Source organism: Vulpes lagopus, chromosome X (assembly GCF_018345385.1).
Source record: "Vulpes lagopus strain Blue_001 chromosome X, ASM1834538v1, whole genome shotgun sequence".
NCBI classification, from domain to species: domain Eukaryota; kingdom Metazoa; phylum Chordata; class Mammalia; order Carnivora; family Canidae; genus Vulpes; species Vulpes lagopus.
Genome location: NC_054848.1, coordinates 93,235,360 through 93,379,538, shown reverse-complemented (window position 1 = coordinate 93,379,538; position 144,179 = coordinate 93,235,360). Strand labels below are relative to the sequence as shown.

Below are 144,179 nucleotides of genomic sequence, written 5' to 3'. Positions count from 1 at the left end.
AAATGGTTTACAAGTCCCAAAGGCCCTGGTTAATTCTGACATCTTATCTCCTATACTACTACTGTCCTTATCTCCTATACTACTTGTTGATCACTTTACTACATTCATAGTATCTCCTAAACATGCTAGGTGTGCTCTGCCTATGAAGCCTTTGAACTACCTATTTATTCTGTCTTGAATTCTGTTTCCTCACCTATTGGTATGGCTCTGCCCTTCACTTCCTTCACCATTTTTGGGACGTTCATTTTGTAAATATATTTTAGTTAAGACAAAAGTTATATGACATAATATTCACCTTGTTAAAGTGTAAAATTCAGTGTTTATTATTTTTACAGAGTTGCACAATAATCACCATTTTACAATTCCAGAAATTTTTCAACAGCTCCAAAGGATACTTCCTATTTGCCATACTTGAACTTCCCCATTGTCTCATCTTTTCAGCCCATAGCAACCACTTACTGACTTTCTGTCTCTCTGGATTTTTCTATTCTGGTCATTTCATACAAATGGAATCATATAATATGTGCCCATTTATGTCGTCTGACTTCTTTCACATAGCATGATATTTTTTGGATCATCCATATCATACCATGTAACAGTATTTCCCATTCATTGTTATACACGAAAATATTACACTGTATTGAGTAAAATTTCGTTTGTTCATCTGTTAATAGTTCAGTATTTTATAGTGTATAACTTAATACTTTTTAGCATCATCAAAAGGTGCAATCAGTACCACTGTCTACATTCAGAATATTTTCATCATTCCAGGGGTGCCTGGGTGGCTCATTCAATTAAGGCATTTGCCTTCACCTCAGGTCATGACCCCAGGGTCCTGGGATCAAGCACCACAGAGGGCTCCCTGCTCAGTAGGGAGTCTGTTTCTCCTTCTGCCTCAGCCCCTCACCTTCTCTCGTGCTCTCTCTCAAATAAATAAATACATTTTTTTTTAAAAAGACTATTTTCATCATTCCAAAAACTAAAACCCATTCTCAAAAAACCATTCCCCACTCTCCCTCGCCAGACCCTGACAACCACTAATCTACTTTCCAACTCTTTGGATTTTCATATTCTCTACATTTCATGTAAATGGAACATACAATCTGTGGCCTTTCGTGACTCCGTTCTTTAACTTAGCATGTCTTTGAAGTTCATTCATATTGTACCATATATCATAATGCATTCCTATTTATAATATACTATCATATAGATATAAACTTTTTATTTACCCATTTATCCATTGATGGGGATTTGTTTATAAACTATTTGAATTTTATGGATAATACTGCTAGATACATTGCAGTACACTGATGTACATGTAATCATATGCACATATTCCTCACCTTTTTAAAAATTAAATATCTCCTTCACATCATAGCCTGCCATAACTATTCTATTAAAAATTATACCATCACCTCTCCCTGTGTGACATTCCCTATACCTGTTCCCTGGATACTTATCTCTATGATACTTGAAACAATTTGTTTATTGCTCATCTTTCTCCAATAGAATACAAATTGCATGATGGTAGAGGATCTTTTCTATTTTGTTCCATGCTCTATCTTCAATGTCAGAAAATTGCCTTATAGGGAGCAGATGCAAAATATGTATCTGTTGACACTTTCTGTCCCTTCTGTTCATAGCTATTACTGTCCACACTGCCCCCTGATACCCACAGTTTAAATAGTCCCAGGGGTGCCTGTGTGGCTCAGTTGTTTGAACATCTGCCTTCAGCTAAGGTGGTGATATCAGGGTCCTGGGATCAAAACCCAGGTTTGATCAGTGGGGAGTTGGCTTCACCTTCTCCCATCTCTGTTCATTCTCTCTCTCTCAAATAAATAATAAATATAATCTTTTAAGAAATAAAATAAAATAATAAAAAACAATCCTAGTAAGATCTCTACCATCCAGCTTCCTTATGAAAGGAAATGAAAGAATGTGTGCACAGCCTCCAGATACACTATTTTCTAGGCATCACCATGCTATTTACTAAGTAACACAGAGGACCTAGATAATATTGCAGGGGGAGATGGGAGGATAGTAAATATCTCCCAACTTCCTAAAGAAAATGATATGATGGAACTGTCTATGTTCTATGATAGAACTGTCAAGATTACATGAAGTAGATCATATGGGGGGATTAAGCACAAACACTGTGGAGGCAAAAGCCTGCAATGTGAATCCCTATGCTGCTGTGCTTTAGTGGTATCATATAGAGCAAGTTACTATCTTTACTCTCCTTTTCTCATATGTAAAATGTGTGTTAATTGTACCTACCTCATGGGTTTGTCATGAGGATATATGTATTAAAGATATGTAAAGCATTTAAGATAGTGTCTTGCACCTAATAATTAACTATCATCATTATTATCATCACCACCATCATATAAAATGTAAAACAACTCATAATGGCATGGAAATTATAAAATTATAAGATTTCTATCAGTGTAGAAAGCAAAGAAAAATCAGACATTTTGATATCACCCTATTGACAATGATATTTTAAGTAAAGAATATGCATAATAACAACATTTATATCAACTAGCATTTAATTAGAGGCAGTACAGTATAATAATTATGAACATAGCCTCTGGAACCATGTTACCTGAGCTTAGAACCTTACTATACAGCTTACTAGCTGGGTGACCTTGAACAATATACAGAATCTCTCTGTGCCTCATTGTCTATAAAATGAATATAATAGTATCTAGTTCTTTGGATTGTCATTGAGAATTAAGGGCATTTATACATATTAAGGGCTTAGTTGAGAGCCTAGAACCTCGTTAAGTGTTCACTGTATTTTAGCTAGTATTACTGGTACTGCACTATGCATGAAGACCTCTACCATGACTACCTCCATATAACCCAAAAGACTCCCAAACGCTTTAAGCTGTACCAAGAATAGAAAGATTAATGTCACAGTGAATTTCTTTTTTTTAATTAATTAACTTATGATAGAGAGAGAGAGAGGCAGAGACACAGGCAGAGGGAGAAGCAGGCTCCATGCCGGGAGCCCGACGCGGGACTCGATCCCGCGACTCCAGGATCGCGCCCTGGGCCAAAGGCAGGCGCTAAACCGCTGAGCCACCCAGGGATCCCTCATTTCATACTTCTAACAGTGTATTAAAGGATGGCTGGATGGGCATATCTTCAGTGTGCAGTAAACTCATAAATAACTACATTAATCCTAACGTCCTACTGCACTAAGAAACAGGAAGATCTGTCTATGAAATTTTAAGATAAGTTTTTAAATTACCAGGAGATGGGATGCCTGGATGGCTCAGCAGCTGAGCGTCTGCCTTCGGCTCAGGTCCTGATCCCGGGATCTGGGATTGAGTCCCGCATCGGGCTCCTTGCAGGGAGCCTGCTTCTGTCTCTGCCTCTCTCTCTATCTCTCATGAATAAATAAATTAAATCTTTTAAAAAATAAGTAAATAAATTACCAGGAGATGGTGTATGTCTCTGATAAAGAAGTAATGAAGTAAAACAGGTCATGTTTTAATAAACAAGGTCAACATCTGTCAAATTCATTGTAAGACAGCATGATAGGGCAGGCTTAATTTTCACATGATGGACTAAAAAATATCAAATGGTGGAGATCCTAAATCCTTTATTTGTATTTATGATTTTACATTTGAAATGAGCTGTCAGTATCAATATTGGGGGGTTCTCAGTTCCACAGAAAATTGAACATCACAAGCCAGCCAAAGAAATTATTCATTATCTTCTGAAGTTTCTCTCTCAAATTTGATCCAGATTCTAATCAGCTGAAATGCCATTTCAGCTTATAGTTAACACTAAAATATATCATCCAATGAATTAAGTATCTTATTTTTCGTGAAAAAAATCATGGCTGTGACAAAATATTACTGATCAGAGAACTGTTTAAATTACAAGCTTCCAAAGAAAATTTTATTATTTTGAGGGGATGAAAAGAGCAAAATAAAGGTGATTCTCTAATGTTATCCCCATAAATGACATCCACTGGACCCCAAGCAATGCCAGGGCATCTACCTTATATATAACAAAACAAGCAAAATATAAAAACAAAAATAGGTATATTCCCATGTTTGATTATACGCCCATTAACCTTCAATGAAGTGTGAATGAAGAGTGGTCCAGTAGCTTCAGGGAAGCAAAGAATATAACTTCTGAGCTAGAGGTTACAAACTACAAATAGGAAATAATCTATATACTCACTGGATACCCTCATATATGCTGAGAATTTACTTTCTGGGCTCTCTTAAACTTCTGAATCTACCATTACTAGTATTGATTTGGGTATTCATCTACCACTCTCCTTGCCTGATTAACTCTTTTTACTGAACAAGGTCTAAATTGCTACCGATACTTGTAATTAAAAGTGGAAAGTTGTAATACAAGGTAGAAAGTGATAAAGCTGTGAAATGGTACAAGAAAGGTATTGTGGAATTGTAAATTCTAAAAAGGACAGTTATGACAGTGTCTGCTGGGTCCCTCCACTGTAAATTTATATGCCAAAGACCCTCGGATCATCTTTCCACCCAAAGGAATATCTCTTGATAGCTCAGAGATAAGGGTTGGGCAGTGGCTAGTGGATAAAAAAAAACAAAAACTGCATCTCAACTAAAGCATGGACGCTACTCTTCTGGAGAGAGAGGTTTGGCTATTTTATGCAAACTCAAGCAAATGAAATTTCCTGATTTATACACAGCCATGGATATTCAGTTCAATTCCTTTCAACCCACCTATTAATCAAGTACTTAATAAGTGTTCAGCCAAGTGTCAGATGCTAATGTGGAGAAAAGTATACAATACTGCTGTGGCCTTGAGGAGCTCAAAATCTCATACTGGAATTAAGTAATAACACCAGATAATAAGAGTGTAGATACCCAAGTGAGTGATACAGGTTATGTAGACCAGAACAGTTCAAAGAAGGGATGAATTGGGGTAAACCCTGATAAGCTGGACCAGTCATGAAAGACTCCAGAGAAGAGATATAATGTAAGCTGGGTCTCTAAAATAAAGTTGAAATTGAATCAAGTACTACTTGAAAATATCACATTTGCGTATTAATCGGAAGTAGCAGAATGGTTAAAAATAGCCATGAACTAATATTTCTGATATCAGTTGTTTTAGAAGTTAACTATAAAAGACTTAGGCAAGTTGCTTGGATTCTTTGGACCTCAGATTTTTTATTCATTAAATAAGAGGATTTGGCAAGGTAATTTCTAAAGACCTGGAAACAATACCACATTCAAGCTGTGATTCAGTGATTGATTCCAGGCTCTGAAAAATTATGCGCTTGAAGAGAACAATTGCTTTTTTTAAAAAATATTACTGTAATTTCAATCATTCACTCAATTCAGGCTAGGTTTTATCCACAGGGTGATGTTTTTAGGACTCTTGAAAATAGTTGCTTAGAATGGCAAGAATGGTTAGATAAATACATGATGTGGACTGGGTGTTAAAAATGGAAACTGGTAGAAGTTGTAGCAATCTTTAGAGTTCCTGCCCTTCCTGATGAAGAAAAGGTACTTATTCTTAGTTCTAGTTTACTATTACCAACATGAGCAAGAAAGTACCGTGACAATATCCTCTATTAAAGGAAGTCATAAATCTGGATTTTTAAGTGAAATCTATTTCTATTCCTTTGAAGCAATATGGAAGTTGACATCCTTTTGCTCAAGCAATGTATGTGTATTTATATGCCAAAATAAACAAAAGATTCCCAGATTGAAACCTCCCTTATACTGCACCCTCTCTATTATCTATGATAAAAATACATAGTTGTATTGCCTGCAATGGTATTATCAATTCACATAGTTTAAGATAAAAACTTTCTTTCATACACAGATGACATATTCTACTGAGCAACAGAAAGGCCTTAGAAACATGGGCTTGAATTTAACCCAAGTCACAATGAGTACTTCCCTCATACTAACTCCCTTTTGAACCAATAACACATATTTGTAAAATAGTGGGCTAACATCAATATAGAAGAATACACCTCCCTTTCTCTGTGTAAATTATCCCATATTATGAGGCAGAAGTAAAAACAGCATAATGTCATTCTAAATTCTCAAGGAGATAAAATTCCATATTTCACCTCTGTTCATTTTAGACATCAGTTTCACCTTCCTGCTGTTTATAGTAGCTGTTGCTAACAAGCAGCTAATGAAGAAGGATCCATCCTGCCCAGTTTCTATTCTTTAATATTTCTCATCTCATTAATAGCTGCCTAAGTAAAACAAACTGATCATAATTTTAGGGAAGTTTGTTTATTTGTTTTTTAACCTTCAAAAGGTAATCTATGCTTAGAGGCACGTAAGTCAACACAGGTGCTTAAAACCATCATCACAGTTTCATTAACTGGATATAATCAACAGATCTCAAGGTTCCCTGAAGAAAATAGGTATACTAAAGCTAAATAAAGAACATCATATTTGAAATACTACTTCAAGTTCTAAGTTGTATTTATCTGATATGACTGAGAGACAAGAGGATCCACTTCTGTTCTTTCCTAGAAAAGAATCTGTCTCTCCATCTCACAATTTGTCTTGCATCATCCTGGTCTCCAATTGCTGGGAGGTCAAAAAGACAGATTTCAGCTCTGGGGTTCTGGTTGCACTGGCATTTGTAAGGACTGTCACATGGAACATTCTTTAAGGGACATCCAAGGAACTTAGCTTCATGCTATCAGAGACTAGGTTATTTGGAATATAAATCTTCGTGACATTATTGTGCTTTCGCTAAAGCTAGCCCTAGCTATCTAAAATGTTGGTTTAGCTTTATTGTTCATTGCTTTTTTTTTTTTTTTAGATTTTATTTATTTATTTATTTATGAGAGACACACAGAGAGAGAGGCAGAGACACGGGCAGAAGGAGAAGCAGGCCCTATGCAGCGAGCCTGACGTGGGACTTGATCCCGGGTCTCCAGGATCACACCCTGGGCTGAAGGCAGCACTAAACCACTGAGCCACCTGGGCTGCCCACTCATTGTTTATTAAAATTCATTTCACAAAGCACAAGGTACAACTAATAACGGAAAAGGGCAATACTTGAGAGCGAATTGGAAAATAATTACAAAAAAAAAAAAAAAAAGGAAGAACAAAAACAATGATCCAGAGGAAATGGAGATTTTCAGCTGATTCCTAGAGAGAGAGATTTACATCCGAGGTCTAATCCAGGCACCACTCTCTAAGAATTTGATAAATAAACAGCTCTTCTGTGTTAAAAACCAAACGTCAGGGAAAGGTTGTACACTTTCTCCACATCAGTGAATGTGTTATCAAATTCATCTAGTATTATAGTACTTCAAGTTCTTTCGACTCTTCTCCATGCCATCTTAGCACATATACAATACATGTATATTAACCTTTATACAATAAATGTTGTTCTACCCATGTGGGATGCTTTATTTGTTCGATTAAGTCATTGAGCATGGACTCCATACATTGCAATATGCTTGTCACTGAGAATTCTAGAATAAATAGGCTTTCCTGATAGAGACTCCAATCTCATACCCCTTAGTATATCTACCAAAACAGATGTGTTAATATATTTATTACTTGGTTTTTAGACTCTTGTCTGAATAAAAAGCTTTGCTCTTAACCCCAATGGCATTTTCAACACTAAGCAGTATGAATGTCATTAACTCTCTTTGTTTACCAGGTATTCTGCTGTCTGCCTCAAATACATGTAGCTCATGTAAAGCTACACTGGATGAGCTGGATGCTAAGCTCTTCAAACTTATTGATTAGTTAAAGTATATACATATAAAGGACTGAGTAAATAGCATCAAGTGGTTAAATCCATGACTACTATAGAATTACCAAGTCTCGTGCAATTATTTCTAAATTCAAATGCATACTTTGTACTGAGTAAAAAGATAATTTATATCCAAAAGAAGACAGACGGTTCAGAGGAAACAGAACTACTATGATGAAGAAAAATTCTTTTGGATACACTCTCTGGTTTACAGTGTGACTTGGGGCAAATAACTTCAAATTTGGGCACTCTAATTCCCATCTGTGTAAAATTCAATATTAATATTGGTATTCTCTTTTTATTAGGAACTGTGAGACTAAAGTTAGCAATCATGAAGTGAATATAAATTATTATTTTTCATTAAATACTATTACTACCTTTCAAAAAAATATCGCATTTGATCAACAATTTTCCCTCAACATTTCTTCTCTGGTTTCTACTAAATAACTCATATTTTTAAAATATTTCTTCAGATGCCTTTACACTAGACACATGTCCAAAAAAATGCTAAATGAAAAATTGACAAGGGGCGCCTAGAAGGGTTCAGTGATTAAGCATCTGCCTTTGGCTCAGGTCATGATCCTTGGGTCCTAGGATCAAGTCCCATATCTGACTCTCCTGAAGGAGCCTGCTTCTCCCTCTGCCTATGTCTCTGCCTCTCTGTGTGTGTGTCTCTCATGAATAAATAAATAAAATCTTTTTTAAAAATTGATGAGATAGGCCTATAAATGTTTTTGTAATTAATCCATGATCTCACAGATTCTTTTCCAACATTTTTTTCAAAGATTTAATTTATTTATTCATGAGAGACAGAGAGAGGCAGAGACATAGGAGAGGGAGAGACATAGGAGAGGGAGAGCTCTCCTGCAGGGAGCCTAATATGGGACTTGATCCCAGGACCAGGGGATCATGACCTGAGCCAAAGGCAGACACCCAACCAGGGAGACATCCAGGCACCCCTTTTCCATTATTCTTTAATAAAATCTCCTCTCTTTAGGAAGAAAATCAAGCTAGGTATTCACATGTTCTGTCAACAAAACTATCATATGTGACACATTGAGGTGATAGTTTTTTCAAAAATATATAACATACTATATTATCTAAAAAATAATTTAATTGTTTATGATGCTGAAGGGCCTTTAGAATTCATAAAGTTATCTAAAATTCATATGGAAATGCAAGGGACTCAGAACAACCAAATCAATCTTGATGAAGACAAGAGAAGTTGGAAGACATGCCAAGATTTCAATATCTGTTACACAGCTACAACAATCAAGAAAGTGTAGTACCACAAAAGGATAGGCCAGTGTAGTAGAATTGGACCAAAGGAGTAAAATTGAGGTTCCTAAATTAAATCCTTGTTGATTTTCAGTAGGCGTATCATGACAATTCAATGATGTTGGAATAGTTCCTTAAACAAACACTTCTGGGACAAATGGTTATCCCCATGCAGAACACTCTGGCTACAGACCAAAATGCCATATATGATTTCTCAGCCCATTCCATAAGCAATTATTAAAGGATTTAACTGGCAGGTATCATGAAGGAAAGCTGCATTCCACATACCAGACTTGTTGCACAGCCAATGCATTTCAAGCACTGAAGAGATTCAGTCAAATAGCACCAATGCCAATTTATATTCCTATCCAAAGTGCCTCAGTGGGGACTTCCTTATCAAGAGCTATAACTCAGGATGCCTGGGTGGCTCAGCAGTTGAGTGTCTGCCTTTGGTTCAGGGCGTGATCTCGGGTCTGGGGATGGAGTCCCACATCAGGCTCCCTGTGAGGTGCCTGCTTCTCCTTCTGCCTGTGTCTCTGCCTCTCTGTGTCTCTCATGAATAAATAAATAAAATCTTAAAAAAAGAGAGCTATACTTCCAGTATTTAGCACTTTTCTACTACAAGCACTTCATCCTATCATTCTCCCCAGCCCTCAGGTCCCTAAAACAGCAGAAGCCTTTTGACTGAAAGATGAGCCTCCCCACTAGCCAACAACTCACTGACAATGTTTGCTGAACGATTTGACCATGTCCTATGCCTCAGTGAGAGAAAATGGAACACTGTGAGGATGTGGCATCTCGTTTCTGGCCTCTTGCTTATTCTAACACAGTAAGTTGATAAAGTCTTCATTGTTATTTTCACTTTGCTTTGTTGTACTAATTTAACCAACTTGACACCTGCCAATTCCTGATACATGCAAAATAAATTTGAACTCCTACCACAAACCCTACACAACAATTGACTCAAAATGGATCATAGACTTAAATGTAGGAGCTAAAAACTTAAAATTCTTAGTATAAAAAAGTAGAGATCAATCACAAAGCCTTTTTAAACATGACATCAAAAGCAAAGCAACAAAGAAAAAAACAGATAAATTTGACTTTGTCAAATTAAACACCTTTGTGTTTCAAAATAAACCATATAGAAAGAGAAGACACCACATGGAATAACAGAAGACATTTTGTGATCATATATTTTATAAGGCATGTGCTTCTAGAATATATAAAAACCACAATTCAAAAATAAAAAGATAGACCAATTTGAAATGTGTAAAGGATGTGAATAGACATTTCTCCAAAGAAGATATAAAAATGGCCAAATTGCACATGAAACAATGTTCAACATCATAAGCTATGAGATAAATGAAAGTGAAAAAAAGTAATAAAGGCCATAAGTTGTACAATTGTGTTTACATGAAATAACCAAAATAATTAAGTCCATAGAGATAGAAAGTAAATTAATCATTGCCAGGGGTTGGGTGGGAATGGGAAATGGGGAGTGACTATCAACTAGAAAAAAGTTACTTTTGTGGGATGATGAAAATGCTCTAAAATTAGGTAGAGTGATAATTGTATTACTCTTTGTACTGAAAACCACTGAGTTTTACAATTTAAAAGAGTGAATTTTATGGAATATGAATTATCTTGTAAAAAACTTTGATAACAATAGTAAGAAAGTCTATCATTATGACATTTAACCAAACAATAGAATGCGGGTTAAGAAAGCCTGACAAATGACAGAATTCTAGAAAATGCCTCTTATTGTTCCTATTTATTTAATAAATACACAAGCCTATTCTCCATAACCACAAATCACAAATACTTATTGCTCTGTTTCCAAAAGAGTATTGTCAAAGTAGCAAAAAAGTATAATAAATAATGAGCTTCAACTGAAAAGAACAGGATACAAGTTGCACTTCTGTTACACTGTAACTAATATATAACTAAAAAACCTTTCTCATTCCAATATAGATCAGAGAAACTGGAACTCATGCACATTGGAGGTGGGAATAAACAGCTACTGTTGAAAACAGGAATATCTGAGTAGCTCAGTGGGTTAAGCATCTCAGATCATGATCCCAGAGTCCTGGGATCAAGCTCTGCTTTGGGCTCCCTGCTCAGCGGAGAGTCTCCTTCTCCCTCTGCCTCTACCCCTCCCCCTCGCTCATGCTCGCTCTCTCTCAAAATAAATAAATAAAATCTTAATTAATTAATTAATTTAAAAAGGGGGGTGCCTGGGTGCCTCAATCAGTTGAGCATCTGCCTTTGGCTTGGGTCATGATCCCAGTGTCCTGAGATCTAGCCCACTTTGGGCTTCCTACTTGGCAGAGTCTGCTCCTCCCTCTTCCTCTGCCACTGCTCCTGATTATGCTCTCTTGCTCTCTATGTCAAATACATACATACATACATACATACATTAACAAACAAATAAACAAGTGGTTTTAAAGAGCTGAGCATACAATTACCATATAATACAAGAATTCCACTTCTAGGTGTATAATCATAAAAATCGAAAGCAAAATAAATAAATAAATAAATAAATAAATAAATAAATAAATATCGAAAGCAGATACTAAAAAGATATAGAGTAACGTTTATAACAACATTATTCGTAATAGCTAAATGGTAAAAACAACACGAATATCCATCAACAGATGAATGGATAAACAAATTGTGGTAAACACATACAATGAAATATTATTCATCAATTATATGGATTTAAGTACTGATACATGCCAGAATGTGGATGACCTTAAAAACGTCTTGCTAAGTGAAAGAAGTCAGATACAATATGTAACATGTTATAGAATCTATTTATATGAAATATCTAGCATAGGTAAATTTCACATTCATAAAAACACCCCCACAAAAACACAGTGGGGAAATTAGTATCTAAAAGGATTATTTTGCCTTAAAGATTATCTTCAAGAACATCTTCTGTGAAGATTATCTTAAAACACATGAATCCTTAGACTAACATACCCTAGGAATGAAGCTGCATGTGCACTACTTGAAAAATTGGTATCCTAGAATAACTTCTAAAACTGCTTCTGTGAAAATTTCATCCAAAAAGAGATTGGATTTATTGATGAAGGATGTGCGAAATTGCAAATAGCCACCTCCTTTCATGTACCATCTAAATTAGTCTAAAACACCTGGAAGGTTGACTCATTCTTTCCTTTTACATCCAGACATATTTCCTTCTATAAATTCACCTTCCCTTCTTAACTCCAGTTCTATTATACCAAAGACATCTTTAGATAGTAGCTCTTATGGAAAAATTGAATTATTTTTTATTCAGTTCTTTCATGTGTACATTAATTCATTAATGCAATCTTTCCATCTCTGATCTTTCACATTTTAATATTCAACACAAAATCAGGGAAATAGAAACTCCCAGAATTTCTAGGAAATAGATGAACTCATCAGTTTGTCATAGTGAATATAAACTCATTAGAAAAATTCTTCAGTCTCATGAGAAGTATTCTCTAAGCAAACTTCCAGTTTTTCAAACAATGTAAACCCCAATTTTATCATTAAACTGGACTGGTAAACATACTGCACTACTCACATACCTATTTTTACACTGGTTGATGTAAATAATTTGCTGGTTCATATATGAAATTCAAGAATAAATATAAAAATAATCATTTTTATTATAATTATAAATAGCAATAATTGTCAGCATATTAGCCTTTGCCTTGCATACCCACCTTTCTTCTAACAGTCTCCCAAGAAGTGATAATGAGAATTCTTCAAAATCAATATGAAGCCCCAACTGTGCCATAATTATTAATATTACAGCATGTTGGACCCTATTCCCTAAATTGATTCCCTCTCCATTCACAGCAGGATGCTAACAACTTAGATCCAATGAGTCTACATAATTGAGAACAATTAATACTAATACTAGCCAGAATGCATAAATGTATATGCACATTTTCATTTATACCTATATCCACACAATCCCCACATCCAATACCATTCAAGCTACCTACTCCTATCAAAAGATTCAGGTACTGTGAATGAAAATACACGAGACTAGTTTCAGCTCTGAGATTTGCTGGGCAAAAAGAACTGAATAAAATCTGCAGAATAACAAGCAATATGCCAAATAGTGGGTGTGAGCTCAGCTACATAGCACCTCTCTCTACAAAATCCAGTGGGAGAAAAGGCTTAAGGAAGCATTTTCCTGTCTCTACAAAGTATTTTAATGATTTAGATACAAAGGTGAAATGTTCCTTAAAAACACAGCAAGAGAGATGACATCAATCCTGAATACAAACATCCTAAGATTGCAACTATTCTAGTAGCCCATAGAAGAATTCCCATTCTAAATGGTCTCTTTTGTGAAAACATAAGGAAAGTCTTCCTATTTGGCATCACATTTTTATTTCACTTATCTTGGTACTACACTTAATGAAGAGAGATTTGGTTAAGTGTGAAATTATAGTTATCCAATTGAAGAAAAGCCTGCTGCTTGCACATATTTCTAATTCCTAAAAAATCTGACAAATGCCTAAAGAAATTCCCACTATCATTTAGATGGAAGAAATTATAAACTTCCAATAATAATTATATATGTGTGTGTATACACACATACACATACACAATACAACTTGATATATACAGTGGAAAATAAGAACTACAAAGGTTACAAATTGAAGTTTTGAGACAACTTTCTCTTTTTTAAGATTGTATTTTTTTTTTATTTTATTAAGTAATCTCTACACCCAACATGGGGCTCAAATTCACAACCCAGAAATCAAAGATCACATGCTCTACCCACTGAGCCAGCCAAGTGCCCCCTTGAGATAACATTCTTTAGTTCTCACACTACCATCTTCTACTGGTCACAAGCCTACTCCTTTAGATTGTCCATTCTGGTTAATATTATGACTTCATAAAAAGAAATAGAAGGAAAGAGAAATTGTGATAATAATACACATCTGACACATATTTTTTATTGATACAATTCTATCATTTGTCAATGAATCTGAAAAGAATAATGAGGAATGAAAGAAGCCAATGCCCAAAAGGTTATATACTGTATTACTTCATTCATATAGTTATTCAAATGACAATATTATGCAAAGAGTAACAGATTCGTGGTTGCCAGGATATTACAAGGGGTGGGGTGGGAAGAACAGATGGGAATCAATGAGGCTATATAAGAGGACATCACATGTTGGATCCGTTTAGAGATGGAAATGTTGTAAACCTTGACCACAACAATGTCAAAATTGTGGTTTTGAAGTTCTAATATAATTTCTCAACATGTTACCACAAAGGAAAACTGGGTTAAGTATATATGGTATTTGTTTGTATAATTACTTATTTTTTATAATAAATTTATTTTTTATTGGTGTTCAATTTGCCAACATACAGAATAACACCCAGTGCTCATCCCGTCAAATGCCCCCCTTAGTGCCCATCACCCATTCACCCCCACCTCCCGCCCTCCTCCCCTTCCACCACCCCTAGTTCGTTTCCCAGAGTTAGGAGTCTTTATGTTCTGTCTCCCTTTCTGATATTTCCCACACACTTCTCCCTTCCCTTATATTCCCTTTCACTATTATTTATATTCCCCAAATGAATGAGAACATATAATGTTTGTCCTTCTCCGATTGACTTATTTCACTCAGCATAATACCCTCCAGTGTATAATTACTTAAAGCTCCACTTTAATATATAATGATCTCAAAATAAAAAGTTTAATAAAAATCAATTTTGTTTGTCCTGCAAATAAATGATAGAAAATTCAACTCAAATTAATACCCATTAAAAAAATCATTTTAAAAAGCATGAAAAATATGAGGTACTTAGGGATAAATCTGATTTGGAAGACCTGTGCACTGAAGACAACAAAACATTGCTGAGATGAAATAAAGAAAAACTCACTAAATGAAGAGAGATCCTGTTCATGATTAAATTAAATCTTAAGATGTCAAATCTCCCCACATTCATATATACATTCAAAAAATTTCAAATAAAGATCTCTGTAGGCTTTTAGATAGAAATTAACAAGTTGAATCAAAAATACAAATGCAAAGTAACTACAATAGTCAAAACATCGATATTATAAAGCTACTACAATAATAAAAGCAGTGTATTTATTGACATAAAAATGGGCCAATTAATGGAATGCAACAGAATGTACTAAAACAGACTCATACGAAAATGGGGAACTGATTTTCAACAAAGTAAAGCAATTTCATGAAGAATAGCCTTTTCAAGAAATACTCCTGGAAAAACTGAATATGCATAAGCATAAAAATAAAAAAAATTTTGAAAACTCACACCATGAATAAAAAATGAATCAAAATGGATAATAGACTCAAGCATAAAATTAAAAAGATGAAACTTCTAGGGAAAAACACGTAAGAAAAACTTCATGGCTTTGATTTAAGCAAATACTTCCTTTAGGGTAGGAAGAATTCTGAAAGAAACCTACCACCTCCACCACCACCATTGGCCCCTGGTATACATACACCAGATATCCAATCAAACACATCCTAAAATCCCATTTACTTTCTAATCTACTCCAGTGTGGCTTCCATATTCTTCACTCTACTGAAACCACTCTTGCCCAAATCACATGCAACTTTGTTTTTGAATCTAATGGATTATTTTGTAATACTTAACCTAGAACTTTTTGGGACTCTTGAAAACCACTTCCTTTTCTAAATATTCTTCTCCCTTGCTTCCCATAAATCCACATTCTCCATACTTTTTTTCCATTCAGTCTCTTTTGATGGCTACTTTTACAAGGCCATGCCTTAAATAAGAGTGCTCACTCCTTGGGGTTCTGTGCTAAGCTCTTATACTTCATACATACATTCCATGTATGTTCTCAATTCCTATGGCTTCAATCACCACTCAAATGTTGATGACTCACAGATTTATATCTGTATCCCAAATTTTCTTTTAGATTCCACATACACAGACCCAATAGCCTCACAAATATTTCCAAATGGATGTCTCACTGGAAAAACTAAATTATAATCACTCCAACTCCATAATCATTCTTCTACAGTGTTGCCTCTCAGAAAATGGTACCCACCATGTTGTCTAAGACAGAAAACAAGATTCAATATTAAATCACTGACTGAACATTTAACCCTCTGCCCTAACTGATGCATCAACAGATCTTGTGAACTGTAAAACTAACATGTCCTGAATCCATCTTCACTGCTACATCTTGAGTCATGGCTTCATTTACATGTTACAATGACTGTTTAAACACCTTTCTAAATGGATCATGTATGTTTTCTCTTGTCCTTCCACTCCATATAGCATGGCTATGTTACACACAGTAGTAATAGTGAACTTTTAAAACATGAACCTGAAAGAAATACATACATACATACATACATACATATATACATGTTTATACAATTAAAAAACAAGCATTTTTTTATTCTTCTCTTAAATCATTTCCCAGTGTATATTACTAAACATTTCATTATAATTGATTCCATAGACTTTCTTCAGATATTCAATCCAGATTATTTGTGACTTTGACTGTATTCATAGTAATGCATTCAATTCCAGAATATTCCATTTTCTTGGGAATGTGTTAAGATTACTTTTCAGAGTTCAAGCTACTGAACTGTGTTTGTATCAGACACATGAGCAACTCCAAAGGAGGCGAGGTAGTACTGAATCAACATAGTTCCCCAACAGACATCAGGAGACAGATATATTATTACTCCTTACTATATTATCACAAAATCCTACACAACCTGTATTAATTAACTGAGAGAAAAGTGACAGAAGCAATACTTCCTACTTCAGGCTCTTAATATTGAAGCTGTGTATATAGGAAGTGAACTCCACATTCCTAAAATGGAGAAAAAGCCTATTAAATCACTACTTTGATGTATTAATTTATCCACAGGATGCAAATGATCAGTTTCACTGAACTCTGTAAGTGAATTGACCAACTTCTAACAGAAAGTGTAGGCAATACCACCACAGGATTTTAACCACTCTAATAAACATTTTCTGAGTAATGAAGCAATCTCCAGATAGTTGAGCTGTTTGAGCAGTCTAGACAATTCAACTCGATCCATTGTGAACACATTCTATTAGGCAGAAATGAGTAGATAGGATTTATATATCCTCTTATATCCCACCAGCTCATACAAATACACATTGGTGGTGTCTAGAGGACTTTCCACTCTTTAAGAAACAGAGTCATGGATGATTTTCCTTCTTCCCACACCCAAGCAATTATAATCACTGCTATTTTCTTGTTGTTGTTGTTGTTGTTTTAAGATTTTATTTACTTATTCATGAGACACACAGAGAGAAAGAGAAGCAGAGACACAGGCAGAGGGAGAAGCAAGCTCCATGCAGGGAGCCCGACGTGGGACTCGATCCTGGGTCTCCAGGATCACACCCTGGGCTGAAGGCAGCGCTAAACCACTGAGATACCTGGGCTGCCCCTATTTTCTTGTTTTCAATTATATTTTTAAAATTTTCCTAAAGAGGATAATATATAAATTTAGCCATGTCAACATACTTCATTAAGAGTGCCCAAGTACGATTGGAAAATAGTAATTCTACCTATCTTATAAAATTGTAATAATTTATAAATAGGTAGCATGATGGCATAGAATTATCACAAGTGCTGGGAGTTGTACCTAACCTCAAATCTAAGATTGGTCAATTTGCAATTATAAAGTTTTGAGCAAGTTACTTAGTTTTATCAAAATTCATATTCTCCTGTTTGTCCTCATTTCTGTTTTTCTAAGTAGGCTCTACACCCAACGTGGGCTTGAACCCACATTCTCAAGATCAAGAGAAGCATGCACTACTGCCTGAATCAGTGAGGCAACCCCACATATTCCTCCTCTTTAAAATGAGAATAATAGGAGCACCAGAGTGGCTCAGTTGGTTAAGCCACTGCTGCCGGCTTGGGTCGTGATCCCAGGGTCTTGAGATCAACCCCTGCATCAGGTTCCCTGCTCAAAGGGGGTGCCTGCTTCTCCCTCTGCCCTTCCCCCTGCTTGTGCTCTCTGTCTCTCTCTCTTAAATAAAGCATTCCCCTTGCTCCTTATGGCTTCTACCGCTTCCTTTCACACTGAATGGTACTGGCAGCATTGATGTTCTCTTGCAGTCTGAATCCCCATGAATGAGCAATTTAGAAAGGCTCTGATAAATAAACATTCAGCCATGCTCCTTTAGTTTTCATTCCTCTAAATCCAGCCAGTATGGCAATGATCGAAATTTCCCAAATGCTAGAGGCAAGGGAAAAATATGAAAATATTTCTGTGGTGGCTTATACAATTCTACACTTGTCTATTTGTGAGTATAAATCTCTAATTCTCAGAGCAAACTCATCTATATATAAGGGTTTTGACTTAATTCAATGTTACAAATGCATTCAAGAAATTATAAATCCTACAGAAATCAAAAGGTATAGAACAGCCATGGGACTTGGCATCCAAGAGTAAAGATTATTGTTGGGAGATAATTCTAATTGCGTTTCCTACATGTCTATACATCTTCTAATGAGAAGCACTGAGAGCCTATTTCCAGCCTATCTTCTCAAGGGCTTTTGACAACTTTGGGAGGTGGAGATAGTGTCTTCCTCCAAGGCAGAGGGCAAATGTGTTTACTGTCCAGGATATTAAGATAACATCATCTTTTAGTGCAAATGGTTCTGGGTGGGTTAAAATTTGGGGGCTTACTAGACTTAGGTCTTCCATGAAACACACTCACTAAATGTGCAGCAGACACTTAAGCTAACTTCACATTACTCCTATAGGAATCGAATAGCAACAAGAACAGATATGAATATAGTCATGGGGCAGCCCGGTGACGCAGCAGTTTAGCGGCGCCTGCAGCCCGAGGTGTGATCCTGGAGACCCGGAATCGAGTCCCACATCGGGTTCCCTGCATGGAACCTGCTTCTCCCTCTGCCTGTGTCTCTGACTCTCTCTCTCTCTCTCTCTCTCTCTCTCTCTCTCTCTGTGAATAAATAAAATCTTAAAAAATAAAATCTTAAAAAAAAGAATATAGTCATGTTGTCTACTAAGCCATGAGTAATAATGTCCATTGTCTTTAACCCAAGAATTTCTTGGGTTTTTATCCAGCCTCCATGAAACTGTGTAAAACTGATTTGTTACGATACAAGTAGGTGAAATCTAAGACCTTTCACAATTCTTCACAGTATAAAATTGAATACTCATAGAACTTCTGCAAATTTCTATTTAACTATTTGTATAAGATAATCATAATATAAACATCTAACTTATGAAGCTATTAAAAAAGTTTACATGTGACAATAGTTTTGCAAGTAATTTGTAAACTGTATGATACTGTACATATTAGATAATCATCATTGCCACCTCATTTTCACAATTATTAAGAACATTTCAGTTTCCTTGGTGATAGACTCATTCCCCAAGCTCTAATAGGCTTTGAGTAACTTAATTTGCTACTGGATGTCTCTTTTTCTTTACTCATTATTAAACTTTTTATAAGAATTCTATTTATTGATTTGACAGAAAAAGCACAGGCAGGGGGAGTGTCAGGCCAAAGTGGGCTCCCCAAGGAGCAGGGAGCCAAATGTGGGACTCGATCCCAGGACCCTGGGATCATGTACTGAGCTGAAGGCAGATGTTTAACCGACTGAGCCACCCAGGTACCCTCATTATTAAATTCTTAACTTAATTATTCCAATAACCACACTCCAAATAATCTTGCCACCTGGAGACCTGGGTGGCTCAGCGGTTGGGCACCTGCCTTTGGCTTAGAGCATGATCCCGATTCCCAGGATCCAGTCCCGCATTGGGCTCCCCACAGGGAGCCTACTTCTCCCTCTGTGTCTCTGCCTCTCTGTGTCTTTCATGAATAAATAAATAATATCTTAAAAAATAAAAGAATCTTGCCACCTCCATTTTTAAGCCCTCAGATTGATTCTCTACAATACGGTCAGTCACATGAGCTCTAAAAATCATGGATCTAATCATGTCCCTTTATTGCTTAAACATTTAATGGTTACATATTACCCGTAGAATAAGCCTGAAAATCACACAGTGGGTCACAAGATCATTTATGATTTGGTCCCTACTTCTCTCTCCAATCCCACATCTTTTGTTCATGCCCGTGCATTATATGCTCCTGCTGTACTGAATTTCTTTCAGGTGTTAAAAGTGTCAAGTTCTGTTTCATCTTTGGGACACATGCACTGAACTGATTCCCATCTTCCCAGCCCTTATTCATTTATCTAACTTCTGCTATTTCTTTAGGCCTCAACATAGGAGAAAACATGGCTAGAAAATCTACTCTTAAATAAATATCACACACACACACACACACACACACACACACAATGAATTGCTCTAGATGTATGCTTGTTTTTTGCATCTTCTCTTTTGTGATGAAATTAAATACCATCACAAAAGTTTGGTTTTAAGATCACAGATATAAAGAATAGATTGGTGATTGCCATAGGCTGGGCATGGGATATGGGGATGAATGAAATGGGTGAGGTTTGTCAACTGCTATAAATGTCCAGTAAGAAAGTTAGTAATGAGGATGTATGCACAGTATGGTCACAATAGTTAATAATACTGTATTGTATATTAGAAAGTTCTAAGAGAGTAGATCTTAAAATTACTCATCACCAAAAGAATAAATTGGTAGCAATGCATAATAATGAATGGTAACAAAATTTGTTACCATTCATTTTATGATCATTTTATGACCATTTTATAATACAAACAAATATCAAATAATCATGTTAAACACCTGAAACTAATATAATGTTATGTGGCAATGATACTTTAAAAAAAGTTTGGTTTGCATCACAGCACTAGTAATCCTGCATCATTGTTACCTAATAATTTTACTATGATTCTACCGAACCAAAAGTGGTATCAGGGGTGTCTTTTACGAAATCATGAATTATACCCCAACTTAGGAGCATTTGTTGCTCCTGGATAATTGAAGTAAGAAAAAGCTATTGCCCTTTTTTATTTTTATTTTATTTTTTTTTTAATTTATGATAGTCACACACAGAGAGAGAGAGAGAGGCAGAGACATAGGCAGAGGGAGAAGCAGGCTCCATGCACCGGAAGCCCGATGTGGGATTCGATCCCGGGTCTCCAGGATCGCGCCCTGGGCCAAAGGCAGGCGCCAAACTGCTGCGCCACCCAGGGATCCCTATTGCCCTTTTTTAAAAAAAATTTATTCATGAGAGACACAGAAAGAGAGGCAGAGACATAGGTAGAGGGAGAAGCAGGCTCCATGCAGGGAGCCTGATGTGGAACTCAATCCTGGAGCTCCGGGATCATGCCCTGAGTTGAAGGCAGACACTCAGCCAGCCATTGAGCCACCCAGGCATCCCGCTATTGCCCTTTTTTAAAGCTATTTTTTAGAAGAACAAATTCAAAAAATCTATTTAAGACAGTTTTCTACAACAATATTTGTTCTTTGCTGACACTTAGCACGTATATCAATACTGTCCTAAAGTACAACAACCATGACCTCAGCATTATCAGGATACCCAAATAAATACGATTATCTAGGAATCATGCCTAAGTCAATTCTTATGAAACTCCTGTCCCAACAGATAGGATTTAATTGCTTTCCCTCTGAGATTTACACTCAAAACCCAGTCGTTGAGAAAAGATAGAGAAACACTTCTCAAAATTTCTTCAGCTCCAGCAAACTCTCCTCCAGATGAATTCTCATTATGAGAGGTCCCATCAGTGAGTTTCATCACAAAGAATGACCAACATTTATTCAGACTGGACTTAGAGCTGAGATTACAAATTATTTAATGAAATTGAAAATTCAGAACACAACAAGGAGAAAACATTGGCTGGCAGTCACTAACATTTCCTACTGAGCAAAAGAAAAACACATCCTTCTTTCTTTTTCCAAAGAAGCACATTCTCAAATACTAAAACCACAATTGACTGCTGATGTAGTTAGAAGGAATATATATAACATGCATGACCACATGTTCTTCCGAAGTTGTTAAGGATCAAAATAATAAGGTAATGGAAAAGGAAGAATAGTATTGCACACCAAAGTATTGATTATTTCCCCAAAGAGTGGGAGGCACTGGTGCAAGAAATAAAAATATTCAGATACTCCAATAAATACATTGGCTACATCACATCTATGCTTTGCAAAAAAGTACATTAATATAAAACAACCACTCACACACTCATTTATCATCATGCACGGTTTTGTTTTCCTTACCAAATGTTAACTAAGTACATGAATTAAATAAATTATAAGGTAAAAAACTGTGCCTGATTAATAATGGGAGAAACTAAAAATTCTGGAAAATCACAATGTAATGACCTTCATCTGTTCACTAGTCAATGTAAAAAATGCATCTCTGACTACATAGAGGTGACCTTGTTCACAGTTTGAAATTTTTGAGCATCATAGAATGCCTGTGTGGCTCACCGGTTGAGCATCTGCCTTTGGCTCAAGGCATGATCCCGATCCCAGGATCAAGTCCCACATTGGGCTCCCTGCATGGAGCCTGCTTCTCCCTCTGCCCGTGTCTTTGACTCTCTCTTTCTCTGTGTGTGTGTGTGTGTGTGTGTGTGTGTTTCTCATGAATACATAAAAAAAAAAAAAGAAAGATATGCCTTCCTTAAACTTACAATGTTAAAGCTGAACTGTTTAGAATCCTTCCTGTGTCTCTAAATAAAAGGAAGTTCAGGCCCACATGTTAATGATTCACTTACACCAACTCATCAAAACCTATTTCTTCCTCTTGAAATACTTTATATACAAAGAATCCTTGGATAACTTTGGTGAGCCAAATTAGCATTTTCCCTTTGTATAAACAGGAAATCCCATTTCTAACAAATGAAAAATCACAGATGATATCATTGAAGGATTATCTCAGGTTTAAGGGATATAAGTAATTTCAAGAGAATGATTTGAGTGAGGTGATGCTCCCCACTGTATTCTATTACATACTTAACATCATCCAGTCTAACTCCAAGATTGCTTCACGAGTTAGACCACAATTGCAATTACTTCTGTTCCAAAAGACACTGTTTAAATGAATGACACATCTCACTAAATAGAATTTGATCCTTTTTCTCTCTTAAAAGGTAAACAAATTCTAATGCATCCCTGAACTCTACAACTGAAACTAATAATACATTAAATGTTAACTAATTGAATTTAAATTAAAAATAAATAAATAAAAATTGTTCCTAAAAAGAAAAAAAAGGTAAAGTGCTACTCTTTGGCAAAAGCAAGAGAAGGGAAATTTTTTTTTCCCCTAAAATGAAATGTGAAGGTGAACATGAGTTTACAACTAAAAGGAAGTAGGAGGACTATGAAAAGTACGGCAATCTACTTGAACGAACAAAGCTTCACATAATAAGGTGGATAGATACGGTTCTAATTTTCAAATTTACTGATTATATATAGTTCGAACTATGGATTTCAAAAAAAATTGTATGTGTGCAATCATCAGGGGCTCAACTATTACTCTGACTATTCATACAGATAAATCTGAAGTTGCACCTATTATAATCTACAATTTCATAAATTTGAATATCTGTACATGGTGTTGATTTATCATAAAATAGTCAAATAGAAACTAATTTCCTTGTCTCTGAAAGAAATATCAGCAAAGCTGTCATAATTTGCATGATATTACGGTATTTAATGGGTTTGCCACTTTCGTAGTTCTACTTAGGTCACAGTTCACCTGACAAATATCTATTTAAAACTGTTTTCCTTTTTCTCAAATGACAAAGTAAAATACATACTTAAATAATAAAATTTTTTAAATGAGAATGAATAGAAATAGAAATTTCTTTGCAATTCCATCCTAGCCCAACATCAAAAGATAAATATTTCCTCCAATTTGATAAGGATAAACTTGAATGTTCATGGCCATTTACAAAATGGCAGGTTTCTACAAGTGCACTATGTCATATACATAATTTCCATAAAATCTTTCAAGCATATAATCTGCACTAGTGATAAATATTATGAGAAGTGAATATACAGCATTTTTCCATTGATTCAGTACACAATAAATATAGGTCTACATATAGCGATCATGTGAGCATATAAACAAACAGAAAATGTTTATATGTGTATACAAAGATAAACATATGCATCACTTTGATATTAATATTCTTTTAAATGAATTCAGACCCTCAGTTAATCAGACATTCTTGCAAACTGCTCCCTCGGGTGTATCATGTCTCTATATTACATAAATATTCCAACCAAAGGAAATGAGCAACTAGTCTAAATGTCATTTATATACAATATGTAAACACAATGGCTCAAAAAAATTCAACAACAATTCAAAATTAAATAAGTTTATCCCTACTTCCTGGGATCTAGAGCTCTCTTAAACAGAGCTGTGTATGTATGTGTGTGTATATAAGGTCCATGGTTACAATACAGACTGAAACATGGTACACTCTTCCAAAATATCTGTTATCAGATACATCACAATGCATATTTACTATAAATACTTAACACTGCTGGTATTTAATGGATGACAAAAAAAAATGTTTCCCCAATTCCTACAGCCACATCTATTTGGATACCCTGATTTATAAATATCCTTTGCATATACTTATTCCAAGCATTAAGGCCTCAAAATTCTGGACTTCCCTGGTCATTCTAGAATTGGTTAGATAAATGCTTCTAATCAAATTGTCATCTGCTCACTCTATATTAGTTAAATACCACAAATACAGAAATAAATAAGGCAAACTCCTTGCATTTAAAGAGTATATGGATTATTGGGAACATAAGTAGGTTCATTGACAATATAGCTTAAAATAGAAGGATAGAAAAAGTTCCTAGAAGATAACAAAGATAGTGAATAAATTCAGACTAGGAATATAAGGGCTCAACGAAGAATCATCAACAGAGGTGTAATGATGAACTAATTCTTGAATTCCAGAAGAGAATTATAGACCAAAGAATAGGCAAAAAGGTGTAGACCTAAAGAAAATACATCACATTATAACTGCACTTTGCTAGGACTGTGGTAATATCATGGCTTAGGCTACATCATGCAGGATCTTGTATATCATGCTCAAGTGGTTACACTTCATCTTGAAGACAGCTAACTTAGATGTTCACACATGATAGTACTAGGTTTTAAGAGAATGAGAGTAAAGCTGCAAGGTCTGAGGCCAAGGTTCAAAAATCACTCAATATGATTTCTACCAAAAAAATCATAAGGTCAGACCAGATTCAAAGGGTGTGGAAACAGTCTACCTCTTGATGGGAAGAAATGTAAATAAACCTTTGCCTTTTATAATCCACCACTGTGAGACTTAAGGAAAGGAGGAATCCAAATTAATTACTTAATGAATTCATGGATCGATACTGATGCTATTCATTGATATAGAGCTTACTATGAGAAATGTGGAACTGGGGAAAAGGTAATATGTGGTATTATTATTATTATTATTATTATTTTCATTTTCATTTTTAGCTTAAGAAGTCGAGAAAACATCCAAGTGGAAATATCCAGTAAGGAGTTAGGCATGTACATCTAGAGCTGGGAGGAGACTTCTAGAATGGAGATAAAGATTCAGCAATCATCAACATACAAGTGGTAGAGATGTAGTTGAAACAATGGGAATAAATGAACTGCACAGGCAGGGGAGATAGATTTAGAAGGGATTAAGTAGAACATGGGATTTTAGATAACACTACTGTGTTTGAAGGGTAGGTGGAAAAAGACAGATAAGAGAGAAAAGGAATACATAAAAAAGTAACAAAATCTGGAGTGTGAAAGATAGAAGCCAATTGAAAAGAACTTTTTAAGAAAGCAGGAAGAGTGAAAAGTTTCAAATCCTAGAGAGAAATCAAGGACTAAAATGTACTCATTACCATAATAACTAGGAAGAAGGAAACATGAAATTCCAGAACTCATTACTCACGATAACTCTAGGGATTTCCCAATGAGGCTATGGTCTGATTTACAAATACCAATTTCTATTATACAGAGAAGCCATGGAAATTTTAACATCATTCTGAATATGAACCAACCAGATGTTACTATAGTTGAGCACAATTCCTTACACTGTACACCATCATTTTAGCCCCATCCTTTGCATATTAAAAGCAGATATTAGAACAAAGTATTTTAATGAAGAATATTATGCACCAAGAAGATATTCCCAACACATTCTAATGGTAATATTGGTGACAAGGAAAATAGAATTCATATATACACAACTCTAACTCAGGAAAGTCTGCCTTTGTAACATTCTACAGGCTTCTATGATAAAACTATAGAGTTTAGGGGAGAGTGAAAAAACAAGGATTAAATATTTCATTTTGAGGGGATCCCTGGGTGGCTCAGCGGTTTAGCCTTTGGCCCAGGGCGTGATCCTGGAGCCCCGGGATCAAGTCCCAAGTCGGGCTCCCGGCATGGAGCCTGCTTCTCTTTCCGCCTGTGTCTCTGCCCCTCTCTCTCTCTTTCTTTTTTTTTTTTTTTTTTTTTAGTGATATTTTTTTTTTAATTTTTATTCATTTATGATAGTCACAGAGAGAGAGAGAGAGAGGCAGAGACACAGGCAGAGGGAGAAGCAGGCTCCATGCACCGGGAGCCCGACGTGGGATTCGATCCCGGGTCTCCAGGATCGCGCCCTGGGCCAAAGGCAGGCGCCAAACCGCTGCGCCACCCAGGGATCCCCTCTCTCTCTCTTTCTATGTCTATCCTGAATAAATAAATAAAATCTTTAAAATAAATAAATAAATAAATAAATAAATAAATAAATAAATAATTCATTTTGGATTTTATGAAAACCTAGAAAGGCCCAAAAAGTAAAAATCGTAGATAGTAAGGAGGAAGAATCATGGGGAATGGATGTCTTACTATTAAAATAAGGCAGGATAAAAGGTAAAAGAGGGAAGAAATAAAGTGTTGTGAGCACAAAATATAACATCAAGGAAAAGCTCTGATTCAAAACCTTAGCATCTGACATGGCACATCAGACAGTCCTTAGACTGTACTTGAAACAACCGTGAGGTAGGAATCGAAAGACAGAGGGGATGGGGGATAATCCGTGGATTAAAAAGTTCTGAATGGTGATTAAGAAGTTGGAAACCTGAGCAACATAAGAACATTTTAAAAGAATATTTATAATCTTAAACAAAATTATGCTACCTGACCTAAATGAGTTATATTCCAAAGAAATGAAAATAATATCAACAATAAATTATATTACATATTCCAAGAAATAACGCTAACAACAACAGAAATTCTCAGTATGAACTAGGTATGTTACATACAGCATTACTAACTTTCACAACTCTTCTTGCCAAATAGTGTTATTTACATTTCACAAAGGAAAATACTAAGGCTGACATTTTATAACTCATCTGCTAAACAACAAGTAATACTGGAGACAAAAGCTGAACACAAATCTGATTCCATGGTTACTCTCTGCTGTATGCCAGGCTGCCCTGTTTCAATATAACAATGGTGATATTTGAATAAACTTGGGAAGGATATGGGAAGACAAGAGATATATCAGTGCTTCCTAGTTTTTCATAAAGGAAAAAGATGATTGAGACATTAGTTAATCTTGATCATGTGAAAGAGGAGTTTATAAATACTTTTCTAGATTCCACATGTTTTCATAAATAATAACCTATACAAAAGTAGTATCATTTCCCTTTTCAAAAGGTAAGGTTTCTGTGGTTGGTAGATCAAGGGAAAAAAATTGTTATGCATACAACGACTTGCCACCAGCAGGGCACCTGACAAAGCCAGCCTCAATATTCTTAATGCAAAAAAGTAGCTAAACACAGATTAGGTGCTGGTAGAGTTCAATTGGTTTGTATCTGAGACATTTGTAAGAATTTGTTTATAGGCGAAGCTGTCTCAGCTTAGAACATCAGGGCATCCCGTAGTCTGACTCATTCAAAATAATTATTTGGAAGAAAGTTTTGGAGTTTGGCTTATCACCTTTGTCAATGATAAGGAACTCAACAGTGAATGAGCACTTGGATGAACAAGAGAGGGACCAACTCTATCAATGAGATGAATTATTCATATATTTATTATATAAAATGCTACTCATCAGTCTAAATAATAAAGTATTCAAATAAAAACTGGTGAAGTCATGAATCTAAAGCTACATATGTAAATAAAATCATGTTTGAGTGGACTTATTACACATTTACTATGAAGCAGGTGTATAACATATGTATTTGAACATGGGTGTGATGCTGGGATATAATCCAATAAACATAATAAAACAAAATAGATAGGCCTGTTCTACTCTATGAAAGAACAACAAACAAATGAGCTACTCGGGGCTAGATCCTTTATGGATTCCACAGTGGCAAAGCACATATACAAAGGAGGATGAGCAGATACCACGGGAGGTAAAAATCAGAACATGTGAAGAACAGTTGAAAGAAGCAAGGAGATTCAGTCTAGACAACAAAAGGATTTTGAGTACCTTCAAATATATTGAACTGCTAATAGATAAGGAGACCAGATTTGTTCCAATTTGCCTATGATTAATAATGGAATTATGACATAGAGATTTTGAACCTACATATGGAAAATATTTTCCATTGAATAGGGAGGTCCACAATCGAAACCAGGTAATTGCCCAGATAATGAGTTTCTTCCCACCACAGGTCGACAAGTCGAGACTGATTAACAACTTAGAGTATCAAAGAGTCTAGTTTTAAGACTTAAAAGAAATCTTAGACATGATCTTCCAATACAACACTTTCACTTGACATGTACAGGGAATAGCAAAAGGGGAAGTGAACAATCTATGGTTTCACAGGTAGTACTTAAATCCAAGTTTTCTTTTTTTTTAAGATTTTATTTATTTATTCATGAGAGACACAGAGAGAGAGAGAATGAGAGAGAGAGGCAGAGACACAGGCAGAGGGAGAAGAAGCAGGCTCCACGTAGGGAGCCCGATGTGGGACTCGATCCTGGGACTCCAGGATCACGCCCTGGGCTGAAGGCAGGCACTAAACCGCTGAGCCACCCAGGGATCCAAATTCAAGTTTTCTGACTTTAAGTCAAGTGCCCGGGATCCCTGGGTGGCACAGCGGTTTGGTGCCTGCCTTTGGCCCAGGGCGCGATCCTGGAGACCCGGGATTGAATGCCACGTCAGGCTCCCAGTGCATGGAGCCTGCTTCTCCCTCTGCCTATGTCTCTGCCTCTCTCTCTCTCTCTCTCTCTCTCTCTGTGTGTGTGTGACTATCATAAATAAATTTTAAAAAATTTTAAAAAAAAGTCAAGTGCTCTTTTTACTACATACATGGTAAAACATGGAGACGGCATTACCTGATGGGGGTTTATATGATAAGCCTACTCAAAATTCTTCTAGTGCAGGGATCCCTGGGTGGCGCAGCGGTTTGGCGCCTGCCTTTGGCCCAGGGCGCAATCCTGGAGACCTGGGATCGAATCCCATGTTGGGCTCCCGGTGCATGGAGCCTGCTTCTCCCTCTGCCTGTGTCTCTGCCTCTCTCTCTCACTGTGTGCCTATCATAAATAAATAAATAAGTAATTAATTAAAAAAAAATTCTTCTAGCGCAAAGACTCTTTTAGGCATAGGCAAAATATTTATTAGAGAGAGCTGGTAGGAAGAATGGTCTCCAAACAGGAGGAAACCCAGGAGAAGTCTGATTTTATTGCCTGTGACATACTAAAAATATACTCTCTCTCCACCACTCAAATGTGCCCTATGTTGCACAAATTCCTTCAGAAATGCTCACAGAGATCATGTGTTACCTGTATCACTATCTATCACATTTATTATAACATGGTATACAGTGCAAATCACTTTTATTAAAGGGATGAAGATCTTCTTGTCCAAGTATTGCCATGAAATTTACTGAGACACTGGTAAAATCTTTTCTCTTTCTGGACTACAGTTACCTCATGTTTTAAGTGAGAAAACTGGACTAAATAATCTATAATGATTCTCCCCTCTGACACTTGATAATTCTAAATCAAATGGACTTCTTTTCTATTGAGAAAAATCAAGTCGCATAAAAACATACTGCAATTCAAAAATTACCTAATCATGTATGTGCGTGTGTATTTATCTATTTAAAAGTTCCTTAAGATTTCACTGATCTATTTATCATCAGTTGTCATTCTCTTCTCTGTAGTGTCATCCATCCCGAGGACAGATATATAATCAGTATGATAAATACCTTTTACAAAGATTGTATATAGAGGATAAAACTAATATTTATACTAATAAAGTTATAACTAGTTTAATGGATGGAGTTGTTATGATTCCTGAGACCTGATTTGACCAAAAACATATCCGGGTCTGTATGATCCTAAGCAAGATAACCCTAAGGCTCTACTGTATTTTAGATTTGATTGTGCAATAATAAATCTTTTAGAAGTAAGCATCTATGCCAAAATTAGTCATGAAATTATTCCTTTAGTGTTGTATTTGCTGAGTCTATATTCAATTTTCAATTTTATTTCTTCCACTTTAATGTGGAAATTGTTAAAGTTATGGGTTTCAAGCAAAGCTCTCTCTCTCTACCTGTGTTAATGAAATACATGTTTGCATCATGAAATAAATCCAGTACTCTAGAACTCACCTTTTCCACACTCTAGTTTCACAGCATCAGGGTCTATGTCCCCAAAATAAGTTTTCTGACTCATTCATCTGTGTTTCCTACCAGAGCATGAAAGGCAGAGGTTTAGCATCTTCTAGTAACCAATTAATATCCACGATATCCTAAGTTAATATCCTTATTAATATGCACAATGGCTTTAGCTAGCCATCATCTCTAAACTTGCCATTGTAGCATGAAATCTGCCACAGGCAGTTAGGGAATATACAATGAAATGAGTATAGCTATGTTTCAACAAAACAGGTGATGGATCAGTTTTGGCTCATAGGCTATAGCTTTCCAAACCCTGGTATACTGGAATGATTCTGAGAGATGGGAGCACAAATAGCAGTTACATCACCCATTAGACCAGTGGCACTAGATCGTTTCCTTAGCATCTTTCAGATTTCATTTCCTCATGTATAAAATACAGTTAATATTTTGTAGGGCTAACATGAGCATTAACTATGATGGCAAAGAACTGAATTGTGTCACCTCAAAATATGTCAGTTAAAGTCATAATTCTCAATATGATGTGTTTTTTTTGTTTGTTTTGAGATACATTTTAGGAGGTAAATAATGTTAAGGGAAGTCATAAAAGAGGGACCTTTATCTGATAGGGTTGTGGCCTTTTAGAAAATAAAGATCTCCCTCTCTCTCTAGTTGGTGTAAAAGCCATGTGAGAACAAAGCAAAAAGGCAGGTGTCTATAAGTCATGAAAACAGCAGCTGGGACTTCTAGCCCTCAGAAGTGCAAGAAAATAAGTTTCTGTTGTTTATACCATCCAGTTTATGTTATTTTGTTATGGCAGCTTAAGCAGACTAATACCCTGTGAATAAACAAAATGTTTAATCAGGTCTAGTCACATGGTATAGCATTTCATACATGCAAGCTCAATTTCCTTTACCGACTTTCATTTCCCCATAATCATAAAGCAAGCCTTAGATAGACAGAATGAAACTATAGAGATGATAAGTGATATCTAAATATACCTGTGCCATGAACATTTGAAGTTAATCGCCACTGAAATGCTGGCATAAACTCTATACTGAATCCATGGCCTGAGGGACATAAAGCAACCCAATGCTAAGAGAGTTCATTAAAGACAGTTCTATACTATAAAATTAAGCACTATCTTAAATCCTAATCAACCCTCAACTCTTTTTTTTTTTTTTGCTAACTTCTCCAACACTTCTCAAACATATCCCAACACTTCTACCCCAAATACTTTATTCCAGGTCCTCATCCTGGTTGCCTAGAGGACCCCACCTTTACCTTCTTTTTTTTTTAAGATTTTATTTATTTATTCATGAGAGACACAGAGAGAGAGGCAGAGACACAGACAGAGGGAGAAGTAGGCTCCATGCAGGGAGCCGGACCTGGGACTTGATCCCGGGACTCCAGGATCACACCGAGGGCTGAAGGGGGCGCTAAACCGCTGAGCCATGGGGGCTGCCCTACCTTCTTTTGTTTTAAAGATTTTATTTTAATTATTCATGAGAGACACACAGAGAGGCAGAAACATAGGCAGAGTGAGATGCAGGCTCCCTGAGGGGAGCCAAGGCAGGATTCAACCCCAGGACCCCGGGATCTCGCACAGAGCCAAAGGCAAACTCTCAACCACTGAACCACTGAGAGGTCCCACCACCTTTATGTTCTTTATTAGCTTTCCTGCCTCTCACCTTCCTCCCTTCTATATTAGGCCAAACTGATGTATGTAGTTTGCAAGTGTTAACTATGTTTAAATACTCCCCATTAGCCATGAGTTAGGTCTAATCTAAATACACATGCAACCATTTTAAAAGAATGAGACTGATTTGGATGTGTGCACATGATAAAATACTTGATCTATATTGTTGAAAAAGCAAGTTAAAAAAAATACAACATATGCTCCTGTTTGTGAATGTGCCTTAGTGAGGTTATCTCTCAGATATAGCTAGACAAACAGAAAGATAGGTGGGTGCAATAAAAACATACGTATATTATATACATATATACCATCTATCTATTTATCTATCTTTGAATGAAGAACTATGATGAATGACAGATAAACTCATGGGTTAGCACATAAATTGATGCAGTCACATAATGGTGCTCTGAATGAAGCTACAGGAAATATTGAGTGGGGTATGAGAACTTCGGAAATAAATTGACTACAATATTGATTTTTCAAAAAAAAGAAAAATAAATCATCCAAACATATACATGCTCTCTTTCCAAAGAAAAGTCGTGTTGGGATTACCAATCCTGACCAAGATAGTGACTTTATTTCTCCCATTCATTACACCTACAATCTTTGGACATAATACAAAAGTCTCCACCTAAGGGCTCTAGAAAGTAAACAATAGGAGGTAGATTGGAGATTATAGTCACAATTTAAGTAACAGTAAGCTTCACAGATTTTTTCCCTCCACTTTGTCTTGCATTTTGCTTGAAGGAATATATAAATACACTATAGTTAGCATTGTACACAAGAAATCCAGGAGTAACTCCTCATTTATAGTCAGAGGACATGTTCGGGAGGCCAGTGGAAAGGTGAAGAATCTGGAATAACCACATCCTTTTCTAAAAAAAGTTTTAAATAAACTATCATAGGATGTTTAGATAACAGGATTCCTCTAAAGGTAGTACAAAGAATACCCCTATACTGACACCAACTCAATTATCAACAACTTATACTACTATGTAACATTTGCCATAATAATTAACCAATATTGGTACATTATTATTAAATAAAGTCCATACTATTTAGATTTCCTCACTTTCCCCCAATGACTTTTTCTGTTCAAGGATCTCATACATGATAGTACATTTCATTGAGATATCATGTCTCCTCAGGTACTTCTCTGTGAGTTTCTTAGACATTTCTCATTTCTGAATGCCTTGACAGACATAAGGAAGTAGTGGAAAGGTATTTTATAAAATTTCCTTCAATTGGGACTTATCTGATGTTGTAATTATGATTATTGTGATGTAACATGTTTTGAGGAAGAAGATCACAAGAGTAAGAAGCTATTCACACACCATCATATCAAGGAATCAGGCAATCAACACGTCTTACCACTGTTGATGTTAACCTTCATTACTTGGCTTGAGGTGTTCTTTTCAGGTTTCTCAATGGTGAACTAATTATTGTTTTCCTTCCCATAATGTACTCTTCAGAAAATAGTCACTAAATGCAGCCCAAACTTAATAAAAGAAGAATTATTCTCTACCTCCTTAAGGACAGACTATCACCTCTTTTGGGATAGAGTAAATAAACTATTTGGAATTTTTTTTCTCCATGAGAGATTATTCTGTTCTTGCTCATTTATTTATTTCTTCAACCATTTGTATCATTTTTACTCATGGATATTTATTTTATACTTTAAGGTATAACGTAATGCTATTTTAGTTATTGTATTAATTTTTTTTCAACTTTCACATTTAGAAGCTCTTCCACTTGGTTCCTGATATCCTTTGACATAACCCAACATTGCATATCAGATCTTTTAATTTTTGGAGAAGAGCACTTGTTTTTATTTTCAGGCATTACAAGATGGTCGAAGCTCATTTTTTTTCAAGTTCATTTTATAAATTTTATGCCCCACTACTACAGTCAATCAGTCTTTTCTCAAAGGACCACCGGTTTCTTTTATTTGAGAATGGCATTAGAAACCAAGATCTGGATGCTAGACAATGTCATTGATACTTAATTGTTCTTACTTCTTTGCTTTCTCCACTGAAAGAGGGGGAAAAAATACATGTGTGTATACTAATTCAGGTATGTAAGTCTCTCCAGAGATAGATAGATAGATAGATAGATAGATAGATAGATAGATAGATAGATAATAGATAGATAGATCCATTTATATCTATATTAAGTGAAATAGGAATTCGAACTAATGTCTCCAACTCTAAACCACTAAAAGATGAACCAATCCCGGCTCCCTCCCTTACTTCTCTATAACCTTCCACTGCAACATTGAGAAAAATGGCTCCTACCATCTGCAACCAATTTACTTAGTTAACTGTTCCACTCCAGTATACATGTATAGTGGTTTCAAAATGGTCAACCTATCCACCATAGGAAACAATTTTACCAACTAAAGTACAATGCTTAGTCTTACAGTCGCCAACCATTTTCAAAATTACTAGGTAAACACCTTGTTCCTCCACTCTGTTCCCTTGTTTCACACATTTGTGATACATTCGAATTCTTTCGTTATACTCCAGTGCTTCCTGAGATCTCCCAGGCCTCTAAATCATTTTTAAATTTCCAACATAATGATTTTCTCTTTGCTGCGAAGTTTTCTGGGTTTTGGTGAATACATACTGTCATTCAGCAATCATTACAGCATCATGTTGAATAGTTTTGTACTCTAAACAAATCTAGTATTTTGACCCTCAACCTTTCCCACGATCTTCTGCCAAACATTATCTCTCTTACCAATTCGATACTTTTGACTTTTCCAGAAAATATTATATAATTGGAATCAGTATGTATTTTTTTCAGATTGGATTCATTCACTTAACAACATGTATTTAACGTTCCTCCATACCTTTCAGACTTGATTGCTCATTTTTTCATCACTCAATTATATTATATTGTATAGTTTAGGATGACAGTTTATTTATTGACCCACCTACTGAAGGGCATTTTGGTTGCTTCCACATTTTGGTAATTATGAATAAGGCTGCTAACATACATTTATGTGCAGGTTTCTATAGACATAAGTTTTCAACTCATTTGGGAAAATGCCAAGGACCATGATTGTTGGATTACATAGTAGGCTAAGTATAGTTTGAAAGAAACTGAAAAAAAAAAAAAAGAAATTGTCGACCTGTCTTCCACATTGTTATCATTTCGCACTCCCACTAGAAATAATGAGAGTTCTTGTTGCTCTGCATTCTCACCAGCAGTTGGTATTGTCAGTTTTTTGGATTATAGACATTCTAATAGGTGTATAGTGGTATTTCATTATTATTTCCATCCCCATCATTTTGCTACATTTGGTCTTCCTTTTCTGTCTTACCATTGATGAGGGAACAGAAGGCAAGCTGAGCACAAAGCACAAGCAGACATCCTGAAACCTCCCTCCCCCCACTCCCAGGTGGGACCTATGTGACATTCCTGAGGCACTCCTGGTTGCCCTGAAGCTAAGGGAAAGGAAAAGCAATTGGTAAACTGATAGAGATCACAGTCCAGCAAGGCCTGAGTCTCCTTCAGTTACAAATGTCTTAGTGATGTTCATTTTTACAAGAAAAAAGCATTCTTATCAATAGCCTAACTTCCAGAGACCCATAAACTCACTCAATTTCTTGGAGCCCTAACATCACCAACCCATCCATGGCAATGTGAGAAACAAAAGTAGAAGTGAATGCAAATAAAATACAATTTCCTTATAACCTACAGCCTTTTGACAAGAAATTGCCATAGTAGATTGTAACATTCTTCCAGGATATTATTGTCTTAATGTTAATACTTTACTATAGGGTAAAACAACCTTACCTTGACAATGGCAAGGACTCTGATATCTTGTAGGTCCGTTACAGCATGCAAAGGTTCTTTTGAAAACCTCCCTTTTCCTTATGCCCCCAATCTCCCAAGTATATAGCAGCTACCTCTCACAACCCCAGGGCAGCAGCTCTTTTTTCTCCACAGGTCCTGTCCACGTGTTTTAATAGAACCACCATTTTGCACCAAAGACATCTCAAGAATTCTTTCTTGGCCACCAACTCCCAACCTCACCCAGCCAAACCTGACCTATATTCTAAAACTACATCACCAGGACTTTGAGGACGTCCCTAAACCTTATATTGTACTGCTGTGGTAGAAGCAGTCCCACCATTTAAAATCTTATGAGACCCAGCAATTGCACTGCTGGGGATTTACCCCAAAGATACAGATGCAGTGAAAAACCGAGACACCTGCACCCCAATGTTTATAGCAGCAATGTCCACAATAGCCAAACTGTGGAAGGAGCCTCGGTGTCCATTGAAAGATGAATGGAGAAAGAAGATGTGGTCTATGTGTACAATGGAGTATTACTCAGCCATCAGAAAGGACGAATACCCACCATTTGCTTCCACGTGGATGGATCTGAAGGGTATTATGCTGAGTGAAGTAAGTCAATTGGAAAAGGACAAACATTATATGGTCTCATTCATTTGGGGAATATAAAAAATAGTGAAAGGGAATAAAAGGGAAAGGAGAGAAAATGAGTGGGAACTATCAGTGAGGGTGACAGAACATGAGAGACACCTAACTCTGGGAAACGAACTAGGGGTGGTAGAAGGGGAGGTGGACGGGGGGTTGGAGTGACTGGGTGACGGGCACTGAGGGGGGCACTTGATGGGATGAGCACTGGGTATTATGCTATATGTTGGCAAATTGAACTCCAATTTTAAAAAATAAATAAATAAATAAAATAAAATAAAATCTAATGAGAAGCTTTCCCCTGGCTGGCAGGGCGGAGGCCACAGGATGCCTGGAGTTACTGTAAAAGATGTGAGCCAGCAAGAGTTCATCAGAGCTCTGGCAGCCTTCCTCAAAAAGGCTAGGAAAGGACAGCCCGGGTGGTTCAGTGGGTTGGTGCCACCTTCGGCTCAAGGCGTAATCCTGGAGACCCGGGATCAAGTCCCACACCAAGCTCCCTGCATGAAGCCTGCTTCTCCCTCTGCCTGTGTCTCTGCCTCTCTCTCTCCCTGTGTCTCTCGTGAATAAATAAATAAAATCTTTAAAAAATAAATAAATAAAATTAAAAAGTCTGGGAAGCTGAAAGTCCTTGAATGGGTGGATACGGTCAAGCTGGCCAAGCATAAAGAGCTTGCTCCCTGTGATGAGAAGTGGTTCTACACATGGTTCCTGTACCTCCGGGGCGGCCCTGGGGTCGGCTCCGAGACCAAGATCCACCGGGAGGTCAGAGGAACGGGGTCAGGCCCAGCCACGTCAGCAGAGGCTCCGAGCGTGGCCTGCAGGGCCCTCCAAGCCCTAGAGGGGCTGAAAATGGTGCGAAAGGACCAAGACGTGGGCCGCAAACTGACACCTGAGGGACCGCGGAATCTGGTGGCAGCTGCCAACAGGTGGCAGCTGCCAACAAGAAGCATCAGAACAAATGCTAGGTTAATAAATTGTCTCATTCATAAATAAAATAAAAAGATAAAATGAAAATGAAATAAAATCTTATGAGAAGGTCTAAAATATGAAAAGAAACCTGTCTCTCCGGCCAGGGGAATCAGGGGTAAGGGTCCCCCGGGTGCTGGAGAACATGGTAAGAATCCTAAGGGAAGACAGAATAAAAAAAATCGCAACGTGGGGGCAAAGGACAAGCTGCCTGGGAAGAGCTACTTTATAATAAAGATTATTTTCAGTTCAAACTAATCAAAATCCAGCAGATGCAGAAAAAGCTCTCTGTCTTCCCCTCACCTGCCTAAATGTGCAAGGCAAAGGAGATCCTATACCAGGAAGACAGCTATTAGCAAAGACTCCCCTTTACCAAAGAGAATTATCTGGATACTAGGACAACCTTGTTTTTCAAAACATATTTCACCTTCCTGCTAATGGCCTTCTCCCCATTGCATCCTCAGACCTTACCCCTCTCCTTAGTTCATATGAGCTTCATGCTGCCTCACTATCTTTAGAATTCTAGGTCCCTGTTGATTTCCTGTAGGTAACCCTATTAGATTGCATTTTATTCTCTTAATTTGTCTCATAACAATTTGATTCTTAGTCAAGCTAGAAGAATGATAGGGCAGAAAAATTGTTCCACCCCAACAGTTGGCATAATTAGTAGCACACTTTAATTCACGAGACACCACGAGTTCTGAACAATGCTACAGCTAAGAGGTCTCTGGAATATCAAACAAGCAGTCAGCAAAAGATAAGATTTCTTACCATGTCAACTGTACAGAGTCTCTATCTAGAGAGTCCAGTGGAGTAAGATGTCGGGAGTCCTTGTACTCTCTTTCTACACTTTGATTAGCATGAAAAATTATCTGTAGAACTACTCGCAGGAACCTAACAACACTTAGGTTAAATATGGTGAAGTACTCAGGTTACGGATCCATTTCATCTTAGATATGATCTTTGTATTATTTTCTCTGTATCTTTTCTTGTGCACATGAGGTAAAAAGCTGTTGCTAAGGGACATCTTAGAAGCCAAAGCTGCAAAATGTTAGGCAGAAGTGGAGAACTTAAATTATGTTGGAGCACTTGCCACATCAAAAAGACTACCACAATATGATCACTTGGACAAGGTAATGTTTAGATTGACACGAGGTCATCTGCCATCCTCATGAAAACTTCCATACATCAAGGGACACATAAAAAACATAATCTAGAACCCCACTGCACATTGCTCTTAGGTATCAGTGTGTTTCCAAGAGTCCCAAAACTTGGTCAGGACTATTAATGTGTACATATTTTTCCTATCCTCTTATTTTGTGTCTTAAGAGCATGGCTTTATGATCAGTGAGAATATTCTCTTTGGTCTCTCCCATCAGAGGGTGCACTTCCTGGAATGTACTTTCATAGTCAAATAGACTGGGGCTCTGACTCTGATTCTCTATCTCTGTCTTTTTTTTTAATAAATAAGTTTTATTGTTTTATTTTTTTAAGATTTTATTTATTTATTCATGACAGACTCACAGAGAGAGAGAGAGAGAGAGGCAGAAACACAGACAGAGGAAGAAGCAGGCTGCATGCAGGGAGCATGATGTGGGACTCAATCCCGCGTCCCCAGGATCACGCCCTGGGCTGAAGGCGGCGCTAAACCGCTGCGCCACCCGGGCTGCCCTCTATCTCTGTCTAATAATGTCAGCTCCCAAGGGTGTTTGTCATGAAAGTTTCCAGCCCAGAGAAACCCATGTCATGTCAACTTTTGTTGCTTGTTAGTGCTGTAAAATCCCATTCCAGGGATCCCTGGGTGGCGCAGCGGTTTGGCGCCTGCCTTTGGCCCAGGGCGCCATCCTGGAGACCGGGGATCAAATCCCACGTCAGGCTCCCGGTGCATGGAGCCTGCTTCTCCCTCTGCCTGTGTCTCTGCCTCTCTCTCTCTCTCTCTCTCTCTCTCTGTGACTATCATAAATAAATAAATAAATAAATAAATAATAAAATTTAAAAAAAAATCCCATTCCAGGGTCCCCCACCCACTGTAAAAAGATGAGCCGTCTGTGCCTGGAGGCATCTGTATCTTACGGATGGAGGTTTCTGTGATTTGTCCTGCATAACTGACCACTCCAATGTGCAGGGACACAGGCAAGCCAAAGAATGTTGTTTGTGAGACTTATGCTGCATAAGTGACCACAAGAGCCTAGTCAGTTGACATTAACTGGTGTGCAGGTCAGAAATGGCCCTTCCTGTCTAAAGGCCAAGAGCTGCAATTCTTGCTTACATATCCCCTCCTGCCCTAGGCTGGACTGACCACCTAAGATGGAATCCCAGAGGGGAGGCAAGCACATATAGCCCAGGCTCCTTAAAGATGTAAAGGCATGATAATATAGAAATGTAGCTCGCTCCAAACATCACATAGGCAAACAAATGTTTAAGTTCAGATCCTTTCTTTTGTCCTATAAATATGGCCCTTAGGGGGATGGTCAGTTGAAAGTCTCACCTGAGGGAAGGATGCTCCTTGCCCAGCATGGCTGTCTCCACAGGGTTTCCCCAGCTACTGAGGCTGGATATTCTAAGTACCCGATTTCATATAACCCTTTCTTATTCTCCTTTACCACTTACTATTACTCTCCTCTAGGTATACATTTCCCTTTTCATCTTTCTGTTTAATCAGATTTTTATGATGTCAATAAAGTGTTTTTCCCCTTTAAAACCAAAAACACAGCTGTGGTTTATCTTTTCTTCAGAACAGCATCTCACAATTTTGTGGGACATTGAAAAACTGATTTCGTGACACCATCCTTACTACTTGTGAAACGAAGGTCCATGCTTTCTTAGACTAATTTTGGGAGTAAATTTTTGGATCATAGAGAAGTATGTCACCTATGCACTCTTTGATTACACTTACATTTTGGAGTAACCCATTAGGGCTTAGTGGTTTGAGTTGATTAGATCCAACTAATTGGATTGGCCAAGATGATGATCCTTCAATTTGGCTATAATGAAAAGAAAAATATTCTTTAGAATATTTAGAATATAAAATATTCTTTATAGAGAGCTCTCCACTATCTTTTTAGTATAATGGCTACCCTTAGAAACTACGTTGACAAGATAAAATCACAAAAATCAGACTTAAGACATATAAACAATTATTGACATGCAATGCAAATTTCCCTTAAATCTGGCCTCATTTGCCTATTTTAATTTACCTTTTCCAATAAGATTTACAAAGAGCACTCAGGCCTAATCTCTAGGTTCAAAGTGTACATGTTGCTCATGTAGATGTTGAAAGACAGGAATACATTTAACAAAGCACCTGAAGATGAAAATAAAGCTGGCTTTGCTCCTAACTTCTAGGGATTAGTAATCCAGCTATGCCGGTGTCCCCTACCAGTGTCCCGGTGTACCCCTTAGTAGGGTCTAGTAGTGACCCCCTACTAGAAAAGAATTCATGTCTCCCAGATAGCAGCAAAATCTTTAATAAAGCCCTTTTACCTTCACATTAAAAAGATCTTAGGAAGTTTAGAGAGAAATTCAAGAAATTCTTGATTGATTTGAATTCAAGAAATTCAAAAGGTTAATAACTCATTCACTACTTTCCCTATATAGAGGAAAGGGAGACCAAAATTTCTCCCAGTCCATCCTACTAATGGAACCCAAGATTGAATATGAAGATTTTAATTAAAATATTTTATACAGGTAAAAACCTTTTCAATCACAATTTCTGTTGAAGTTCACCATAATATAAAGAAGCTAATTTACTTTAAAAGGCAGGCTACGCACTTAATATTTACACTGTAATCTAGTTCTTTGGGGAATTAAAAACATCTCTGTGTCTTAAAATCTTTACAAAAGCAGAAATGCGACTCTAGAAACCAGTCAAAACCTACGACTGAAACTTTCTGAATATTGTAAGAGATCAAGATATTGGGATGTAATGTCCTGTACTTAGGAGAAAGGGAGGTGAATTTTAAATTACAACAACCTTGGGATCCCTGGGTGGTGCAGCGGTTTGGCTCCTGCTTTTGGCCCAGGGCACAATCCGGGAGACCCTGGAGGAGACCCTGGATCGAGTCCCACTTCGGGCTCCCGGTGCATGGAGCCTGCTTCCCCCTCTGCCTGTGTCTCTGCCTCTCTCTCTCTCTCTGTGACTATCATAAATAAATAAAAATTAAAAAAAATTAAATTACAATAACCTTGAAACATTGAAATAAATCGTTTTGTATTCTTTCTGTCCCTTGAAATTATCAATCTTATGCCTTTAAAATGAAAACATCCCACAACTGCCTGAAACCAAAAAAATAAAAAGGAAAAGGAGGTTTCTTTCTTTTAAAATTTAAACTGCTAAAATGGCTTTTGAGCCCAGACTCTAGCACCTTTCAGAACAAATAGGCGTCAAATATCCATGTTGGAGAGAAGTGCATATTTGTTCTGCCTTTGTAATGTAAATTTTCTGCCACTTCCATCTTCCCTAAGACCTAAGAACCACTCTTAACCGTATAAAGAATTAGGGAGAGGTGCCTAGTTGGCTCAGAGGGTTAACTGCCTTCTGCTCAGGTCCAGATCTCAGGTCCTGGGATCTCCCAGCATAGGGCTCTCTACTGAGCAGGGAGCCTGCTTCTCCTTCTCCCTTGGCCCTACCCACACCCCCTTGCTTGTGCTCTTTTGCTCTATCAAATAAATACATAAAATCTTAAAAAAAAAAAAAAAAAAAAGGAAGCGGGCAGCCCGGGTAGCTCAGCGGTTTGGCGCCACCTTCAGCCCGGGGTGTGATCCTGGGGACCCGGGTTCAAGTCCCACATCGGGCTCCCTGCATGGAGCCTGCTTCTCCCTCTGCCTGGGTCTCTGCCCTTCTCTCTGTGTTTCAAATGAATAAATAAATAAAATTTTAAAAATCTAAAAATAAAAAAATAATAATAAATAAAAAATAGGAAGCAAATAAGTGATACTAAACCTTGATAGATTATATTTGTGTAGATTGTAATTAAGTGTTCTAAAATTGTTTAATAAGGCAGCCCAGGTGGCTCAGCGGTTTAGCGCCGCCTGCAGCCCAGGGTGTGATCCTGCAGACCTGGGACTGAGTCCCACGTCGGGCTCCTTGCGTGGAGCCTGCTTCTCCCTCTGCCTGTGTCTCTGCCTGTGTCTCTCTCTGTGTGTCTCTCATGAATAAATAAATGAAATCTTTAAAAAAATAAAATAGTTTAATAGGGGGGCACCTGTGTAGCTCAGTGGTTGCGCATCTGCCTTTGGCTCTGGTCCTGATCCGGAGATCCCAGGATGGAGTCCCTATCAGGCTCCCTGCGGGGAGCCTACTTCTCCACTTCTCCATTTATTCTCATGAATAAATAAATAAAATCCTAAAAAATAGAAGGAAGGAAGAAAGAAAGAAAGAAAGAAAGAAAGAAAGAAAGAAAGAAAGAAAGAAAAAGAAAGAAAGAAGAAAGATAGATTTAATAGCCCTAGAAATCTGACGTCGTGGTATATTTTATTATCTTGAGGTGTTATACGTCATAGAAATAACCAAATTTCCTTGCCAATTTCATCATAATGAACTCTAACCAAAATTTCAACAATGGTCATTTTTAATTCTTGTCATTTACAATTATGCTTTTACACTAATGCTATTGCAAATGTGTTTCCTCTTCAGTGAGACTCACAGAAAGAACTCTTGAGTACGGTTTCTGGTGACCACAGGATCATCAAACTGAATTAGGTAAAAATTTCAAAAACTAGCAGAAAAAAATGGATTAAGGCAAAATAAAAATTAATAACATGAAATTGAATGAACTGAGGAAGATAATAATTTTTATGACTTTCCTTAAAGATGCCTAGGTTTTTAAATGTTTTGTTTTTTCAGGTCTAAGGTAATCTTTTTTGTTAAGCTACCTAAGCAATTCCAATTTCGATAAATCATACAACCGTAAGCAGAATTAAAACATTCATCTGAACCCTCCAGAATTAAAAGGCTAAGCATTGTTATATTTTTATGGCTATATATTTACACAAGATCAATAAGAATTTGTTTTCCTTCTAACAGGATACAATTGGAATCACTGGTTATATTAATCGGGCTTTAACTGGAATGTCATATTTGAAATATGCATAGACTCAGATATGATCAGATTTAAGGAACTCAGACTTTATGGAGCCAGTAGAGCCCCTTATACATGTTGGCCTCAAACTTTCCTTACAAAGCTTCCAGTAGCCTTAGCTGGTGAGTAAAGGAGGATACATCCTAGCAGGTTCAAGAATATCAGGATATTTGGGAGACCTAGAAAAGAGAGGAAATCACCCAAATCTAGAACTATTCCAGGCAAAATCCAGTTAAGAATTTGGTACAAGTTTTGGTTTGGCTTATAGCCTAGAGAGGCTATTAAAAGTTCAATCTGGAAATTCCATATAAAAAGGTCAAGCAAAACAGATTTAAAAGAACCTTTGTGGCCAAAGACTATTCATGCTCTGTTTGTGTAAATAATTAGGAGAGACTGTTAAGACTAAATTTGTTTAATAGTGAAAGGTAATATAAGGGAAGGGAGAAGAAATGTGTGGGAAATATCAGGAAGGGAGACAGAACATAAAGACTCCTAACTCTGGGAAATGAACTAGGGGTGGTGGAAAGGGAGGAGGGCGGGGGGTGGGGGTGAATGGGTGACAGGCACTGAGGGGGACACTTGACGGGATGAGCACTGGGTGTTATTCTGTATGTTGGTAAATTGAACACCAATAAAAATTAATTTATTAAAAAAATAAAAATAAAAAAAGACTAAATTTGTTTTGTAAACAAATGTTAGTTTGGCTACCTTTGATAAAAAATGAGGGTGATTATACAGAACAAAAATGGTTTAAGCAACATGAGTAAATGTTAGATTCTAATACTGTTTATGATAAACTAGACTAGATCCTCTAGTCCCTGACTACCACTCTGAAACATGTATTGATTTTTATCCTACCTTTCTGAGTTGGATTCATTTGAGAACAAAAACTGCCCTTTTTCCTCAAGCCCTGCAAAATAAATATGAACAACTTGAGGTAAACTTCAAAGAAATAACCACAATAGCTCATGTAGAGACAGTATTCATGCCTATTGCTGTGTGGGCCATTGAAAGTTCACCAGAGACATTTGAGCTACCAACTAGGAAAATCTATCATACTGCCACTGCCTGGTCTCCCTCTATCTGAAAATACTTCAATGTTGAAATCCAGACATCTTCTCCACAGGCATTCTTCAGAAATCAGAAACTGATTTATATTTTGAACCTAATCATTAACCATTGTTTGTTTCATTTGTTTCTAGAGAAATGTACCCGATATCTTGAACCACAGGCCTATCTCTGAAAATATATCTGCATAACCACTTCCTGAAATGATTTTAACTGAATTTACCCAACATGAGAACTAAGCCTGGTTCCATAAGATGGAACAGTTTGGGGCCCCTGGGGGGTTCAATTGGTTAAGCAACTTTCCTAGAGTCCTGGGATCAGCCCCATCCAGGACAGGCTCCCTGCTCTGCAGTAAAGTCAGCTTCTCCTTCTCCCTCTGCCCCTCCTCTCTGCTCATGCTCTCTCTCTCAGTCTCTCTCTCTCTCTCTCTCTCTCTCATAAATAAAATCTTTAAAAGAAAAAAAAAAAAGAAGAGGGACTCTCCTGGGTGGCTCAGTGGTTGAGTGCCTGCCTTTGGCTCAGGGCATGATCCCAGAATCCCGGGATCCAGTCCCGCATCCGACTCCCCACAGGGAAACTGCTTCTCTCTCTGCCTCTCTCTCTCTGTGTCTCTCATGAATAAATACATAAATAAATCTAAAAGAAGAAAGAAAGAAAAAGAAAGAAGAAGAAAGAAAGAAAGAAAGAAAGAAAGAAAGAAAGAAAGAAAGAAAGAAAAAAAGAAAGAAAGAAGAAAGAAAGAAAGAAAGAAAGAAAGAAAGAAAGAAAGAAAGAAAGAAAGAAAGAAAGAAAGAACCATTTATTAGCTCCACTTTTAATGTGTGAAACTTGAAGGAAGTTTCAGAGGAAGAAAATGCAGGGGGTTCCCAGGACAGGTTTCCAGAATATTGGCCACTTTGGCATAAAGATAATTTTGAGCTAAAAGTAATAGAAACCCAACAGATGCAGGAAAAGCTCTCTGCCTTCCCCTCAACTGCCTAAGTTTAGACTGGAAAGGAGAGCCTGTACCAGGTAGGAAGAGAATTATTAACTGAGACTCCCCTCTACCTAAGAAACTTACCTATATAATAGAGCAACCTTGTTTTTCCAAACATCTCCTTTCACCTTCCTCCTAATGGCTCCCCTTTGTATCCTCAGACTCCTACCCCTCTCCTTAGTTCATATAAACTTCATGTTGTCTCATGGTCTTTGGAATTATATGTCTGTGTAAATTCCCATATGTAGACATATGATTGATTTTCTCCTGTCAATCTGTCTCTTGACAATTTGATTCTAAGTCCACTAAGTCTACACCAATATCTTAAATATGAATAGAATAAAAACATAAAAGGCACACGCCAGTCTGTACATCCAGAACAGACAAAAAAAACATAGAGGGATGCCTGGGTGGCTCAGCAGTTGAGCGTCTGCCTTTGGCTGGGGGTGTGATCCTGGAGGCCCCTGGATCGAGTCCCACATCAGGCTTCCCTGCATGGAGCCTGCTTCTCCCTCTGCCTGTGTCTCTGCCTCTCTCTGTGTGTGTTTCTCATGAATAAATAAATAAAATATTAAAAAAAGAAACATAGACAAGGGTGTGAGAACTGAAATATATAAACCACCACTCAAAAAAATTAAAAAATTGAAAATAAATAAATAAACCACCACTCAATTCCCAGAGTAACTGCTAAGTACTACATATGACATTCAAATTCAAACAGCATAGTTAAGGTTTGCACAAATAAACTGACATTGAAACTACTATGCATATGATGTGGGAAACAAAGGCAAAAAAAAAATTAAATGTCCTTACTGCCTACAGCCCATTGACAAGTCCTTGAAACAGTTAGAGTGACCTTCCACTGGGAGCTCAGCTGCCTGGATGTTGACACTTTGCTAAGGGCAAAAAGCAATCTTAGCTTGACAATACCCCTGCCAGACCGCTCCAGGATCCCTTCTTTAACATATAAAAATTCCTCTGAAAACTTCCTTTATCTCTACCCCCTAAGACACATGTTAGTAATCATCCTCCAAGCTAATAGCACACCAATATAGATCTGAAGTATCTCATGACTGAGTTTTTACTCAACAGTAATACATGACCTTTTTCTAACAGGAGCTAGCCCCCTCAGGATCCTGGAAATCTTGTTTCCTAAATACCTTGTAGGCTTGTGCTGTCCCTAAACCCTCCCAACTTGAAGTATACAATCAATCAAAGGACACAACCCAGTGCAGCTACTTTCTGCCCACAGGTCCTGTGCCCAGGCATTAACAAAATCAATTTTTTGCATGGGAGACATCTCAAGATTTCTTCCTTGGCCAACAGCTCCAAACCCCATCACTTCAAACCACATCACAAAAAAAGCAAGTTAGAACTTAGAGTCTGAACATAATTATGTTGATTAGATACTAAAATAACAATATCAATTATCTCAAATGGATTGTGATAAACCCACTCTCTAACATAAAAATCATAACTCCCAGAATGCAATCCAAAATGACTTGACATCAAGAAATCACGGAAAATCTAACCAATTCTCAAGGGAAAGGACATTCAAAAAATGCTACATCAGAGATAAACCAGATACCTGAATTATCACAAAAATGCATTAAAACCCCTTTTCTATCTAATAACTCAACAAGAGGGAAAGGTGAAAACTCTTGAAGGAAAAAAAAAAGAACACTTCTGATTTTTTTTTTTACACTTCTGATTTTTTAAAAAAGATTTTATTTATTTATTCATGAGAGACACACAGAGAGAGGCAGAGACATAGGCAGAAGAAGAAGCAGATTCCCTGAGGGGAGGCCTATGTGGGACTCCAAACCAGGACCCCAGGATCACGACCTGAACCAAAGGCAGACGCTAAACCACTGAGCCACCAAGGTTTTGCAAAAACCAAAAGTTTTAAGCAAACAAAGGTATATATTACAATAAAGGTCCAAATAAAATTTTACAACTGAAAAACAGAGTCCAAAATAAAAATTTGGGGATGTCTCGTTGACTCAGTGGTTCAGCTTATGCCTCAGGCTCAGGACAAGGTCCCAGAGTCCCAAGATTGAGTCCCACATCCGGCTCCCCTCAAGGAGCCTGCTTCTCCCTCTGCCTGTTTCTCTGCCTCTCTCTGTGTGTCTCTCATGAATAAATAAGTAAAATCTTTAAAAAAATAAAAATTTCACTGGGTTGGGTTCAACAGCATAATGGAGATGACAGAGGAAATAATAGGTGAACATAAGCATAGATTCAGGTAAATTAAACAGAATAACAAAGAATAACAACAGAATAACAAAGAGAAACAAAATTTTAACAAAATGGACAGAGCCCAAAGAACATGTGGGACAATATCAAAAGGCCACAGTGTCAACGGACTCCAAGAATGACAAGAGATAAAGATTGGAACATAAAACACATTTGAATAAAATGGTAGTTATAATCTCAAATTTGATGAAAGAAATAAATTCACACAAAAAGAAATATAACATACTAAAAAAAAGATAAACCAAAAGAAAGCCATATCCAGATACATGATAATGAAGTAGGTAAAAATCAAAAATAAATAAAAATACTGAAAGTATCTAGAGATGAGATATAAGAGAATCTGCATGATTAGAGGATGGGTCATGAGAAACCATACAGGGCAAAGAAACATGAACATAAAGGAGGAAAGATAAAGAATTCTTTTTTGTTTTTTTTTAAGATTTTATTTATTCATGAGAGACACAGAGAGAGAGGCAGAGACATAGGCAGAGGGAGAAGCAGACTCCCTTTAGGGAACCCAAGGAGGGACTCAATCCTGGGACCCCAGGATCATGCCCTGGGCTGGAGGTGGCACTAAACCACTGAGCCACCGAGGCTGCCCCAAGATAAAGAATTCTATATGTGTGTAAGGCTTCTACATTCTACTTGAAGTGGTAAAATATCAAATTTAAACAGGATGCAAAAATACAAATATATATATGTGTGTGTATATATATGTGTAGTAATATGAGCAGTCACTATAAATTATGATTGCATATAGGAAAAAGAAAAGTAATTAAAATAGAATACTAAAAGCTATTCAAAGGTACTGGGATGGCTCAGGTGGTTGAGTGACTCTTAGTTTAGGTTCAAATCATGATTTCATGGGTAATGGGATGGAGCCCTGTTTGGGGCTCTGAGCTCAGTGTGGAGTCTGCTTGAAAGACACTCTCCCTCTGCCCTTCATCCCTCTCTCAAGTGAATGAATAAATCGTCTTTAAAAAATGAAAACATAAAAAAATGAAATGATTGCTATTCAAACAATCAAAATGAAAGCACGATACAAAGCACAGAGAAAAAAAAGAGACAAATGGAAAACAAAGAATAAAATTATAGACCCAATCAAAAAAAATATTAAAATGTAAGTGGTATAAAGCACAAATGAAAACACTGTCAGACTGCATTAAAAAAAAAAACAACCTTGAATGTCCTGTTTAAGACCCAACTGTATGTTCTCTCTAAGATGCCTATGTTAAATAAGTAGATATACATGGATTAAAAATAAAAGCCTAGGGCAGCCTGGATGGCTCAGGGGTTTAGCGCCTGCCTTCAGCCCAGGGCATGATCCTGGAGACCCAGGATCGAGTCCCACGTATGGCTCCCTGCATGGAGCCTGCTTCTCCCTCTGCCTGTGCCTCTGCCTCTTTCTCTCTCTCTCTGTGTCTCTCATGAATAAATAAATAAAATCATTTAAAAAAGAATTCTATGTAGGCTGCTCAGAGGGATACCGTGAATCTAAGATTGACCACCACATGTATCATAGCCTGTACCTGAAAGTGAAGGGTAACGTGTTCAAGAACAAGCATATTCTCATGGAACACATCCACAAGCTGAAAGCAGACAAGGCTCACAAGAAGCTTCTGGCTAACCAGGCTGAGGCCCGCATATCTAAGACCAAGGAGGCCGGCAAGCGCCGTGAAGAGCGGCTCCAGGCCAAGAAAGAGGAAATCATCAAGACTCTGTCCAAGCAGGAAGAGACCAAGAAATAAAACTCCCTCTCTCTTGTCTGTACATAGTGGACTCAGCATTAATCAGATCAGTTATTCAATAAAACAAACCTGTATCTGCCAAAAAAAAAAAAAAAAGAAATAAGGAGCGACATTGATTACATAATGATTATAGGGTCACATCATCATGAAGAAACAATCGTACTCAACGTGCATGCACCTAACAACATATCTTGGTTCTGGAACAATTAAAACATTCATATGGAAAAAATAAAACCTCAATCTATTGCTTACATCTTATTCAAAAAATTAAATCAAAATGGATCATACACCCAAATGTAAGAGGAAGCATAAAACCAATAGAAGAAAACATACGAGCAAAATTATCCTGGGCTTAGACCTGGCAGAGTTCTGGATATGAAACCAAAATCACAACCAATTTAAAGTAATGATAATTTTGACTTCATCAGAATTTAAATTGTTTGCTCAAAAACAACTCCATTGGGGTGCCTGGGGGGCACAGTGGTTGAGAGTTGGCCTTCAGCTCAGGGCGTGATCTTGGAGTCGTAGGATCGAGTCCCACATCAGGCTCCTTGCATGGAGCCTGCTTCTCCCTCTGCCTAAGTCTCTGCTTCTCTCTGTGTGTCTCTCATGAATAAATAGATAAAATCTAAAAACAAACAAACAAAAACAAAAACAAAAAAAACTCCACTACTAGGATAAAAGGACAAGCTGAGCTACATTCCTAAAGCATAAAATTTCAAGTCATGTATCTAACAAAGGATTATGTCTACAACATATAAATAACTGTCAAAAAGCAAGAATAAAGAAACAAAATTTAATTCTAAAAATGGGCTAACCACAAAGAGACATTTCATCAAAGGAAATACGTGGAATGGCAAACATGCACGCAAAAAGTTGCTCAGAGGCACCTGGGTGGCTTGGTCTTTTAAGGGTCTGCCTTTGGCTGAGGTCCTGATCCCAGGGTCCAGACATCAAGCCCTGTGTCCAACTCCCTGCTCAGGGAGGAATCTGCTTCTCCATCTCCCTGGGGCCCTCTCCCCTGCCGATATGTGCTCTCTCTCTTAAATAAATAAATAAAACCTTTTTTCAAAAACGGTTGCTCAGTCTCATTACACGTCAGGGAAATAAAGACAAAATAAAGTCACAAAGTGATTCCACTACACACCTATTACAATGAGTGCCAAATCCTGGAGAGGATGCAGAGCAACTGGAAAACTCATGCATTGCAAATGAAAAGAGAAAATGGTACAGGTACTTTAGTTTCTGATAATATTAAATATATACTTCTCACCCAGGTGCCCCTCTCAGAATGTTTTAATGCAAATCAGAACAAACAAGCCTACTCCCAGGTATTCATGGCAAGAAATATGAAATCTTATGTTCACCCAAAACGAGTATGAGAATGTTCAGAGCAGCTTTATTCATAACAACCAAAAATGGGAAACACCCCAAATGCTCATCCACAGGTGAATGTCTAAGCAAACTGTGGTAAATGCATACTATGGGATACTACCCAGCAATAAAAAGGCATAATTTGCTGACAAATGGAAAAAGCATACTAGAAAAGGCAGAACTAGAGAGAGAGGGTTTGAAAACAAAGGGGCAACATTAAGTTTTCTTAGGATGTAAGAAGTCTTCTGCATCTTGATCAATCGTGGCAACGTTTACAGAATTTCATGCACTTGTGAAAACTGACCTAACTGTGCATCATAAAGCACATATAAAAATTTACTGCAGAAAAATTTTCTTGAAAGCTGGGTGGGACGAAAGGAGACCAGAATCATGTTCAGATTTATGATGCAGAACACTTCTCAACAACTTTTAATCAAAGATAATAGGATGTTTTGCTTTTTCTTTTTTGCTTTTATTTTCATTCTGGATATACGGCTAAACTTTCCATGCTGCAAAACCTTAGTTCTGTTGATCATTAACGGGGACATCAAAAACTAAGGCTCTGGCCTTTATATATCTGTCCTCTTGCGCTGAGTAGAGCATGCACTCCCGTGTCTGATACAGCACAATGGGCTTCAGTTCAACCTATGAGACAAAACGTCTTCTTTAAGGTGGGTCCAAGCAGTCTAGAACAGCTTTGTAAACAGGTATTATAGTCAATACACAGCTGATTTATTAAAGAAATAAAAGAGTGAGTGTTAAACTCACCTGTCGATTGGCAATTCCATCTCCTACATAATAAAATGAATTTCACTCATTTCTGCTTTTATTATATGACTCTTAAAATACTTCTACCACTGCAATAACTTTCAGATGAGACTCTTAATAAGCTTTCAGGTTAAGTATGAAGGCAGACTTTTTCAGAGCCTAAGATGCTCTCAAATAAAAATTCCTTGTGTTTGTATACTGCTGAGCAAATTCTAAAATACTCATACCTTTAAGATCACTGGAGTTACTAACACAACCCAAAATGTTAAGAAGAGCCAGATTTATCATACGTTTTCTATAGACAGAAACTGCAGGGCCAAGAAGTTACATGATCTGCACAAGATCAAACAATTCAGAAGTAATCCAGCTTGGATTGACATTCAGTTCATGGGACCCTAGTGGAGTTCTCAGAATGTTTTTTTTTTTTTAAGATTTTATTTATTCATGAGAGACACGGAGACATAGGCAGAGGGAGAAGAAGGCTCCCTGTGGGGAACCCAATATGGGACTCAATCCCAGGACCCCAGGATCAAGAACTGAACCAAAGGCAGAGGGTCAACCACAAAGACACCCAGGAGCCCCTCTCAGAATGTTTTAATGCAAATCAGAAATTACTTCTGGATTTATCTCATCTTGAGGGTGCTGCTTATCTGGATAGGGGAAGAATAACTTACTATAAACAATTTTAATCATTTTTGGATAGTTAAAGACCTTAATGATTCAGGGTCTTCAATTCTCTAATAACTGTCATAATGATATCACTAGTTAGTTACTGTCTAGGGCAAGATCAGAGTTGGGAGTTAAAGCACAGGTCCTAGACACTGATTCGGTGGCTGGGAGACCTACTTGTCTCTTGACCAAGGCTCCATAACTTTTGCCTCAAGCTACTGGGATAGAGGCCTTTTCCTTGATTCCAGGCACATCCAACTCCCTGAAGTCTACTTTACACACCATTTTCCCATTCCTTGCATAATATTCATAACTAAGGTGGAACAGCATCCACCACTCAATTATTTATTAAGGGGCTGGAACCCTTAATTGGTATCCTCTCAATCTAATACACAGCCCAATTCATAATAAGCTCAGTGTCACACAGATTAAATGTTATTGAGGTAAAATTGACATATAGAAGTATTTTAAAACCCATTATGTCTCAAGGGGTCTACTAGAATGCTGAGAATATCACACAAGTTATATATGGATTTGTTGAGTAAATAAGTGAATGAATCAATGAATAAATCAATGAAATATAAAAAGGTCTTTATCTCATAGGGCAGCAAGTTGGTACTTAAAGATGTTTTGATAATTACTGCTATTACGTAGACAGAAGAGGTGGCTATGGTATCAAGGACAGTGAGGAACATCCGTGGGTGGATCAGGTCATTGAAATCAAACAAAACTATAGCTATAATTGTGCTCTGATCCAGACTAGAAGAAAGGTCATCAATCTAGCATCACACGGTAGTAGACATTTTTTAATGAACGTAAGCCTTGAATTACTTTGTATTTTCCCTACTTTGTTTTTAAAAACTGACACAATCCGGAACACTTGGGTGGCTTAGTAGTTGAGTGTCTGCCTTCAGCTCAGGGCCTGATCCCAGAATCCGGGATCGAGTCCCACATCGGGCTCCCTGCAAGGAGCCTGTTTCTCCCTCTGCCTATGCCTCTGTCCCTCTCTCTGTGTCTCTCATGAATAAATAAATAAATCTTTAAAAAATAAAAATAAAAATAAATAAAAACTGACACAATCCAATTTTCTTTTTTAAATCCTCTTGGAAATGTAAGAAACTCACAAATGTCAACTAAACAAACATCCCTGATTGAAATTTTCCTTCCTGAACACTCATTGAGGATTATGTGTTTAAGGGTTTTTTATAACTTATTCTGCATAACCTTGAAGAGTCTCTTCATCCTTTAGCTGATTAAAAATATTTTTCACAGCCCGTAAAGCAAGATATGACTCTATGCTATGTGTATTTAATAGAGGAAATATGCTTTATGTGCTCCATTAAGTCGTTTGTGAAATTGCATTAGTGCCATGCCATTAGTATACCTCTTCCAGATACATCTGTGGCCCTCTCTTGACAGGTAAATTAACAGTTTCATCAATCTACTCAGAGATTCATAATGACCTTATAATCCAAAGAAAAATACCCACCTTATCAGGAATTACAAAAGAAATCAAACATATTTTCCAATAGAACACGAGAGAAATGAATGTGACAATGTATCTGACTTCATGATAGATGATAATGATCTATTTCAGAAACATTATTAAGTTATATCCACTTATGAGGCTGCAAAATCAAACTATAATAAGGAACAGACATAGATAATAAGAAGATTGATGTTTAAAATGTAGTGGTGTTTTTAAGATGCAAAAAAACTTATTATATGAAAATCATAACCTGTTCCATATTACTAAATATTGACGGTATGCACAAAGCAGTTGCTGTTTCTTAAAAAAATACAGCATTCTTAATTCTAATCTTTTGCTATGCTATGAAAAGATAGCATTGTAGCAAAATTGCATCATCTTTAACTCCCTTGTTCAATGTTTTTAATATGATTCATTATTTAATATTTTAGAGATAAATTTAAGATGTCACTTCCCACTTTCCTTTAGTTTTTGGTTCTTTGCTTTTTCAACATTTACTGTTAGTGTATACTTCTTTCATAACAACAACTTAAGGCAGAAGTAATATTTTCCAATTTGCCATTGCCTTAAATTCTCTGCCCTGACTCCACTATTTTTACCAATCTCATCCTACTCCCATGTCACAATTTGTGTTTTGGTAATTCTGGATTGACTGCTGTAAAAATAAACATCATCGTCATTCCCTCTGTCCACCCTAGCCCTAAGTGCCCTCTCCTTTCTGTAAAATTGTAGCAACACTTAATGTTGATTCATTTCATAAATACCACTGGGCATTGTAAGAAATAATTTCATATATGCATCTCTTACTATCCCAACCAGAAGGTAAATTATTTGGGGACAGTAAATAAAATGGTTAATGGTTGGGCTCTAGTATCACACAGGCTTGAGGTCAAATCCTGGGTCTGTCATTTATTAGTTGTGTAACCATGAACTAGATACTTTACCTCTCCAGATCTCAGTGTCCTCATTTGTGAAATGAGGATGACATCAGCGCCTATACATGAAGGCTATGATATCTCCCGACCCATGGTATTTATCACTCCGTTGTGCATGTAGATCAAAAATTATAGAAATTTGTGGTTGGCAAAAGAAATTCTCTTCAGTGTATCCTTCAAAATATATTGATTGAAAATTTATATTCTAGGAAATAAGTTAATTCTTATTTTTAAATTGTATACAAAATTGAGTTTCCATCTCATGGGCCTTAAGACCACTAATGAATCAGGCCCCCCAGAAGACATGCTCAGAGTATTGTCTCAAGAGCCAGACTACCTGTGTTTAAATCTCACTTCTGCTGTTCACTATGTGTGAGACACAGAATAATTTGCCTAAATTCTTTCTGCCTTGGTTTTCTCATCTGTAAAACGAAGATGGTAATAATTATATGTACATCACAGGGTTATTGCAGGAAATAAATGAGTTAATGAATGGGAGTCACTGAAACAGCACCTAGCACAAATCAATTACTGCTAGATTTTTGGCACTCTTTCAAATATACTGAATTCTTAATTTTACATCATCATGAAATTTTTTAAAAGGCTAGTTTATACAGAAAAATTATTGTGGGAAATTTCATAGAAGTGGTGATACTCAAGGAATGCCATCCCCATCTGTAGCTCCAGGAAAATCACTGAGTGGCCAAACATTTAAAAGTCTATTCCTAAATTCTATTTTCAGTTAATTCCAATCTCTATACATTTTTCAGAGTGATACTAAGCAATATTTTTATCAGTTGCTGTACGAACATGAGAATTATCATACCAAATTATATTTATGGTCCATTCATTCTCTATGAGCCAAATAAAAAACCACCACTTACAAGAATCTCAATATGCCAGCTAGTGTCCTTTTAGAGATTAAAGAGAACTTTAATACCTATAACAGAGATAGGAAACCATAGTCTCTAGCTAAATCCAGCTATAGGCCTATTTTTGTACAGACTATGTGTTAAGAGTAGTTTTTATATTTTTTAAAAAGGATTTTAGGGATGCCTGGGTGGCTCAGTGGTTGGGCAACTGCCTTTGGCTCACGGTGTGATCCTAGACTCCAGAGATCGAGTCCCACATTGGGCTTCTTGCATGGAGCCTGCTTCTCCTCCCTCTGCCTGTGTCTCTGCCTCTCTCTGTGTGTCTCTCATGAATAATAAATAACAAATAAATATTTATATATTTATTATTGAGTCACCCAGGTGCCCCAAGTAGTTTTTATATTTTTAAAGAGCTGTAAATAAGAATAATGAATTTCTGGGATACCTGAATGGCTCAGCAGTTGAGCATCTGCCCTTGGCTCAGGGCATGATACCAGAGTTCCTGGATTGAGTCCCACGTCCAGCTCCCTGAGAGGAGCATTCTTCTCCCTCTGCCTGTGTCTCTGCCTCTCTCTCTGTGTCTCTCATAAATAAATAAATAAATAAATAAAATCTTAAAAAAAAAAAGAATAAAGAATTTGTGAAAGACATCATACATGGTCTACAAATCTAAAATATTTACTATGTATTCCTTTATAGAAAAAACTTTGCTAACCACTGATGGATCTATCATCTTAATTTGGTACTTAATCACACACTGTCTACAAACAGTCGACCAATCTGTGTTCACTATTACTGAAAACTAATAATTATATCATCATTATTACATGTTTTCAGTGTTTCAACCAATATGCTAAGTATTTAACCACATTACATTGTGTTTCATTATAGCCCTATGGGGTAGATAATATTAATTTCCTAATTTTATAGATGAGAAAACTAAGATTGATAGTAATATGTACCATGCCAAAATCAGATGGTTAGTCGGTATTTGAACTTAAATCTATCTTACTCAAAAGCTCATGCTTTTTCTTCTTTGGCCAACTGCTACTTTTTGTTCTCTTCGGTCAATTACGTTATGTGTATGTGCCTATAAGCCTAGATCATACACAATTTAAAGGCAATGACTAGGGGATCCCTGGGTGGCTCAGTGGTTTAGTGCCTGCCTTCGGCCCAGGGTGTGATCCTGGAGTCCCGGGATCAAGTCCCACATCGGGCTCCCTGCATGGAGCCTGCTTCTCCCTCAGCCTGTGTCTCTGCCTCTCTCTCTCTCTGCCTCTCATGAATAAATAAATAAATAAAATCTTTAAAAAAAATAAAAATAAAAATAAAGGCAATGACTATGTGTATCCCACAACAGAGAACTATACATACACAATGACCATTGAATAAATATTCACCAAATGCAAAAATAAACGGATATAGCTTCATGTTTAACCTTTTACAGGACAACTGAGGGATGTTAAAAAATAAAATCATATATTCATAAATTAGGGATGTATCTTAAAACTTCATAGTTTCCCCCAAATATCCAAATAGATCTTTGTATTTAGACCTTTATTTTCTGTTGTTAAATGGAAGTACTTATTAGAAAGATTTTTTTTGTAAGATTTTATTTATTTATTCATGAGAGACACACAGAGAGAGGCAGAGACATAGGCAGAGGGAGAAGCAGGCTCCCCACTGAGCAGGGAGCCTGATACGGGACTTGATCCCGGGACCCCGGGTTGAGGACATGAGCCAAAGACAGACACTCAACCACTGAGCCACCCAGGCATCCCTTTTTAGAAGTTTGCTTCCTTCCTTCCTTCCTTCCTTCTTTCCTTTTTTCCTTCTCCTTCCTGTGATTTTTTTTTTCTCTTTAAAAAGACACTTTATTATATCCACAGGCGGTAAAATCCCAGAGCTACTGTTAGGCACGTGAATACAGACCCTGCTAAATATTTAATGTTATCAAGCTTGTGTGACTCCAGCATGGTTTTGAGGCCAGCAACCTCAGTGTCTATCTTCCTGTCTGTCTGGGTGACAGCCCGATCTTGCTGAGCATGCAATGCCACCATTTCTGTCCTCATTTCCAGCAGCTTCCTTTCATTCAACGAGTACAATTCCTTCACTCTGCTCTTTTCTAGATTGAAGTCTAACTTGGTATCTGTTCGGATTTTGATCGCTTCATCCATTATTTGTTGTTTTAATCGATGTAGTTCCACGTTTATCTTCTCATTTTCTGCTCTGAGGGCTGAAAATTCGCTCTTCTCCAAAATAATCATATCTTTTTTCACATTAGCAATCTGAGACATTATTTGTTGAACAGTGACCTCCTGCTGCATTTTGGTGACCATATCCTTGTAGACGATATCCATGTTGGCATCCGTGATCTTGACCAGTGCAGAGACAGTGATTTCATCTTTACTTTTTCTTTTCTACCATATGAAAACATTTACCATGTCACTTAATATATTTAAGTTATACTGGTGAACAATATATGACTCATTTTGTCATGTAAACTGTAGTCTAAGTTCTTTGGTTCCTTTTTATATTTATCTTAGATCACTTTCAAGTTTTAAAGCATATCACTTAGTTCTCATTAACATCTACATGTCAAGAACAAGTACCTCGCACTTATGGTCCAGGTAAACTTGGCTTAAAATTCCAGTTGCAACTTAAGTCTAATATAATTCCCGAACAATGTCTGCATATCCTAGGAACTTTAGTTTTCACTACTCGTCTCTGGCTCAGTCTTTTTAGAGAACAGATATATATATTGAAATATCATCTGTAAAATTACAAAATGGTTAAAATAAATTTCCATCATTTAAGGAACAGTTTACAAAATTGTGCTTCACCCATACAATGAAATACCCAAGCAGTTATTCAAAAAACTATGTGTATCTTGCACAGGTAGGTGAGTAGATGTGTATATATTATGAAAATAGTTTACGATACATTATTTCTGTATACCTAAAACAAAATTCTAAAAGTTATAAACTAAACTGTACTCAACAGGGGTTTCAGGAGAGTGGGATTGGGCAGAAGATAAGCAAAAAATAAGAGCCTTTCACTCTTCATAGCCACACCTATTTGTATTTAATTATTTATAATGAACAATATTTCATAATGAACACATAAATAAGAATGGACCAAAAGGCCATCTAGTTGATTTAACCTGATTGTAAAAGTATATTTCATTTATTAGATTTTCACATAGTGGTTCTTTTCCTGCACAAGGTAGTTTTGTAGTTTGGGGATAGTTTTCACATATTAGAGAAATTTTAAACACTTCTACCAAATTTCATGTCAACCATTCAAAATTACAGATGTGCAACAACAAATGTTGGAGAGGATGTGGAGAAAGGGGAACCCTCTTGCACTGTTGGTAGGAATGTGAACTGGTGCAGCCACTCTGGAAAACTGTGTGGAGGTTCCTCAAAGCGTTAAAAATAGATCTGCCCTACGACCCAGCAATTGCACCACTGGGGATTTACCCCAAAGATACTAATATAGTTAAACACCAGGACACTTGAACCCCAATGTTCATAGCAGCAATGTCCACAATAGCCAAACTGTGGAAGAAGCCACGATGTCCTTCAACAGATGAATAGATAAAGAAGATGTGATATAGTAACCACCATTTGCTTCGACGTGGATGGAACTAGAGGGTATTATGCTAAGTGAAGTAAGTCAATCAGAGGACAATAATCATATGGTTTCACTCATACAAGGAATATAAGAAATAGTGAAAGGGACTATCAAGGAAAGGAAGGAAACTGAGTGGGGAAAAATCAGAGAGGGAGACAAACCATGAGAGACTCCTAACTCTGGGAAATAAAGGGTTACAGAAGGGGAGGAGAATGGGGGGAAACGGTGGCTGGGTGATAGGCACTAAGGAGGGCACCTCACAGATGAGCCCTGGGTATTATATTGTATAATAATAATTGAATTATTATAATTGAATTAATTATATAATAATTAAATTTAAATAAAGGAATTTTTAAAAAATTAAAAAATAAATAAAAATAAAAACAAACTTTTCCGAGTCCTGAACTTGTAATGGTCAGGAACAAAACGAACTTCAAAAAAATTATTTTCAAAAAAAGAACTTCAAAAAGAACTAATAAAATGTTCAGAGCTTCTGAAGAAAACAAAACAGAAGAAAATTACAAATGTGGGAAGTTTTAGTAGCTATTTCTAGACAGCAAATTAATCCAGAAGTCAAATACTTAAAGTTAGGACAAATTCGGTTCTATGAAAGTTCTTCAAATTCCTGCATGTAAGAAACAAAGGACTATGAAAAGTAATGGTATTGACTTAAAAATGAGTTTCAATTGTTCTGTCAACAAAGGATAAGGGACTAATGGTCACTTACGTGTTCTGAAATAAGAATGCTAGTATGTAGCTCAGCTAATGTTTAGAAGAAATAGAACAAAAGGTTATAAATAGTTGAGGCCAATAAATCTTCATCACTAAAATTGTTTTTGAGTAAGGAAAGGTAATGCTGCTTTACAACACTAGGGATGATCCCTTGCTGTCCAAGAGAAGCTATTAAAATGAGTAATTGCAGAAATCAATGGAAAAGGACAGTTTGGGATCATTGCTTGAATTCTAAAAACCCAGCGAACAAACAAATAAGGGAAACATTTTGTATAATATTTTCAGCTCTCTTGTATGAAACGCCTGAAAAGTTAGAGAAAAGAAACCTCGAGAACTGGATAGCTTTAAGACTAAACTAACGCTGGATAGCAGTGTCACTTGGGGCAGCTGTCTTGTTTCATTTTCCATTTTTATTCTCTGTAAGAGCAAACAGAAATAAATTCTAACAAAACTCAGAAAATCAACACACATGCACAAAAACACACACACATGCACAAAGGTTATATTGGACAACTAAGCTGGGGCACCAAACAAACAGAAAACCCATCAAAAAATATATTTGAATACTTATTTCCTATATATCTAGAACTTTTGCTACACACGTTTGAGAATGCCTAAAAGTCAGAAATTCCTCCAAGGATTTCTTTGCCTGATGATACCATTCTTCATTTGAAGGCAGATGCCGAATATACACATCCTGACATAAGCAGCACATGAAATTTATCATAACTTTTATCACCTGAACTACTATGATAACAGTAAAAATATAATCAGTAGTTTTAATCTTTATAAGAGATACAATTCTGGAAATATCAGGTACAGAGGAAGACAAATAGACACTTAGGAGTTTAGCTACATCTGGGAAATATAGACTATAGTACATATTATAACCCTCTTGACTGTTTTCTTTCTTTTAAACCTTCAATCATTGGTTCTCAACTAGGTGATTTCACCCCCACTCCTCAGAAAGACACGTGGCAATGCCTGGTGAAATTTTTTGTCCACAGGAACCCACACTGGAGGGCGGGGAGGAGGATGCTGCTCTAGTGGCTAGAGGCCAGAGATGCTGCTAAACATCAAACAGCTCACAGGACAGCTCACACAACAAAGAATTACCTGGTTCAAAATGACCATAGTGCTGAGGTTCACAAACATTGCTTTGAATTAAACTCAACATGCCTGTGCCCATAGTCTTTAGAACAAAGGAAAGAATTCCTGTACTACTCTGGGCTTCATATCAGAAATCTTCAAGTGCATCTGCCTTTCACTGCTTTGCACACCTTCACTTTTCCACTCCACTTACTTCCTTTCTTATTTAACTTTACACTTCAGGTCTTCACTTCTATAACAACATTCAGATTTGGGATCTAATTCCAAACTGCTTCTTCTGCCATGGAATATACTTACAAAGTTGTTGGTTGTTGTTGGGTTTGTTTGTTTGTTTTGTTTCCTGATACCCATCCTTGTGTTGTAGATTTCAATCTCAAGCGAGAGATATTCTACTTCCATATTCCAGGCCTCCAGATCAGTCTAGCCCTGCTCAAACTGCAAGAAACAGTAGAATATGGAATACCATCTGCAAGCCTGAAAAACATTACAAACAACCAACATCTCCAAGGAACTCAAAAAGTTGGATTTCATTGGAGTGGACAGGAAGGATAGAACAAGAATTAAGCCATACACATTTACTCAGCATAATAAATCAATCAAACCAATAAAGCAGAAATCCGTTATGATGCTGAAATAGGGATACAGGAATAATATCTCTCTTGGCAAGGTAACCATATTATAACACGCTTTTACTACACAAAAGCATCTTATTTGGAAATAAGTCTTGGCCTATGACTTATCTATTGGTGTGTAATGCCAAACTTTTATTCTTTTACGATTTTCTTTATTTATTTGACAGAGAGAGAGAGAGAGAGAGAGCACAAGCAGCGGGAGCACCAGGCAGAGCTAGAGGGAAAGGGAGATGCAGATGCCCCACAGGGCAAAGAGCCCAATGCAGGCTAGATCCCAGGACCCTAGGATCATGACTTGGTCCAAAGCAGACACTTAACCAACTGAGCTACCCAGGCTCCCCTGTTATGACAAGCTTTTAAAATAGGTTTTCATTATGTTACTAGAACACAGGATGTACTACCACTGAGGCCCAAAAGACGATAGTCACGATTCATAAGCATGTCAGGAAAATCCCACACAAGAAAAGCAGAAAGTTGAGTCTTTTGGAAATAGGCAGAAAAAGACATTCAGTTGTCTGTATTGAAGAATCTTTCATCTTTTCAGAAATGGCTTAAGTTCTGTGGGAAGATCATTGACAAAGCTGTTCTAAGGAAGATAATAGGTGTTTTAGTGGAAAAATGTGTCTCCCATTATCATGATTTTCCTAACCCCAAGTTCCTAATCAAAGTTTAATTGAGGGTTGCTATGGAGAATCCTTATAAGTAAATGTCAATTCACATTAGAACCAACAAAAATATTGATCATGCCAACGTTATAGAATGTATTACACTGTATGATGTAAACTTGACGTCAGCTTCCCAACACCTCTCAGGCTTTAAAGATTAAGTCTCTATTTCTAGCAGAAGGAAAGATTTTTGTAAAATGGCCACTCATTAATCTAACAAGTTAAAACTGTGGCTTTTGTTTTTGTTTTGAAGATTTTATTTATTCTTTCATGAGAGACACACAGAGAAAGGCAGAGATATAGGCAGAGGGAGAGGCAGGCTCTCCATGCGGAGCCTGATGCAGAACTCAATCCCTGGACTCCTGTATCAGGACTTGAACTAAAGGCAGAGGCTCAACCACTGAGCCATCCAGGCGCCCCTAAAACTGGGTTGTTTTCTATGCATTGCCCAGATTATACATCTTTACTCTGAACTCATTGTGGTCACTTGGAATTCCTAAACCAATCTCCTGATTGCCCAAAAAAGCATCAGTGGAGTTGGTATAAGGTTAAAAAAAAAAAAAAGCATTCCCCTCTAGATATGCATGAATTAGGACCTTTGCAACTTGAATGCACAAGATTGCACGGGTTTTTACAGAATTTACTAGAGGTTTGAGATGGGGAAATGATCAACTCAATCTTTGAGGGAGATGATGGACATTCATCTAGGACAGAAAAATACAACATTAGGGATGCCTGGATGGCTTAGTGAATGAGTGTCTGACTTTAGTTTAGGGCGTGGTCCTGGTCTGGGAATGAAGTCCCATATCGGGTTCCCTGCGAGGAGCCTGCCTCTCCCTCTGTCTGTGTCTCTGCCTCTCTCCCTTTGTCTCTCATGAATAAGGAAAATAAAATCATAAAAAAAAGAAAAATACAACATTAATTCTGACCCAGGAGTATAGATAGACTGGGAAAGTACACACTACCCTAGGGAACATAAGAGAATCTACTGGGGAAAAGCAATGTTACTTATATTAGAATGTCCCCCTATGTATGATAAAGCATAACCATCTCCCCACACATTGTAATACTGTCTTAGTCTATACTATTTTGAAAGCTTGTTTCAAGAATTTATAGAGATACCTGAAATTGGTATTTAGGTCATATTCACTCATTCATTCATTCATTCATTCAACAAATCTATACGGCAGACACCTTGCCAGATACTAGGCACAAGGAAATAAACAAATAGACTGGATTAAGACTTCATGGAGCTTAGAGTACACAGAGGGAGAGAGAAAATAACTCAACAGGTAAGTATTTTAGGTTAGACCATATGAAACTACCAATAATTCACTGTTTTTAGCCAACAGGAATAGCAATGTAATATGGGTCAACTTAATATAATGACATATTATGATAACCTACATTAAGAAAAATGGGGGGAGGGGCAAATAATTAGAGTCTGTACTAATGGAACCTCATCTATTATGGGTGACAGAGAAAGTTTCCTTGAGAAAATGAAGCTCAAACTAAGATCCAAATGTTAAGTGGGCTTAACTAGTTGAAGTGAGTGGGTTATGAGTGTTGAAGACCAAGTGAGGGGCAGCCCTGGTGGCACAGCGGTTTAGCACCCCCTGCAGCCCGGGGTGTGATCCTGGAGACCTGGGATCGAGTCCCACGTCGGGCTCCCTGCATGGAGCCTGCTTCTCCCTCTGCGTCTCTCTCTGTGTCTCTATGAATGGATAAATAAAATTAAAAAAAAAAAATGAAGACCAAGTGAGGTCAGCATGATATAGGAAGAACTCTCATTCCCCAGCTCTATCTTTTCTGGTAGAAAAGAGCATGCCAGGGACACCTGGGTGGCTCAGCAGTTGAGCTTCTGCCTTTGGCTCAGGGTATGATCCTGGGGTCCTAGGATCCAGTCCCCCAACAGGCTCCCTGTAGGGAGCCTGCTTCTCCCTCTGCCTGTGTCTCTGCCTCTCTGTGTGTGTCTCTCATGAATAAATAAATAAAATCTTTAAAAAAGACAAGGAAAACAGCATGCCAGGTTGATAGGCTAAAGAACTCTGAGGACAGCATCTGGTAGCAAAGGATACCTAACAATGGCCCTAAAGAACAAGAGCAATGAGAACCTTGATTCGAAACAAGGTGTAATATCTACACACACTTACAAGCAGCAAGTAATGCCAGAACCAATAGGACTCAAAAAAAAAAAAAAAAAAAAAAAAGCCCCAGAATTGACAGGTCATTTCAATGGCTTTGAGAGAAGTTTCCTTCCTTTCAGTGACTATCAAAAAAATCTGATTAAACTCCAGTTAATCCAATTTACAACATGCTGTTCACATGAGAAGAGTCTGTAGATAGGTCTTGGGTTTGTGTGTGTGTGTGTGTGTGTGTTTTAAGCTCATATTACCTTCATTTGTCATCTTGACAGGATATTTTGTATTGAATATCTAACAGTAAGAGAGGGGACCAACATTTAATTGTCAAACATTCTCTGTCAAAAGATTGTTTGGGAAAGTATGCAGTGGTTCCATTTTCATGACAGAATAAACTCTTATTTTGGTGGGAGTCTTTTTTCCCTTTGATCTCCTTCTGCAGCAGAGGAATTTATTTTTCCCTGGTAAAGATAACCATTTTGTTTCTTACAAAGAAGAATTCAGTATCAGGTATGGTCAATATTGTAATTAGAGAAATCACCTAAAAGTTGAAGTACTAAAAAGATCTTGTTACAAACTAGTCTCTGCAACAGAAATACAGGGTGGTCCCAGTGCCAGTGGTGATTCCACATGAAATGGTCAAAAGAACATTCCTGAACATGCTCCCATTGACATAATTTATTACTAGCTAGTAATGACAGCCATCTAACCTCTTGACAGTTTAGAATTTCTAGTGGCACATATACTCAGATGCGAATTGTGGGATACCTGGGTGGCTCAGCAGTTGAGCATCTGCCTTTAGCTCAGGTCGTGATCCCAGGGTCCTGGGATCGAGTTCCGCATCAAGTTCCTTGCATTGAGCCTGCTTGTCCCTCTGCCTGTGTCTCTGCCTCTCTCTTTCTCTCTCTCTCTCTCTCTCTCTCTCTCTCTCTCTGTGTGTGTATCTGTCATGAATAAGTAAATAAATCTTAAAAAAAAAAGCATTCAGATGTGAATTGTATACTACTTTGGACCACGTTTCTAGATATTTCCTTCAACCAGGAATATTTAACATCCACACACAATCAATAACAGAAACATTTATTATGAATGTCATACAATGGACTTTAAATTTATATTACATTTATTCCTCAAAATAACCTTATGAGGTAGATGTTTTATCCCGGTTTCACAAATGATAATGAAGGTTAGAGAAGTTCAGACAACTGACCAAGTTAAAACAAGCCAGTGTCTGACCCAGGATGTAAATCCAGATGCAGCTTTTTCTAATAAGCCATATAGCTCAAAGCACACTAGTCCAATATAGTGTAGTAGAGTAACTTCCATTGCTTAGACTTAGGCTTCAGAGAACAGAGATATATAAGTGATCAAAAGTCACCATCTTCTATGGCCATGAACTATCTTCAGTCAGCACATTCCTCCAGGTCTTCTTCTGGTTTATGATCAGAGACCTTAAAGGCACCACCAAACAATACAGTTATACAGAATACATATGCTAAAGCTCACTCTTGGGACACCTAGGTGGCTGAGTCATTGAGCATCTGCCTTCTGCTCAGGGCATGATCCCAGGGTCCTGGGATTGAGTCCCGCATCCGGCTCTGCACAGGGAGCCTGCTTCTCCCTCTGCCTGTGTCTCTGTCTCCCTCTGTGTGTCTCTCATGAATAAATAAATAAAATCCTTAAGAACAAAAAAAGAAAGACACTGATCACATTAGTGTTTACTAACTCAAGCTCAATCTCCTCCCTAGTGAGAAGAATAATAATGCTACCACTGGAGAAATGCTATTGTTCAAAGTAGCAGAATTCAGGGATCCCTGGGTGGCTCAGCGGTTTAGCACCGCCTTCGGCCCAGAGTGTGATCCTGGAGTCCCCAGATCGAGTCCCGCGTTGGGCTTCTGCATGGAGCCTGTTTCTCCTTCTGCCTTTCTCTCTGTGTGTCTCTCATGAATAAATAAAATCTTTTTTTAAAAAAAGTAGCAGAATTCCTTCTTCAGCAAGGTGGGGGGTAGGAGGGAAGGATGGTGGGGGACAAGACCCAAGTATTATTGAATGTGTGTTGAATTGATTTCTAAGAAAGTCAGATTAGGCGACTATCATGTCTTTATTTTGCTAATTAGAAAAGTACTTTTAGAAAGAACTGAATTACTCAGGCAAGAGGGAAGATTTAAGAGCCTCTGTGAGGGAAGAGGGCTAAAATGCAAAGTGAGGAAGGGGAATGCCAGGTAGAAACTTTAAAAAAAGAACTGAGAGATCTCATGGGTAACTGAATTAAATTTGGTGAGTGCTATGAGATATAGTTTTCATATTTATCAATTCAAGGAGCAGCAATAATATTCAGTAATAATAACAGCTGCTAATCTTTGAGGATTGCAAATATTGCATCTAGCTCGTAAGATGAATTATGCCATTTCATCATTATTAGAATCCTACAAGATAAGCACTATTATTGGCCCCACGTGACTGTGAGGAAACTGAGGCCTACAGAGGTTACATAACTTCGTCCAGTCATAACTAGGAAGAAGCTGACTCAGGATGAATGCTTTAATCAGCGGGTTTTCAAAATCTATGCTACAAGGGAAAAAAAGCCAAGTAATGAAAAGCAGAAAGAGACAGGAAGGAATCAATCCCTTTCTACTTTCTCTTCTTTCCTGTAAAATCTAATTCTATCCAAGAAAATCTTGCAGTGCAGGTTATTAGAGATCAACTTGTCTTATATTTTACAAAATGCAAATAATCCCATTTCTTAAAAGTTTGCTTAGAAGCCCCTTCCCAATCATCACATCTTACGATAAATCTCCACAAATGACGCAAGTTCCCTTTTAGGAAAATCATAAACACAAGGAAACAAAACTGAAATTCAAAAATAAATTCTCACTTCCATATATGGAGTTCATTGGCATATGATTTTTTTCCTCTGCACAAAAGTAACAACTAGCCTTGGAGGTCTTCTAGTTTCTGCAACACAGTTCACAAAACATGGACTCTGAAAAGGACAAGAAACAATCCTCAGCCTTTCAGAGTCTGTTAGTGTTTATATATGTCAAAGCAACAATACTTTCATTTAGCTAACAGAAAGGGAAAACTATGGAAGTCACCAGAACAAATGATCACAATTTAAGTGAAAATGGTACTGAAAATGATCATGGAAATTTATTTATTAACAAAGCTTCAAACTCTGTGGATTCTGAACTTTAAATTGAATTTTAATCTTTGATTTCAGGGTTTGTTGAAACTCTATAAATAGCTCAGTATTTTTCTGAAGCTTATAAAACTGGTGAGAGCAGACAGTTCTGATCTAAGAGAATTTAAATAATTAGTATACAAAAGAAATGCATACATACAATTTCTCCTCAAAATCGTTCTTAGTCTCAGGGTACAAAAAAGGCAAACTTAAATTTTGTTCTTCTAAGAATATAGCTTAAACTTGTATCTAGGAGCACTTATCAGGTATACATACATAAATCTAAATATATCCAAATGAAAGAGTTGACAAACAAAAAATAAGATTCACTGATTTTTCTTTTTCTTTTTTTTTTTTTTAAGATTTTATTTATTTACTCATGAGAGACACAGAGAGAGGCAGAGACACAGGCAGAGGGAGACGTAGGCTCCATGCAGGGAGCCCAACATGGGACTGGATCCCGGACTCCCAGGTCAGCCCTGGGCCTAAGGGAGGCGCTAAAAGCCCTGAGCCATGGGGGGGGGGGGGGGGGGGGTCCCAGATTCATAGATTTTTCTAAGGGTTGTGATGAAGTTTTGGAATATAGGCGAGGTTTAGTGGGGTGAGGTCTGGAGTCGATGACCAAGAAAGAATTCTTCAAATGTCTTTGCTGAAAAAATGGTGATTTTATTAAAAATGAGGACAGGATCCATCAGCAGGAAGAGCTGCTGCCCCAGGCTTCTGAGGAATGGCTGATTATAAACCTGGGAGATGGGCAGCCAGGGTGGCGCAGCGGTTTAGCGCCACCTTTGGCGCAGGGTGTGATCCTGAAGTCCTGGGATCAAGTCCTAGGTCGGGCTCCCTGCATGGAGCCTGCTTCTCCCTCTGCCTGTGTCTCTGCCTCTCTCTCTCTGTCTCTCTCTGTCTCTCTCTGTCTGTCTGTCTCTCTCTCTCTCTCTCTGTGTCTCTCATGAATAAATAAATAAAATCTTAAAAAAAAATAAAATAAATAAACCTGGGAGTTGTGAGGGGTTTGAGGATAGATTACTCTCTAATGAATTTTGGAAGCAAGATTTCCTGGACCTTGAAGGGGCTAACTATTGCTTGGGAAAAGGTCATTTATTACCATCTAATAAAACCTGAGTCAAGAGACCCTTCAGATGTACATCTGTAAGGCCATGTGCTTGGGGGATGATTGCCAACAGCTATCTTGGGAATTTAGAGATAAAGGACATTTCTAAAGGAATTTTTAAATGTTAAAGTAGACTTACAAGATCCTGGGGAGTCAGGCTAAGATTGCCTTTTGCCCTTATCAAAGTATTAACATCCAGGCAGTTGAATCCTTAGAGGAATGCTCCTCTGTCTGTTTCAAGGACTTGTCAATATGCTGCCCTGGGCTCATGCTTTGTCCTCAACTAGCCCTGTTCTGAATCAGGTGAACAGGTACAAAGGGCTATTGTAATCTCCCCTCATCATTTTACACTTCAGGACACAGTGGTCAGTGAGTGGGATTCTAAAAAAGGACATACAGCCAGATAGTGTGAGATACAGGTAGGAAACTGGCAAGAGGTGTGTATGAAAAATCAGGAAAAAGTATGGGAGTGTCTGAAAAATCAGAAAAAGATTAGCTCATTTGCAGGGTTGTAGGCCACGTTAAAGACTGGATATTAACTTTACAATTTGGGGGAAATATTTTTATGGTTTTAATCCGGAAAGCAAAATTATTAGATTTATATTTTAGAAAAATTACGCTATAGGAAGTTGGAAAAGGTGCCTCAAAGGGCTTAACTCAGAGAAAGAAGATCAGTTAAAATACTATAACAATGTGCCACATGAAAAAAGAAAAAATATCTCATGAAGAAGTTACCAGGGATGAGTGAATGGAATGTCCATAGTGGATAGAAACCTCTAGAGGATAGAACATAGTTGCAATCTATTAATGAGGTAGAAGTTATGCTCAACAGTTTGTGACCAAGTTAAATGAAGCAGGAGGGGAGGCGTCAAAGAGGAAGAATAGTATATAACATGAAAGTATTAAGCACATAGGCAATGGGTCCAGATGACCTGTGTTCAGATGTTTAATTTCATGCTCATTGACTGTGGCACCATAAGCAAATAAATCAATCCTTCTATAATTGTTTCCTCATCTTTAAAATATGTACGTTAGTACTGGCCTCATAGGTTCTTATGAGGACTAATGAATTGAAGTATAAAAAATACTGGAAAAAAGTGTCTAGCATACTAACGTATAACATAACTATGTAAGTGTTCAATAAAATTTGAAAAGACCACGATTTCAGACATTAAGTACTGCCATCCACTGAGGTTCTTTAAAATTTAAATTCAATTAATTAACATAGAATGTATTAGGGCAGCCCTGGTGGCTCAGCGGTTTAGCGCCACCTTCAGCCCAGGGCTTGATCCTGGAGACCCAGGCCCATGACTAAAGCATGAGTAACCAGAGCTCTTACATAGAATCTGATACATGCACACTGTGATTGAGAGAAACTGTTTCCTTATGAGTTTTAAACTATAAAGATGTAGGCTTAGGTATGATGGTAGATCTCTTCCTTGCCACATGAGGAGCTTGGCCAAAAATGTTATTGATGCACAGAGAAAAATAGAGCACCAGTTACAATACTAACAGGTATCTGCCTTTAGGTTTCCCAATTATTTGACCTTATTAATTACATTTTTATTTAAACCAGCTTGAACCGCGTCATTCTTTAACCACAGAGATATGATAAGAACAATATACTGAATGTATATATCCAGGGGAAATTAAAACCAAATTATTGACTTTAATTAATTAGCAAAATTTTACAAATGACACAGATATCCATGTAATACAGAAGACAGGAAGAAACATCATAAAATAAGATGATCATTCAAAATGTTGTGGTAGCAGGAAAATTAGACAAATATCACTATATAAAAAAGCTATCCAAACATAGATATAAGAAAAAGGAAACAAACAAGAGGGGATTCAATTGAGAAAAAGGGACAGATGCATCCTAAGAGTAGAAAAGAAGTTACAGAAAGATATAATTTAACAAGTTTCTGTAAACAATCTTGTGTTAGGCATTGTTGTAACAAAAGAGAAATTTCTACATGGTTCTACAGTGCTAAGGGAATAGAGTTATCCAAGTCCTGAACGGTCCACTTAATGATGCACTAGAGTTATAATTAAAGTAGTTGAGGCATCATCACAGTATGACACTGAATTACACACTATAGAAAAGAGCCAAAGAATATCTAAGATGGGCACACAGATGTGCTTTTCAGAACATAAGAAATGCCTCCTAGGATTACACGAAGTCTTATCTGCCTGTGATTCTGTAACAGAGGCTCCAAGGGGAAAGAGAGGAGCAGAAACGAGTACAGTTGACACTTCAATGACAAAGATTTAAAATGTATGGGTCCACTTATATGTAGATTTGGTTATCAAAAAAATATGTTGGAGGGACCCCTGGGTAGCTCAGCCATTGAGCAGCTGCCTTCCACTCAGGGCTTGATCCCAGGATCCAGGATCCAGTCCCACATTGGGTTCCCTGTGGGGAGCCTGTTTCTCCCTCTGCCTATGTCTCTGCCTCTCTCTCTCTCTCTCTCTCTCTCTCTCTCTCTCTCTTTCTCTCTCTCTCTCTCGTGAATAAATAAATAAATCTTTTAAAAAAATTTGTTGGAAAGTTTCTTGGACATTTGTAACAATTGGAGAAAACACAGAGACAAACCACAAGGCACAGAAATACCGAAAAAAATAAGGAAAAGTTAGATGAGTCATGAATAGATAAATATATGTAGAAACTAGCGTATCATTTACTATACCATAACATATACACAAGTCTATTATAAAAAGTTAAAATTTATCAAAACTTACAAACACAGACATGTATTATTTTTTTATTTATGATATCTACTTATAACATCCACATTGAGCTGTATCATGTAAGACAATAATGATGTTGGATAAGACAAACAGATGATTCATCCTGTAAATAGACAACACAAACTTACCGTATACATAAATACAGTACAATCCTGGAAATGCATTTTCTCTTCCTTGTTTTTCTTAATAACATTTTCTTTTCTATGGCTGACTTTATGGTCTGCACATGGCATTGTAGAGGCCCAGGGCAGGCTGCCCAAAGATAGGCCCCTTTTACAGGAAAAGCTCTCAGACTTCCCCACCACAGCCTAAATTTACATTGGAAAAGGGGAACCTAAAACAGGAAACCTACTATTAACAAATACTCACCTTTACCTAAGGAATTTATCTGCATAATAAGGCAACCTTGTTTTTCCAAACATCTCCTTTCACCTTCTTGTTAAGGACCTTCTTCCCCCCCCACCCCCCCTCGCCACCTCTTTTTTGGTATTTTATTTATTTATTCATGAGAGACACAGAGAGAGAGGCAGAGACACGGGCTGAGAGAGAAGCAGGCTCCACGCAGGAAGCAGGATCATGTCCTTGGGCTAAAGACAGAAGCTTAACCGCTGAGCTACCTAGGCGTCCCAACCTTCTTCCCCTTGAAAGACTCTAGGGCAGATGAAGGAAGGACTTCCACCCCTTTACAGTATATAATAGAAATAAGAAATAAAACTTGTGATAATTAACTGTTTATGTTAACAGTAAGGATTCCAGGCAACAGTAAATTATTAATTGTAATGTTTTTATGATGCCAAAAATTATAAGCAGATTTTTCAACTGCATGTGTGGGGACAGGGAGATTGGTGTCCCTAACCCCAACAATGTTAAAGGATCAACTGCAGTAGTTGATAAAATGTCATATATAAAAAATTACAGAGCTGCAAATGCACTATGTCCTTTCACAGGCCTGTTATGGATCTAGTACTTAAAGATAATCTATTGAGGAACTGTTCACAGCATGAAGGCAGGGGGTGGAACGGGGGAGGGGGGTGAAGAACCCTTCAGAAAAGGTTTCTTTTTTTTTTTAAGATTTTATTTATTTATTCATGAGAGACACACAGAGAGGCAGAGACACAGGCAGAGGGAGAATCAGGTTCCATGCAGGGAGCCCGACATGGGACTTGATCCATGAGTCCCAGAGTCCCGGGATCAAGTCCCATATCAGGCTTCCTGCATGGAGCCTGCTTCTCTCTCTGCCTGTGTCTCTGTCTCTCATGAATAAATAAATAAAATCTTTTTTTTTAAAAGCAGACTTCCCTTTTCTTCTGCCTAAGACTAATGCCTTCATTTTTTTTGTATCCTATAATGTAACAGAAATCATATTAAATTGATTGTCCCCTTTTTTTCTCCCCCTCCCTTTTTTAAGATTTACTTATTCATGAGAGAGAGAGAGAGAGAGAGGCAGAGACATACACAGGTAGAGGGAAGAGAAGCAGGCTCCATGCAAGGAGCCTGTTGTGGGACTAGATACTGGGACGCCAGGATCATGCCCTGAGCCAAAGGCAAATGTTCAACTACTGAGCCACCCAGGTGTCCTCTCTTTCTCTCCTTTATAATCAACCTCCATGTACTAGGTCCTTTCCATTTGCATTTAAGTAAGTTCAATTTCTCCTCTTAAATACATAACTCCCTAAACCCGATACAGCTGCTTACTTATTTGCCTCCTCCAGGTCACAACCAAGCTTCTTAAAAGAAATATGTTCAGGGGTGCCTGGGTGACTGAGGTCATGATCCCAGGGTCCTGGGATCAAGCCCAGCATTGGGTTGCCTACTATTCTCCATGCCCCTCCCTCCTGCTCTGCTTTCTCTTGCTCTCTCTCTCTAAAATAAATCAATAAATAACATCTATAAAAAGAAATAAATAAATATGTTCAATTGCTAACTCCATTTCTAATCTATAATCAGTATCTATCTCAACATGATTAGGTTTCTATCTCCAGTGATACACCCAAGCATTTCTCACCATGGACCTCAAAGAGCTCCTTATATTAAACCCCAAAACAGTTCTCAGTCATTATCATATTTGAGGCACCAAAAACATTAGATATTGCTTAAAAAAATCCTTACTACTAAAAATACTCTCTTCCTTTGATATTCCTCCTACCTTTTACACCAGAGATTCCCTTCCTCTTTTACCTCCTGGTGTTCCTCAAGATTCTATACTGGTTCTTCTTTAATTTGTCCACTACATTTTTGGCTGGTGTAAAATTCTTTCCACTCTGATGGTTTCAATTGCCATGGATACACTAATGACTCCAAAATCTATATCCAAGTTCTTTCTTCTTAGTAATAAACATATTCAACTTCCTATTAGTAGGCAAGGCTATTTGAATAGGATAGGATAGGATGGGATGGGATGGGATGGGATAGGATAGGATAGGATAGGATAGGATAGGATAGGATAGGATAGGATAAGATTTAAAAAGAATGGAAAGGGCATCTCTTTCACCACGTACTAAAACCAAATGTTCTTTATCTGCTCCCAAAAACTACTCCTTAAACTTACTTATATTTTTAACTGCTTACTCAGAACTTCCACAGATTAGAGTATCCAGCAGGCATCTCAAACACAACATATTCAAAACAGAACATGCGATTGTTCTTCCCAAGCCTGTTACTCTCTGAGTCTTACATAGATTGGAAATTTGTTCAATATATTCAATAGCCCAACAGAAAAACATAGATTTCATCTTTAAGGCCTGGCATTCCCACATGCACTCACGGAAATCTATTTAATCTTAAGATTATTCTTTGGCACAGATTTTGTTTACAATCATACTTCTAGGGACACCTGGGTGGCTCAGCGGCTGGGCATCTGCCTTTGGCTCAGGGCAAAATCCTGGAATCCAGAGATCCAGTCCCACATCAGGCTCCCTGCATGGAGCCTGCTTCTCCCTTTGCCCTGCCTCTGCCTCTCTCTCTCTCTGTGTCTCTGATGAATAAAATATTTATAAATAAATACATAAATGAATCATACTTCTATATACTTATAATTTTAAATAGCCATCTTAAACTTGCTAATCAACCGGATTACCCGAAAATCATAAACAATAACCCGACAACTTAGTGAAAAAGAAAAAGGCCTCCCAACTTCATTTAATCAAAGAAGTGGTCTTTGCAGCAAATTATCCATAATATTCTACTACTTTCTGGGATATGTGACATTGAGAGGGCTGCAATTGTTTGTAAAAAACAGTGGAGGGCACAGATGAAAGACGAACTAGCATCAGATTCATACCACTTACGCACACATATCATTGTTTATACTATTACCATACTAATAAAGAGTTTGCTTATAGACTCATGATCATGTAATTGCAACAGCTCTACTTCCAACATTGCCCAAATCTGTCCTGGCCTGTCCATACTCACAGCCAACACCTTAACCAAAAACATTAGTAATAGTAGTAGTAGTAGTAGTAGTAGTAGTAGTAGTAGTAGTATTTTGCTTGGACCACTATAAAAGTCTCTCGGTGGCGTTTTTCCCGCCTTTAATTGTTGCTCCTAACGTTTCCTCTTTATAAAATAGCGAGAGTAAATGTTACCAAAGAGGACAACAGATCACACTACTTCCCTCTTAGGAACCATATCTTATTATTTCATTTAGAAAAAATTTTAAATTCCCTGACATGGCCTAAATAGTCCCTACCTATCAAATCACATCTCTTATCATTACTGCCCTCCACCCTTTAAATATAAACTGTGAAAAAAATTAAAAATTTAAAATAATAAAATAAATAAATATAAACTGTGAAGGTAATCAAGAATTATTTAGAAATTATAACCATAGTGCTATAAGGATAACAAATGGCATGATCTCAATCTCCAAGTTTTGATACAGAAATAAAAATATATTGAATGTTACTCTAGGAGTTATAAAGTATTTCTATACATATCTTGACTTCTATGAACCTCACAGAGTATGAATTATGTGGAAGAAATTTCATTATCCCCATTATACACTTTATGAAACTGAGAAAATAGAAAAAGACTAAAATTAGTTTTCTTAACTTCCAACCAAGTCCTATATACCCCACTGCATTACAGGACCATGGAAATGTGAAAACCAGTATCCTTACAAAGCACTCTTACAGATGTCTTCTGTTAACAAATCACATGTTCTATCTTCATGCAATTTTCATTGTTTTGTAGAGTTTCAAGAATTAGAAGCATCATTAAAATTAATTAATTCATCCCTATAAGGACAATGGGTAACATGCAAACTTCTTTAGTAAAAATTGCATACCAACAGTAGAAATGTTTCCCCACCAAAAGATTTTTGCTTTATTTTACTATTTTCCTGTTATAAACAGAAAAAATGACTATAACTAAAATTCTGGGATTATCCCACAACATATATTCTCACTATACTATGACCTTCTCCAAGACACTAGCCATGTTTTATTCACCATGGCATCTACAATACATAGTATACTGCCTGATATAAAGTTCCTAATATTTAGTGTTTAATAAACATGCGCAAGTAATTCATTAAGAATAAGTAGCTATTGGGACACCTAGGTGGCAAGCAGTTGAGCATCTGTCTTTGGCTCAGGGAGTGATTAAGGGTCCCAGGATGGAGTCCCTCATCGGTCTCCCTGCATGGAGTCTGCTTCTCCTCCGCCTATGTCTCTGCCTCTTTCTATCTCTGTGTCTCTCATGAATAAATAAATACTTTTTAAAAAATCTTTAAAAAATAAGTGGCTATCAATATGAAAGAGAAGGATAAATCATACTGTCTTTCCTATTCAGTAAATATGTTTGTGCATATCTGTGTTACTCTGCTCAAAAAAATGACCAATTTTTTTCAATAGCCATTTATTGAATTGTCACTGAACTTCTTGCCTACTACATTGGACCATTGCCATAAATGCTTCCAAGGTATAAGAGAGATGGCTAAATGTCACCATAATACTCATTCTTTCCTTCTCAGAATCAGCTGGGAACACGGCAACCCAGGTAGAAACTACATTCCAAGTCTCCCTGCAGTTAGGCATATCCATGGTCCTAAGTTCTAAACAATGGAATACAGTCAGAAATGCAATGTGCAGGTCCAGGTCATCTGTTCTGTTTTTTGTTTTTTAGGATTTATTCATATATTTTAGAAAGAGAGAGCAAGCATGAGCAGGAGTGACTGAGGGAAAGAGACAGAGAACGGCAATTAGACTCCACAAATGGGGCTCAATCTCACTACCCTAAACACAACCTGGGCCAAAACACGAGCTAGAGGATTCACTGACTCTGCAACCCAGACACCCACCTAGGTCATCTTCTTAAAGACAAACCTACTTTCCCTTGACAGATTTGCACAGTTCTATGACAGAGAAGATTATTTGGCTTCTCTTAGAACCACTTTGGAGTTATTTGATTATAACAACTTAGCCGATTCCTTAACCAAGAGGCTGGATCATATTAACTGATGAGAAAAATTATAAAGTCTAACCTATTACCTTGCATAATGACTAACTTGAACTTGAAAGCCACTTTTTTTCAATTGGCTGTGAGGCAAGATTGTGCAAATGTTTAATGTTTCACGACATGGATAGTCAGAGATAAAGAGCAATTATACAGCATCTAAGAGGAGTAAACTTTATTAAATTGACTGCTTGGTTTTTTATGATTCCTCTAAATAGGTTTCCCGAAGAAGAATATTTACTAAACTGCATCCCATAAAATAATTAAAATCCCACAAGAAACAAATACGTATTGTATGTTTGCCAAACACTCACACTTGGATGCACATGCATAAAGGAGGCAGGATAGTGATACTGAGAGAGGAGGGTCATGTTGTCACATTTGAGAAACTCTTGGATAAACAAGTTTATTGACTATAATAATTCTCAAAGGCTTTAATATGCTTTAATATCCCACTAGCTTGTTTTTTTCTTACCATCATGTAACAAGATGCCATGTGAGGATAGATATGATGTGAACTCCATTAAAACAGTCACACAAGCTCACTTGAATTTATCTAAAACTGGAATACAATCTCCAGTTTATAACTGACACTAACATTACTTAAAATGCCACTTTTAGACTAATTACAAATTTATGTTACCTGCTTGGTTCCCAAAGGCATTTAAATGTGCAAGACATGATTTAAGCAATCTATTCTAGATTTAAATCTAGATTCCTAGACCTGACTATCTAGGAAAATTCCCATTAGAGCATATGACTTCAGCTTGCGTATGACCCTTTGAAGGTGATCTGATAAAATATAGATAACCCTAGCTCTGAGTACTAAATATTCCATTGTTTGGTCACTTCACTGACTAAAACGAAAAGGGTATACTCTGAATAAAGTTTCTTCTTATGGAAAAAGAGTAAATCTACCTTGTTCTGTTACCAAGGAATAAAGGAAAGAACTTCATGCTAAACTTTTCAACACTTCCAAATTTCCTTCAGATTGCTGTAGTTTAAAATCATAAACACCAATGAAGGAAGCTAAGTAGAATTTGCTAATACAATAAAGCTGTCTTTGGGGAATGACAGAAAGAGGCTGGAGAGAAAAAAATGCTCGGGTAGTCATCGAAGCAGCAAACATCTTAGATATTTGTGATTTCCATTGCACTTCATAAACTTTAAACAAAGATATGATGGTATTGGTTATCATTTATATTAAGCAGGCTAGAGAATTACATGTTCAAATTATATGCCTTGGAGCACAGTAATTGCTATGAATCTGTGCTCTTAGCCAATATTGATCATCAGTACTCTGCAAAAACACAAAACAAAAAACGCTCCATCAATGAGGCAGTTTCCATTGTGGAGGCCGAGAAAATTAAGGCCATTCCACCTCAAGTTCAGCATTAGCTCAAGTACAGCCATCTGAGGTCCCGGTGAATAAAAGCTGAACTTTACCTTACTTCAGTTACAGGAAAAAAACGCTTAACGCCCTTGAAAGCCCCATATCAGAATGAAAACAGAGCTTAAGAAATTCCTCCACCCCTTCCGGAAATCCCCTAGACCAGCCCATAAAAACCCAGCTGGAACCCAGCTCGGGGTCCAAGTCCCTGCTCCGCTGTGTCGGGTACACTTGGACCCAAGCTCGAGCTTGTAAATAAACCCTCGTGTACTTGCATCAGTGTCGGGTCCTTGGTGGTTTCTCGGATTCGCAATCTTGGGCACAACACCATGAAGTGGGAAAATGATACCACTTCTATCACTCTCTTTATTGTTATGGAGGCTGGTGCTACTTCCTTCGTGGATAATATCCACATTTCATGAAAGTGAAAATAAAAGGAGTTTTCACACAAATGGAGAGAAAAAAAGGCCTTTAGGTTTACAGCCCTTTAGGGCCTTTAGATTTTAAACCCTGAACTTAAAAAACAAAACAAAACAAAACAACAACAACAAAAAAAAACCCTGAACTTATAGTTGATAATGAAATGAAAAGGCACTGTAATAAGTCCATGATCCACTGCTATGAATATCCTAGCATTCACAGAACCACAGCGTGACTATATCACCAAAGTTTCTCATTTGTTCTTTTCAAATAATCTCTATACATTGGAAATTTCATTTTGTGAAACTGAACAAAAGGTTACTTACTCCCTTTTAGGAAATGTCTAGACTTCTCCCAAAACAGTTAGTTGCAATAACAGAACAATAATTGCTTGACTTGTGTAATGCATAAATAATGTGCTTCATCATGGCAACTGTTAGTATTCCTCTTCGTGTTACGTTTAAAGAATTTATTTTATTTTATTTTATTTTTAGATTTTATTTATTTATTCATGAGAGACACAGAGAGAGGCAGAGACACAGGCAGAGGGAGAAGCAGGCTCCACGAAGGGAGCCCGACATGGGACTCAATCCCAGGTCTCCAGGATCACGCCCTGGGGCTGAAGGCAGTGCTAAACCACTGAGCCACCTGGGCTGCCCTAAAAAAAATTGTTTTTTAATGACCACATATGAAAAACCTGCAAAAAGTTTTCATTGTCCAAACAGAACATAAACTATCCATTTGATCCACCCCTTTCAATCAAAAAGTATAAGGGAAATTGTACAAAGAATCTAGTTACTTCTCAGGTTATATTCTCAAACCTTCTGAAAAAATACTCCCAATATTGTATATGTATTTGATTTATGAAAGAATTAGTCTAGATTTGTTTCACTGGTATGATGGTATAAATGTAAAATACACTGCTGGGACGCCTGGGTGACTCAGCAATTGAGCATCTGCATTCGTCTCAGGGTGTGATCCTGGGATCCGGGATCTAGTCCCACATTGGGCTCCTTGCAGGAAGCCTGCTTCTCCCTCTGCCTCTCTCTCCCTTTCTCTGTCTCTCATGAATAAATAAAATCTTTAAAATAAATAAATAAACAAACTGCTTACTGAAATTAATGCAATTAGAAAACTAAATGTTGTAAGCAACCAATGTTGCATATGTATATTTGTGTAAATATATATATATACATATATATGTATATACACTCAAATGAATAATCAGAACCATGAGAACTAGCTAATTCACATACCCTTGAGTTTTGTGATTTTATCATTCTACAACTTGACCTTTTTCTGTGTCATTTTGGTGTTTAAAAAAATTGCATTTGTAATCATTGGCAGTAGTTTTTAAACAGCAGGCATTAATAGGTGGTCCAAGAAGGCAGCAAATTGAGCTCAAGGCAGCCTGGTAAGAAATATTAGGCAAACATCCATGACATAGGGGGAGCAAGGTCTTACAAAAAGCAGTTACAAAACGAGGGAAGTCTATCAGCAAAAAATAGGTAAAGTTGCCTCATTGTACAGCTGCAGGGGAAACATTCACATCACAGACTTGACAATGGCATCCCCTGGAGTTGCATAGTGTTTAGCTGCATAACCTTATGTGGAAGCCAAGAGGTGGAGGCAGATAAACAGGAAATGTCAGAGAAATCAGGTAGCACTCTTCAGGGGTCAAGACAGGGGAAATTAAATTCTGAGTCTGGATTCTAGTCTCTGGAAATATATAATGAAAAAGAAAATTTAGGAACATAATTTCAAAGGAACACGAATACTGGTCAAAGGATCAAGCACAGGAGGAAAAAGCAACCTAGTTCTGGGTATTGGAGAAGGAGGCAGGGAACTACCTACCTGATCTTGGGAAGAATGAAAATGCTTAAAAGAATAAAGGCAAATAATATCAAAATGGTTGCAGTAATACTTCAGTGAAGCTAGATCTAATTTTTTTTAAAGATTCTATTTATTTATTTCAGATAGAGAGCAAGCAAGAGACAGCACAAGCAGGGGAGAGCAGCAGAGAGAGGGAGAAGCAGGTTCCCCCCTGAGCAAGGATCTATCCCAGGACCCCAGTTCATTACACCAGTGAAAGGCAGACGCTGAACTTACTGAGCCACCCAGGAACCCCTGAAGTAGATTTTAAAGTAATCTTTTTCCTCTCCCTCAAACTTTCCTTCCTCCATTGTTGGCCTTTTGTATCAGGAACCTTGCACCACCGAAAAGACAAGACGAAGGAGGCAAGTAGCACATACATGTTTCCTGTCAAATCCAGCTAGATCCTGATTTCCCTATAAAACCCCCCAACATCCTCAGCTGGGCTTGTAATTTGTGGAGGATATAGAATCCCAAAGCCTCCTTAGCCCAGAAAAGTGATAAATCTATTATCCCTTTTTATCTCAAACTCTGTCTTCATGGTATATTTTGGCTCTGAAGTATATGGTCGGTTTGACAAGAAGGCAATAAAAGGCTCAACTGTTGTACAGTCAGAAAGTCAGGATCAGCAAGTGTATGGTGTTGAGCTATTGGCAAAAATTACTTAAATTCCCTTTGCTAAAGAAAAGGACTACTGCCAGAATTTGGGGTGATTTTCAAACTACTGATATTCTTTAAGTTACCTCTATTTTGGAATTCAGATGTATTCAAGGGTAGAATTCAGTCAATCTTTTAATATAACAACCCTGGGTCCTCTGTGACTCAGTCTGTTAAGCATCTGCCTTTGGCTCAGGTCATGATCTCAGGGTCCTGGGATCAAGCCCCAAGTTGGGATCCTTGCTCAGTGCCCTGCTCAGAGCTCCCTCTCCCTCTGCCCATCCCCTCTGCTTGTGATCTCTCTTATGCGTGCTCTCATTCTCTCTAAAAAAGTAGGGTCATAGAAAATTAAATTAATATACCAATGCTGTACATCCCATTGTATGTCTTGCTACATAAGGAATATTAAAATATAAAGGTTGTCGAAGTCTACCTAATACCAAATAATCTGTACAAAAATGAAAAAGTCATATAACTACAGACATGGTTGGTCCACCCTATGCCAAAGATCCATGTGTTTCCAAGGATGGTGAGAAAAATATATATGGGTGATTAAAATAATATTTCCCATATAAATTGCCAGTTTGTTTTCTTATCTGTATCTACTGCCCATCCTAATATTCAATCTGCTATCTAGTTCAGCCCAGAAATATTAAAACATGAAGCAGTATCCAATCATATAACATTTCATCTATAAAAAGAAGATGTTTGGGGACTTTTTCTTCTTCATAAAAGTTACTAGAGCGTTTACATGTCTGATAAAGTTGGAAGGAGTTGCTGAAGAACAGCACAGGTAAAGACATTTTTGCCACATAATACACAGTCCAGCTAATATGTGAAATTCAAGATATTCTAGTTAACTTGCACCCATTAAAAAAAAGCCCTCAGCCTTCTTTATTCTTTATTTTTTTTAAAGATTTTATTATTTTATTATTATTATTAATTAATTTTATTATTATTAATGAGAGACACAGACAGAGACACAGGGTCCATGCAGGATCACTCCCTGAGCCAAAGTCAGGCACTAAACCGCTGAGCCACCCAGGGACCCCAGCCTTCTTTAAAAATTATGTGAGATTCACATTTATTTGCAGGAAAGCATTAAAATAAATGAGTACTATTTAAAAACATAAAACTATACTGTTTAAAAACCATGAAATACCTGTGTATGTTACCATATCAAACTATTCACACTCACCATAAAAAGTTCTGAAATATTTTTAAACATGGAATGTCTTTATTTTTTTATTTTTTATGTTTTTTAAAGATTTTACTTATTTATTCATGAGAGACTCAGGGGGGTGGGGGGCAGAGACACAGTCAGAGGGAGAAGCAGGCTCCATGCAGAGAGCCCAACGTGGAACTCGATCCCAGGTCTCTAGGATCACGCCCTGGGCTGAAGGTGGTGCTAAACCACTGAGCCACCTGGGCAGTCCCCCAAAATTCTGAAATTAAAAAAAAATCTCCATCACAATTTAACCCACCCCCACTCACCACCCCTCTGGTAACCATCAATTTGTTCTCTCCAGATAAGAATCTGCTTCTTGGGGGATCCCTGGGTGGCGCAGCGGTTTGGCGCCTGCCTTTGGCCCAGGGCGCGATCCTGGAGACTCGGGATCGAATCCCACATCAGGCTCCCGGCGCATGGAGCCTGCTTCTCCCTCTGCCTGTGTCTCTGCCTCTCTCTTTCTCTCTGTATGACTATCATAAATAAATAAAATTTAAAAAAAAAAAAAAAAAAGAATCTGCTTCTTGGTTTCCCAATCTGTTTTTTTTTTCCTCCCTTTGTTCTTTTGTTTGTTTCTTAAATTTCACATATGAGTGAAATCATGTGGTATTTGTCTTTCTCTGACTTGCTTCGCTTACATTAATACCCTGTAGCTCCATCCACATCTTTGCAAATGACAAGATTTCATCCTTTTTTATGGCTGAAAAATATTCCATTGTGTGTATACATACATACATACACACACACACACACTTTTATATGTAACTTCTTTATTCATCAGTCAATAGATACTTGTATTGTTTCCATAATTTGGCTACTGTAGATAATGCTGCTATAAACATTGGAGTACATGTATTCCTATAAATTAGTATTTTTGTGTTCTTTGGGTAAATACTTAGTAGTACAATTGCTGGATTGTGGGGTAGTGCTATTTTTAACTTTCTGTGGAACTTCGATATTGTTTTCTAGAGTGGTTGTACCAGTTTGCATTCCCATCAACAGAACAAGAGGGTTCCCCTTTCTCCACATCCTCATTTACACCTGTTGTATCAGGTGTACATCATGTTGTTGATTTTAGACATTCTGAGAGGTGTGAAGTGGTATTTCATTGTAGTTTTGATTTGCATGTCTTCTTTGGAAAAGTGTTCAAGGCTTCTGTCCATTTTTTAATTGGATTATTTGTTCTTTGGGTATTGAGTTTGGTAAGTTCTTCATATATTTTGTATACTAACCCTTTACCAGAAATGGTATTTACAAATATCTTCTCCTAGTCCATAGATTACCTTTTAGTTTTGTTGATTGTTTCCTTTGCTGTGCAGAAGCTCTTTATTTCTATGAAGTCCCAATATCTTTGTTTTTGTTTCCCTTGCCTCAGGAGACCTATCTAGAATACTGCTATGATGGGATCCCTGGGTGGTGCAGCGGTTTGGCGCCTGCCTTTGGCCCAGGGCGCGATCCTGGAGACCCAGGATCGAATCCCACATCAGGCTCCCAGTGCATGGAGCCTGCTTCTCCCTCCGCCTGTGTCTCTGCCTCTCTCTCTCTCTCTCTGTGACTATCATAAAAAAAAAAAAAAAAATAGAATACTGCTATGACTAGTGTCAAAGAAACTACTGCTTATGCTCTGTTAAAGGAGCTTTATACTTTCAGGTCTTTCACTTAGGTCGTTAATCCATTTTGAATTTACTTTTGTGTTTGGAGTGAGAAAGTCATCCAGTTTCATTCTTTTGAATGTTGCTGTCCACTTTTCCCAACACTACTTTGTGAAGAGACTATTCTTCCCTGCTTTGTCAAGGATGAATTGACCATATAGTTGTGGGCAAAGTTGTAAAGTTTTTGATTAAAATTTTCATAAACTAGTAAATCAAAATGCTGAAATCTCTTTATTTCCCATTACCACTGCTTAAAGATGATGATAAAAGGATTTGGGAAAATGGTGATTTCATTAAAGTGGAAAAGTGAAAGTTGTCACTTAACACATAGAAGTCAAAGTACCTAAGTTCAGCTCCAAGCTCTTCAGTTTCCTAGTCTGTGTGACCTTGGGGAAGTTATGAATCCTCTCCAGACTTCCTACTTTATCTTTGTAAAAAGGTTAATAGAAGTACCTACTTCATAGACTACAGAGAATCAAATGAGTTAGTACATGTAAAACATGTGAAACACGGCCTGGCAGTGCTCAATAAGTACTCTGTTATACATGATGCCTTCGCTGTTTTTGCTTTCATTATGCTATTATATTTAGGCAGAGAATCTATGAGATACTGAGAAAAACAAAAATCGACTGAGAAAGAATCTCGGACCTGAAATATAGGTTTGATGTGGCACTGATGAATGTTAGGATTATAGATTTACTACAATGGTGGGAAGAAATTACAGACTAAATGTATTTCAGTAAGGGGTCAAGGAAGGATGTATGGAGAGCAGAGAAAGTCAAATTATGAAAAGAACTTCAGTTATGAAAGGAAGGAAATAAATAAGGAGAAATCTAGAAAGGGCAGTTGGGTCAAGTGAAGATGATTTCCAGGAGAAGGGAAACCTGTGGAAGAAGCCATGACCTGTTAGGAGCTATTTCACCCAATTCCATTCACTCCCTTAACTCAGGTAACTTATTTTGTCTCTCCTTCTCTTTCCTCAGGTTATACAATCAGTCAAAATGACTCAGCAGTTTTCAAACTCAATTATTTTCCTAACTACTCCTCCTGATTTTGTGTTCCAATATCTCCCATACTTGTTTTAATGGGTTTCACTCCCCCTCAAATGTTGTAAGGAGGGGCTAGGTAATTTGAACAGAGGGCACAATTGTCCTCAAAGAGAGAACAAACAAAGGTTCTAATTTCCTCTGCATCTGGACTCAGCGTGCTCTGTTTGATGACCTACTCTCAAAAGTAAATTTTCCACTGTGGCCTCTAATTTTGTGCATAAGATTCTTCTCAAGGTTACAATCTGCTTGCAGGTGCAAAAAAAATTGCATTTGAGTGAAAATATTCTAAACCTAATCTATGGTTCATCAAGCTGTCTGCAACTTACATCCTTAAACACTGATTTTTTTTTCTTTACAAACTAAAATACATAATAGGACAGGATTGCAGTTATAATCATGACAAGGACAAAGCAAGCTGATAGTTTCAGATGACTGGCTTGCATGGGATCAATATATTTAGTTGCATCTTTCTTGCTCCAGGGTATGACCCTAAACTCTACAGGTTATAAAACTATGATTCACCAAACTCGAGAATAATCACTTATGAATGAAGATGTGACTGTATAATGTAATAACAGAGTACATACTTCCAATGACATCCCAATCTCAGGATCAAGGGATTTTATTTTTTTATTTTTTTTAAATACAATTCTTTTTTTTATTTATTTATGATAGTCACAGAGAGACAGAGAGAGAGAGGCAGAGACAGGTAGAGGGAGAAGCAGGCTCCATGCACCGGGAGCCCAATGTGGGATTCGATCCCAGGTCTCCAGGATCGCGCTCTGGGCCAAAGGCAGGCGCTAAACCGCTGCGCCACCCAGGGATCCCGGATCAAGGGATTTTAATACCAAATTTGAAAATTCTAGTTAACATAGATCAAAGAAAACATAAGTCTTTTAATTTAGAGTAAGATATAAATGAATGAATTTCTCCTCTCCAGATTAGAAGGAAGCTAGTCGTAAATGGGAAAATTTGTATATAATGATTCAGAGTCTTTACTGCATGATCTTTGGGGGTTCCATTCACATTGTAATTCATGTGAATGATGTCCCATGGAGTCGTGCAGTAACTAATCTGTGAGGCTGTAAGTACTAACTTCAGTGTTGCTATTCCTCTCTTTCTATGTGTACAGATGGTTGCCCCTGATAATCTGGGCCTTTATATTCTAAGTAAACAGAAAAGGCATTCCATATTAAGATACAGTTACTATTTTTTACATTACTATCCATTCATCACATTTTAGTACTGATAACATAAAACGGTGCCTTCCAAAAGTTACTACATAAGACAGAAAAAAAGCCCACCACTTTTTCTTTTGATTAAAAATTCAATTTGCCAACATATAAAAACATCATTAGTTTAAGACGTATTTTTCAACAATTCATCAGTTGCATATAACATCCAGTGCTCATCACATCATGTGCCCTCTTTAATGGCCATCACCCAGTTACCCCATCTGCCCACCCACTTTCCCTTCTGCCACCCTCAGTTTGTTTCCTAGAGTTCACAGAGTCTCTCATGCTTTGTCTTCCTCTCTGATTTTTCCCCATTGAATTTCCCCTTCTTCCCTTAGGCCCCTTGCACTATTTCTTATATTCCACATATGAGTGAAACGATATGATAATTGTCTTTCTCCAATTGACTTATTTCACTCAACATAATACCTTCCAGTTCCACTCATGTCAATGTAAATGGTTGGTATTCATCCTTTACGATGGCTGAGTAATATTCTCTGTGTGTGTGTGTGTGTGTGTGTGTGTGTGTGTGTATCACATCTTCTTTATCCATTCATCTGTCAAAAGGATATCTCAGCCCCTTCCACAGTTTAGCTACTGTGGTCATTGCTGCTGTGAACATTGAAAACCCAGAACTTTTAAAATGCATATTCCATATACTCATATCAAAGCACTCCATTTCATTAAGTCAAGAGTGGAGCCCAGAATTCTCCATTTCAAAAAGCATTTCTGATAGTTTTAAAACAAATGATACTTCAGGAACCCCACTAAAACACAAATTATTGTCTTCATTTGTCCTTTTCGAAAGTACTCTCCAAAAATGGAAGTACTGGTCAAGTTTTCCTTAATGAATAAATTTCATTCATGCTATATAAATTTTTCATCACTTCAGGAATAGATATGGAATACTGTCTCATCACTCAGATCTATGTCTACAATCTATGTCTACAATCTATGTGACCCTTTAACCATGGGCTACATCAACGCTTAGGAAAACAAAGTTAAAAAAAAAATTTTTCTATACAAATGTTGGAAATTCAGTGTGAATCTTTCCATTCCTTCCTTGAGAATTTCATTTAGCCTAATTCTATTCTGGTGAATGCCAAATGCTCACAGCATGGCTGATTTCCAGTCAGTACACGCCCTAGACTAAAATATCTTATTTTTGATCATTTTCCCTGCATGATTGTGTCTACATGATAGGTTAAATCTGGTGTTCTTATCTGCTTACATCCTTAACCTCTCCTGGAGAGGTTATTTGGATTCTCATAATGTTCACAAAATTTTCTCCTTTACTATCATTTCAAAATTAATTAACATATATTTAAATTCTTTTCAAAGTCATTAATAAAGACATTAGCCAAACACAGACATAACATACTTTCTCTGCAACTAAAAAATGTCATCCAGCAAACAAGATCCGTGTTTGAACTGTTTGAGCTCCATTTCAAGACTTCTAAAAGTACTGGGCCATTCACTGGTAATAAACACTTGCAGAAAAATATTTATTCAAACCAAGACTGGATATATGGAGTACATTCAACCAGTAATCAACAAGGTAAAAATTCAAAAGCCTAGCACAAAACCAAATAATTTATTTCTGTGGTGGTTTTGGAGACATGTGGTATAATTACCCAACTTACTCCTTTCCACTGCATCCTACAATTCCCATAATTACTGATGTTTGAATATAAAGGTTAAGTTTCCTCCAGGCTCTGACAAAATATTTGTTTTATGTCTTATTTCTTTAAGGAGCCCTAATTTTTTTCAATAGATTCAATATTATCTTTGTGAGACACACGCATAATTAGAGCACCATTCAACTACTCTTTTCCCTCCTGTGGTCATGCTTTATAATAACTGAAATCTGCATTGTTTCCACTTGTCCAAATCTGCAGATAACTCGATTTCAATAAGAACAGGACTCCGAATTCTTCATTCTCAATGGTCCTCAAAGGTCTTAATCATCAAACCAAATGGTCAAGCTATGATGGTAAATCTCATTGGATACTTAGTTTTTTATATAGATAAAAATATATATGAAATTGTTCCATTTATAAGATAACACCACAATGTTTAAATTTTCTTTAGCTTTACAGAAAGTTTTAAAAATCTGGTAAGGCAATGCCCTTCATTGTATCCTCTTTTCTGAAGTTGTCTGAATATTACAATATATTTATTCATTCATACAAACATTTTCCATGATACAAAAAAGCACTGTTGAAATATAAATTCAGATTGCATTTATGTAGTAGCTGACTTACAGAGAATTGCTATATTTTTTTTTATTTTTTAATTTATTTATGATAGTCACACACACAGAGAGAGAGAGAGAGGCAGAGTCATAGGCAGAGGGAGAAGCAGGGGCTCCATGCACCGGGAGCCCGACGTGGGATTCGATCCCCGGTGCCCAGGATCGCGTCCTGGGCCAAAGGCAGGTGCCAAACTGCCACGCCACCCAGGGATCCCGAATTGCTATATTTTAAATCTGAGAAATGGACATACCCCTCCATTGTATCAAGTATTTTATTTGTCTTTCAGGTAAATGTTACAGATTATTCCTACAGGTTCTATCCATTTTTCCACATTTCACATACTATTAATGGTTTTGATGCTATTGTGAATTAGATCTCATTATGTGTGTGTGTACATGGGGAATTCTATCCTTTTAGATTTCAAGCGAACATAATACTTATATATTTAAAATTACAGATTATAACAATTTATAATCTGATTTTATTCAATAGTTTTATCAGTATTACTCCAATATACATTGGGTATTTAAGAAATATGTAATAAATTATTTCATAAATATAAAGTCATGTATGTAACATATATAAAGTATGAGGAAACAACACACAAACATTTACTTACAAGATGAGAATCCTACTAATTTTGTGTATTAAAATTGGTGGCTATATTAGCTCAGAATGTCATAACAAGTGGCAAAAACAACAGAAATTAATTACTCACAGTTCTGGACACTAGGAAGACCAAAATGAAGATGCTAGTAAAGTAGGGCTCATTCTAAGACTCCCACTCATGGCTTGCAGGATGCCATCATTCCACTGTGTAGTGACATGACTACTTATTTGTGCCCATGAGAGAAACTTAGAGTATATCAAAACTCTTTAGTGTCTCTACTAATAAATACATTTATCCTATCATATAAGAGCCCCACTGTTATAATGTTATATATAAGTCTAGTTACATCTTTTATCCTAAAATCAAAATATAGTCACATTGCAAGTTTAGGCCTTCAAAGTATACTTTTTTGAAGGTTACAACTCACACTCCAACCAGTAAACAAATATTTTAGTGAATTCTCATATTGTTCATATTAATTTTTTCAACTCCCCTTGGATGTTCTATCTACATACACAATCATCTGAAAATAATGGTAATCTTGTTGTGTTCAAAAAAATATCCCTATTGGGGCACCTAGGTGGATCAGTCAGTTAAGCATCTGACATTGGCTAGGTCATGATTCCATGATCCTGGGATTGAGCTCCACATCAGGCTCCCTGTTCAGTGGGGAGCTTGCATTTCCCTATGCCTCTCCACCAGCTCTAGTTCTCTCTGTCTCTAAAGTAAACAAGAAAAATCTTTTAAAAATCTTCTTATTTTAGTAGTTTTGACAATATTAGGTCTTTCCAAGATCACTGTCTTATCCCTCATTATATTATAAACAGTTGCAGTGTTTGACTATTGAATATAATGCTCAATAATGGGCAGAGTATCTAAATAGGCCATTTTACCAAAAACAAATGAATGGTAAACAAACAAATGAAAAGATGCTCAACATCACTAAAAATCAGGGAAATTCAATTCAAAACCACAATGAGATATTACCTCATACCTGTCAGAATGGCTAGAATCTGAAAGACAAAAAACAACTAATTTTGGCAAGTTTGTGGAGAAAAAGGAAAACGCCTAAACTATTGGTGAGAATGTAAACTGGAACAGAGTGGGAAACAGGATGGGAATATAGGAAGACAGTGATGGACCAGTATGTTCTTAGGCTCACCATGTCCCATGAACACAATTGTAAAACTATCAAATCATCCTAAATACCCTAGAAATGGACCTGAAAAATGACAGAACAACTCCACAACTAAATGGAGACAAGAGGTCATATTAAAGAAGCACAAACACAGAGCCCCCTACAGTGAAGGAATGAAGCAAGTACAGTGGTTACCTAATTAGCTTACAGGAAGCCCCATCCCTACACTCTGGAAGGACTGCTCTTCCCTGTCAGGCTTGCCTGAATCTCAGCAGGGCAGGACCCTCCTCCAGTAGACCAGCAAAAAGCCCTTCCCACACTACATCACTAAAGCTTTGGATTTTAAAGGTCAGCATTCTTGGCTGAGATAGAGCCAGGAGCACACACAAGGGAGATTATACCCTATTCTAGGATCACTTCCTTGAATGCCCAGTTTCAGGAAGAAGCCTCTCCCAAAACAGCTGACTGGTGCCATTTCAGGGCCCTGCTCCTCAGCATAAATACAAATCTCCTTAGGGACTTAATCAACATGGACCCTGGCTACCTAATTTGCTTACACCAAGCCCCAATCCATTGTGCTCCAGCAGGAATGCCCTTCTAAGTCAAGCTTCTTCAGTCCCAGTGAGGTGGACCCATTCCCCCAGAAACCTCTGACCACACCAGGATTCTGAAGGGCCTCAGTAATGCTGGAGTTCGTGTCAGGACTCATTTCACAAGTAGATCAAAATACATCTAGTGAAAACTCTGCACCTTCAGGTCAATGACTTAAGCACTACCCTCAGCAGGCAAGGATGGGAACTGCAGATGACTGGACTGAACATAAGAGATGTAACAACTCAATATAAGAGTGCACAAATCACACACCTGAGACACTGAGGTGCCCAGCCGTGGGCACTACGTGATAAGGAACAGGAGACATAACTGACTTTTCTAACACAACAAGAAGAAAGAAACTTAGACAAAATGCCAAAATGGAAGAATTTATCCCAAATGAAAGACCAAGATAAGGCCACAGCCAGAGATGGAAGTGAAATAGATAAAAGTAACATTCCTGATGGAGAATTTAAAGCAACAATCACAAGAATACTAATTATGCTTGAGAAAAGAAGAGAGAAAGGGAGAAACAGAGAAAAGGAGAAAGAAAAAAGGAGAAAACAGAGAGTAAAAATGAATCAATCAGAAATGAAAAATGTGATAAATGAAAATGGAAACAGACTAATGTAATGAACAGCAGGCTGGAAGAAGCAGAGAAATGAATTAGTGACCTAGAAGGTAAAATAATGAAAAACAATGAAGCAGAACAAAAGAGAGAAAGAAACATGAAACAAGAGAAACGATTTAGGGCACACAATGATTCCATAAATAAAATAACATTTATATTATATGAGACCTAGAAGAACAAAAGAAAGAAAATGAGCAGAAAATTCACTTCAAGAAATAATAACAGAAAACTTCCCTAATCTGGGTAAGGAAACATACATCCAGATCTAGGAGGCACCAAAATCTCCCTCAAAATAAACAAAAGCAGTTAAATATCAAAACATTTATAAGTAAGTTTTCAAATCATACTGAGGGAAAAAGTCTTAAAAGCACCAAGACAAAACATGTACTTATCTTATTAAGAGACAAACCCATAGGGCTAAGTGGAGATTTCTCAAAACAAACAAGGAAAGCCAGAAGAAAGTGGCATGATATATTCAAAGGGCTGAATAGAAAAAATCTGCAGCCAAGAATAATCAACAGAGTATGGGTATCATTCAGATTACAAGGTGAAATAAAGAGTTTCCCGCAGAACAAAAACTAAAAGATTCCATAACCACTAAACCAGCCTTGCAAGAAATGTTAAAGGGGACATCTTAACTGCAAAGGACAGATCAAAAGTGTCAAAGACAAGAAAGGAACAGAGAAAATCTCCAGAAAAAAAGGCCAAAGAAATCATAAGATGACAAAAATACATATCAGTAACTTTGAATGTAAATGGATTAAACACTGTAATCAAAACAGATTATCAGAACGGAAAATAAAAAAAACAAGCCATATGTATGTAAATGCTGCCTGCAAAAGACTAAGTTTAGTCCTAAACATACATTCTGATTGAAAGTGAGGGGTTGGAGAAATATTTATCAGGCAAATGGAGGTCAAAAGAAAATAGCATTACTAATATTGGACAAAATGGACGTTAAAATGAAAACTAAAAACAGAGAAAGAAGGGCATTATGTAGTCATATATAATATAATCCAACAACAAGGTATAGAAATTGTAAACAGGCATCCAACATCAGAGTACTCAAATAAATAAAATAACAAACATAAAGGCACTAATGGATAATAACACAATTATAGTAGGAGATTTAAAAACCCACTTATATAAATGAACAGATCATCTAAAAATATAAACAAGTAAACAAGGGCTTTGGATGACACATTGGAGCAGATGGACATACCCAATATATTTAGAACATTCCATCATAAAATAGCATCAGACATATTCCTTTTAAATGCACATGGGACATTATCCAGAAAATGTCACACATTAGGTCACAAAACAGGTTTGAACAAACAGAAAAAAGACTAAAATCATATGATGCATCTTTCTGAGCACAAACATTATAAAACTAGAAGTCAAACACAAGAAAAAATCTGGAAAGAAGACCACAAATACATAGAGGTTAAAAAACATACTACTATCAGGAAATTAAAGAAGAAATGAAAAGTATATGGAAACAAATAAAAATGAAAAAAATATCACTATGCCACCTTTGGGATTCAGGAAAATCTATCCTAAGAGGGAATGATATAGTAATACAGATCTACCTCAAGAAGCAAGAAAAATCACAAATAAGAAACCTAATGATATGCCTAAAAGAGCCAGAAAAAGAAGAAGAAACAAAGCTGAAAGGCAGTAGAAGAAAAGAAAGAATAAAGATTAGAACAAGAAAAAAATATAGAAATTTTTAAAATACTATATCAGATCAATGAAACCAGGAGCTGATTCTGTGAAAAAAGTAACACAATCGATAAACTTCTAGACAGACTTATCAAAAAGAAAAGAGAAAGGAAACAAATAAATAAAATCACAAGTGAGAGAGGAGAAATAACAACTGACACCACAGAAATGCAATCAATTATAAGAGAATACTAGAAAACATTATATGCCAACACTTTGGACCACCTGGAAGAAATAGTTAAGTTCATAGAAACATAGAAACTAGCAAAAATGAAGCAGGAAAAAATAGAAAACTTGAACAGACCAATAACCAGCAATAAAATTGAATCAGTTAAGAAAAAAAGTTGAATCATAATAAAAAAAAACTCCCAACATACAAGTCAAGGGCCAGATGGCTTCACAGGTATATTCTACCAAACATTTAAGGAAGAGTTAATACCTATTCTTCCCTAAACTATTCCAAACAATAGAAATAAAAGGAAAACTTTCAAATTCATTTTATGAGGCCAGCAATATGCTGATAACAAAACAGTTTAAGACTATACAAAACAAACAAACAAACAAACTGCAATGTCCCTGATGAACATGGATGCAAATACTCTCAATGAAGTACCAGCAAATCATATCCAACAGTATGTTAAAAGAATTATTCACCATGATCAAGTGGGATTTATTCTTGGGCTACAAGGCTGGTTCAATATTTGCAAATCAATCAACATGATACAGCACATTAATAAAAGAAAAGATAAGAACCATACAATCCTCTCAATAGATACAGAAAAAGCATTTGGCAAAATAAAACACCCAATAATTATAAAAACCCTCAGCAAAGTAGGGATGGAGGGAACATAACCTCAAAATCACAGAGGCCAAATATGAAAAACCCACAGCTAATATAATACTCAATGGGAAAAGACTGAGAGTTTTTCCTCCATGGTCAGGAGCAAGACAGGGATATTCACTCTTACCACTTTTATTTAACACAGCATTTGAAGTTGTAGCCTTAGCAACAACAAAAAGAAAAGACACCAAAATTATCACGAAAGAACCCTAACTTCCACTATTTAGAGATTGCATGGTACTCTATATAGAAAACCCAAAGGACTCGACCAAAAAATTGCTAGAACTGATAAATTCAGAAAAGTCACAGGATACAAAATCAATGTACAAAAATCTATTGCATTTCTATACATCACTAAAGAAGGAGTAGAAAGAGAAATTAAGAAAACAATCCCATTTAAAATTCCACCAAAAATTAACAAAGTACCTAGGAATAAACTTGAAGAGGTGAATAAAACTAAAGAGATGAAAGACCTTAAAGTATACTTTTATACTATGAAAAGTATAAAAAATTGATGGAAGAAATTTAAGCCAACACAAAGAAATGGAAAAAGACAGTCTCTTCAACAAATGGTGTTGGGAAAACTGGAAAACCCGATACAGAAAAATGAAACTGGACCATTTTCTAACATCGTACACAAAAACAAATTCCAAATGGATGAAAGCACTAAATGTGAGACGGGAAACCATCAAATTCCTTAAGGAGAACGCAGGCCCTAACCTCCTTGATCTTGCCCAAAGCTACTTCTTACTACCTATGTCTCCTGAGGCAAGGAAAACAAAAGCTAAAAAAACAAAACAAAACACTGGGACTTTATCAAGATACAAAACCTTATTCATGACTAAGGAATCAATCAAAAAATGAAAATAAAAAGCAAACTTCAAAAAAAAAAAGCAAACTTCAGAATGAGGGAAGGTAATCGCAAATAACATATCTGATAAGGGGTTAGTATCTAAAATATATAAAGACCTCGTAAAACTACACAAGCAAAAAAGGACACAATCCAACTAAAAATGAGGATAAGACATGAATAGACATTTTTCCAAAGAAGATATAAAGATGACTGACAGACATACAAAAATATGCTGAACATTACTCGTCTTCTGTGAAATACATATCAAAACCATTATGAGATACCATCTCACACCTATCAGAATGGCTAATTTCAACAATGCTAGGAAACTCAAGGATGTAGAGAAAGGGGAACACTTTTGCAATGCTGATGGGAATGCAAACTGGTGTAGCCACTCTGGGAAACAATATGGAGGTTCCTCAAAAAGTTAAAAATAGAACTAGCCTATAACCAAGCAACTGCACCACTAGGTGTTTACCAAAATGATACAAAATACAAATTTGAAGCGGTACATGCACACCGAGGTTAATAACACCATTATCGATAATAGCCAAACTATGGAAGTAGCCAAAATGGTCACTGACAGATGAGTGGATAAAGAAGATGTGGTATATGTATTCAGTGCATTATTACTCAGCCAGCAAAAAGAGTGAAATCTGACCATCTGCAACATGGATGGACCTAGAATACATTATGCTAAGTGAAATATGTCAGTCAGAGAAAGACAAATACCATATGATTTCATCCTTATGTGTAATCTAAAAATCACAATAGATGAATACATGGGAAGGGGAACAAACAAAAGAGAGGAAAACAAATCCTAAGGGATTGTTAACAATAGAGAACAAACAGAGTGGATGGAGGCATGTGGGTGGGGGAAGGACTAAGTGAGTGATGGGTATAAAGGAGGCACTCGTTAAAATGATCAATGGGTGTTACATGTAAGTGATAATCACTAAATTCTACTCCTGAAGCCAATATTACACTATATGTTAACTAACTAGAATTTAAATAAAAATTTTTAAAAAGAGGCCAGCCCGGGTGGCTCAGCGGTTTAGCGCCGCCTTCAGCCCAGGGCATGATCCTGGAGACCTGGGATTGAGTCCCATGTCGGGCTCCCTGCATGGAGCTTGCTTCTCCCTCTGCCTGCATCTCTGCCTCTCCTCAATGTGTATTCTCATGAATAAATAAATTAAAAATCTTTTAAGGGGATCCCTGGGTGGCGCAGCGGTTTGGCGCCTGCCTTTGGCCCAGGGCGCGATCCTGGAGACCCGGGATCGAATCCCACATCAGGCTCCCGGTGCATGGAGCCTGCTTCTCCCTCCGCCTGTGTCTCTGCCTCTCTCTCTCTCTCTGTGACTATCATAAAAAATTAAAAAAAAAATAATAATAATAAAAAATAAAAATCTTTTAAAAAATTTTTAAAAAGAGAGAAAATACAACTATCCTATAATCCAGCAATTGCGTTGTGAGTTATTTATGCAAAAGCTATAAAAATACTGATTTGAAGGGGGTGCCCTGCATGGCACGTCCAACTCTTGGTTCCTGCTCAGGTCCTGAACTCAGGGTCATGAAATTAAGTCCCACATCAGGCTCTGCACTCAGCAAGTTGCCTGCTTAAGAGTCTCTTCCCCCACTTCTTCTCCTCTTTCCTCCATGCTTTCTCTCTCTAAAATAAATAAATAAATCTTTATAAAACCCCAGAAAAGTATACATGCACCCTGATATTTTTGATAGCATTACTTACAATGGCCAAATTATGGCAACGGTCCAGATGTCCATGAATGGTAAAGATGTGGTATATGTATAAAATGATATATTAGCCATCAAAAAGAATGGAATCTTGCCATTTGCAATGACATGGATGGAGCTAGAGAGTACTATGCTCAAAGAAAGACAAAAACCAGATAATTTCTCTCAAATGTAGAATTTAAGAAACAAAACAAATAAGCAAAGGAGGAAAAAAGAGGGAGGCAAACCAAGAAACAGACTAACTATAGGAAACAAAATGATGGTTACCATAGGGGAGGTGGGTATGGGGATGGGAAAAATAGTTTATGGGTATTAAGGAGTGCAGATGGAATGATCAGCACTAGTTGTTGTATGGAGTGTTAAGTCACTATATTGTACATATGAAACTAATATTATTCTGTATGTTAACTAACAGAAATTTAAATAGAAATTTTTTTAAAGATTTTATTTATTTATTCATGAGAGACACACACAGAGAGAGACAGAGACACAGGCAGAGGGAGAAGCAGGCTCCATGCAGGGAGCCCGACGTGGGACTCGATCCTGGGTCTCCAGGATCAGGCCCTGGGTTGAGGGGGCACTAAACCACTGAGCCACCAGGGCTGCCCTAAATAGAAATTTAATGAAGACAAAAAGGAAGAAAACAAGATGGAGGTATCTCCAAAAAATAATTGAATTATGATATGATCCAGTAATGCCACTACTAGCAATCTATCCAATGAAAACGATAACACTAATTTGAAAAGGTATGCACACTCTTATTTATTAAACATTATTTAGAAAGGAAATGATGTGAAAGTAACCCAAGTGTCCACTCAAAAATGAATGGATAAATAAGTGATACACACACACACACACACACACACACACACACACAGAAAATGGAATAGTCCTGAGCCATAAAAGGGAATGAGATCTTGAGATAAAAACAAATACCATATGATATAACTCATATGTGGAATTTAAAAGAACAAAGTAAGTCAGAAAAAAAAGAACAGATGAAGAGGATTAAGAGTACACTCAATGAAATGAGCACTGGGCCATGAAACTAATAGAACACTGTATGTTAAATATACTTCAATTTTAAAAAATGATGCCAGCTACTACTTTAGTGAGAATTTTATTAGTATTTTGTTATATTTTTATGTATAATAGACATTGAATTTTATCATTTTTCACATCTGTCCACCAAATGATTGTTTACTTTATTTTTCCTTTTGTATCTGTTATTACTATTGCAAATATCATCAAACCAAATAATATTGAACGGTCTTCAATTGCTAGAATAAAGTCTGCTTGTTCATGTTCTTTGATGAATCACTATACTCTTAAATTCTACTTATGATGAATCTACTTCAGATGTTCAAACCTGTATTCAAAATTGAAAATTGTCACTACTTTTCTACTTTTAACTATCATACTTTATTATTAAGCTAGTGCTGGCTTGAGAAAAACATTTTCCCTACTTTCTCTATTGTCTGATGCAATATAAATAACAATAACTATATTTTGTTTGAAAATGTGAAAGAATTTTCCAGGGAAACTTTATGTGGTCAATAAGTTGTACTGGCTTTCTCATTTCTACCCATAGGTAATGTTTTCCATAGTTTTCCAAGTTTTACTCTCTTATTGAGCTAATTTGGAGATTATTATTTGCATATATTTACCCTGCTTTTAAATTCAATGAGCAAAAAGATAAAGAATATACAATTTTAAAATTCTTACCTGTGGTTATTTCCTCTTATTCTATTCTTTTTTTTTTTTTAACAAGAAAGCCTTTCTTTTTCTTTTAAAATTTTATTTATTCATGAGAGACACAGAGAGAGAGGCAGAGACACAAGCAGAGGGAGAAGCAGGCTCCATGCAGGGAGCCCAATGTGGGTCCTGGGTCTTCAAAATCACCGCCTGAGCCAAAGGCAGACGCTCAAACTCTGAGCCACCCAGGCATCCCTGATTCTATTCTTTTTCTTTTTTAAGATTTTATTTATTTATTCATGAGAGACATACACACACAGAGAGAGACTCAGAGGCACAGGCAGAGGGAGAAGCAGGCTCCATGCAGGGAGACCGAAGTGGGACTCGATCCCGGGTCTCCAGGATCAGGCCCTGAGCTGAAGGTAGCGCTAAACCACTGAGCCACCCGGGCTGCCCACCCGCTTCTATTCTTAATGTACACCTCTATTCTTTCAGTCTTACTAATTTATTGATTATAAAAAATTTAGAATTATCATTTGTATTGCTTATTTTTTAAAATGAACTTCATGTCTGTACATTTTTCTCCTTTCAAATTTATTTACTCACTTTTATTGATATTTAATCACTCTTTTATTGTCTTTCCACTTTCTTGAGTCATGATACTGATTCATTCTTTGATCCTCTCATAAAGATGATTAGGAATTTTAATATGTATTTCACTATAGATTTTTCCAATCCCAAATTTATTAGCCAGTAATATTCTCATTATCCAAAAACCTCCTTCTTCAATATTCTTAAACAAGGTTTAACTTTTCTCTTTCAATAACTTTATTTAAGGACAGAGTTTTGCATATCATTATGAACATTTTCAAGCCATTGGGTATTCTGTATCTTAATTTAAATTTATCTTATGTTTTATCTTTATGTTATTTATGGTACAGAAGCTGATTTATGATGTTTTTACTCTAGAGAATTCACTGAGATTTACTTTGCGATCTATTCAATTTTGATAAAAAATATCAGGAGGCCATATTAGTTTTCTTTGAATGTGTAATAACAGATCACAAATTTAACAGCTTAAAACATCAATTCATTATCTCTCAGTTTCCATGGGTCTGGATCTAATCGAATAAGCATCAGTTAGTTGTACATTTAGGGTCACACAGTGCCAAATGAAAGCATTAAGCTTGGCTGCTACCAGGAGGACCCAGGAAAATTTTGCTTCCAACCTCATTTAGATTGTTGACTGGCAACATTTCAGTTCCTGGCATTTGTAAAACTGATGTCCTCAATTCCCTGCTGACTGTCAGCCTTGTCGAATGGAACCAACTATTGCAAAATCAGCAAAGACACTGTCAAGTCGATCTCATACATAAAATTTCCCTAAATTCTGCTATATGTCTCCAGCTCGTTAACCAAATCTTTCTTACATTACCCAGAGAATGTTGTCCTCTTTTAAGTCCTCACGTGATCAGATTACACAAACCTGGACAACCCATGATAATTTTCCTATCTTAAGGTCCATATCTTAATTACATCTGAAATCACTTTTACCATATAATGTATCATAAAGATTCCAAGAAATACAGTACAGTTATCTTTGGGAGTCAGTTCTGCATACCTCAGGTACTAACATTAAAATTAAATAAATAAAACAAGGTTTGTAAAATATAAAACTGAATACATGTGTACTATCAGAGTTATTTTGTTATTAAGAATATGCATCTACTTATTTATTATATACTTGTTCTCTCATAGACTGAGATTTATTGGGATGACTCTTTCTTGCTTTTACTTCACCTCATATTTCCATCAACATCAAACCATAGTCAGCATTGAGACCTTGTGATATTTCAGGTACCATTTACAATTCTTTACATGATAAAATTCACTTAATCCTTATAAAAACAAGATGAGGTAGGTATTTTGACTTTCCCCATTTTGAATCTGGGGAAATTCACCAATACAGATGTTAAGTAATTTCTTTAAGGTCATACAGATTACTTATAGTAAAACCAGGATTCAAATTGAAGATACTCTTTGCAAATATATGGTTTTGTCTGTGTTTTATATATTTCATATTTAACTAATAGATTATCATTAGATTATATTTTCCAGAACATCTTTTTTTAAAAGGTTTTTATTTATTTATTTTGAGAAAGAGACAGATGCCTGAGTTGCTCACCGGTTGGGCACCTGCCTTTCGCTCAGGGGATGATTCTGGATTCCTGGGTTCGAGTCCCACATTGGACTCTTTGCATGGAGTCTGCTTCTGTCTGCCTGTGTCTCTACCTCTCTCTGTGTGTCTCTTATGAATAAATAAAATCTTTTTTAAAAAAGAGAGAGAGAGAGAGAAAGTATGGACCGGAGAGGGTGGGAAAGGGAATCTCAACCAAACTACATGCTTAGCATAGAGACCAACACAGAGCTTGATCCCAAGACCCTGCAATTATGACCTGTGCTGAAAACAAGATTCAAACACTTAACCAACTCTACCACCTAGACACCCCTCCAGAACATCTTTAAAATCATTATGAAATATACCTTTCTTAATTTCAAAGTGACTTTTCTAAACATGCTTATGTTCTTACCTTGAAAACAATTTGTCTTAAAGTAAGACCACAATCGGTACTTCCTTGCAATACGATAAGCCCGTCAATAGTGGTTGAGCCTAGAAACTAGAAAGTATCTCCTTTTTACAACAGGTATACAAGATAATCATTTCTACATTAATGTTTTTTGTGAAAATACCAAATGAGAATGCACATGAATCTTTAGGTAGTAGCTGGCATGTAATAAGTATTCAACAAATATTAGTGATAATGAAGATAATAATGATATAACCATGTGGTTGGTAATAATAAAAACACAGTAAGAAAATCTGAGGCACACACACACACACAAAATATACAAAAATATTGAATAAAAATAAAGTTAAACACTGCAAAAGACTAAAAAATTTCCATATAAAGCATCAGATGTTCCTAATCAGGAAAGAGAATACTAAACCGATAATCTGGGATCCCTGGGTGGCGCAGCGGTTTGGCGCCTGCCTTTGGCCCAGGGCGCGATCCTGGAGAGCTGGGATCGAATCCCACATCGGGCTCCCGGTGCATGGAGCCTGCTTCTCCCTCTGCCTGTGTCTCTGCCTCTCTCTCTCTCTCTCTCTCTCTCTCTCTGTGACTATCATAAATAAATAAAATTAAAAAAAAAAAAAAAACTAAACCGATAATCTGTTGATCAAATTTAAAAAGTTGACATAGGGACGCCTGGGTGGCTCAGCGGTTGAGCATCTGCCTATAGCTCAGGGCGTGATCCCGGGATTTAGTTCCACATTGGGCTCCTTGCACGGAGCCTGCTTCTTCTTCTGCCTGTGTCTCTGTCTCTCTCTCTGTGTTTCTCATGAATAAGTAAATAAAATCTTTTAAAAATTTAAAATTGAAAAATTAAAAATTTGAAATATGTTAAAGTAAAAAAAATCAGGTTACAAAAGACAAGATATCTTGTGATATAATTTCTGCAATTGAATATACATATAGAAATATAGGAAAATACATTTTTAACATTTTTAAAAAGATTTTATTTATTTATTTATTTATTTAGATTTTATTTATTTATTCATGAGAGACACACAGAGATAGAGAGGCAGAGACAAAGGCAGAGGAAGAAGCAGGCTCTTTGCAAGGAGCCCCAAGAGGGACTCAATTCCGGATCATGGGATCTTGCCCCGAGCCAAAGGCAGAAGCCCAACCACTGACCCAACCAGGAGTCTGACAGAAATACAGGAAAATATACATGCAAATACACACCCCGATAAAATTGGAATTTAAAATAATTCAGCTTGTAGGCCAAATGAATGATGTGAGTTTTCCTGGAGGTGGAGTGGTTATTCAGTTAGTATCTTATAAGTTTCATGTAATACTTTTACAAGGCTTTTAGAATAAGAAAACATTATAAAAGATTATTTTTACAGTTATATATGGGAGGCAAACCATGTATGTCATAAGAGGTTAATATCGAAAATATATAAAGAACGCATAAAACAGAATAATAAAAAGAAACACTTAAAAATACAGAGAGGATTTACAATACATATTTTTTCCAAAACACATATACAAATGCCCAAGAGTTATGTGAAAAGGTGCTCAACAAGACTAACCAGGAGAGAAATCAAAATCAAAGTACCAGTAAGACTTCTCATCTGTTAAAATCACTATTATCCAAAAGACAAAAGATAATGAGTGTTGGTGAAGATTTCTAATAAAAGGAACCCTTGGAATATAAATTGGTACAGGAATATAGAAAACAGCATGCAATCCTCAAAAAATTAAAATTAGAACAATCATATGATCCACCAATTTTACTTTGGACTATTTTTCAAAAAGAAATGAAATCACCATCTAGAAAACATACCTGCACCACTATGATCAATGTAACATTATAATAACAAATGAAAACAAACCAAGTATCGGAAGATGAATTAATAAATAAAGAAAATGTGGTATGCAGTATGTACAATAGTATATTAATCATAAAATGAATGAAATCCTGCAAATGGTGTCAAAGTGGATGGAACTTGAGGGCACTGACCAAAAGAAATAAGTCCGAAAAACAGAAATACCATATGACCTCACATATTTACAGTTAACAATAACAATAAAAAGCAAACTCATGGATACAGATAACAAATTGGTGGTCCCCATTGGTGTGATGGGCAAAATGGCTGAAGGTACTCAAAAGGTACAAACTTCCAGTCATAATATAGATAAGTCTGGAGCATGAAGAAAAGAAAAACAGGGCAGCCCCGGTGGCTGAGCGGTTTAGCGCCGCCTTCAGCCCAGGGTGTGATCCTGGAGACTCAGGATCGAGTCCCACATCAGGCTCCCTGCATGGTGTTGGCTTCTGTCTCTGCCTGTGTCTCTGCCTCTCTCTCTCTCTCTCATGAATGAATAAACAAGATCTTTAATAAAGAAAAGAAAAACAATTTACATCTGGGAGATCTCTGATAATAAAATCATAACATAAACAAGTATTTGATCAACAGGCCTCATACCTGTATGATACAATGTAAAATCGAACATAAAAACTATATGGGAATATCAATGATCTCACAGAAAAGAAAATTGTCATTTTATATATGGATAAATTATGCTTGGTATCTGCCTACAGAGACAGTTTTAATCTAAGTCAGTTGTTCTACAATAGGCACATTTCTTATTTTTGTTTTTAATAAAGAGACCCAGTTTGGAAAAGAAATCCATATATCCTGTCAACAGTATCATTTCTATTGTTTATATTACATAATTCTGATTTCTTTTTTTTTAAGATTTTATTTATTTATTTATTCATGAGAGACACAGAGAGAGAGAGGCAGAGACACAAGCAGAGGGACAAGCAGACTCCATGCAGAGAACCCAATATGGGACTCGATCCCAGAACTCCAGGACCATGCCCTAAGCCACCCAGGTGTTCCCACATAATTCTGATTTCATGTCAGTGTTTGTCCAATAGTTTGTAAATTCAAACTTTTTCAGTACACTATTTTGCTCTGCCTGGAGCTGCTAATGTGGCCTACCTCCATGCAACGCTGGAATGAGCTTATAAGAATATGGACATGATTTTCTTTTCCAAAAACATATGTCAATTTTATTACCAAATGTATTTTACTTAAGACATATGGATTTTTTAAATCAAAAGCAAAAATTCTGGATCTTCAAGTATTTATCTGAAAGTTTAATCAAGAACTAGGTGCATCCTTGTCTTTGCCTTAAGCTTATTGCAAAAAAATTAGAAAAAAAAAGGGAAAGATATTAACTATATACTACATTCTAACTATATTCTTTTTCATACTACTGTTTAATATTAGAATACCAGAAATTAAGGTATAAGAACATACTTGAGATAAAATTTAATGTATTCCTATCATTAACATTAAATTAGTACCTATTATGAGTTCTGTGTTGAAAGATTGCAAAACTCTAGCTGATACATATCCAAACCTTAAGGAATTGAAAGGATCTCATTGACAGAAATGAGATCCTTCAGTTGTTTAGTTAAGGGACTATAAAGTAGAAAATAAGGAAATAAGGAAATGTCATGGCAATTAGAGAATGGAAAGATTGTGTTGTGAAAATCAAGAATAGCTACATAGAGTAGGTGGTATTTAACATGGATCTTGAAAAATAAGAATTTGGATACATTAAGATAGGAGATAAGAGCATTCCAAGTGGAAAGAAGACTACGTGTATGAAGGCAGGAACGAGGAATTTATGGAAAAATGTGAATAGCTCACTTTTGATGATTCTTGCAACTTATTAGGGTGATATTCGTGAGACTGAAAACCCAGATCCAAGCCTCCCTGAGATGATTGGAAGATATGATCAGAAATAGGGACATTACAAGCCACAGAGGCATTGTTGATTTCTAAGCAATAAAGAGGGAGGATCATATGAACAATCCAGCAGCAGAACATAGTACAGAGGGGACATAAGGAAATCACTATTTAGGTGTAAATTGCTATTTTATTTCTTTAGTTTTTGAAAGAGAAAGAGAGTGAGGGGGGGTGCAAAGGGAGAGGATTAGAGAGAATCTTAAGCAGTCTCCACCCTGAGTGCAGGGCCCTACAGGAGGCTCATTCCCAGCACTCTGAGATCATGACCTGAGCTGAAATCAAAAGTCAGATGCTTAACTGACTGAGCCACCCAGGCACCCCAGCTGTAATGTGCTATGAGAAAGAGGAAAGAGTGTCAGAACTAGATTAAAGGCAAAGGGATAGGAAAAAAATAAAGATATCTAAGAGATGTCACAGGGAAGCAACCAATGGGATTTGTCCACTGATAATACATTAGAAAACAGATACAGGGAAAAGTAATTATTGTGGAATTTTTTTAAATGATTTTATTTATTTATTCATGAGAGATACAGGGGAGGGGTAGAGACACAGGCAGAGGGAGAAGCAGGCTCCATGCAGGGAGCCTGACGTGGGTCTCCAGGACCAGGCCCTGGGCTGAAGGCGGCGCTAAACTGCTGAGCCACCTAGGCTGCCCTGTGGAATCTTTAAATCTGATTCACAGAGAAGATACTAATGCCATTAAACAACAAGGCATTCAAAAAACAAAAAAGTTCTGGTAAAGAAAACAATGGGCCCCATTAATATCTGTCTTGTTCCTGTATTTTTTTAACTGTTGTTTGAACAATATTCATATTCATTGTTACTATTTATTGAGTGCCTATTATTGCCAAATTAAGCACTTCACAGATATCTAACATTATTTCATTTGGTACTCATAACAAATCTGTAGAGGAAGGACATATTTCATATCAGCATAACAATGCTGAATTGAAACTTCCAGAAGAAATGTAGAAAATAAAATTGACCTCAGATACTAACGAAAAAAGAGAAATACCTAAAGGATGGGAGAGAATATACACAGTTTCCAAAAGAGGAGACTCCCAAGCCACGATGAATTTATAAACTATTGAGAAGAATGAATATACCTAGTAGATGTCTATCAATTAAAAGACAGCAAGTGGGAAGCATACAAAACAGTTTGTCATAGGAAATATTAACTTTCCAAGTCACTGAAAAATGAAAACTCCTATCCAAATGGCAAGGGGATTCCTACTATGAAATGAATACTTTAATCTATCCTTTCCTGACACGTTGAATGTTGCAGTTTAATTAAATTTCCTCATGATCATTCCGTACTGACCAAGCAATGTTTTGCCTATGACTTTATTGTAATTAACACATATAATTTTTATTTCTTGTGTTTGACATCTCAACGACTGATGAAGGACATTCTCCACCACACTTCACCCCATACTACTCCCCCATTCTAAATGCATGTAGTTTGGAGACAGTAATTCTAGACTCTTCTTCATGGATAGACCCTTGACTCATACCTGCCTAACTAAAAACATTCCATTAAGCAGGCTGCAGTGATTTATGCAGATATTGCAATATAATACAAATTTGCCCAACATCAAAATATTCAGGATATTGGCTGGACTCTAGGGATGAAGTCATCTATTCTGCTATCATTGACTATATAGTGAATGTGAGCCAATGGGAACTTTCCCAGGGAATGAAGCCAATTCAAAAGGGAAAAGAAAGGGTGATGGCTAAGGATATTATCGGAAACTCTGGATGCATTTCTAAACTTTTAATTCATGTATATCAATACATGCCCCCACCTTAAACAATAGTATTACTACTTATATATTGATCCTCATATCTTTGATTCCTAAATAATTATTCCCAATTTGCAGATGAGAAAACTTAAATGAGGAACATTATCTATATATTCTAAGAAATAATTTTGAATAAATTTCCATTGAGTAATATTACCAACAGCCCTTTGTAGAAGAATCCAAGCAATTTCTTGTGCAATTTTAATTTTAGGGTTAGAAAAGTTTCTTTTACAAGACAAATTTTTGTATTTCTTTTTATGTAACAATGAGATAAAATGTAACCCAATTTATTTTACTTTTCCCCTTGGCTTCCAGGATTCTCAGAACCCAATTTTATATTCAAATTGTGGTACTGGCTCACCAAAGAGTTCTGAAACATGTATCTCTCTCTCATCTAATGGTTTGTTTTCCTATTTAAAATTTTATTTCTCATAATTTAAAGATATCACATTTTACAAACATCTTTGAATATTTTTTAAAGATTTTATTTATTCATTCATGAGAGACACAGAGAAAGAGAGAGGCAGAGAAACAGGCAGAGGGAGAAGCAGCCTCCATGCAGGAAGCCCAGTGTGGGACTCGATCCTGGGACTCCAGGATCACACTCTGAGCCGAAAGTGGACGCTCAACCGATGAGCCACCCAGACTTCCCAAGAATATTTTTTAAAGTAAATGATACACTTCTTAAAGGTAAACTCCAGGGTACTTTCTAGCTCTGGAGTTCTCAATAATATATCACAAATAAGTATAGACTTTCATTTTGACCCATAGGTATTTGATGAAAATAGAACTACAAAATGTACAGGAAAAAGGGACTTAGAAGCAATCTATGATAGATAAATCCCCTTATTTTGCATATAAAGATTAAACTATTTGCTTAAATTTATATACCTAGTTACAAACAAATCAGAGATTAGCAACCAAATAATCTGAATCCCCAGTTTTAACCCACTATTCTTTTTATTGACTCTATATATCCAAAATAATGTAGAAAAATTTAATAGAAAATCCTGGTCAGGAAACCTGCTTCCTCTCTTATTTTCGTATCAGTAAATACTACTGTCCATAGCAATCTGTATAAATAGAGTCAATAAAATTCAAATATTTAGGCCATTGTATTATTCCAGTCTCCACTTTAAATAACAAGGCTACTTCTTTTGTTTACGTAGATCCCTTCACATTTCAGGGATAAAATTAATTCTGTTTTTTTTCTCCCCTTATCTTTCTACTGCAAGCATGCAATGAATCAGAGAATCTTGTCAAGTGTATTAGTATGCCCTTACCTTAGAGAACGCTGACGACTGCTCAGCATAATGAGGAGTGGGGTGTCTGGTTCTTGAGAGTTAATTGGAGTTGGGCTGACCTAAATTTTGAAGCTTTTATGTCTGACCTTTTCTTAAATGAGCATGAATCTCCAAACTAAGGAGGAAAAGCAGAGGATGACAAAAGGGAGTACAACAACCTCCTACCAGGCTAATGGCTACTCTCCCTGCATATAAATCCATGAATTCGGTCATGCCTCTCTTTATACTGGACTTCTGAGGCTCAGCTGGGCACTGTATCCTCACTACATTCTATAAACCTACAACAAAATGATTGGCTCCATATATTGATGATAAACTGAGGCACGGAGGTCACAAAGAAAAAAGGTACAGGAAAAAATAATAATTAAAAAAATTTTTAAAAAAGGTACAGGGACAAAAAGGTGAAAGGCTTTTAAGTCCATGTGTTTGGTAAAGAGCTCTTATAGGCCATTACCAATAGCTGAAATGTGGGTGGGGCCCTCAATAATACAACAATCTCTTATTTCTGGGCTAATTATGCTCTATCAGCGATGAGCACACTTCCCTCAGCCATCTTTTCATAGAATGAATGAAAAGAAATACTGGCTTTTATTGAGCACTTAGTATAGACTCCCACTTTCAGATACATCATTTAATCATGCTTTCATTTGCATCTCAAGGATAGAAAAACTGACACTTCTCAGAGTAAATATATAAATTGCCAAAAATTACACAATATGTGGCACTACTAGTGTAAAAAACCCAGGTAGTCTGAACTTCATTCACTTACTTTTTGCATTTGACCATGTTAACTCTCAAAAGGCATTGACATGTTAAGTCATATCAGGGACTCAAGTGTCACGATATGAAAGAAAAATGATGGGAAAAGAAAAAAAAGTACAAAATTGAATTTTCATGTACTACATTAATTTAGTAGAATAGATAACTCTGGAAAAGGGATTATTCTTCCCCTCTTCAAATCACAAAGCCTGATCTTCAACTCACACAAAAAATTAATCTGCTTATGCATAAAAACAGATATTCTTGCTGAGCCTTTGAAATAGCAACAAACAAGGGATCCCTGGATGGCTCAATGGTTTGGCACATGCCTTCGGCCCAGGACGTGATCCTGGAGTCCCGGGATCGATTCCCACATGGGGATTCTGCATGGAGCCTGCTTCTCCCTCTGCCTGTGTCTCTGCCTCTCTCTCTGTGTCTCTCGCGAATAAATAAAATCTTTTTTTAAAAAAAGAAATAGCAACAAATAAACAAGGATACATGGCTAATATTTTTGTTCCTTATTGGACTTGGAATAATAAATTATATGAGAGTGACGGTTTGAGTATTTCAAGCACATCTGATTCAAGCCTGTCTTACATCCTTTAAAATGTAGACATATGAATGAATGTGCATGGGCACACACACACACACACAAACACACACACTATGATCATATATACTTTGAAGGTCTGTTAATGTCCAAAAATCAAACATGGGGTCTTACTTCTATAGCACAAGCTCTTCAGAGGTCTGGCTTTAATTGATATGTCAAGAGAGTTCAAGATTGTAGAAGATCAAAGCAAGAGTGTGCTGCATAAATAAGCTGCCAGGAAAGGAGCTATTGGCATGCTGGCAGGTTTTCCAAACCCCTAATCCTCCACCTACACTTTCTATTGCCTACTTAGCTAATTCTTAATATTTTGACATAAATTCCAGTAAATTCTACCTCTGAACGTAATTGATTTCATATCTGCCCTTTGGAAAAAAAAAAAGAGATGCACAAACTTGAACACATAACACAAACAAACAAGGCCTGAATAATCATTTCCATTCCATTGTCCTGTAATAGTCAAATGAATCAGGTCCACCTGTTTGACAGATAATCACAGAAATGAACATTTCTTTTCTTTTAAGATTTCATTTATTTATTCATGAGAGACACAGAGAGAGTGGTAGAGACACAAGCAGAGGGAGAAGCAGGCTCCACGCAGGGAGCCCGACGTGGGACTCGATCCCAGGTCTCCAGGATCACATCCTGGGCCCAAGGCAGTGCTAAACCGCTGAGCCACCCGGGCTGCCCAAATGAACATTTTTAAGAAAGCAAGACTTGTGCTTTTTTAACTCTAGATCTCCATAATGCTGCAAGACACATAATAGGAGCACAGTTAACATTTATAAAGAGATAATTCATGTATTGGGAAGCATGGGATATTTCATGTATCAGATAACACATACAGTGAAATCTTTTCTTGAGAAACAGTTTGACCCAAATAGAATCATGGTTTAGAGCACTAGATTTAAAATTCTGCAACAAATGCCTCTGGTGCCCCATGTCACAGCTGCTTGGAACACCTCTGATTTCAACGACAGTTGTGATGAACAGTTCCAGGAGAGTTCAGACAAATCCCATCTGACAGCTCTGCCACCTTCACACTGCGTAGTTTGAAGACTTTCTGCTTTCTAAACTAAGGCCTTTCTTATGACACTTAGGCCTGGAACAAATGCAACCCAGAGGTATACTTGAATTAACTCTTGCAGGGACAACCCTCAACCATTGGAGGATGGGAGTCAGTGAATAAACCATTCAGCTATCTTTTTAGAGAGATTATTCTGGGAAGTACTTTGTACAATTTTCAGGAGGTGTCAGTAAAAATGAGTCCCTACTACTGACATTAGTGACTTAAAAATACACTGTTTTAGTGACTTTGATTTCCTGTCTTATTCTCCACACACTCTCACTTTGCTTTCTGGGATCACATCCCAAAAATCTACCTTGATCCAAGTCTTTACCAAATGCTTTCCTTTCAGAAGAAACTAAATTAAGACAAGTATTTCAAGATTGCAACTGAAATGTTTGTGCTGCCACTTATTAGCTGTGTGGTCTTCGAGAACTTACTAAATGTCTCTGAGTATTGGTTTCTTAAATTGTCAGTCGACATAATAATAGCGTTTAACTCACTTGGTTATTGAAAAATATTACAAACAATATTATATGTAAGATGCTTACCATGATGCCTAGCCTATGGTAAGTGATCAATAACATGATTATAAATATCATTATGCATTTAGATAGCATGCCCATTTACAGATTAAATCGGTGAGTCTCATAACACTCACATAACCACATAATTCACGTAACTAGACTGGATGATATTCACATTCCCCCACATTCTTCTAACACTTCCTCACAAAGGATGCCTAGATCAAAGGAAAGTTTGGTACATATTCAAGTGCTTCTTAAAACTCTGACAAGGATGCCTGACAGAGTCAACATCAAAGAATGACATATTGAACTCTGACTGACAAGATGCCACTGCAATGATTATGGTAGCATCCATGAGCGGAATCATATTAGCTTGGAAAACTGGACTATAGCAATTCCCTACATTCCACTAATCAGGAAGGCTCCTCAAGTGGTGAGATTAGTATTTCAGCAAAGGAGCAGTGAGTCACGAGCAAGTCTTTCATTCAGAGGCACTCACTGAACATACAAGTAACTGGCCTCAGAGTCTCAAGAATGAGCACTTAGGAGAGACTTTTGTCAGTCTGCAATATGAGTTAAAAAAAAATGGTTCTGTGTTATCCTCATGAGCTACTTATGCAGATTTTGATCCAGGATAATAGCAATAAAAGAAAAATAACAAGATATCCATTAAATGAACAAACTATGTCCAAGATGGTAATACAAAATGTAAAAATCAGAAAGAATGAGCAAAGCAAATGAGATAGCATTTGAACAATATCAAGAACACCACAGATCCTCAGAGGGCATAGTGGTTTTTCAGTCTGTGATGCATGGAACCATATGTGGATTAAGCCCGTACATCCCACCATCTTCGTATGATGCAACAAGGAAAATGTTAACATTTGTACAGAGTACTGGGGTTAGTGAATGAGACTGACCTTTACTTCATCTTACCCAGAAGATCCCCTATTAAAAAAACATCAAACGACAGCAAATCAGCAATTAAAATCTGCTAAATACTCAATCATGTTCCCCTATTCTAAATATACTTGCTTAAACGGGATCTTTTAGTTTTTTATTTATCAATACTTCATCAGAACACCAGAATACTAAACACACTCAGAAATTTTTTCCCATTGGAGTAGAGCTTTTACACCTTTCTCATATAAGCATAAACAGGGGTCAAATAGAGGTTTTTCTCCAATCTCTGAGAGAACAAGTCAACATCGATATATATGGTAGGCAGAATAATGTCCTTCCAATGATTTCTATGCTTTAATTGGCAGAACCTATGAATGTTAAATTTCATGGAAAAGGGAAATGAAGGGAGTAGTTAGAATTAAGGTCACTAATAAGGAGCTAACCTTAAAATAAAATGATTATACTGAAATATCTGGAAGGGCCCCATGTGATTACAAGACTTCTTAAAAGTTAAAGAAGAAGGAAGAAGAGTCAGTTTCAGGATGAAATGTCAAAAAGGCTTAAACAAAAATTGCTGAATGAGAAACAAAAGGGGGGGGGAAACCATATTGCTAAAGAATGTGGGAAGCCTTTAGAAACTGGAAAACACAAGAGAAGATGCTTCACTAAAAGCTCCAAGAAAAAACATAGGCCATTTTGACAGCTTCATTTTAGCCTAGTGAGAGCCAATTCAGACTTCTGACCATCAGAACTCTAAGATAACACATTTAAGTTGGGTTAAGCTCTAAGGTTGTGGTAAATTTGTTATAGCAGTTATAGATAATACACCTGACTAAAAAAGGTACAGTCACAAAATAATTCACTCCTTGAGACTGAAAGAAAGGACATATCTTACAGTTACTTTCTAGTTATTTCCAACAGAAAATATACATATTTTGAAGTGCAGGTCTTCCGAGGGCACTATAGAGATACTTACTTACATAGTGCTATCACCATAATGATACTTATGTAGTGCTATCCCAGAGACATAAAAAGGCCCTCTTACAGAAAAATATTTTTTAACACATTGACACATTTCTTAATGTTAACTGTACAAGGTTTTTAGATGAAGAAGTCCTGTACTCTAATAGCAACAAGTCGACTGAGGAAATGGGAACTAACTCCACACTTTTTGAAAGGGAATATACACATTCCAATAATTCCAAATGTTAAGAAAATCACAAACATAATGAAAGATCCTGAATATCAATTTTACTTCAAGAATATGGAACAAGTGAACACATGCTATTTATACTAAACTGCTTAAAAATGTTTAAAAATTAAACAGATGTTTTATATTTTAAGACAAAACAAGAAATATCTCACATGTAAAGATATATACTTTTATGAAATCCCAGACTCCCTGATATATCAGATGACTTTTCCTTTCATTTAGACAACTTTCAGAAATACTGTATTAAAGGGGCGCCTGGGTGGTTCAGTTGATTAAGCATCTGCTTTTGGCTCAGATCATGATCCCAGAATCCTGGGATGGAGCACTGCATTGGTCTCTCTGCTCAGCAGGAGTCGGCTTCTCCCTCTCACTCTGCCTGTGTGCTTTCCCCCCCACCAAATAAATAAATAAAATCTTTAAGAAAAAAATACTATATTAAATCATTATTTCCTTTCAGTTTTTCTCGTGTATGCATACTTGAAGTGATCAAATAGATTGCAAACTCCTAAGGTCAAGGACTGTGTCTTCTATTTCTTTGGCACAATAGTCCTTATGGAAAAGCTTCAGGTCAAAGTTGCTTTGTAAAATTTTAATTCTTCTCCATAGATACAGCTTTTAAAGGTGATACCTATTCCAAATGAATAAGTGATGAGACACAAACAGATTTAAAAATGTTTATATCATAAATAGTGAAAGGGACATACTGAAAGAATGCATGGATATTTATGCCTTGTCATTTCATTATGTAAAATCTGCTTAGAGCAGATCTTAGCTAGCCAATTGAGCTGACAAAAAAAATGAGACAGGAAAGCATACATCAAGACAAGATGTTCCACAAAGCTGTATGAGAATTTTCCAAAGAACAGGAAATGCTGTTCTTTGCTTCTCCTGTTGCCTCCGGTCTGTCCTCATTCAAGACTGATCTCAGAATTCAACGGTAAAAGCGAAAATAATCAGGAAGTGTTTGGAAGACTATTGAAACACACTAATTTGTTAGGAGTGGAAGATTTTCGACTTGTTAACACTGTAAATTTCAGATCCTGGACCTTTCCTTGTATTTTTACTGAATGCTTCTAACATGTCCTATTAGCAGAAGGAAATATAATTATTTTCCCAGATACCTAGTCAACAGCCCTTCCCTTTTCCAGGGTTTAAAACAAAACAACTGGTACAAGTAATAATAATCAAAAGGCTTTTCTGAAAACATGCAAACACATATTTATGTGTTTATATAAATACACACTAAACTGTATATACGCATTATTTGGGGACAGTTTTTGCATCATGGGGACAAAGTGGTTCACTCTCAAAGCATGGAGTTTTTGCATCATGGGGACAAAGTGGTTCACTCTCAAAAAAGATATGAAATATTCAATTTATCCTCCTGTGTCACATCAATGTCTTAGTGCTTAAGTAAGTATTTCTGCCCTCTATATCCACCTCCTTCTCCTCCCAGGGTCCTTCTTCACATTACCCATTCTATCTCATGCCATATCAAGTAGCAGCTCTGCTTTCAGTTGTAAATCAGGTACTCTGCCCAATAATCTCTAATATTAGCATGCTAGAAGTATATCAGAGGACACTCTTCCAATCAATATGTGTGAAAGGGAAGGGAATGAAGGAAGCAGAATTAGACAGATGGAGAAGTTGAGGTGCCATGCAGGGCCAACAAGGATCTCAGGGAAATCCTTGAATACTATTCTTGCCTGCCACTGAAATCAATTCATTGGCAGGCAAAACTAGTAGGGCAAGAGTCTTTATGCCCCTTGTAGAACAATCTTTGATATGAACAGCCCCTTGGGTGAGGAACATTTCTTCCCTTCCCCGAGAAACTAAGAGAATAAGTCCTTCATTCCTGAGGGGATTCTGATTAGCATAGCATAGTGTCTATGATCCTCTCCACACAGGGACCACATTATTGAAAAACTTTTCTTTCTTTTTTTTTTTTTTTTTTTTTGTGAAAAACTTGTTGAAAGAGACTCCTGGTAAATATACAACAGCATTACAAAAAAAGTTGAAAACACAAGAGTCCTTGACATGACTCATAGGCAATATTAGGACTTTTAAACTCCATGACAAACTAGCAGAAGAGATAACTTGAAAGACTAATAGTGTTGAGTGGATCTTGGGACAAGAATGTCCACTGCGCCATATCTAGGGTTCTGGATCAAGGTCATATGGCATTCAATAGAGAAATAGACAATTTTAGAGAAACAGATCCTAGTGTATTGTAGCACTTTGGTAGGGATAGAGTAACTGAAAGTAGAGTATCAAGTAACTATGCAACCAGAACTGCCTTTCTAGCATATCCATGTTTTCAAAAAGGTAGGATGAGACAGGGTGACTGTCTGGCTCACAAGGCAGAGCATGTGACTCTTGATCAGGAGATCATGAGTTTGAGACCCATATTGGGTGTATAGAAGAGAACAATTAATAGAAGAAACGACCTTGGGATAGGTTTACTGGCAGCAGCTCTATTTCCATCCAAATTACTGCCATCTTATATGATTTCTTTAGGAAAAGAGGTCATTTGGAATGCAAGAGTTCGATGGTGCCATATGGTATAAGAGAGTGAACTGTAACTATATCCTGACTGACCCCACTGACCCGGGAAATTCTCTTACTGACTCCCAGGAAAGCTAAAATATTCATTATCCCAGCCACTCAGAGTGATCTCAGCTATGTGCTTGTACAGAATTGCCCTTGACTGAAGACAGCCATCCCACTTGAGGTTGTATTCTGTTCCCATGGAAGCCTACATACAGTCACTGGTTGTTATGGTAAAGAGAACTCTTGCCCCTTGCCCAATGGAAGGTATCTGTGAAAGGGCATTTCCACCTCCAGAGACCACCATACAATCAGACGAAGCCTTTTTTTTAAAACACATCACAACTCAACTTCACCAATGGTCTGATACTAAATCTTTCACTCTCAAACTGGTTTGGCAGTAACAGTACTCCTCAATTAGTTTTCTGCAAGGAGCTCTCCATCTTACACGCTAATTTCTATGCAATACTACCTGTCATAGCCATAAGGTGATAGGATCGTAATGTAGTCAGATGAGTACAAGCAAGACTTTGACTCAGAAGCGAATGACGGGAGAACACCAACTTCTAGTGTGCTGTCCATTTTGTATGCATAGGTGATATCAGAGTTTGCAGGAGTTGCACCTATAAGCTCATTCAGTGAGGTCAGTGGTATAGTTCTACAAAGTAATTGTAAAAACTTAACCTCAAAAATCTATCAGTAACTAGCAGTTCCAATAATTTTTAAAACGGCCTAATAGACTTTTAAAAATTCCTTTTCTTCTTAGACTAAGCAGGGTGGTTTCTTTTGTTTGCAAGAGAAAACCCCTTATACACTACTTAGTACCATAAATGGTTATAGGCAACAGACTATTAGGGAAATGGGCTTTAGGGATAGGTTGTTTTTTGATCTGTCTGCCTTTTAATAAAAAGAGATTCTCTTGCGATTAGACAATGAGGCTTTATTAGTCCATTTCAAGATGCAAAATGGAAGTTAAATTACAATTTATATTAAGTGGTAGTTAAGTATCTACTGAAGGCAAGGTTTTTTTGTTTGTTTTTAAAAGATTTTATTTATTTATTCATGAGAGACACAGGAGAGAGAGGCAGAGACACAGGCAGAAGGAGAAGCAGGCTCCATGGAGGGGCACGATGAGGGACTCCATTCCACGACTCCGACTCCGGGATCACACACTGAGCTGAAGGCAGACCCTTAACTGCTGAGCCACCAGGCATCCCTGAAGGCAAGGTTTAGAAGGATTGAACAGCATCTTCCACAGAACAGGAGGATGGGCATAAATATCACGAGAATTCTGGGATAGCCTGTCTGAATATAACATCATGATATAAGATTTAAAAAGGAAGTAACATGGCCAAAATTGTATATTACCATTTCAGGTCATCATTGTATGAATTTCTATAATGAAATTTATAAAATCTGTTATCTTCTGCAGCCTTGGGATGATATAAACAAAAATTACGTTTACAGTATGATCCCTTGGCTCATTTATTTCAGCATCCATTGAAACTTCTCATGTCTCTCATGAAAAAATTAACGTATTTGCTAGGAAACAATGTAACTCCCAAGAATTAGAATTGGGAATGTGGCAGAGACAATGCTTTATTCATCAAATCATTTCCTCTGCCTTCTACTCATACAGGAAGACTACATTCCAAACTCCCTTGGAATTATGCATGGCCATTTGATCCTTGTGGCCAATGGAATGAGGGTAAAATTATGCATTCCACTTCCACTTCTAGGCCTGACCTCTAAAACCTTCTGTGCAGTCTTTCCCTCCTTCTCCCTTTCCTTCCTTCCTATTTTCATTACTTCTTTCTCTAGCAATTTCATAACCACTTAGAAAGAAACAAACCTGAAGCCACTAGATGAATGGAGAAAAATATCCCTGAATTGCCACTTGGGTAAAATTAGGTCAAAGGGCTACCCATCAGAAATTAGACTACAAAAGGAATAAGAAAATATAAAACTTTAAAAATATTTTTTACTTCTTTTTTTGAGAAAGAGAGGGCAAAATCATAAGCAGGGGGAGCAGCAGAAGAAGAGGGAGAATCCCTGCTGAGCAAGGAGCTCATCCCAGGATCTGGGATTATGACCTGAGCCAAAGGCAGACACTTAACCAACTGAGCCACCCCGGTGCCCCAATGTAAAATTTTTGACTTGGATAAGCCATGGAAATATGGGGGTTACTTTATTTTTTTAAGATTTTTTATTTATTTATTCATTAGAGACACAGAGAGAGGCAGAGACACAGGCAGAGGGAGAAACAGGCTCCATGCAGGGAACCCAATGTGGGTCCTGGGACTCCAGGATCACGCCCTGAGCCAAAGGCAGATGTTCAACCGCTGAGCCACCCAAGTGTCCCTGGGGTTGCTTTATAAAAAGGTTCAGAATAATGGCCCTAAATAATACAATATGAGCCTTCAACAGTCTGCATAGCAAGATTTAAGAGTACTTAAACTTGACTACTTTGTATCCTCTATTCTTCCCTTTTCCTAATAAAAGCATTTCCTGATGTTATTACATATATTCCCACAAAAAGATATAGTGTATGAAGGAGTGGGCAGATAATCTGCATTTTGTTCAGGGGACACTAAGAAAGTGACATCAGTACCTACTACAGAATAATGTTTATTATTCAGACATCTTGGATTTTGATTTAGATACATTGCATGAACTACATTTGCAAACACTAGATGAGGGGTATGGAAAAGCAGACTATGGCAAGACTATCATAAATTTTTATGAGTCTTATTTGGTCTGTTGGAGGCCCAGACTCATTTATATTATACTGAAATCACGTGACTAATCCTGGCTGATAGAATGTGGATTTAACTGGTATATATAAATTTAAGGATTAATCCCTAAACTCTCTGGAGATTCATCTCTCTTTCTTTCTCTCTTCTCTCTCTCTCTTCCATATGAGTGGATGTGAAGAACTTTCTAGATGGCAGAACTCAATTATGCAATGAGTCCAGACCCTTGTATCATCACTTAGAGAAGAATTACCCAGGAATATGATTTTTTTAAACTAAAACTTTTGTATTTTATTAAGCCACTGAGATTAAATAATTTACTTGTCCCAGGGCATAGTATAAATCACAATAAAAAATACAGGAACAAATGAGAGGATTCAGATGATTCATAAAACCCTATACCTCAAAAACTCACTAAAGAGCATGAACAAGGATTGAAATTACCTTTGGTATCCAAATACCAGTAAGACTCCCTTGCCAGAAGAAGAAACCCCTCTGCCAATCAACCTTGCTTAAAGAATCTTAAAAGAACATTTCCTGAGGCAGTCACATTGCACATGGATGACAATTATCCTTATATCCCACTGTGAAGAGCCTACATTTTCACTAAAATTTACCTAGAGTCAACTCCTAGGCTGTGCAATGTGATAAATTTTGAAGACAAATCTTGGATCAAAAAGATTATCTATCAAAATAATCTCAGTAGTCTATTTTAACTAATTCCTGGGGCATAAGTGTGGAAATGTATTCTGAGATGAGGGATGAGAGAGGAATGCAATTTTCTTCAAGGTAAATTTATTGTAAAAAAAAAAGATAAATTTAATTCTATGGATTAATTTATCAGAAATTTTAGATTAAATTACAAGGATTTATGCCATTATCAACAAACCTGAGCCTTGGAGAAAAGAAATTACTCATGTCTTTCAGGTTACATTGGACACTAGCTCTAAGATAAAATTAGTATCTGAGAACTAAGAACACCATTGTACTCTCTTGGTCAAAGAAGGGATCTGTAACACCAGTTAAAAAATAGAGCTTTGGAGAGCAGTAGATCTCTAAATGGTCTAACTGTATCTATTTCACTTCCTTGTATGTAGATGGCACTGACATACTCAGAAATGAGCAGAATACTCATACCGGCACCTTCATTCACGGGGAGATGGCACACGGGAAAATTCTTGAGATTCAGACTCCTACCAAAATAAAAATGAAACTGCCTAGGGGAATCAAAGTGATTAATACAACCATCAAATTACTGAACTAACAACATCTTTTCCTATCTTTACTTAAATCACCTCTTTGAGCTGTGCATAAGACAAAGTCATCCTGATAAAGAATAAAATATTTTAAGCTTAATCAGTTGGTAACTCCAATTGCAGCTGCAAATTAGACAAGTCAATTTTCTAGAACAAATCATTATAATCTCTAGGACCCAGTTTACAGCTATAAGGCTGACAAAAACTATTTTTGTCATATCAATAAAGAGAGAAGAAAAAATAAGTTACACATTTCACTTGGTAGGTATAGAACCAAACATTTACCATCTTGCCCAAGGGTATATTAACCCTACAGATTTGTGCTATAATTTAGTCCACAGGAACATGATCATTTTGCATGTTATATGATATCACACTTGTCTAAGCTATGATAACAGTATGATAACAGGACAAGGTGAACAGAAAGTATCAGTTACCTTAGGATGGACTTTCCAAAGAGAAAGAAAAGTATCTCCACCTTACTCCACAATTCTTTTTAAAAAAGGTACAATATATAATGGCACTATTTACATATATCAAATATATCAAGTAACCTCTATGGCTTTCAATAGAGATTAAAGAAAAAAATATTGGAGGATCATCAGATGCTCCAGACTACAGTACTCTGCAAGCATATTTCCCTCTTGGCTACTACATCCAAGACCATCCAATTTTTAAAATTAACTTATCTATTTGATAAAGAGAACATGAGCAGGGGGAAAGGCAGAAAGAAAGGGAGAAGCACACTCCCTACTGAGAAGGGATCCTGACACGGGGCTGGATCCCAGGACCCTGAGATCATGACCTGAGCCAAAGGCAAACACTTAACCAAATGAGCCATTCAGGTGCCCCAAGACCATTCAATTTTTAAGTGTATTTCATTATATAAAACTTGCACAAAATCCATGCTGATCCCTAATAAGACCCACACAGCAGTGACTACTAGAGCTTTATAAAAAAAAATTCTTCCTCTGGTAAATATTTATTTTTATTTATGGAAAGCACTTTTGACTTAATGGTAGGCCAGGCTAAAGAATACCACTCAATGAAATACCTTCTTTTTTTTTTTTTTGAAATACCTTCTTAATATAACAGTCATCACAAATCATATATGCCAAGGAGGATCATATTATAAAGTGGACAAGGTCTTAAGGGATTACACTTGGAAACCCACGTGAGTTGCTGAGCAGCAACAGGTATCTTAGAAGGCCTCTTTCCATAACACTGACATCAATTCTTATAACTGCACCTGTGGACTCAATTCAGAATCATTAGGAAAGAAGGGGGAAAAGATAAATACTCAAATAAACATGGGAATGCAAATAAACTGGCACCTTACTAATGTGTATTTCCTCAAAATGTCAGACCCACCCAGTTGTGGCCCAAAAGTACACTGGAGAAAGAATCTCCTCTCCATTGTCAAACTTGAACAATAATATCAATATCCACACTGTTTGTAAGAAGAGATGAACAGAAAGATGGAACTACACTAATTAATGGGTTGCAAATAATGCTTTGGTCATACTGGAACCCTCCCGCCCCACCCCCCCCCACCCCCACCCCCCGTGAGTAGGACCAGCCCTAATTCAGAGGCAGCCCATCCAGGCGCCTTCCTGGAATTTAAGCAACAAAAAACATTCTGTTTGTCGGAGATAAGAAAACCATTCCCCCCCACACCCTGACTGAAATGTCCCTGAACAGGTTCAGGTTGACCTTCTGAAAAATCAATAACCTGGATGCTATGCTACTCCCGCGTTTTTTGTTTTTTTTTTTTGCCTTTAAAAGATGCCTGTAATTGCTAATCGGGGCTCTCTGCCACCTCTGAGGCGGAGAGCCCGTTTGCGCAAACGTTCAATAAACCCTCTTGCTAATTGCATCTGCCTGTCTGGGGTCTGAGTCTCTGGGGCGTCCACCGGGACACGTTGGCACCCGTGAGCCAGGGTCCAACACTGTCTGCAAGTTCGCCATATTGTCAGGGATTAGAATATTAGTAAAAAAAATTCTCTAGCAAAAGTATCTAAGTTGGCATTTTATAATTTGCAAAACTGTGAATATATCTGTGTCCTTTATGATTACCGACCAAAAAATAGATCTTTAAATAAAAAGGTATCAATAAATCAGTGGACAAGATTATAATAGACACAGATGATGGTCTCCTTCCCTACTCACCTCAATGTTTTGTATAGGAGATAAAGAATAAAATGGTCAGGGGCACCTGGGTGGCTCAGTAGTTGAGTGTCTGCCTTTGGCTCAGGTCGTGATCCTCGGGTACTGGGATCGGGTCTTGTATCAGGCTCCCAGTAAGGAGCTGGCTTCTCCCTCTGGCTATGCCTCTGCCTTTCTCTCTGTACCTCTCATGAATAAATAAATAAAATATTTTTAAAAAACAAAAATAAAATGGTCATAACAGCAGATATGAAAAATCACCTAATCTCACCTTTCTGAGTTAAATACAGTTTTTATTTAGATTTTAATGAAATTATCTATAGCTGCATAAAAATTCACACTATAACATAGTGAATTAAATTAAAACTGATTCAGCTCACAAATTTGCAATTTGGGCATGGATTTGGTAAGAAGCTTCCTCTTTGTTTGAATCAGTATCAGCTAAGGAAACTCAAACAAGAATTGGTAGATTCAATTCCAATATGCCATATGCATGACTGGCAGTTACAAATGACTGTTAACTAGAAGCTCAGCTGAGCTGAACTTTAATGGCTTTGATTCCATGGACTGCTTGGCTTCTTCATACCATGATTACTAGGTCACAAAAGTGAACATTCAGAGAAACCCCTCTTTATGAAATAGTCTTGGAATAGACATAGTACTATTTATACAATACTCTACTAATATAATCAATCAAATAGTCACCCAAAATCAAGAAGAAGGAACACATACTCCATTTCTTGATGGAGGAGTAAGAAGTTCTAATAAAGAGCACATAGAATGAAAGATATTATTATGGAGATTGTTGAAGAAATATACTCCAGTGCAAAAACTGGCAATGGTAGAAAACAACTTTGAGTACCAAACACAGTGCTATTACACAAAATAAGCAGGAATGATTGTGCTGCAAAGTAGAGAAGAATATTATATATCTTCTGTCATAAAGACCATAGCAGTATATTCTCACTGGACTAGATAATCTGGATATGATTTTTTTTTTACATTCACACTATGCTTCTATCCAATGCCATCTATGAACTCAGTGAGAACCTTATGTAACATGAAGAAACATGATCTGTCTTCATCAAAAGAAATAAGACCATGAAGGAAAAATTCTGGGAAATTAGTGGTTGTACAATGAACATCATTTCACAGAGGTAGCTGCGTAAATAAAATTCTGAAGTGATCTAAAGGGAACCTTAGTATGGAACCAACTGGGTAGCGAAAAACATAATACCCAATATATAGTACTCTTTCTCCTGTTATCAGATTTATGATTACCTATGCCTGGTTTATCTCCCTCAATTCTGTGTCAATGCATTAGATCAACAAATAAGGAAATGACCTCAAATGAAGATACATACTGATTCACGGAAATAGATAATTGTTTGGTCAGATGGTTAGACATTTGGAGGGAACCTGACTTGGGTGTGGTGAAATCTGGAGAACTCTAAAATATCTTTCTAGCAGTCTTCTCAGAATCTAATTTGAAATTGAAGAATCTCACATTTGCCCTTAGCAATTCTTTCTATCCTGCTTATTTTCTTTAGTTCTGCTCAGTCTTTTGTCACCAAACAAAATATTATGTAGTAGTTTATTCTACTTACTGCCTAAGCTGTCACACTAGAATGTTTCTTTTCCTGTATTGTTCACTGATATACTCTTAGCACCTAGCAATGGTATCTGCATATAGAAAATATTCAGTAAATATCTGCTATTTGAATTATCAAGGAGAAATAGAATTTCACCCATTAACTGCTGTAACAGGGAATAATATTGCAAAAGAAGTAATGAAAGATCAGAAAACTCCTCATAGATAGATGATAGACATGTCATCTATCATGATAGATACTAATGATAGATATCTCATGAGTGAACATTTGATCTACCCTGGAGCTGCGGTACAAGTATCTACCCAAAATTCAAATGCTGTATCCTAACCACTAAAGGTAGTTGTATTAGGAGGTGAGGACATTCAGAGGTGATTTGGTCATGAGACCCCAAACTCAAGAGAGATTCTATTCTCCTTCCTCTATGTAAGGATATGAGAAGTCTACAACCAAAAGAGAGCCCTCACTGGACAGTGCTCACACCCTGACCTCAGACAACCAACCTCCACAACAGTAATAGATAACCTCTGTTGTTTATGAGGTACAAATTCTGTGGTACTGTTTTATTTATTTTTTTAATTTATTTATTCCTGAGAGACAGAGGGGGGGTGCAGAGACACAGGTCACAGGCAGAGGGAGAAGCAGGCCCCATGCAGGGAGCCCATCCTGGGACTTCATCCCAGATCTCTAGGACCACACCCTGGGCCAGAGGCAGTGCTAAACCAATGAGCCACCTGGGCTGCCCCTGTGGTACTTTGTTATATGAACCCAAACAGATTAAGATATCAGTTAAGAATTAACCAGCTATTTTGCCAGGCAAAGACAGAGAAAATGGAGAGTTTAGAGAGGAAAGGCAGCCATAATAAATGTCATCTTAAATAGATCTGGAAATGATATAGTATATCTGTGCTTCTAAACTTTATATTTTAGCCCAAAATTTACAGAACTTTATTTTTTTTAATGTGTCTGACCTAGAAAATAAATGAGAAGCATCCAAACATCCTGAACTTAAAAACATAAGGATACTAGGTCTCTCCCTTTAGGGAAAGGGTAAAAATGTACTCACTTCCTTGTGGGTTACTTGCATCATATTAAATAGAATCATATCACTGTAGCTTAAAACAAGAAAAATGTTGAAATGTTATATGGTGTTTCCAGAAATACCCCAGTCAGGTAGACTACGACAGGGTATAGTAAACATACACCATGCAGTGCTGCCCAATACCCTCTTAGATATAGTTTTCCACAGAAGTACCATCATGCCGTGATAATTAATATGTAGGAAATTCTCCCGTTTCCTATCTTGAATAGCCACAGTACAGGCTGTATGATCAAAGGTCTACTAATCAGACACAGCGATGTAAGACTATAAATAATGTGTGGACACAGGTTTTAAGTAGGCATCTGCTTTTTTGACTTGTATTGAGCAAGAGTGGTAACACTAATAGTTCCTTTATGAGACAAGTTTTGCAATGGGAGTTTCCACCTTGCTTTCACAGTTCTCCACGAAATTTTGTGAAATGCAGACAAAATAGATTCTAATTTTTACAATGTAAATTGTGCTATATATGTTATCCCATAATGATTTGGGGATTGTTTGCTTATATCGATTGATCCTAAAAATACTTACACTCTGTAATGCTAGTGCTTGAGTTTCCTAGCTATACCTACATAGTAGCCTATACCTTTTAGCAATTTACGTCAATATATCATTAAATTCAATCTATTTTTGACTGAAATTAATTTCAGATGAACATGTTATCCTTGGCATATTTTATTTCTAGTATTTCAACATACAATATCATTTTGTCTTAGACATTTAATTATTATACCTTATTTTTCAAAATCATATGTGAGTATATTGCTATTTCTTTTTTTTTTTTTTTTTTAATTTTATTTATTTATGATAGGCACACAGTGAGAGAGAGAGAAGCAGAGACACAGGCAGAGGGAGAAGCAGGCTCCATGCACCGGGAGCCCGACGTGGGATTCGATCCCGGGTCTCCAGGATTGCACCCCGGGCCAAAGGCAGGCGCCAAACCGCTGCGCCACCCAGGGATCCCTATATTGCTATTTCTGAAGCAATTTAAATCTTCCATGTATATTATGATCTATACCAAATTTGGACATATTCCTGCCATTTATATATTTTTCCTAGGTACACTGAATTCTTGTTTAAACACTGTTGGTAATATTGTTTCATCATACACTAATGTGTCTTTTTGTTTGGTTGGTTGGTTTGCCCATCTAATGTGAAAAGAATATTCACTCAAAGGTTTTAAGTTTTCAGATTAATGTAACTATCATTCCTTAGGGTAGTGGCAAGATATACTCTGTGGGTTAAGTTAAACTCTAGATCATCGTTATTCTTTTTTTTTTTTAACATCGTTCTTTTTGGAACACCCATGAATTAAGAGTGCTTTAACACTTTTAAATGTTGTCATATAAATATTGTATATAATTGCCTATAATATCCTTGATTGACCTTTGGCTTCCCAAGAAAAAAAAATAATCACTATCATTTTCTTTAAAAATTTGCTTACCAGGACACCTGGGTGGAACAGTGGCTGAGCATTTGCCTTTGGCTCAGGTCATGACCCCAGAGTCCTGGGACCTAGTCCGCCATCAGGCTCCCTGCAGGGGAGACTCTGTGTCTCACTTTCTCTGTGTCACTCATGAATATATAAATAAAATCTTTTTTTTTTTTTTTAAAGAAAAGCTTGCTTACCATTTTTCTAGAGTTAATGCAAACTTCATTCTAAAGAAAACAACATCTTTGGTTCACTTTCTCTTCCTTCTTTCTCCTAAATCATCCAACAAATGTATGTATAAAAAGCACCAACTATATATCAGCAAACATTCTAGATACTGGTAGCAGAACATTTGTAAATCTGTGACTTTTATTCTTGATAGCTATGGATTGTAATTTACTTTATGAACTAACCCCATATTTAGAGCAAATAACTTCATTCACTTGTAGCATTGATAATTTCTAGTTCGTGTAACCTATGTCATCTTTTATATATGTATTTTTTATCTTACCAGAATGAAAATCTGGACATTTTTCAAGGGAGTACGTAAGAAGAAAATTTTCTCATTCCTTGCATGCTTCAATCATGTTTGGAAAACTATGTCCTTAAATGATCATGTTCCTATGTATGATTATCTTTCTTTTTTGACCGTTGTAATTACCTTTCTTCAGGCGGTCGGGCGGCGGCTGTCGACATGGCGGTCGCCCTGAGCCTCTTGCTGGGCGCGCGCGTCCGCGCTGCCGTCGCTCGGTGTGGGTTCGCGACTCGGGGGGTGGCGGACCCCGGCGCTCTAGGCCGCGAGCCGGATCCTGATTCCGACTGGGAGCCGGAGGAGCGGGAGCTGCAGGGGGTGGAGAGGCACCAGCTCCTTCCCGGACCCTCAGCATGAGGGACGGCTTCGCGCCCCGGCGCTCCAGGCCGCGGCGCCCCCTCGGAGCCGGGCGTCGCGCCGCCGCAGCCCTTGTCTGTCGCCCGCTGTGAGAGGGCGCGGAGGCGGCTGGGCGGCTGCCTAGGGACCACAGGTTTCTTCACTAGGGACGTATTTCATCACCTGTTTAGGAAGTTTGGCCTCCTCACGGGCTGTGTGAGGGGTTAGATTCTGGGGAGTGTACGGAGCGGGTGTCAGCCAACACACGTGGCTCGGCGGCCCCTGCGAACAGAGAGGAGAGGGCTGTGGGCTCCTTAGGATTTAGTCCGAGGCGCTGCAGCAGCTCGTTTTGCCCCCAAGCATGGCTTCTGCCGTTGGTTCTCTCCCCCAGCACCTTGAAACGACAGAAAAAGGCCGCCCGGTTCCAGAAAATTCGGAGGCAGATGGAGGCGCCTGGGGCCCCGCCCAGGACCCTGACGTGGGAAGCGATGGAGCAGATCCGGTAATTACATAAAGAATTTGCAGAGTCCTGGTCAGTGCCTAGGTTAGCTGAAGGCTTTGGTGTCGGCACTGATGTGACCCGAAGGGTTTTAAAAAGCGAGTTTGTACCCACATTGGAGCAGAAACTGAAGCAGGATCAAAAAGTCCTTAAGAAAGCTGGGTTTTCCCATTCACTGCAGCAGCTCCGCGGGTCCGAGGATACCTTGAAGTCGCTATCCGCAAGCCGCTCTACATCAGGCTCTTTGTTGATGCCAAGGGGTGAATCTTCATTCAAAGGCCAGGGTCACAGCAGAGCTTTGACAGTGACAGAATCAAACACTCACAGGAAAAATACACCAAGGAGGCAGAAGGGAGGGAATAAAGGAATCCAGACCCTGGAGCAGGAGCGCTCCGTGGCTGTTCCTGCAGCCCTAAGTCATCAGCGAGAGCCGCAGAACTACTCTACCAGTGATGGTGTGGGCGAAAGAGGGACTCATGGTGATGGATTGCCAAGTGACAAGCTGCAAGATTTGAAGACTCGGGAGCTGGATAACCAGAACTTCAGCAGCAAAGTAGCCCAAACGGGGCGAGAGTTCCTCGATAGCAATGGGAACTTCCTGTACAGAATGTGAGCTGGAGCTTGGCTTGTGGAGATGCCAAGTGACATACCGTTGGGAGAATATATTTGGAGCTGCCTGGACTTCTGTGTGTGGAATATCCACTTTGGGATAGGAGGAAATGAGCCTGGAATGTGGGAGAAAAGAGCTGCTCAGATTGGAATCTGACAGAGGGCAGTGCACAGGGCAAAAGTGTATGGTAGCGCAGGGCTAATGACCCGCTGCGTAGATTCTAGTGTTCGGGAGCACTGCTCACGGTCTGACTCACATGGATCCTTAGTACTCACCCTTGCTTGGGCTCTCTGTATGTTGAAACTGTATGTTGAAACCAGCCCATGTTGCATGTGTTGTTAGGACTTTCTGTGATACTTGCAATATATGTTTGGAGAAAAAATGAAAAGTTTGCCTTCTGACTTCATTTATTTCTGGATTAATGAACACTAGTAATTCTGGAACTGCTTAGTCGATTGTTTTCATTATGTGTAAAAATAAAGTAAAATGTAGCAAAAAAAACTTTCTTCAAAGATTGTAGGATTTCTTTTCATTGCTGCACTTAACAATATTTGCCAACATATATTTAAATGAGTACATGTTCAAGCAATTATCCCTTAAAACGACCCTCTATAATGTGAATATTTGGTATTTTTGATGAACAATGATTTAATTTAAAAAACTCATAATTTCATAATATTATAAATTCCATTTTTTCTTTTATCCCATTTTATTGCCGACTTCCTTTCTGAAACTGTTAAAAACACATTAGAAATTCTGCATAACGGGACGCCTGGGTGGCTCAGCGGTTTGGCACCTGCCTTCAGCCCAGGGCGTGATCCTGGGGTCCCGGGATGGAGTCCCACATTGGGCTCCCTGCATGGAGCCTGCTTGTCCTTCCACCTGTGTCTCTGCCTCTCTCTTTCTCTCTGTGTCTCTAATAAATAAATAAATAAAATCTTTTTTTTAAAAAAAGAAATTCTGCGTAACTTTCTAAATGCCTATAAAATTTTCAATTTTGTTGTCTATCTCTTTTCATTGGAATAAAATAAAAAATAGGGCAGATATGATCCCTGTCTACACAGAGCTTTTATCCAGTTGCTATAAAGAAAGGAAACTTATAACACAATGTTCTTTACAACAAAATATATCTCTTCATCTTTTATATGGTGTGTTCTTAAAAAGATGAGATAGAGAATCAATTGTGGAAAAATATTAAAATGAACAAAGGACTGACACAAAGTCTGATCATTTGATAATTAAAGGAAGAACTGAAGAACGAACCGTCAGCCAACTAAGCAATGGAGCACGGGAAAAGATAATTACTTGGTATGCACAAGACAACATGGGAAGGATACTATGGCTGGAAGATGAAGAGCAAAGAAGAGATGAGGCCAAGATAAGGCTGGAATTTTAGGCAGGAGATAGATTTTTTTCAGCCTTAAACAATTCAGAATTAAGTGCAACTAGTAGCCAAAAAAGGGCTAAACAATTTCACAAGTCACTTATGCTTTTGGCATTTAAGGGTTTGGACTACTAAAGGTCAGAAAAAAAATAAAGGTGGCTGAGATCATAAAACATAATAAAATAACACACACACAAAAAGAACTTACAAAATTTTGGGGATTTGTAATTAGAGAAGAAATTAAATCTTAATATTTTAAGATGTATTATTGTATAAGAAAGAAAGGATATTAGCAAAGCCATCATTAACCACAAATAATGAGAAAAAAATCAGAATAAACATAAGAACAGTAGAAGAGAAAAAAATATCAAAGTCAATAAAGTAAATAGAAAAGAAGCCTAACAAGTAGGGACGCCTGGGTGGCTCAGCAGTTGAGCATCTGCCTTCAGCTCAGGGCATGATCCTGGAGTTCCAGGCTCGAGTCCCACATCGGGCTCCCTGCAAGGAGCCTGCTTCTCCCCCTGCCTGTGTCTCTCATGAATAAATAAATGAAATCTAAAAAAAAAAAAAAAAAGCCTAACACGTAACATAAGAATTGTACTTTATAACAAATGAAAATTACAAGCAATATTTTAATTTTTAATAGATTTTTTTTTATTTTTCAGTAATCCCTACACCCAACATAGGACTCAAATCCATAATCCTGAAATCAAGAATTACATGCTCTACTGCCTGAGCCAGCCAGCTACACCCAAACTTATAATTTTCCTATCAGTTGCTTCACAGACCACCAGAATGGTTTTGTCAATTTATACACTTATCAATCTCTATCAGCCTTGTTATGTCCACATGTTATCAGCAGTCAGTGACAAAAAAGTTTTTTTGCCATAATAGAAAAAAAAATCCCATGCTGTTCTTTTAATATGAATTTATACATTAAAAACAATAAACATGTTTTCCATCTATATTGGTCCTTCTAAATTCTTCTTTGTTTATTATTTTTTAATATTTTATTTATTTATTCATGAGAGACACAGAGAGAGAGGCAGAGACACACACAGGCAGAGGGAGAAGCCGGCTCCACGCAGCGAGCCCGATGTAGGACTCGATCCTGAGACTCCAGGATCAGGTCCTGGGCTGAAAGCGGCACTAAACTGCTGAACCACCTGGGCTGCCCCTCTTCTTTGTTTAGATGACAATTTGTATTCCTTGTTTTTGTGAATGTTTGATGTTCCTACTGGTTTACTACACTTTTTTTTTTTTAAGATTTTATTTATTCATGAGAGACACCGAGAGAGAGAGAGAAGCAGAGACACAGGCAGAGGGAGAAGCAGGTTCCATGCAGGGAGCCCGACGTGGGACTCGATCCCAGAACCTTGGGATCACACCCTGGGCCGAAGGCAGGCGCTAAACCGCCGAGCCACCCAGGGATCCCCCAGTTTACTACACTTTTTAATATTAAAGATATTACTCCCTTAACTGAGTAAATAAAAGAAATATTTTCCAGTGTTTTAAAACTTCATTTTACTTGCATTTGAAATAAGAGGGACTTTTCTTATTGTCCTTGGAATCTCTTCGTTTTTTTTCAATGTGGAGAACTCTTTCAAATTTTTCCATTATAATATCCAGATTAGAGAAATACTCACAAACTATCTCCTCATAAAAATTTTACATAGCTACCTCAGGGTTCACCTACATCACTGCTTTTGTTTACATTTAATTCACATTGGATTTATTTCGTGGTAGACTTAGGTAGAGGACCATTTTACTTCTCTCAAAATGGCTAACTAGTTCTTTCCAAAACCTATCATTATACGCTTTCTGCACGATGTGACAAAAGAAATACTTCTAGAGCATGTATTTTCCACTATGTTATGAGAAATATGATAGGGAAAAACATCAATACATATTTTGACAGATGTGATCAGTTAAATAATTCTAAAAAGCTTAAGTAACTAAATAAATTAATTTATTTTATCTTCAAAGGGGTAGACTGGCCAGAGCACCTTTTTCCTAGATATGACTCCTGGGACAATAGAAACAAAACCTAAACAAAACTGATCAGACCATATCAAAATAAAAAGCATCTACAAGGCAAAGAAAACAATCACTGAAATTGAAAGGCAACATATGGAATGGGAAAAGATATTTCGAAGTGACATATCTGATAAAACAACAAAAAGAGCTTCTACAATTCAACACTGAAAAAGGAAATAATCCAATTTGAAAAATGGCCAAGGACAGGAACAAACAATTCACCAAAGAAGGTATTCAGATAGCCAGAGGACATATGAAGAGATATTTATCATCACTTATCAAGAGGTAAATGCAAATCAAAACTACGAGAAATCACATTACACTTGTCAGAATGGCTAAAATTAACATTACAAGAAACCATAGGTATTGGTGAGAATATGGAGAAAAAGAAACATTCATATACTGGCATTATGGAAAACAGTATGGAGGTTCCTCAAAAGGTTAAAAATAGAACCACACTAAGACCCAGCAATTACACTACTGGGTATTTACCCAAAGAATACAAAATCATAAATTCAAAGAGATACATGCATGCCTATGTTTATAGCAGCATTATTTACAATAATCAAGATATGGAAGAAGCACAAGATTCAAACAATTGATGAAAGGATTAAGAAGAATGGAATATATAATGGAATATGACTCAGCCATACAAAAGAATGAAATCTTGTCATTTGCAACAACATGGATGGAGCTAGAGAGTATTTGTTTTTTAAAGATTTTATTTATTCATGAGAGGCACAGAGAGAGAGGCAGAGACATAAGCAAAGGGAGGAAAAGCTCCATGCAAGGAGACCAATGTGGGACTCGATCCTGGGACTCCAGGACCACGCCCTGAACCTAAGGCAGACGCTCAACCACCGAGCAACCCAGGGATACCAGGAGCTAGAGGGTATTATCCTAAGCCAAATAATTCAGAGAGTGACGACATGTGATTTCACTCATAGGTGGAATTTTGGAAAGAAAACAAACAAAGGGGAAAACAAAGAGAGAGAGAGAAAGAGACAAAACAAGAAGTAGCCTCTTAACTATAGAGAAGAATCTGATGGTCACCAGAGGAGAGAAGGGCTAGGGGATGGATTAAATAGGAGATGGGAAATGAGATGAGGAGTGCACTTGTCATGATGATGTAGGGAAAGGTTGAATCGCTATATTGTAAACCTAAAACTAATATAACACTGTATGTTAACTAATTGGAATGAAAATTAAAACTTGAAAAAAGGGTGGACAAAGCAGTATTAAAGAACTCTATTTAAAAGGGCAGTCAATCCATACAGAATATTTTAAAGAACACTGCTTTACATGAATTTATTTTACATCTCATACATTTCTGTTGTTGGAAATCTATAGCTATATTTTGACAGAAAAAAATATTTTTATTTCATTGACTTTTAAACAGGAACTAATGCTTTATTTTTATTATTCATTGAAACAAAGATGACTTCATTCTTTTTAACATATTAATATGATGAAACAGGTTAACAAGTTTTCTAACACAGCACTATCCGTGCTTCTCTTCACTGAATTATACTGCATTACTGTGCATTAATTTCTCAGAACAGGTGAGATATACTAAATGAAATATATATATATATATATATATATATATATATATATATATATAGTGTGTGTGTGTGTGTGTGTGTGTGTGTGTGTGTGTAAGAGACAGAAATATAGTAAGAGCATTTCCTAGCAAGAATTTGGTATCAGGAATATGGATAAAAAATAATTAGGAAGTTTTCCTCCACTATCTTTAGAAGTATTTAAATAATGTAGGAATTGCATATTTACAGGTTGTTTGAAATAATTTCTAAAAAATTAATGGAATTCTGCATTTCCTCTTATATTTCATTTTAAACCAGATATTAACAATGCCTAAAACAAAAGATAAAATCATTGATAACCAAGATCTTTGTTTCATAACACACACTTTTTTGAACTCTATCAAGAGCTAATAGTCATCAACAACTTCACCTTTCTACTCTGCTATTCCTCACGCAGCAAGAAGTAAACAGAGCTAAATGATAGGATAAATATGTCCAGATATTTTCTATATCCGTATGTGGTAGCTAGTCTACAAATATTCTCCCATCAACAAACCTTATCTCCCCAGTATTCAAAACCTTTGTGCAAATCCCATTTCTTGAATCTATGTTGGTCCTATGACTTGCTTTTGACCTATATAATATATTAAAATGAGGATAAATGACATTTTAAACTCAGTTCAGAAGACCTAGGACTTGCACATGAATTTCACGTGTTTGCTCCTGTGAAACTCCATTCCGGTACTCAGCCACCACGCATTGGAGAAGCTCAGCACTCAGAATTGCCATATGTACGTGCTATATTTAACAATCCCAACTGAGTCAACATCAACTCTCAGGCATATAATTACACCATATTGGATTTCAAAGACCAAGACTTGCCTTCAAATGACTCTAATTTTAGTCACCATTGACTACAAATACACGTGAGAAGGTCAGGTACATACCCAGTGAATGAACAATGTTGAAAAATAGATCAGTTAAATAAAATGATTTTTATGGGTTAGCTATGAGCTATTATATTATATAGATATAGATATTTATATAGGTATATCTATATAGATATTTTACTTTTTATTTTTTAAAGATTATATTTATTTATTTAACAGACAAAGAATCAGAGAACAAGCAGGGGGAACGGCAGGCAGAGGGAGAGGGAAAAGTAGACTCCTAGCCGAACAAGGGAGCCTGATGCGGAGCTCCATCCCAGGACTCCAGGATGGCGACCTGAGCAGAAGGCAGATGCCCAACCAACTTAGTCAACCAAGTGCCCCTATATATTTTACTTTTTAGAAGAATCATATTAATAGTATTAATAACCAAGCAAAAAGTAATGTCAGTGTTATTTTAACATTTGTAAAAAAGACATGCACTTCATACATTTTTTTAAGAATTTTGTTTAGTTATGAGTTGAAAAATGATTCACACATCATGATATTTTCGTATGATACCCCACTTTCTTCCTAAAAGGAAATATATTTACCTTTAGTAGCTGCTGATGCTTCTGTCTACATATCTTTAACTATGAAGATATAGCAGGTCCTAGCATTCTATCATTCTTTCCAAAATATCACAGATGAAAATCATTCTGTAATCACCACTGGACTTTGAGGCCCTCTACATGCTGTAGTTATGCCCATTTCGAACAAAACCGATAAACTACAATTACAATCTCTATACTGCATAAATCATAAAGAATTACTGGTCTTTAGTTTCCCTGTGAACAAGAATCTTCTAATTAATGTCATAAAAAAAGGGTACTCTAAAGCACAGCTGCTTTTTCCACTTTATATTCTCACATTTAGTCTCACTCAGACTGGTAGTAGCAGGTGACATTTAAAAATTCAAGAACCAGAAATAGGCAACTTACCATACCCGTCTCCTACTTCTAGGACCAATATTTGCTCAAAAAACCTAAAACATTTATAATTAGTTTTTGTTTGCTTATACTTCTCTTCCTCTGCATTGCGTACCAAAAATTGAAAACAACATTTCTGTTGCACACTGAGTAAAATTCAATAGATGCACAAATGGTGAAGTCAAAAATCAAGAGTCATAGATGAGGAATTTTGATATAATTGAATGTGAAACATCTCATCTCAGGCAAATGGCTTTCCTTTAACATACACAAATTTAATAGCAGAGGGTATTCTGAATTGCAAAATGCAATCTTTGCAAGTATGTGCAAAATTAGATACATTTTGTCAACGTACTGTAACTTTCATTCAAGAGGGAAATTTCTTCTATTTTTGACTGGTCTGTGTGATATAATTTACATCGAAGAAGTTTATCCCAATACACAAACACTAAGTTAATAGGCTTAGCTATGTAACAACCACCTTTCAAATAAAAGTGCAGTGTTCAAAAAGCTAGCAAAATAAATTTATAAAACAAAGGGAAAACCAAATAAAGAAATAAAATAGGTCACATGTTGTAGAAAGGGGGGTGGTAAAAACAAACAAAAAACAGAAACAAGGAAAAATGAAACCAGAACACTATCAACTACTGGCAGGTAGCTTCAACAAAGCAGTCTGACACAATTTCTAAGAATTTGGGGCAATAGATGGAAAGCTGAGTTTCCACACAAGAGTTGAGACTCAATATTTTCCCACATTTTGGAATCACCATTCAATCCCCCGGCAGCTGTCTAATTTAGTTCACAGTAAGTCCAAATACAGTTAAGACTTTTTATCTATATAACATTAAACATGTTAATAGTTTATACCTTCATCACTAAAAACATTTTCAATAATAAGCAATTTCATACTCTTGTCATACAGTACTGATCACAAGAGATACAAAAGAAATTGAAATCCGATGCCCAAATATATTCATGACCAATATAACTTCCTCTCACCTGAATTCTAAAACAGAAATTTTGTTTGAAGACCAAAACTTATTCTCAATTTTAATATAACTAAATATTAATGAAAACAAAGATTTTCTTTTTTATAATAACTCGTTCCTCAATATAGGATAAAGAAGTTTGGATTCTAAAATCACATAACTCTGACTACCAGCATATATTGCCCAAGGTTGGAACTCCATTTCAAATTGAACTTATCACTGGTTATAACTTAAGCCACTCACTCTCGATATGACTCTGACATCTATTAATTTCAAGTTACAGAAATGATAAGGGCAATTGTGACCAAGTAGTAGAAGTGACTGTACATGTGATTTTGGGGATTTTTGGTTAGTTTTATTTGTGAAATGCCCTCGAAAATGGAAATGAAACAAAGGAGTTATCAAGGGCATGTGAGAGAGGCAGGAACTCTGGAAAACAGGCCACAGCAAAAAATAAATATTAAAAAACATTTGTTTGGGGCACCTGGGTGGCTCAGCAGTTGAGTGTCTGCCTTTGGCCCGGGTCATGATCTCAGGGTCCTGGGATACAGTCCCGCATCAGGCTCCCTGCTTCTCTATCTGCCTATGTCTCTGCCTCTCTCTTTGTGTCTCCCATGAATAAATAAGTAAAATTTTTAAATGAATAAATAACTGAAATAAAAAACATTTGGTCTAAATACCAGTTAGTCGTTTGGGTAGGACTATAACTTTGTGTGTGTATAATTTTCAAAATACACTTACATACGTTGTATAATGGACCTCTCCAACAAATTTTGCAATAGATAGGAGGCAACAAAAAGACCTAAGAAGACTCCTGTAAGTTTCCAAGCACAAGGGCATATTCCATTCTTCCAATTATAATTCAGTCATATACATTACTGTCATGATTACACAATTATAAAACATACTGAAATATATTATCTTTTTTTTAAAGATTTTATTTATTTATTCATGAGAGACACAGAGTGAGAGTGAGAGAGGCAGAGACACAGGCAGAGGGAGAAGCAGGCCCCATGCAGGGAGCCCAACGTGGGACTCGATCCTGGGTCTCCAGGATCACAACCTGGGCTGAAGGCGGTGCTAAACCGCCGAGCCACCCAGGCTGCCCTTAAATATATTATCTTGATAGAGGGTGCATCTATATGGTTTCCCAACTCATTCCACAAGATCTATGCAACCGAGTCAGGCCATAAATATAAATATCTGAATTCCCCTGGAGTGGCTGTTATGACCAGAGGTAGCAAAATAATGTTAAAACATTTTTCCCCTTTCAAGTCTGTCTCAGTAGAGCTCAATTTGAAACATGAGGAGAAGATATTGATTAGGCTCCTGGGAGAATAACACTGATTCTGCACAGTTTAGGTGTACAAATAACAGAATTCATTTTACCATATCCCAAACTCCAAAGGCCAATTTCATCATTATTATGTTCTAAACAATTCATATTTCTCTGTCAAAGCAGTCCCAGAGGACATTTAGTCAGTTACAACTATCCCTTATAAGGACAGCCAGACTATAGAACTCCAAGAAAATGGTCAGACAGAAGGACTGAATTCAAATGTTTAGAAGGACTGACCCCTTACTGAGGAATGGGGCCCACAGAATTCCTTTCCCACTCCCTGGAACGTAGATTTCAGCTGACATGACACATGCTTTTCTTCTTGGATAGCCATTCCAGACCTTATTACATTCTGGCACCCAGGGACCTCGCGAAAGATTTTCGAAGTTCTACACAAAAACAGCTATGTTTGTTTTATTCACCATAGTATCAGTATTTAACAAAAGAATAAATAAATGAACGACTGAATGTGTCTGATATCCAATACATTTCAGAAGTTAGCCTCAAAATGTGTCCATCTAAGAGTCATGTTTAATGCAAAACGAGGACCTAGAAAATGAAGCACTGGTTAGGGATGAGTAGGGAATTGAATTGGCATGTACTGCATACAAGCGATGTGCTGAGCATTGTGTATGTCAATTTACTGGGGAATTTAAATTAATCCTCACAAAACCTCTATGAGGTAATTAATAGTATTATGTGAAGATGGTAAAATAAACAAAAATTGCAGGAAAGTTTGTGCATTTTATGCGATTCTGCAATTCACTTCGTTTTTTTTCTCCCACTGCAATGACAATAGAAATAACTAGGCCGGGTTAACTTTCGAAAATGAGGGGAGACACATTTGGAAATGAATACATCAACATAATAAAAATGTTGCAGGCATCTTGTTAAGCCCCTCAAAATGTCCATGAGAAAATACTAGCCTCATTTCACAGATGAACAAAGGAAGGCTCAGAGAATTTCAGTAACTTCTCTAGAATACTTCAGTTCTAAGTGGTGAATCTAAAATTCAAATACAGGTCATTCTGACTCCACATCTTACCTCAAATTTGCACTGTAATCTGCATCCTCTTTATCATCAGTAGTTCTACTATCTATTCAAAATACATACTCTAAAAGCAGCTTTCTTAAGATTTAATTCATGTACCATAAAATTTGCCCATTTAGGGTGTGCAATTCAATGGTATTTTAAAAGGGTTGACCAATCACAAATCACAATCTAATTTTAAAACATGTTTGTTCCCCGAAAAGGAAACTCCATATCCATTGGCAATCTCAAGCATGTTTTAATTCTACTCTAAGAAAATCATCATTCCATGATCGACTCTGCAATCAAACAACATTGTAATTATTTACAGTGGAGGATGAATAGAGTAACGTTGGGATAATTATCTTTTTTCCCTTATTACTCTCGTGTCACCTGCTCTGGGTATGCATCATAAGCCTCTTATTAATCTACAGAGCTGAAAAATATTCATAGGATAGTTTTTTAAAGAATTCTAATATGACAAATATCGCTGGACCAACAAGGCTGATATAGAATAACACATTAGAGGAAGATTGAGAAATGTTTTAATTATCTGCAAACCATGGTCCACCTTCTCTCAGAGCACAGCCTTCCTAGTTTACTTAGAAACCATAGAACACCAAAGAAGGTTTTGATGGTGAAACTATGGAGTAGGAGGATTGCAGAGGGGATGGGTTTAATCCACCCAAAACTCAGAGCATTGCATGAAAACAAAAAGGAACTTTGGACAGCTGAGGAGGAGGTCAAGGGCACTGAGCACGTAAAAAAGTGAAAATACCAGGAGCAGTAAGAGAATAACGCCAAAAAGAAACTTTGGTAACCAAACAATTATCCTTCTCAATGGCACTGGACACAACTACCAATGAGAAAATGAAACTCCCCTTCACTCTACTAACAAATGTGGTCCACAAACTTAATTTTTGGAAACACTGGCTTAGCGGTCTCATCTAGGGGAAGAGGCTTTCTTATTTTTTTCCTTCTTTTTAAAAATATTTTATTTATTTAATCATGAGAGACACAGAAAGAGAGGTAGAGATACAGGCAGAGGGAGAAGCCTACAGGCAGCCTTATGTGGAACTCGATCCCAGGACCCTGGCATCACAACCTGAGCCAAAGGTAGACGCTAAACTACTGAGCCACCCTGGTGCCCCCATTTCTTTCTTTCTTCCACTTAATTGGGGTAAACAAGATTGATACTGTGGTATAATTAAATAAGTAGCACTTATAGCTTATTACACACTTGTAAGCTGCAAAACCAAACAAATATTAGAACCTGTTGGGGAACTGCTTATTCATCACATGGAGTCTGCTTTCTCAGTTATTACTGCCACCTCTGCTCAATTTATAAGCAGTCCCTCAGACAAAACTGATAAATTTGCTTCAATATTTTCACTGTCACATTGTATGCTTCCCCAAACCCTCAAAGTACAGACAATATTCATAAAAAACATAGACCTATAGTTATAGCCCATTAAAAGAAGAGAGTAACAAGTTTTTCATTAACTAAAATCAATAACATGCACCACTGCAATTTGCCATCACTGCAAAACCATACTGCATTACAATCAGAAATTATAAAATATTGTAACTTCTACAGTCACAGAGGTAACCAAAATTAGAGCAGTAAACTAGTGTGTGGTATGAAATCAATGGAATCATTGAGCTTCAAATCCCATGTACATTTTTTATATCAAAGAGATACGATTTACACAGAGAATACTTAACACCAATAAGTGATGACCACTTCTTAACCTGACAATGGAAACTGTGAAATATTCTATTTCCTATTTGACCCCAATCGAAATTAGGAAATTTATGAACATATTTATTTTATTATTTTTTTAAAGATTTTATTTATTTATTCATGAGAGACAGAGAGAGAGAGAGAGAGAGAGAGGCAAAGACACAGGCAGAGGAAGAGGTAGGCTCCATGAAGGGAGCCCGACATAGGACTCGATCCCAGATCTCCAGGATCAGGCCCTGGGCTGAAGGTGGCGCTAAACTGCTGAGCTACCCAGGCTTCCTGAACATATTTATTTTAGAAAAAATAATTCCAAGTGTTTTTCCTTTACTAGCAGAGAAATCTCCTAGAAGACCAACAGAAAAGATGAAAGATCTCTCCCCAAAACCTACTATAGCTATGTAATCCCAATCACAAAAGGTCTCCCTCATTGGAATAATAAAAGCTGAAAGTAATCTTGAGGGAACAATTTGCAAAAGGGCTGTTGAAAATGATACAACATATCAGCACCTGGCTGGCTAAGATGGTACAACATGTAACTCTTGATTTAGACTTTGTGAGTTCAAGCCCAATATTGGGCCTACAGATTATTAAATAAAAAATATATATTTGGGTATATGTGAAAAACTCCTAATCAATTACTATTGTCCAAATGCCCAGTAGTGCTTCTGGGGAAAAAAAAAGTCTAGTTTCAGGGATCTCACCTCATTGTGACATGCCCTATTATGTATCTCAGTTATAATTAGCATCTTCTATTATAACACATAAAATATTCTCAGGGATTACCAAGTATGACAGCTATTCTAGTTGCTTAATATTTGTTATTTCATTAATCTGCCACTCCTATGTTTAGCAAATAACTTACTTTCCAGATGAGGAAAACAAACATTACATATACGCATATATATACAAAGACCTAATATATATATAATTTTATCTATAAACATAGAACTATCGCCAAGGGCAACCTGTAACATACACCTTCCAGATACTAGGGTGCAGAAAGACATGAGTTTTGTTGTAGGACAATCTACTGATTCTAGATAAAGCAATTAATAGAACAGAATGATACTTTCCATGATACAACATATTGAAAACATGCAGGCCTCAAACTAAAGTGGGAGCATGACTGATTTTCCTTTTCATTTAAATAAAATTCTTACACATGGACACTTTCTAATTCCATTAGTATTCAAAAACATGTATGTCTGGTAACATAGCCATACAATAGAGATTTTTCTTTATTTTTTGCTTTGCTTTACAAATTGCTTTAAATTTTTATAGGATGGTAAATTAGAACAGTATTTCAAAACATTTTACTGATCCATAGTTGACATTAAACCTAAACAATAGGGCACCCCAGGTGGCTCAGCTGTTTAGCGCCTGCCTTCCACCCAGGGCCTGATCCTAGAGTCCCATGATCAAGTCCTGCATCGGGCTCCCTGCATGGAGCCTGCTTCTCCCTCTGTCTGTGTCTCTGCCTCTCTCTGTGTGTCTCTTATTAATAAATAAATAAAGTCTTTAAAAAAAATAAACCTAAACAATATTATCCTTTTTATAGACTTTTGGCGATAGTATATAACCAGGATTGTGCTTATTCTTTTAAAAATAAGTTCATAAGTGGGCAACTTAGAAATGTCAAGGGTGCTTTATAATAGTATCTCCCGATTTCATTTTCTAAAATTGATTTCTGCCAGTAATTCTGATACGTAATCATGAAAGTAAAAAACTGAATTTGAACAATATTCAAAGAGTCACATCCATAAATAAGAATGAGCCCCGCCTTAAATTCTGTACCTCAACTCACACTACTCCTGTCCCTGCAAGAAGGTAATTACACTGTAAAATTCTTGGAGACTTTTGGTAATTAATAAAGAGAAGTAATCCTAACTGTTTTCTACTATCGAATAAGCATCATACCTGTAGATATTTCCATTATTTCATCAAAAGTAAAAATATGCTTTGAATACTGAAGTAGGAAAACATGAGTTTTATGGAGGCATTAATAGCCTATTCATTTATTCTCCAAATCTGAGAGAAAGCTGGTAATAGAACTCTGGTAATCGTTCAGCTTATCTTTGGAACAAGTAATTTTTTTCCTTCACATGACAATGAATAAATGTATGTTGAAAAAAACCACAAATCATTAACATCATGAACAATTAATCCCATGCCTCCACCAAATGAAGAAAGTAATTCAAACTAGTTTGAGGTCTCTCCCAGAAGATGAACAGTCACCAGGTAACTGAATTAGTGAGTTCTTAACTCTATACAAAAAATGTCCCCATATGATTATAGTCAAGGTCAGCAGTGATATGTTAAAGGTACCGACAATTCATTACCTAGGGAATCTAGTTTTGAATTCAGTTTTTTACTTTCATGATTACGTATCAGAATTACTGGCAGAAATCAATTTTAGAAAATGAAATCGGGAGATACTATTATAAAGCACCCTTGACATTTCTAAGTTGCCCACTTATGAACTTATTTTTAAAAGAATAAGCAAAAGGAAAAAAAGAGTCCTTGAAATATATATAACCAGTTAATAGAAATAATGCTAGTAAATGGGGCAGCCTTGGTGGCTCACTGGTTTAGTGCCGCCTTTGGCCCAGGGTGTGATCCTGGAGACCCAGGATCGAGTCCCACATCAGGCTCCCTGCATGGAGCCTGCTTCTCCCTCTGCCTGTGTCTCTGCCTCTCTCTCTCTCATTAATAAATAAATAAAATTAAAAAAATAATAATGCTAGTAAATAAAAAACCTAGGTCATTAATTTTTTTTTAATTTTATTTATTTATTCATGAGAGACACAAAGGCAGAAGGAGAAGCAAGCTCCTTGAGGCAGCCTGATGTGGGACTTGATCCTGGGAATCTGGGACCACGCCCTGAGCCAAAGGCAGATGCTCAACTGCTCAGCCACCCAGGCGAACGCATATGTGATTAAAACTAATAAACACAAATATGCATCTTTTTGCACTTGAGCATATACTGAGACGTAATACAGAAATGATATGCCTGAGAATGTGTTCCAATGTCAAACCAGAATAAAAAAAACTAAACATTCATGTCAAGAATCACGCTACAAGAGTCATTGAAGAGATTCATATGTTAGGATAAATATTATGATAAAAAATGTCCAGGTAACTTCAGGTAGTACGGAATGCCATTTTAAATACAAAACCTATTCATTTAATATTACATGCGAAAAATGTGCTTCAAATATCCTTCTGCCTTATTTTTTTTCCTTCTGCCTTATTAAGTGGAAGCAAGTGAATATAACTATTAAATTTTCAAGCCTTTTCTAAATTTAAAGATCATGTGGAAGTCATTTTGTCCATTACCCAGGATGATATGTGGAAACAGATAATATGATGTTTTGTAGTAAATATGTACCTGCCTGCAAAATACAATATATTTGATTTTATTTTATTACAGCTCTCCAATTAGTTTTTCCTGTATTTTGTTTCTGCTAAAACTAAAGGCAATGTCAAAATAAAAGGTGATTCAGGGTCCTAGTTAGTCAAGTTCTCATTAAAGTTGTTATAAAAGTAATTTAATTTAGTATATTTAGGAAATCTTTTTTTTTGTTACCAGGAAATCTTATGTAAAAACACCACAAATCTTATGTAAAAATGTATTTAAAATACGTTTCTTAGGTACTTCCCTAGGAGATCAGAAAGAATTATTTTACAGACAATACAGTATCAAAATTACCAATTTTAAAACATGAGAACATTAGGATTTGAAAAGCTCCTGAAGATTGTATAGCCTAACTACCCCTTGTACAGAGGAAACATGGAGCCAGAGAGAAATGAATAATTGAAAAAATATCTAGGACAAAACTCAGCCGAAGTGAGGGGCAGC

General features: G+C 36.9%; 2 protein-coding genes and 2 pseudogenes across 2 annotated transcripts; 3 read left to right on the top strand and 1 right to left on the bottom strand.

The window, feature by feature from the left end:
* The first annotated feature begins 37,093 nt into the window (after window positions 1-37,093).
* Window positions 37,094-37,736, top strand: LOC121482269 (annotated as a pseudogene).
* Window positions 37,737-48,054: 10,318 nt separating this feature from the next.
* Window positions 48,055-49,963, top strand: LOC121482645 (annotated as a pseudogene).
* Window positions 49,964-57,814: 7,851 nt separating this feature from the next.
* Window positions 57,815-127,114, bottom strand: LOC121482644 (mitochondrial calcium uniporter regulator 1-like). The gene is made up of 4 exons (XM_041740479.1): window positions 127,080-127,114; window positions 116,575-116,760; window positions 67,340-67,451; window positions 57,815-58,387 (listed from the first exon to the last, which is right to left on the bottom strand). The coding sequence occupies exons 1-4, from the start codon at window positions 127,112-127,114 to the stop codon at window positions 57,845-57,847; spliced, it is 876 nt and encodes a 291-aa protein (XP_041596413.1). The 3' UTR covers window positions 57,815-57,844.
* LOC121482261 (neugrin-like) lies at window positions 127,105-128,508 on the top strand. Its single transcript, XM_041740083.1, is given in 2 exon segments — window positions 127,105-127,276; window positions 127,678-128,508. Coding segments are annotated over 2 exon segments (885 nt in total). The 5' UTR covers window positions 127,105-127,112; the 3' UTR covers window positions 128,399-128,508.
* Window positions 128,509-144,179: the final 15,671 nt, after the last annotated feature.

What these genes read in the sequence shown, in the direction of transcription:
- LOC121482644 (XM_041740479.1), bottom strand. Translation starts at nt 127,114, where the DNA reads ATGTCGACAGCCGCCGCCCGACCGCCTGAAGAAAG. An exon ending in TCACCTTATGGCTATGACAG is followed by an intron (nt 67,452 to 116,574) that starts GTAGTATTGCAT and finishes TTTCCCTTGTAG; the next exon opens with CATAGATTTTGAAAACCCGC. An exon ending in CTCAGTTTCCTCACAGTCAC is followed by an intron (nt 58,388 to 67,339) that starts GTGGGGCCAATA and finishes TTCATATGGTAG; the next exon opens with AAAAGAAAAAGTAAAGATGA.